At 40.2% G+C, this 126,124-nt stretch overlaps 1 protein-coding gene across 1 annotated transcript; it reads right to left on the bottom strand.

The window, feature by feature from the left end:
• Positions 1–5,117: 5,117 nt before the first annotated feature.
• LOC116993617 (mannosyl-oligosaccharide 1,2-alpha-mannosidase IA-like) lies at positions 5,118–64,866 on the bottom strand. The gene is made up of 4 exons (XM_033054444.1): positions 64,276–64,866; positions 26,438–26,534; positions 15,952–16,067; positions 5,118–5,216 (listed from the first exon to the last, which is right to left on the bottom strand). The coding sequence occupies exons 1-4, from the start codon at positions 64,864–64,866 to the stop codon at positions 5,118–5,120; spliced, it is 903 nt and encodes a 300-aa protein (XP_032910335.1).
• Positions 64,867–126,124: the final 61,258 nt, after the last annotated feature.

Genomic DNA, 126,124 nt, shown 5'->3' with positions numbered 1-126,124 from the left:
TTCTGCAGAATGTCTCAGCAGTATATGAAGTCAGCAATCCTCTGTGGTCAACCTGGCAAAGGCAGTTCTAGATCAATAGCATCTGCATCATTATTTCATGCCTGCTCCTCATTAGTAAGATACCTCTACATTCGCTGAGGGATGGTGGCTTACAATGAGCAATGATTAGATCTGTCTGAAGACAGACAGGAAGCCAAGATCATCAAGTGAGGTTGAACAGTGGCACTGTAACTCCAGCTCTAAATGCAGATGTAAACTAATCAGGTATGTCACAATTTTTTCCCCACTTTTTTTTTAACCTCTAATTAGCACCTGGTACAGACTAGCAGGTGAAACTCTAACTCCAGCACTTATCATCATGCATCATCAAGAACAGCTTGGGTGGGATTTTTTTGTTGTTTTGTTTTTGGGTGTGTATTTTTTTTTTTTGTCATCCCTTCACCCTGATCAGAATAAATTAGTGTTCCTTCAAACAGGTTATCCTACCACAGTAAAAATGTACAAATCTGTTACATTTCTGCTTTATGCCATGGAAAAGAATGGTAATATGAGCATATTATGCAAGAAGAACAGCTGCTGCATCCAAAATATTTTAATTCCAGGGAAAATAAGAAGTTACTTATCCCATTCAGAAAACAGAAAAGCTTCAAAGAAATCTGGGGAATTACCAATTGAATCTGAAACTTATGTGCTCCTTATTCACTTCAGAGTGTTTTGGATTTACTTTTTTGCTGCTCACACAAACAGCAAATTAAAAGCTCCTTTTATTTCTGCCTGTGCAATGTATTCCCTGACTGTGGAACCAACCTTTAAGTAAAATAGTCCCCTTAATACTTAGCTTTAGCAGTGCCTTAAAAAAAGTTATGAGTAAATCAGAAGATCTGGAGAATGTACAAGTCTGACTGGACTAAGAGCAGGGCCATACATTTATCATTACTTTCAGCACCTATTATTCACAGCTATCACAGCACAGCTACTCCCAGCAGTGAAAATTACAGTGCTCAGAAGTAATGTTTCTAATATCCACGAATTCCAAGAAAGATCTTAGTTGTTGTTCGAGGGCTCAGTGCTGTCCTCCTCCAAAAGTTAATAAATTATCTTCTTATATGGCTACATCTGGAAGTGTAAATATCTGGCTCTGCAGAACAGAGGACCTTGCTGCATGCAGTACTCCTGACCTTTGGTAAACCAGAATTTAATATCAAACTAGTAAGTACAGCAAGGCAGTTGTAAAACAAATTTCTCCCTTACATTTTACTTTTCATTTCAAAACCAAAAAATTACTTCAATGAGGAATCTTCTAAGACATGTCTAGTACTTAAACAAGATATAATTTAAACAGTATGATCAAGAAAGTTTGAAAAAAAAAAAATCTGTCCCAGTCCTATGGGATAGCTCTATCATATTACAGTTTCCTAAAGATACTTTCATAAAACAAAAAAAACATTCAATACTAACAGTGTTCTTAAGAAGTCAGGCTTATTTTTAATAATCCTTTACTGCCAGTGATTTATTGAAAAAATACCAAGAAAAGCATTCACATGCAATATTATTATTAGGGACTTAACAACTCAAAAGAAACCAAAAAGCAACTAACAGAAAAAGGAGCAGCACTTAAACAGTCACTCATCTTATAATTAAGTTTTCTGATATTTGTAGCTATTTTACAAATTAAGTTGATACTTGACTGAAATGCTTTCTGGCTTGGATTGAGACAGTTAATACAGCGAAAAAAAAAGCATATGACATTTCTAACACTTTTAGGTATTTTATACTAATTATATTAAGGTAGAAATTGTAGAAAGTTTAGCAGAAAGCATCTTGTGGCTCTATTTGCAAGTGAGTAGCACATATACTTATCAAGGGGTAAAGTATTCAATTTGTTCATTTTTAGAATGATTCACATTGGTGACTTTAAATGAACTATTATGTGAGCAGGATGTTTTAGGAACTACTCTGTATGATAGCATATTCTTTAATCGTTATTAGTTAGACTTAAAAATGATTATGGAAACATACAATGTGTTGCAGCTTTGGATCATTACCCATGGAAATGTAATTCAGAAGCACAAACAATAATTATTTCCATCACTCCTACTGAAACATGGCTTTCTTTAATTAGAATACTGGTAAGTGAGCACAGCAAATATAAGGGTTTTTTAATAGTTAATCTGATAAAGAATTAATTGAGCTTTTAACGGAGGGAGTTTAATCCTTCAAGCAGTGTGCATATAGATTGTGCCACCTTTTTAGGTGTTCATCCACTAATGTAATGGACTAACAGATTGTTTAAGATATATCTTCTATGGTGGCAGTCAGACTCTGGGGCCCTCAGGTCTTTCCACACCTCTCAGTAGCAGCAGCAGGGAAGAAAAGACCCACATAATATGGGAGAACCTAATCCTACTGCATCCCATACTTCCCATTGGCAGAGGTTGCCACAACATCTTGGGGTTTAGGACACAAATTGTGAAGCTTCCCCAAATCTGATGAAGGCAGAGCATGCTGAATTGCACTCTCTAAGCCACCAGAACAACTGTTTAGGGACATCATTCTGTCTTGGACAGCATATGTCTAACAGAGAGTGTGAGAACCAGTGACAAGCATGCACGATGCCTTTCCTGGCCTGTAAGAGCTTGGCATCCTCCTTATAATACACCTCTTCTCCGTATGCAAGAGCCCATTTTACTTTCATTACTGAGTCAATCAATTTAGAATGAGCACTAGCATCCTTTATCACTAATATTTCACTGCAGAGTTCCACTTAATTACACGTTCTTTTGCTTCAGATGTCTCCTCATTTCATCTGTGCCAGAGTTTTGCTGGAACATGAGTGCTGCTTTCCATCTAGCTGAAGAGGTGGTGGTAAAACTGCCTCTCTGAAGATGAAGGGACATTTGAGAAGCAATGACTAGGTGTTATTTAGGAGAAACTATACACACTGATTGAAAGTGAGACTGCACATAAACAGACACAGGACATAAACCATCAACATACATATGAAATCACCAGCACTGACGGTAAATGATTAAGGCATTTCTTGGCAGACAAACTGCCACCTGATGTAAAGTCCCATGAGCATTCATCTACCAGCTCGTCTGCCAAGAAATATCCTCTGCTTCTATCAGAACTGCTTAATTAAAGTGTACCAATAGGTTATGCTAGAAAAGTCCACACCTGTTTCCCAAGTAGATCTCCAGTGAAAAGAGAAGAAACATAAGTAAAATAATATTTAGAAATATCCAGAAGTCAGCTCCTAAGCACCTCTCTGGCTTTTTTTCATTACTGTTAAGTGTCTGACTGCATTTTCCCACTCCAAAATTACAAGACAATTCAAATAATAAATACTGTGCATTTTAAGACATGAATAGTCTTTCCATACCATCTACACTCAGCATAGGTCCATGTGAAATGAAGTTAAAAAAAATCCTGTAAGTTAAGACATAAAAGTGTCAGAGAAACATTGTCAGGTACATGACCAAATAGTACCTGCTAAAACAGCTTTAACATAATGATACACTTAAAAAAAAATACTGTAATTTCATGACTATAAGGTGCATCCTTTTGACTAAAATTTTGGTCTGAACCCGGAAGTGTGCCTTATAGACCGCTGCGCCTTACAGAATATACAAAGTTGCGAAATTTGCAAACCCGGAAGTGTGAGCTGCGAGCCGATTTGGGAACCACGGAAGCCGCAGCCACCGGGCGGGGGGACACCGGCTGCTGGCCAGGGGATGTGGCACAGCCACCGGCAGGGAAAAGCGGGGGGGAAGCGCCGCTGCCGCCGGGCCGCAGGGAAGCGGCGAGAAGCGGCGAGAAGTGTCGCCGCGGGGGAAAGCAGCAAGAAGCGCCGCTGCAGCCATCCGGGGGAAAGCCATGACGCAGCGCAGCTGCGCGGTGGGAACCGGGAGCCGTGAGCCTTGCCAGCTGGCGCTGGGGTGGGCGGGAGTGCCAGGGCACGCTGTACGGGGAGGGCGCCTGGGGCTGTGTTAAGGTTACACCAATCTTTGGAAAAATGTTTGCAAATTGAGCACCTGCCAGCAATTCATTACTTTGTTGCGCGCCTGCACGGCTCCTCGCTGCAAAAAGATAAGGCGCCTTATAGTCTGGTGCGCCTTATATGATCTACAAAGTTGCGAAATTTGCTGACTCCCGGGGGGTGTGCCTTATAGTCCCGTGCACCTTATGGCCGTGAAATTACTGTAATCATGCACCTCCATAGAATACAAGTAATTTAAGGTGACAGGTTCAAAGCAGAGCCCCTACTAGTGTTTGGGAAATTTTACTTATGAAAAAAATTAACTTTATTGGGTTTGTGGAGGTTCTACCAGTAACTGCTTCGGATTTAAGGAATAATAAATTCAATTGATGTTAAAGAATATTAACTTTTGGAATCCTGCAACAAAATGCTACTACAATATAGAGAGAGAAACCAGAACTTAAAACTAGTAAGATTAAAGACTTTTCAACTTCCAAGTTAAAACTTGAAATATCACAATATGTGTCACTTTAAATGGTATCTGTGACTCTTTTGGCCTTCACCAAAAATATTACACAAGTAATGGATTTAGACAAAGCTCTAAGATGAAACTGCATTTTCATTCTCTCCAGAATCCATGACAGGTAACAGAGATTAATGAGTTATTAATGCTTTAAGGACATTCACATGTATAGGTTTACAGTTGCCTTATCTTTTTTAACATGTCTTTTCCACATTAGTTGAAGCCTCAGGTTCAGGTAGGCAAACAGAAAGTAAGAGTTGAAATGAGTTCAAACTTGAAACCCATCTGGGAAGCAGGAAGTTGATGCACCAAATCTACCACTCCCATAGAGTGTAGGAACTCCATAATTACACACTCTAGCATAAAGTCCAGTAAGATTCAATGGATGTAATTCCCACTTAGGAAAAATCTCCAAATACCATTTAACACTTGAGTGAAGTAACAGATTTAGGACTTATACAAAGCAGCAATAATAGAAGCAGGAAGACCCATTGGACTGGTCTCTGCTATAAAAGCCATTTTCAAAGTTTTAAACAGTGGATTAATAAAATTCTTTAATTTGGAAAAATAAAATTATTGAACTTAAATTTAATGACTTATCTAGATGATGATGTGTCAGATATACCAACTTACTTCTTCTCCTGAAAGATAGTAAGCTGAAAGTAGTCCACCAACGAAACGGATGTTCACTTCAAATACGGAAATTTCAGCATTCTGTTAAAATAAACATGAATTTATTTCTATAGATGTTTGTTTGGTTTGTTATAGATATAGATATACACATACACACATACACAGGTTTTAAGGCACAACAGCTGTAAATAGCAAAACACACAAGATGTAGGGAAGGCCAATGTAAGAATTTAGAACATTTCTCTTCCTCACTTTGACAAAATATCCTCTCTGTTATCCTAATCCTGCTCAACTTTTCATCTCTTCTGTTGGGCTAGAAGGCTTTCTCTAAATCCACATATCTAAGTACTTATCATTCCTTGCAGACGATGCAGCATTTGCCCAAAAAGTGCTCTTGGATCATGTCCCACACTACCCCTCCTCACACCATCTCAGACAGATCATTATTGATCAAAATGTCCTTTCAAGTGTTTTCCTACTTCAGTCAAAATGCAGCTTACTGCAAAAAAGAAGGCAACATTAGAATGAGTTAATTACATGCTCATGAAAAAAATGTAATCATTATGTGTATTCACAAGGAAGATGATCTTTTGCTATTACAGTGACAGCCCTTTCCAAGCTGGAAAATATTTTACCAATGGATAAAGACTTTTACCAGTGGATAAAGACTAGGTCCTGCCAGTATCTATCTCAAAACACATTGTTCCCTGCCTTTTGAAATTCAAGCATAAATGAGGAATCTGAGTCTCACATGTTTTTGGTTTTTATTAAGGCAATTCCAATTTCACCCCAACACATAAGATTTAATCCATTCAAGGCACTCAGCTAAAAAGTTGATATAGTGAAGTTTCTTAATTTTTGCTTTTTTATGTAATACTACTTTTTATATTTCTGTATTTCTGCAGAAAAAGATACCCAATAGTGCCCCAAAATTTTGGGCACATAAAAAAGGTGTTTGACTTTCACATGTTCTGGGTTGCTCTTGCTTCTACTGAGTCACTTTTTCATTTTCTATTTGCCGATGTACACTATAGCTACATTTAATGTAAAGCCAATGCATGGTGGAGCTAATGGATTTTCTTCTGAAAGGCTTGCAGGCTTTTTTCATTCAGCAACTTTTGTGCTTTTCCAGTTTAAACATTTAGATGTCAGTTTATGTAGGAGGGAAGAAGTTGCTCCCTGTTTTCTATGGATTTTGAATTGGAGCAAACTGGCTTTACAGAAAAAACAAACAAACCAGCACCAGGCTACTTAATAAAAATTTTACCTCATGCTTTTCAGTTTCCAAGGTGTTCTGATTAAGAAAAGGTATCTAGACACGTTGCAGAGTTGGTGAGATTTTTGTAAATTGTAAAGGTACAGGCTTCAAAACACAATCTCAGACTTGCTACAAGTGGGTTTACATTCAGGAAGTTAACTTTTCTCCTCTAAAATGTATCCTGTACTTCCCCCTCTAAAAAGAGGATATAATTTCATTCAGAATTACTCTGATTAATGTATAATTAATACAATATATATGTGTGAGCTATATAACTTTTTAATACACATGAGCACAATTCAAAGGGACTGACAAAGAAAAGCTATCACAGGCATCTGACTCTTGAAAACTCAGACTGGCATCTTGGGTTAAGACTGCAAAATTATCTTGAACATAACACTCCTCCAAATTTGAGTATTCTAGAAATCTGCAGTTACTCCTCTGTCACTGCTCTCCTCACCTCTCTTACTCTTTCTAAGAGAAATGACCAATTTTAATTTCTGTAGTTTAAGTTCTGTCTCCAAAATATCCTTTTTTGGTTTTTTTTTTTTTTCAGAATCTGTTAATTCTCTTTCCAAATGTTCAGTCATTGCCTCACTGATTGCAGCAATAAGGCAAATGGAAACAGGTATTCACTTCAACTTAGCATTCCTGTGCAGGCTTTTTTATTATGCCATGATCCATGTTAAACCTGCAGAAGGGGACATAAAAACATTTAAATCCTCTAGAAATGTGAATTAACTAGATGATGTGTCTGTTTGCCTGCTAAGCAGGCTACCTGTGTAGGAACTACAGTACATGTACATTTAATACAGAAATCTACCTTCAAATCCAACATATAAGCTAGTAGAGAACTGATTTGACTAAAGAAAAGCTGATCTGACCTGATCTGATTGAAGAAAGGATGATTAAATAAGTGAAAGGGGAGGCTTCTCTTCCCTGGAGATTGAGCTAGCTGAAACTCCTACGAATAGTATGAGAATATGAATACGTGAACCTTCTTCAGAAGTTCAGGTTCTTTCCATTTCAATCCTGAGCCTTAGCACATGTCAAGTACCTTTCTTTGATGGGGGAAGGTTGAAGTTGTAAAGAGGTAGGTGTCAGATGAGGAAATGAGTTAATCAGATATCCTAGACACTTGTGCTTCCTTTGAGAACTGAATTAAATTACTTTTTGATTTTCAATTGCTTGAAGTAAATTGAGTGGTGTATGACCTGGATATTTTGTCTCTAGAATTTTATATTTTGCCTTTCTGGATTTAAATATGACCACTTAACTCACAAAACCATTGCTATCTTTCAAGGAGTACAAAGGCCCTTTAAGGAAGGCTCAGTATGTGTGCACTGCTTCTGGAAATGAGTTACAGACAAGAAGACTACTTGGAAATAATTCAGATAAAGATTTTACTGTTGAGCCACAAAGATTAACTGCATTGCAATACTGAACATGTGTTGATGGAATTTTCAGGACATTTCTTGAAGGTAACCATTGTTCTAATGTTATCAGATTCCCAATAGGTCACTTGAACCTTCATTTGAAATACTTGCCTCTTACCAAAATCTTTATGCAAGCCACTGAAGCAGACAAACACTGAAGCAGTCATTTCATTAATGGTAGGTTTGAAGGCTTTATTCCTGATACATAGTCACTCTTAAACTCATTGTACCAGGTTAGTATTATTCTCAGCACACAAATAACGTAAATGGCAAAACAATTAAAGTTTTATAATTTCATGTCAAGAAGACATCTCTGCATGGAAAGTTTGTGTGAAGAAGCTGTCTGTTAAGAAAAATTGCTTCTCTTAAATATAAAGATTAACTTTACCCTTCTTCCTGGTTTGATTTTTAAAATTTTTGTATGATGTAGCACACTGAAGATGCCACACCCTGATCCTTATCTCCTTTTCATATATTTAATCATCCACATACAGTTTGCACAAATAATTGTGTATTTCTGTATATTTCTACTTAGCAGACAAATTCTAAGCAATACTATTTTTTATTTTACTTTCAGATCAAGCTGAATATGAATACCTTATGATCCATTTAACAGTACCAAAATATATCAAAAAAACTTTTATCTGAACTTCCCAAAATTTCTACTTCACCATCTATAGAGGTGAGAATTATTTTTTAATTTTAAATTTAGCCTTCTCCTTCAAACAGTTATTGCATCACTTCGATAGCAAGTCTGAGAATCAGTTGAATTAATTCCATTATTTCTAAGGGAAATTCTGTAAGGTGAAGTGACTAGACAAGTGTACATTTCAAGATTACTAAGATGTTCCCTTTTTAAGGTACTGAGTGTAAAAGACAGTTCTGAACAACTGGATAAATATAATTTCCAATTTTATGGTCTTTACAGTAGTACCCCAAATAGACTGTGCTGTGTATGAGAATATCTGAAACACCTTTGCTAGTACGCATCTGTGCTAACATCTAAATGTCAGTTTGAGCTGATATTTGTAGGCCTGCCTTTTAGAAAGAATTCTGAAAGTCTATAGATACTTGGAAAAGAGTTATGTGTATTGGGAATAACATGTTCTTGTTTTAATTCAAGGGCTTTATGTTAACTGCTGAATGTGAGTAATGGGGTCTTTCATCTTATATTTATTCAGTAATTTATCATTCACTATTTAAACCATAAATGGAATAGTCCAAGTACTATACAAGATTCAGAGAAATTGTGATTTCTGATCACTGTACTTGGGAAAAAAATAGAAACCAAATAGCAACATATGAATCCAGTATGTGGTACAAGAGCAAAGCTGTGACAAGTTTCAGGAATTTTATCTGGTTTCCCTGATTAGCTTCTAAAGATGAAATTATTTTGACAAAGACATACCATATCCTTTACGTTGCTGGCTAGACACATAATACCAAAGAAACGTTAAAATTGCTTTTTAAGTAGAAGAAAACCTATATCTCAGAAACACTCAAGATGCTGGAGAAAATTACAGATATAACTAGAAAATCTATTATACTAACTCATTTTAAAGAAAGGGAGAGAGACAATGCCTTAACATCTTCCAAAAGCAACAAATATAACCAAATGGGGAGGGAGCAGGCAAAATAAAGTGCCAATACTTATATTAGTTAGCCTGTGTTACTCTGCATTTCTATTTTATTTGCAAATCTATAACAGGGCCAACTCGATCTCAGCTGCATCTCACCACTCACCTTCCCTCATCCTTCCATAAACCAGAGGATTAAGACTACAACTGGTAAACTACTGAAGCTTCAAACAGCTTTTATATTAAATTTAATATTGAAAGCATTCTTCAGACAGCAAACTACTGTCAACTGGGCTCTCCTGAACACCTTTGCCTGTTGAACTGCTCCAGCTTCCCAAAAATCAGTATTCATATCCTTCTGGATCACTTCCTTAATGCATCTCATTCCTGATAATCTTCCTCTCTGTAAATCACAGATCAAGGCCAAAATTATTTCCATGGGAAGTCACCCTCCCTTATAAAGACAACATTTGAAACACAACACTATTTTATTTATCCAGTGTTGGGTTCCACCTGGCACTCACCAGCAGCACTGGTTACATGTTCTGCCATTCAAAATTCAACTGGAGAAAATGCTGTGTGTTCTTTACACAGATGAATGTATTCCCAACAATCAAGTCACCTTAATTTATATTTGATAAAGAGCTTACGTTTTTAGTTTTAATAAAGATAACAAAAAATAACACCACAAATCCTAACAAATTATTTGTTTCAGTCTTCTCTATTGCAAAGATTCCTTCCAAAATTTTCTTTCCTTTGGCTCTCCTGTTCTTGTATCATCAAGAGTGTATAGAACTTAAGTCACCTCATCTGCATTTCCCTCTATTGCTCCTGTGTACAAGGAATATAGCAACTCCCCCCACGCACAGACACCATGGCAAGAAGCCCATATCCTGCAGTTTAACAAGCTGTGCAAGAGAACACCAGGGACCCCATACTAAACAATGCTGAACAATGTATATCATTCTAGACTAAAAAGTGGACACAAAGGGCCCACATTTCCTGTGAAATGAGATGAACTTGCAATTATTATTACTATTAAATAATAACATTCCCCTGTTGAAGCACAAAGGTTGGGAACAGCAACAAATCCTAGCATTTTCAAGCAGCCCAGGAATTACAATAGAGTCATGGATAGTATTACAATAGCTCACTTTCAACTATTGTAATTAAACAAGATTCTAATTACTTGCAATTGTGGGTAAAAAGAAGTTTCACTCATATTCCACGAATGAAAGTTACTGGCAGCTTGCTAAAATATTCAGTTCCCAAAGACATGGGAAACAATCTTAGCAACCTTTTTATCACAAGTGTTAAAGCCTGGTTATTGCATAACATGTTATTTAACCTCGCTGAAGCCCCTGCATGGCAAACTGCAAGATCTTCAACAGGCACAAAATTAAAGTGCTACTGAAGGCATTAATAAACTCTAGCAGCAAAAGAACTGCGTTTAGTAATGAATTTGCAGGATGTCCTTTTAGCCCATTAAAATAGGGCTAAAATTACACATATTCAAAACAAAATCAAGTCACTTTGAAGTCTGCCATTTAGAGTGTACTAATAGGTTATATGGCAAACTAGTAATCAAATAGTCCCACAAACTAAAGAACCATTTTCAACTGCTGGTTTTCTTAAGATTTCTCTCCAACCCATTATACGTTTACTCACACCTCCCACACAACTTTTTTTATTTTTTTAATGGAAAAGCTGTTCCAAACTGTTGCATTAGGAAACTTTCTGATTTTCTCACTTGAAGAGGTAAAACGCAAAAAATAAAGAGCCAAAAAAACTGTAATATTCCAACTCAGAACATTAGGTTGTGGACTGTTAAATACAATTACAAGTCAATCATAATACCTACAGTTTGGGAATAGTAGGATTTAGATTTGTAAATGCTGAGATTTGAAATAAGCAAACTGAAGTCTGGAAGTCTGTCCTGTTACCGACTGCCACACCACAGACACAGATGAGTCAATAATAAATGTTGGAAGCCTTATTTATTACAGATGCAAATGATATTTGCTATTCTGGGATCTTGGAAAGGGGGTATGCTAGTCTATACCTGACAGTAGAGAAAAAACATAACTTCTAGTTTCTCCACTTTTGCCAGTTCTTTTCCTGTTCCCAAATAATAGACTTATCATTCACAAAACTTCTAGGTTCTATGAAGCTGCTGACAAAACCTCTTTAAAAGATGCTCAGATTTGTTGAGCTAAGCACAAAGATGAAAATCAGAACTTGTAAGCTAGCCTTGAGGTTTCAAAAGTGGCATATAAAATCAGATACAGTGACTGACCAACCTCTAAACAGCTTTCCTTAAGAGCATTGGTAGGACACAAGACTGAGGGTACACTCACCTTCTTACTCATTCCTTTCCCTTTATGCAGTTCTTCAATTTATTAGCACCTGTCTTTGAGAGCAAATAATGAAATGCCCTTCGTATTTCCCAATTTCCTTCTGAACAAGTGGCTGTCTGCTCCATGCCGTGTTCTCATTCTGATCCTGTCTGGCTACACTTCCATCAGACAACCAGTCAGCTGCTCAGAGTATGAATTCAAGCCCTGTCCTTGTACAGTTTGATTGCTAGCACCTTCTGGTCTTGGTGTGGGTACCTATTGCTCCAGTCAATGTCCAAACACGCCATGTAGACCAAGGGCTGCTCCCAGTAGGCAGTACAGGCAAGACAAGACTGCCCTTTTGCAGGAGTTTAGCAAGGCTGAAGAAGAGGGGGATGAATCAGTTAGTCACTTATCCTAAAGATACTGGGGTGTGACTGGGCATAGATGCAGAGCACCATCAATCCAATACTTAACAACTCCCAAACCTGCACTGCTGTGCCATGTGGCTCAGCTCCTGCACCACTACTTCCCGACACCTAACCCCCTCAATTGCCTCATTAAGATCCCTTTTCCTCTCTTTCTCTTCCCAAGCATGTATTCAATGTCATTTGGCTCTTGCACTGCAGAGACTGATAGCTCTTTCCTCCCCAGTGTGAAGCAAAAGTGGGGTGGTGGTACAGAAATTTTTTGAGAAAGCTCTCAGTGTGTGTGCAGCTTCTGAAACAAATAAGAAAAAACAAGAGGAGAGGAGCAGGCAGCAGTGTGTAGTTGTAGCTAGGAAACAGCCAAGCTCCCTAAAGATCCCCTGAAAGACTGGTTCCCTTTTCCTCCCTTGTAACCCACTGACATACAGCCCAGCCCAGCCTTGGGCTGTGCACTGTGTGGGGAGGGTCAGAACAAAGCCTTGGCTGTATTAATTAGAAGAGCAAAGATGAATCCCCCAGAGAGATGAAGTGATTTAACAGAGTACAAAGCACATATCCATGATGCTACTCAAAGCAAAGATCATGTATTTAGCCACTGTAAATGTCATCTCTTTCCAAAGGTACAAGTATGTCTACATCTCTTATAATATTGACAGAATCAGAAAATGCAACTTGATTCCTGAAGGAATGGCTCAGTTTAGCTCAAAGTTCTGCAAGGTTTCAAATTTAAAAAAAATATCAGTAGTTGTGACATAAAAAAGCTCCAAGCATTGCAACTGGGATATCTGTTATAAAATTACAGGGTTACCAGCTACAGCTGTAATGAAAATAGCCTGTGTTATACTCCAAAAAGAAAGCTTCTAAACATATCCACTGACGAGCTTACTAAAATATACAAGTTTGCCAAGAAAGATTCCACTGACTTAACTAGAATTTTCCTTCAAAATCAAAACCTATCTTCAGAAAGGTAAAGAAGAGCAACCCTGACATCTAATTCATTGAACTGCAACATTGAAATCTAACGCATAAAGAGACGTTGCCATTTCCCATTAAGTCACCTTTATTCCATAAATCCTTTCATGTGGATAAACTAGTGCTTAGTTTACAAAGCGACATTAGGAAACTTTTATGATCAGGTTGAGAGTGGTGTGAGTGCTGGCCAAATAGTTTGATGAGCATATTTTAGAGTTTATAAAATTTTCCTATATCCAGCTGCATTGACATAGAACATAAGGAAAAAAAATTCTGTTACAGAATACAGTCACAATAATCTTCGTAAAGAACATCTTAAAGAAAATTAAAGATTTGAATGACATGGTTCTAAGAATAAATGAAGAGAAAAACTTATCCTATTTATGCAAATAAAGGCCAAATATGCTGATTAAGTAGTCTCTGTACCAGAAACATCAAATACAAGTTTATAATACTGAGAAGAAATAACTTTTAAGGATATGTCAGTGTGCCAGTTATTCCAAATAAATCACTTTCATGGGACAAAGGTTTCTAAAACAGAAGCAAGTAATAGTGTATGTAACACTTTTGCAGAGTATGTCACATAAGGCCTAATATATGATATATGCTTTAACATAAGAGAACTGCTCTTCTTTAAACTCTAAGATATAAATACAAAATGGCATTTGAATCTAAAACTTATACTTAAAGTAGAAAAAAAAAGTGCAAGTTGAGTAGCCTCCAACAACCCACCATTAAACAAATGGATATCTGTTATTAAGTTTGGCATTGCAGTTATTTATTTTAATTTCCTTGTTTCAGTTCGGGAAAATTCATCTACTTGCTGCTGATGCCAATGTAAAATTCAATTACATTTGATTATGAAGTATTAGGAAAATAATTTTATGAGGTGTTGAACTCCAGGCTGCTATTTACAGGAATATCAGTAACAATATACTGTTAGTGACGCATTTCAGTGTTATCTGTGAAGTTGTTTTGGTAAATCTGCTTGACTCTTGCATTCACCAACTAATGGAATACATAATTTCTGACATTTTCTTAGCTTATAAACATTACTGAGAAAAAAAAGGTGTATTAAAAAAAGGAAATGTAGGCAATACCATCTCCAAGTTTCCAATACCAAATACAGCAAGATTTATGTAAATCCAAATATTTTCATGTTAATAATGTAAATCACTCTACAACACTTTATAATGTTCTTCCAAGTAAAGCTCATGTCATCCTTTTAAGTGGAGTTTGTTATTTTCTGTTGTCTTATCCTGTTATTTAAACATCTTGATAATACCAAGCTAGTAAGACAGGAATCTAGCATTACAAAAGTACCTTTAGGAAAAAAAATTCTTATGCATAAAATAAAGTTAGCATGTCATTCAGGCTTATGACACTACACAAGAGCACTTTTAATATCCTCTATTTACATTATAAATGTAAATATAAATGCATACTAAATTACTGCTTATATAAACTATGTAATATCTACTCTTATTAACTCCTTAAAAGGATAATTAATTCTCAAGCATGGAAGAGAACCTAATTAAACCTGACTTTTGCATAACTTATTAGAAAGAGTACTTTGTTTTCAAAAAGTGTTTCTAACATTAAGCATGTCAACTACAAGAGCTTTTAAGTACTCTGTGTACTGTGTTTACTTTACTACACTGATCAGAGGTGCTTCACCAGCTCGCTGTACCCAACAAGAAATTCTCTGGCCCAAAAAAAAAAAAAAGGAAAAATACCAAATACTTCTCAATTTAATTGAAGAGGTTCCTGCTTGCTCGATAAAAGCTTCAATAATGAGTTTTGCCCTCAGCTGCATATTTGTCACTTAATAGGGTGATTTGTACATGCAGCTGTGAAGACCTGATGCTTCGTGACACTAAAGCTGTTGTTCAATTGTGCCAATAGTTCAGCCTAACTCATGATATTCAACTTTACTTGAGTAGACAAAGGAACCTAAGTATTATGTATGTACGGCATGTACAGTAATTTCACGACAATAAGGTGCACCGGACTATAAGGCGCATCCCCGGGAGTTGGCAAATTTCGCAACTTTGTACATTATATAAGGCACACCGGACTATAAGGCGTATTTTTTTTTTGCAGCGAGGATCCGCCCCCAGCTCCCCCCATGCGGTTGCTGGCCGAGGCCCTGCCTGTACTCGGCAGCCACGGGGACCCGGGCCCACCTCCACCCAGCTGCCACGGTACCACGGCCCCACCTTCACCCAGCAGCCATGGCACCGCGGCCCCGCGTCCCCGCCTTCACCCGGCTGCCACGGCCCTGCCAGCTCCCTCCATGGCTTGCAGCTCACACTTCTGGATTGGCAAATTTCTGAACTTTTGCCCATATATAAGGCGCACCGGACTATAAGGCGCACTTCCGGGTTTGGGCCAAAATTTTAGTCAAAAGGGTGCGCCTTATAGTCGTGAAATTGCTGTATATTTAACTAAACACAAGTAAAATCTGTGGAAGATTTCATAATGGGAAAATGTAAAAGGTTTACAAAATGAAAAAATTAATACTTGAAGGGTCCCAATTCTCCTATCCAAAAAACCTGAAAAGGCTGTTTTTTACTTTATAATGGCAAATACTCTATTTCCTTTTTCCTTCTACCTAAAGCTCTCTGATTGTAAAAGACCATATAAGCAGAGCAGTAAATTTCCTATCTTCCAGCTTCCTGCTTTGTTCTATCTATCAATGAACTAAGTTCTTTAGTCTTGCATCATGCTTGTAATACTAGAACCCAGTCCTCAGTTGGCCCCTGGAGACTAAATAGAACATTAAATGTTAATCAGCAACACTCCTTACCACATTGAAATCCAAGTTTTTTTCAACCCACTCCGTGGCTTCCTTGAACTCTTCTTTCATTTCCATGATGTATAGTGTATCAAGGGCATCCACGATTGTTGCTCCTTGTATGTTACCTGAAACACATGAAGAGCCAGTGATTTACTTTCCAACAGAAGACTTTTCAGTTAGATCTAATTAATTTAAATTAATTCTAATTTCAAAATTCAGTTTCAATTAATCTAATTAAAAATTGGTGCCTAAGCATTCAAGTGGTAACTACTAATTCACAGCCCTTACTTTGATTCCCATGCCGCAACACAACATCATAATATTTAAGTATTTCTTCCACTAATGAACTTTTGAAGAGCTGTTCCAATGCACTGTACTTCCAGCCATAATTTTGTATCTTAAACCATTGACAGAACAGTTCACCATAAAATTATATAAACCCAGTGCATCTCAGTAATTCAGAAATTCCTCTTTCTTCCAGTTTGGAATGAAACAATCGGGGTTTTTTTGGTTTTATACTCATAATATACATATGTATTATATACATATACAGTAAATTCACGAATACAAGCCGCACTGAGTATAAGCCGCATCTCTGGGTGTTGGCAAATATTTTGGTTTTTGTCCATAGATAAGCCGCACACGAATATAAGCCGCTTTGTCGTTCGCAGCAAGGACCCGCGTGCAATTAGTAACAGAACCGCGGCAGGGCGGGGTTTACTGGCTGAGCTAAGGCTGTGCAGGCTCGGCCCGCTAGGGGCCGCTGACGGGGCCAGGTGGTCCAGCACGGTGCTGCAGCTCGGGGCCGGCCGGCGCTGCCACTGGGCTCGGTCACCCCGGGTCGGCACTGCCCCGCGGTGGCAGGCAGGGACGGAGCTTCCCCTGCTCCTACGGCAGCGGCGGCGGGCGGGGAGGGAGCTTTCCCGCGCCCGTGGCGCCGGCGGCGGGCAGGGACGGAGTTTCCCCGCTCCTGCCGGGGCGGCGGCGGGCTGGGACAAAGCACCCCGTCGGCTCCCCGAGCCGCGGCAATGGCTGCGCGGGGCTCCCGTCGGCTCCCCGGGCCGCAGCAATGGCTTGCGCGGGGCTCCTGTCGGCTCCCCGAGCCGCAGCAATGGCTGCGCGGGGCTCCCGTCGGCTCCCCGGGCCGCAGCAATGGCTTGCGCGGGGCTCCTGTCGGCTCCCCGAGCCGCAGCAATGGCTGCGCGGGGCTCCCGTCGGCTCCCCGGGCCGCAGCAATGGCTTGCGCGGGGCTCCTGTCGGCTCCCCGAGCCACAGCAATGGCGGCGGGCGCTTCCCCCCCCCTCCCTGGGCCGCGGTAGGGGCGGCGCCGGCTTCCCCCCCCCCTCCCCGGGCCGCGGTAGGGGCGGCGCCGGCTTCCCCCCCCCCTCCCCGGGCCGCAGCAATGGCGGTGCCGGCTTCCCCCCCCCCCCCCGGGCCGCAGCAATGGCGGCGCCGGCTTTCCCCCCCCCTCCCCGGGCCGCAGCAATGGTGGTGCGGGCTTCCCCCCACCTCCCCGGGCCGCGGTAGGGGCGGCCCGGGTCCCCCCTCTCCTCCCCGGGCTGCGGCAATGGCGGCGCCGGGCCCCCACCGTCTCTCCCCTGGGCTGTGGCAGAGGAGGAAAGAGAGCTCTCCCGCCTCTCTCCCCGCCCCCCGTGCTGCCTACAGGGAGCCAGGCTCCACCCGCGGTGCAACAGAGTAGCGATTTGTAACAATCGCAAAATGCCGACTTTGCAGCTGCTCGGCTCAGCACTCTGGCTGGCACTTCTGAGGTTGTATTAGCCGCTCCTGATTATTAGCCGCATTTCCGGTTTAGGAGCAAAATCTTAGTCAAATTGGTGCGGCTTGTATTCGTGAAATTACTGTATATTATATACATATGTATTATAATATACATAAAACTCTCAGAAGCTGATGAGAACTGATCCCATTTCGGCTAGAAAAGCCATTTAAGAAGTACAGTCTGTGGAAAACAATTTTTCTGATATTGTGCACCACCGTGTAACCTGCCCAAGACAGCACAGCGGAAGGCAAAGGCAAATTTGCACACATGAATTTGTCAGCTCAGGAGGCACTGGTTTTCAGAGCCAGTTCTGATGGTCTGCAAAAATCCTTCTACCTCTGTTATAGATATGGGTAAGAGCTAGCCTTGACTTAACACTGCAAGAAGAAGTATCATCAGTATGTTGGCTTTAGAATGGATTAAATGTTCATCATCCTGTACTGAAAGGTTAATGCGGATGGTGGGGTTCAAGAAAACACAGTCACTCAAAATACTTTCCCAGGCTTACTTCAAATTTACCTTGACCTTTTCAAAACATCATTTTTGTCTAGGAGGAGTTTTAATTTCTATTTATGGCAAAATGTCAAAAATTCAATTTTGACCACTCTACTAAAATTCATATTTCCTAACTTGGCTTCCACAGTTTTCATAATGAATGGAAAACTGCTGTTGTATATTAGAGAAGACTCTGATTGATACAGAAGTAAACATTTAAAATTACAAAATAATTTAGCCTGCAATCAACAGAGAAAGTCATTAGATCCAATCCCTGTCTCCCGCAGCAGGGCTAATGAGTCAGGTGAATAGCTGACTACTCATTCCGGAATTGATTGTACCAGGGGAATAACAAGATAGTAGCTACAACTAATTAAGGTACTTGATTATCATCTTGTCTCTGAAATACCTGATGAAAAAGTAAACTTAATTTTGTAAACTTAGCAAATACCAGAATTCAATTTTTCATATTTAAGAAAGAAAGCTCCTGTATCAGTCAATTCTTGTGTTCACTGGTATCATGGGTTTCTGCTTCCACATGAAACAGAGTGGTGATTGGAGAGCTCTGTGTTGCAGGATTGACATCACTTTCTTAAATTAAGTTTCCAGGTAGAAAATAATTTTCCATTTCTGCCATCTTAAACAAAATAATATTTAAGGTTATTACAACAGTCACTCACTTGGCATATTTAACAGAATCAGATACTTTCTCTATTTTAGCAGCTGCTTGTACCACCCATTTTTGGAATGTAACTTTTCTACTCTGAAAGAAGTAATCTCTACATTTTCCCCCAGATATTCCACTAATAAAACTGCAGCATACTTTGGTAAGAACAATACAATATCCTCCAAGAGCTTATTTGGAACTTGGCTGCCCTTCTCCAATATTAAAGCAAAAGTATTCCTTTAAACTTGGCTAAGCAACTCATATTTTCCCTGAGCTTATGAGAAAGTGAGAGTGGAAAACTGCTGGAGGACATCTGCTCAAGAACACCACTGTAAAAGCTCTGGAGGTGCCTGGTAACTCCATACAACAAAAGCAGTTCCTAGTGAACCTTTACAACTGAGCTCTACTTACAGAAAAATCATCTATAACCTGATTTGCTTCAGTGGATTGTGATAGGCTCACCATGTAAAGACATTCTTTGTGATAATCCTCTTGTAATACAACTAACACCACCACTAAACAGTGGAGCTTTCAATTTTAAGGATTAGTACTTGAGCTGCAACCCACTACTAAGTCAGAAGAAAAAGAGGAGAAAATAAGGAGAAAACTTAATGAGAAATTGCCCTTGGAGTCACCTACTTATTTTGATTTTTTTTCCTGAATCTGGCCTATGTGGCCTGCTTAAAGCACAAACAGAAAAAATGCCAGAATCTAAAGCAGATCTTATTTTATTTGAAATAACTTCTGCTATTATTCTGAAGTCTCCAGAATATGGAACAAAACAATTAATGTGACAATTAGTCAAGTTTGTCTCAAACAGCTGTACTTCTGAGTTCTTGATAAAAGAAAGGAGAAAGAGTCAGTTTAGAGGCCAGAATTATGACTTGTGAACAACTGCAGTTTATGCTAAGTGAACCAAGAGGATAACTTAAACTTGAGAACAGTATGGAAATTGTGATGCTGAACAGTTCATTATTAACCAGTCAGACAAACCAGTGGTGGGGGTAGGGGAAGGAGTGCAAAGAAATTAAATGAACATTTCTTATTATGGGATAAGACCAAATATTTCACAAGCCTATATAAGCTATGCTTCTCAAGCACAGCACATAAATTATTAAATAGCTATCACTGTTGTTTGTTCCTACACAACATTCCCAAGGAATTACACAGCAGTCATGGTCTACAAGAAGCAAAGATTATTGCTAGGCAATTACAGTACACACTCATGACACAGACTATTTGGACAAGATGACTGTTTTCCTATGCACCTACAGTACTGCTACAAATTTGACTAACAGTGAGCACCCTGTTACAGAGTGCCAGCAAAGTTGCAGCCACCATGGTAGAGTTTCACAGTTGCCCTAGGTAGGAGGAAGATATCACAATACTTGGATAAAATTCATAGACCTCAGGTAAATATAGATATATTTTGCAGATAATTTAAAGAAAAAAAAAATATATACTTGAGGTAGAGAAAATGAACTTGAAACTCATAAAACATAAACTCAGAGGGAGTAATTTTTTTATAAAAGAGATAACCAGATGTACAAACCTACTAAAATGAAGAATTATGAGTCTCTACCAAAACCTCCAGATGAAGCATTCATATATGCTCCATTTAACTTCTAACTCTTTACTTTTATCTCTCCTCTTTACTAACAGCACAATTTACTCCAAGGGAGCAATAGAGAATGCATAAAATATTTGCATTCTTTTTGAATGCATAAGAAATCAGTCAACGTGGAATTTCCAGTAGACTATCAAAAAACATCTACAGAACTTCCTTAACATCTTAAGAACACTTCAGAACATCTACAGAACACTTAAAATCTTAAGCAATGATCTGTAAGAAAACAAAAAAGAACATATTGCTAACACGATTTGTGGACTATTAACCACAATGGCTTACTATCCAGCATTTCAGAATAGTATGATGTAAAACATAGGTAGCCTATATCTCGTCTGGGTAATGCACAGTCAGCCCATTTAAACTGCATGCTTTTTAATATCTAACAGTGTCAGTGTATGTGCATGCAAATAAAAAAAATTAAGATATTTCATTAGAGAATGGAGTAGCATCTCAGGATTGGGCAGCAAGAGCAGAATAAGAGTGATCAGAGGATGAATAACTTCGTACGAGTTTCCAGAATGCCACTGCAGGGAGAACTGCTCTGGATGTGAATGACAACCTTATTAGCACAGCTCTGTGACTGAGCTTATATGGCCATATGGTTTAAGAACCACAGCTGGCTTATGGTCAAATCCTTTGGAGCATGTGCCAAAATAAGTTTTCACTTGTCCAGCCCAGGCTTTTAGATACGGCCAGAAGAGTTCGAAATAGAATACTTCAGAATCAATGCATGTTAGTTCACTTCATAGTTTACAATTTCCTCCCATCCCTTGCACACTGAGCTTGGCATTCAATAATACATATAGGTGTGACTAAAGTAACATTTTGATTTGAGCTGTAGGTTTCTTGGAGCATTGCTTCAAAAGCTGACTCATATCTTAGAACAGTGTTTTCCTTTATTTAAAGTTCACTGAAAAGGTTCCTATGCAATATCATTAGCAATTTAATGTGTCAAGAGTGATTAATTATTAAAGTGTGCTATGCCAAAACATGAAACTCTTGACTCAAGTACTGACAAACCCTCAGCAGTATTAACACTTTTAATTTCAGCGACTATTAGCACCTGGTAAGAGTGGAGAAAGAAAAATTCATTCAATTTTTAACAAATCTAGCTTTTTGTATGTGTAACATGAAACAATACAGTGATATTTCTAAATGCTCTTCTAAATCTTCAGTATTTTATACATCTGTGCATTTTAGAGTCAGTTCTGCTCTTTGAATTTGATAAAGCTCAAATAATTTTTTTTTCATTGCTTATCTCTGTGCTTCCTGCAGAAGCCTTTGGCATCCACCACGCTTCTGGCACCATGCAGCTCAACTACATGTTTTGTTATGAACCACCTTCTTTTGTTGGAACAGGCTGCCTAGTAATTTGCTATCTCCACCCTTCCTTACAGAGGATATCACTCCCCACAAGGAACAATAAATCCTTGTTCATTGCATCTATGCCACTGTGCCACTTTTTATGGGCCTCCACATATTGTTCTGGAAAGTTGTCAAGCTTTACTACTTGCTATGAGCTCAAGTCTGCCCATTCTGTGTATCAACTCTGAATTATATCTCCTGTTTCACTAAGTGCCAGTTTAAATTAGGAACATTTTCTATTTCTAAATGCAATTATCACCTGCTGGAAAATCCTTCTGGGTTTGTGGAACTGTTTGCAGCTTGCCATTGTCAAAGACACCCCAAGTAACTTATTTGCACTGTCAAATTTCACTCTGGTCATTTGATTTTTCAGTGTTGGGATGAGCAATCTGAGAGTGTGGCCTCAGCAGCAATGGATTCTTGTGAGAGGCCAGTAATAAGCCTGAAAAATGTTTTTTGGAAATCTGAAATTGTCTTTGTCATGCAACATGATCTCCTCTCAAAAATGCTGTGTTGAGTAATTCATCCACATATCTGCTAATGCTATTCTTTACATAAGTTAATTTAGTTAAGATAGATGTCAGGCTTGCTTCCAAAATTAAAACCACATACCAAAACACAAAATTTCAAGATTTTGAATCCTTTTAATTTAAATTAATATACTGTTTAAACACATGCACAATTAATTGCCTAGGCTATATTAATAAACATAGCATTTGAAAAGACATGTTGCTACACACTACCAAGACGGTTTTGGATATAAATTTTGGTAAGCATTAAAAATATTAACACACCTCAACACTCCATGAAAGAAATGACAAAAAAAAGTTCAAAGGGGGAAGAGCAGGATCTTACTAAATTATAATACTTTGAGGTTTGCCAATTGCGAGTATTTATTAAATCCCTCCCTTTTTGCCTCCAGAAAAGGTCCTTTTCCACTTGCAGAGATTAATTATACTATGCACACAAGTTACAATATCTAAATGGCAATACTGCACATGAAGCACAGCTTCAGATAATTAAAAAAGCCCTTTAGTTACAGTCACTTAAGTGCAGAAAACACTTCTAAGAAAGTTCTCTGCTAGTGCAGTAACTTTCATTAGTTTTAAAACTAGTTCAGAAGGCTTAGAGAGGAATAGCTCCTAGTTTGAGGGGTTGCTGGAGTGCTATGAAAAAAAGGTATAATTGTGATTTTGCCACTTTCGCAATAGGTAGATTAATAAATCTCTGCTTAAGGTAACATTGTTAACATTAACCTGAAACATAAAGGTTAAAGGGCCTACTTTCTACCAGGAATAGTCAGAGAAGAATTGGTACTCATAGAGGAAGTCATACCAGGAGATATGCCCTGCTTTGCTAATGGACAGATGTGGTGCAAACAGATGCTGAGCTACTCAAATTTATTTGATTAATCTAGAAACAGTGGTACACCTCATGGAATTAAACCAATAAGAATATTTCTGTCTTTTCAAATAGTTGCTACTACATGACAAATACAAAGGAAATAAAAACATTGCATGGATGTGCTGAAAAGACTTTGCCCATGGTCAGAGGCATGTATGTGGCACTGGCTTCAAGAAGAAATGTTTCAGTTCACATATGTTTCAGGGTTTCTCTAAAGGTATGTTATTCTTGGTGTGCAAAAGAGAGAGGAAGTAACTTCTGCTCATAACATGAAAATATCTACAGTCTGAAAGTCTAAAGACTTTCTCTACTTATTACACACACCCACACACACTGCCTGCAGAATATCAGCACTATCAAGGCAGTTCCTCAATGTCACAATTTGTTTTCATGGTCTGAGCTTAGGACAAAAAAAAAATTTCCAAGCTCAGAAGTCCTCAGCTACAGAATAGCTCTACTACTAGTAATTTGTACAAGGTGCTAAAGCAAGGTTCTTTTCCTTCCCCCAAAATTAGAACCACCCGTTGTCCCTACCCTTTCTCTCATCAATACCCCACTGGCCATTTTCCTCTTCTCCTAGCCTAGGTATAGTGTCTGAATTTCATGATGATATTTCCTAAGCCACATCTATGCGTAATTATACCTCTCAAAAGCCATCTTACTTTTGTCCTTCTGACAAACATAGCATGACAGCTATGACTTGCCTTCAAGTCACAACAGTCATTATAATCTACCTGCACAATGGAGATAGAAAGGAGCCATGTATTTATACTTTCAAAAATAAGCTCAGAAGCATAATTTGAAATCAATGTGTCCTCTTCTGTGTCAGGAGAGCTGTACTGTAACTCATACAACATAAAGCACCACACTGCACTGGACTCTGCTGCTCTTCACAGTGAGATAATAAAAGTCTGTACCCCAGAACATCCACATACTAAGCCAATTTGAAACTTGTATTTTTAAAACAATTGAGACCAGGCAGCAAGAAGAAAATAGAGTCTTGGGCAAACAGGACATAATTATGGATTACAATGAACTGTAGGTCTTACTTGATTTCTGAAGGTTGGGAGGAAATTCTCAGGACACAGAGCTATGCTCCACTAATACAATTCAGAATTGCCTTGAATCAGTCAATCATTTGCAATTTTTACTTTTTTTTTTTTTAATAAGAAACAAGGAAGATAAGGAAACTTTTCCATCCTTTCATGAAGGAAAGAAACCAAACACACAAACAGGTCACCCTGTTATTGTTTTATGAAAAAGCATAAAATATTGGTTGAATTCAAACATGAAGGTACAAATCAGATCTAATCATCTGAGGACACTTACAGAAACAAGATTTTGTTTGTAAAGAACAAAAGGTAATTATGGATTTGGGCAAGGGTAACTTATGAGGTAGGCCTGCTTACAGATATGCTGCTCTTTGGTATTCTGTAAAGCAATTCAGCAGAAAGAGACTTAATGTTTATTTTGATTTGCACTAAGATCAATAAGATTGAAGATGTTTCTAAGGAAAACTCCTCAGCAGTAAGACTTTATACCAGATGACCATGATGAGAAACTGATCTGCATTTAGACTGACTCTGGCTCTTACTCCTTTAAATACAGTATTATTTTCCAATTCAACATTTGACCTGTTTCACAGGGAATTGTGCCTGAAGTTACTTAAACTTTTGCAACATCCACAGAACTCCTTCTTAAGATTTTCATAAGTCAATACATCTACAGCTTGTTCTGCATTGTGAAACCATGCAATATTTTTATTAACTTAAACCATGGAAATTTTTATACCACATCTGATTTCAAATGAAACTACATTAAGTGTTTTAATTTTTGAGATTCATGCCATTTTGCTGTACTGCAAGAAAAGAATTCCATTAAATAGTTCCTCAAATACATTAAATTCCACAACTATCATTCTCCTAAAGACAATTAATAATTTTGATTTTTAGAGAAGAAAAGGAAATAGAAACACGTCAATTCAACCTTGAAGTTAACTCAAACTACTCTGCTTTCAAGAACTCAAAAAGAAGTCCAATAACTAACTAGATAATAATTACTTATTAACATTTTTGATGTTACCTTGGGGCAGCCAAGCAGTGCAGCAGGATCAAAATGTATATGTTGTATTTTCCAGCTTACTTTTGTAATTACAGCTGCTGTCTCTAAGCAACCTCCAAATATAGTTGGGGATTTGATAAGTGTTCTATTTAGGCTGTTTTAGGAAATGTTTCCATTTCAAGTTATCTTTTGCAAACATTCAACATAGTAAGTTCCTGTTAAAATCAAAATAAGGCATTGATTTTGTCTCAGCTATAGAAATTAGTAATTTTTTCAGTTTTCTGTTTGCAAAACGAGCTATTTTTTTGAAAACAAGCTATTTAAATAGAAAAATTGGTGTCAAACAGTTTAATTCCTCATTTTTCTGCAAAACTGAAGATAATGACAGTTCATAGGACTGTTTTCTTATGCATCCTAAGAGTGCTGTTTCTCTTCAGCTACTATTTACCCAGCCACAAGTCCTACTTGGACACCCAGGAAGTCTTGCCTCATTACACTGGATTTCTACAGTGCACCTCTCATACTAGAACTTTTCGGTCCCATATTTGTTCTACACAGATAACAACTTGGACTTTATTTAACACCTCCTGTGCAGTATTTAGAGGAACAAACAGCAGCTGTATTAATGAAAAAGAAAGCCTGATAAGAGAACCTGATACAAATCAACAAATTTTTATAAGAAATGGAAATAGATTCCGAAGAGCTGCACACACAGCTTCAACTACCTTTGTGACTGTAAAGAGTATTGTTTATTCCTTGTCTTCCACCCTGTCTCCATTAGTTCCCTGCTTATTGAATGTGGCATCAATGATTTCCATAGTAAATGTTTAAGACAGGACAGTATTTATTGGAGCAAAACTATATTTTTATCATGCAGCAATGCCATGCTCCATTTATTCTCATTCAGACACTAATCTACAAAAGTCACAGAAAGCACCTTCATTTACTGTTACTTCTTATACATAACAGAAGCAAGAAACATCATGTTGCATGACAGGGAGAAGAAAGAAAACATGTTTATCACTTATAAGCTTTTCAGCTGATTTACTGTTTTATGCTAACGTCACTAAGCACAAAAATACACTCTACTCACCAAACAAATTGCTTGAATGTCCTTGCTTAGATATGGGTTTCAGTTCATTTAATCCCCATGCGTAACGCTTATAATTATCCCAGGCATGCTTCATCATCTGTAGGGAAACGAAAGCAGGATTATAATGTTGATTTAGCAAGAAGCCACAGCAAACACCAACTTGAGAATATCCTCAACATTAACTCAATTCTTAACCAAGTTCCTGTTGTATGCACTAGGTCTATGAAATATTCAATAAAGTGGCACTGTTTTTCAGGTGGCAGTGGGATGGCTGCTGTAAGAATTACATGACTGTTTTCTCTACCTCTGTTGCATGCAAACTCATGCTCAAGACACACTCAAAAAAAATTAATTTTTAGGAAGGGAATTCACTGTGTCATATATCAGTTTGATTGAGATTTTATTTCCCTTCAGCATACACCTCAGAAACAGAGGGAAATAACATTTTTAAAGAAGGTTTTCCCCCTAATACCTTTAGCTTCTTTAAGGTGAAAATAAAGCTTACAGTAGTTTTCAGGTTCTGGCAGAGACCTGCTTGCATAAAACTAGCTGGTTCAAACTCAGCACAGCTAGTAACAGTAGAAGGATGGCAAAGTTGGCAGGCAGAACACCTAGAAAATGTTTTGAGGTTTTTACAATACAATCTTTTATGACTATAAAAGCATTTGTAGATGATTTCACATCATTCTGCACAAAGAGATTAAAACCTTTACAATTAAACATATTACCACCAAATCATATTTTGCACGAGAAGAGGTGCACCACAGACAAATACTGCTTTGGGAAACAGCCTTTGCAGAGCCCAGCACAGCAGTGTTGTAGGAGCAGGGGCCATCCACACCAGAAGCCAGGGGAGTGGGTTGGCTCAAGAATAGCTCACACTCTCCACCACCATCACCAGACATATGTGGTCTGAACTGTCCTTTTCCAGGGCGGTCCAGGTGCATGTCCAGGAGCCCACCTGCCACTCCCCAAACATGTGGTGAGCAGAACGCACACAGCTCTGCAGGCCAGGTGACAAACCACTGCCACTCCAGCAGATCCAACATCTCCCCTTACCAACCACCACTTCTAACACCTGCTCAGGAAGAGTCTTCTTTAAAGGCCACCACAAGCTGCATGACTTTACATAACAGAAAGATTTTGCCTCCTTGTTGTCCCTCCTCCCCTCTTTCACAAGGCACAGTTGTGCTGGAAATGCCAGAGGTCATCTTCTAGACAAAAAGTGACAATTTCAAACCTTTTCAAAGATACTGCTTCAGGCTGTCAGATGACAACACTGTTCTGTCCTTGCTTTCAGACCTCTTCTTGAGGCCACATGTGTCAAGGATAATTCTGTTAAATAACAGTTACAATACTAAATTTAAAAGCAGCAGCCTTGGGACATGCTGATAATAGTAATCCTGCACTTTCTCCCTTCCTCTTTTCTTTGCTCAAACCTCAGAGAAATTACGTCAATTAAAAATCTGCATTGAGCTATTCTATAATAAATGACAAGAGATTCTCTAGAATATCAGAATACTTGTGAGAATAAACATTTCTCCACTATTAATGGGAGAAAAAAAAATGCACATCTATCCAGCAGGAAAATTCACGGATGTTAATCTACACAACAGGTCCAGCTTTAAAAATACAAAAATTGTCAATGGCAGTTAATATGTGAGCATTTTCAACCAAAAGATTAGCCTGGTGTCAGATCTCAGCTGAAAGGCAGCAAGTCAGAGGCCCTGTGGCAATGGTCCCAGGCCATGGATGGCAGCAATATGCTGGGTAGCAGGAGCTGTGTCCATTGCTTGACTTCATTGCAGGATGGCTTAGGAGTTCTCCCAGGATGGGCTTTTTTGTCTCAAAGCAGAACTGGTAATAGGCAGCCAACTGGCAGGCTTTCTGACTATGGGGCTTTCCCATAGTCTGGCTACAGGTATCAAGACTACATGAAACCAATCATTTGTCCACAGCATATTTTCTAATTTATCAATTGAAATTTTCTGGTAATTTTGTCTATTATACAAGAAAGACTTACTCTGCCTTGATATCATATCCCAGATCTGCAAGCTCAGCTTTAGATATTAATGTACAAATTCTCAGAGATTTCAGGAGGCTAAATTCTATGCTGTGTTAAAGCTTATTTTCTCACACAATCACATCAGGGCACACCACACAAGAGGGTTTTAGTTTTTGGGTTTTTTTAAATAAACTAAACTTGTAATCAGGTGGCCTGAATCAAAGGGCCTAAAGATGTAGTATTATAACAATGTTATAATTGCTCAAATCACTACCAGCATTGTCCTTCCCTTTTTCTGCTCTTTTTCTCCTAGCACATCTATGCTTCTTTTCTTGCATAAGAAATGCAGTGGTCATCGATTCCCAAACCAAATCAATTCAGGAAACACAAACTTTTTCAAGTGACACTGTTGTTTCGAGGATCATTTTTGTCTTGTCCAATTCTCCAAGTCAGATTGTCATGGGTATCAGAGTTACCAAGAGGGAAAGGCAGAAACAGCTCCAGACCAGATCAGTACAGCCACAGCAGTCACAAAGTGTGTGATGTTACAAGGTGTTCTAGATGTAATCACTTGCCTTTAGTTTTTCCCCGTGCATTGACACCTCAATCATATTGTATAATAAATGTATGTGTGATTTGGTAGCAGAAACCACTCTGATTACCCTACTGCTCATCAACCCCTAGCTAGTAAGACAGGAAGATAACCCAGACAATAGATGCTACCTTCTAATTATTGTGGGCCAGTGAACATCAGATGGGTTGTTGGGTTGTTGTTTTTTTTACAAAAATTTCCTCCCATTCTGCTAACTACTCAGGTACATTTATCTAATGGCTTCCTAGGAAATTACAATGCGTGGATTCCACAAGTCAAGCAGACAAAAAAAACCCCCAAAAAAACCCCAACAAAACTAGCAAACAAACAAACAATAAACCAAAAAACACTGCTCTGCCTAAACTTAAGGAAATATTCCAATAGGAAAAGCCTTACCAGAATTTATTGAGCAGGAGATCGAATTAATCTCGTTTGGCTAATCAAAGCATTCTTTAGAACACTCCCAGAAAGCCTCGATTTAGACAAAACCACTGAATTAATGGGTAAGTCTACTTCTAAGAAAACGTACCTTTAGGACATTCTTGCTTAGATACTTGGGGATTTATGGACATACTTGCAAGCAAAAGGCAGCTCCAAAAGCAGTCAGCGAGCCCTCTAGTGTTACAAAGAAATGAGTCATTCCTACTAGTCACAACCGTGAATGGTTCTTTAAAAAAAAAAAGTTACTAGCACTTAGTGTTACTGTGTTACTGGGCAAAGAGCCCGCAGATACGGCAGCCAAAGAACCCTGCTACAGAAGCGACTTTGGGCATCTAACCTATCAAGAAGTTTCAATTTCATTCTGATTCAATACATCAGAAATACTCTACATTCTTTCCCTCCTGTGGAAATTGCAAAACTGTATAAAGTTTCTCACTACATTAACTTCTTATCTGTAAATAGCTTCATTTTCTGTGTAAGAATGAAAAGGCTCTAAAATATTGGGGAGCAATTTTAATAGACCAGATCACACAGGTAATTCTTTGCTTAGGCAAAATTCCCAGCACTGGTACTATGGGAATTAATTTTAACAGGGTTTTTTTTTTTTTTTTTTTTTTTGTTTGTTTTGAGAAATCCATCTATCTTTGGAGTCTTCACCTTTTTGTTTGCATGGGATATTACCAAATCATTATCTCCTGATTTTTTTTTTTTTTGATAATTCAAAAAGAGTCATTTGATCACATCTCTGACTACTTGTACAAGTGGTACCGATCACTTGAAATTTCTAAAGACCACAGTTACTGAGAACATCCAGAATATCAACACAACATTACTGATGGCTGTTATAAAGAGAAATTCCCAATGAGGTTGACTCCAACAGCTTTTGACTAGATGATTCCTGATACTCTTAAACTCCTCTGCAGTATAACTGATAAAATTATTTTAAATAATTCCATATTAGTCTTCCAGGATGTTAATGGGCATATTTGCATAGATGCATCCCTTAGTTCTTCTAGTTTTACTGTATGTTAAAAAAAAAATAAAAAATAAAAAATAAAAAATAAAAAAAAAAATCACAGAATGGTTGGGATTGGAAAGGAGAGATAATCTGGAGATCAACCACTTCCAGTCCCCATTCTAAAGCAGGTTCACTCATAGCAGATTGCACAAGATTTCAAGATTTTGTCCAGGCAGGTTTTGAGTATCTCTTGAGAAAGAGAATCCACAACCAGCAGCTTGTTCCAGTGCTCTGACACTCTCACAGTAGAGATGTTTCTTCCTCACAATTTAGGTGGAACTTCCTGTGTTTCAGTTTGTGCCCAATGACACTTATCTTGTTGCTAAGCATCACTGAAAAGTCTGACCCCACCCTGACCTTAAGATATTTGTATGCATTGATAAAATCCCATCTCAGGAGTCTCTTCTTCAGGTTCAGCAGGACCTTAGCCTTTCCTCATACCAGAGAGATGTTCCAGTCTCCTCAACATCTTCATAGCCCTTAGCTAGACACTCTCCAGTAACTTCTTGTTTTTCTTAACTGGGGAGCCCAGAGAGGTTCATTGAATCTCAAACTCTACCAGAGGTTGACAGCTCCTTGTTCTGTGAAAGCAGAAGGAAAAACTTTTTCTACAGCCATAATATTGGCCATCTAAAAGATGATGATAATGCACTCCTATTTGTTGGTATTTTAGTTACTGTCATCCTTCAAAGCACTCTAATACAACACCTAGAGAGGACATAAAACTCACTTGAAATTTGCAAAACACAGTTCTATTGAAATGTTGACAGAAAACAACAGCGATGCTGAATCAGCACAGTAATAGTGTTGTTTAGATGGAAACTATTGCAGTACCAGGTGGAGTGAAAATAATAACTTAATAAGGCTTATTTTTAGCAGTAAGTGGGGGAGACGCCAAAGAGGACATTGGGAAAAGAATTACAGTACCTTTTAGAACTGGGATATTAAAGGAGAAAAAGGATTAATTGCATGAGATAGTATCACCCTGACCTTCAACAGAGCCATTTAAATCTTGCCAAGACAGAGGAGAAAGGCAGAAGACTAAGGTACTGAAAGTTCAAGAAATGAAGGGACAAAAAACCCCAAACAACTCCCTCCCAAATTAAACCTACCCCTTGAACAAAGCTCTGAAGAAAATGTAGCAGTTTATCCATTAACTCTCACCTCAGCTCAATCTTTTCTTTCTCAGTTTACACTGATCTTTCTACAGATTTAAGTTATTCCCACCTTTTAAACTCCTTACCAGAATTACATGTTCACTCAGACTAGTCTCCCTGCATCTTCTCTCCTTGCTGTTAGAACTAAAGCATCATTTTTTCACAGTATCAGCAAGGGTAAGGAAGTCCCTAGAAGTAGTAAGAAATCTCAACAGGCATTGCACTTGAACTTTCCTCCTGCACAAATCAACTTGCATGGTTGAGGACTGTTCTGGGTCTGGTTGGGATGGATCCATCACTGCAGCCCATATGGCATTTTGAATTGGTGCCTGAAATAACGCTGACAACACAACAGTGTTTTGGCTGCTGCTGAACAGCACTTGTAAAACAGCAAGGCTTTCTCTTTTTACAGCTCCTGGCCCTTTTCCACTCCCCCTAAGAGGGAAAATGGAGGAGGTGGCTATGAGGTTGAGAGGGGGACAGCTGGGAGAGCTGACTCCAGTTGGTCAAAGGGTTATTTCCTACCATGTTGACATCATGTTCAGCAACAAAAACTGGGGCAGAGGAAAAAAGAGTAGTTTTCCAAGGTGGCTGCTGGTCAGCAACTGGGCATCAGTCTGATTGTAGGAGGATATGAGTGATTGCTTTTGCATCATTTGTCCCCGGCCCCTCCTTCTTCCACCTAATAAATGGCATTTATCTTGACCCACCAGTTCTCTGGCTTTCATTCTTCCTGTTCCCTCCTGCAGCCCATCTGGGCCAACAGCTGTGTGGATGCTTGGCTGCTGGCCCTGGTGAACCCACCACAGTGCAGGAAGTTTGTGACCACAACACAACCTTCTGGTTTCTTTGCTCTGATGAAATATTGCATCATCATTAGCAAAAACTCAAGTTTTAGAAAGCCTTATATTCTTTCTGTTCCCATTACTGTTAACCAACAAGCTAAGACTCAGTGAATCAGAATCACAGAAGGGTTGAAGTTGGAAGGGTCTCTCTAAGTCATCTTGCCCAAAGCCCATTGAAAGACCTGTTCTCAATTGTTTTCATAGCCACTGAGTACCAAACAAATGCAGCACAGTTGAAAAAAATAATAAGAATTTATTATTAGCAAATGCAATACTACCTTTGAAATTATTGCCACCAATTGGGATTTCTTTGTGAAAAACTGTATGATCCTCCCTCAGTTGATACACTATCACTTTCCAAAAGCTATGCTGTATATATGAAAGCATTATTTAATATGCTGTCATTGAATCTACTGATTACACAGTGAACAATTTTTGGAAATAGACAGCCTTTCTTTCTTTAGCTATCAAAAGTATTACATTTATGTTTCATCAGCTTCACAATTGTATTCAGTGTAACACTCCACTTTAAAGAAATACAAGTTATTAACTGAGTTTATTGAGCTTCTCTTGAATAATAAGCATCTAGAAAACATGAAGTAATAGGTGAATTTTCTCTTTATCTCAATACATAACACTTTTTCTAGGATTAGTAAGCACAACAACATTGCAAATTAATTTGACACTTGCCCTTGTTTCTGAGCATGATCTTTGTTACCTTTGTCAATATTCACTATTATTGCTTTGGTAGTGCTTTAAACCTTTTATTTCAATCTTTTCTTGCAGTTCTGCATGCAATGCTAAGACGTTCCCATGTCTTTTCTGCCTGGAAATGTTTTGATCACCAATAACTACCTTGACCTTTTTTTTTTTCCAAGTAATTTTTATCAGTATTCATGGTGTGTTCAGACTTGCTCTACAGGAAATTCTAGGTAAAGATGTAGGGTGTTCCATGGTGGTTACTTCTTTGCTGCTTAGTTCATAACCTTATCTAAGCAGACATGTAGATCTGACTAACAGTGATACATGTCTGCTTTAGACTCTTTCAGTTACTCTGTCTACTGTTATGCTGGATTGTTGACAGGATTCACTATAAGTAACTTTTCATAAAACAAAAGCTAGAAGTTACCTTTTTAACCAAACACCAAGATTCACTAGAAAACTAATAAAAACTGGTTTATATTCAGATAATTGTTTTCTGTAGGTAGAATTGTGCCTCAGGTTTATTTTCAAACAAAAAATAGCAATTATAGTTCTTTGAATTTTATTTTAAGCTCTTTATTTTCTGGTACTGTTTCTTACTTCAGAAACAGAGCTGAAGAAATAATGTCAAATGTGTAAAGGTTCATCTCAGTTGATACTGTTTATTTATTTTCTCTTGAATCTGACAGAAGAAGATACAAATGACAGACTCCCTTTCTCTATTGGCAACAAAAATCTGTTTTTCTCCTCCAAGACATGTAAAATAAATCTTGTCACCATGAACCTTCATATAAATAATCACTTCTAATCTGTCAGCAGGAAGATTATTGTAAATCAGGTGTTTGACAGATTTTTGGTGTTTATAACCTCATTTCCTAATGGTATCATCCTGAGTTAAAAGCAAACCACATAATGTCAATGTTTGTGTAGTAGTCATTGCCAAGGTGTCACCATTTCTAGTTTAGCAGGTGGATGTTCCGAAGCCCTGGCAGGCTGGAGGAGTTCCTCTGAGTGCTTCCTGATGGGACTTCCACCCGGGCAAGAAAAGCAACAAAGGAAATTTTAATATTAGTTAATGCGCCAGTAACAAGGATTCCCCGTCACTGTTTTCCCCTAAGCAGCAGACAAGGGTTTGGGGAACATTTAGGTGCTCACAGCTTCCTTGTGCACTGTCATAGGAATGAAGGACTCCTAACAACTCACAGGTTCATCCAGCAGTGCTGCCCACATTGTAAGGCACTGCCAGACACAGAGTGGGGAAATACCTGTACCTCTTACCATGACAACAGAACTAAGGTAGCCAAACTGATTTATAGGATTTTCCAATAATATTAAACAGGCATATCATGTCATGGAATACTTTATTTGGTTCTGTATTTAATGATCTGCATTAAACAGGTATGCAATCAAAATCCTACTACTCCTCAGCATTTAAATATCTTACAAATAATTCATTTCTCACCCACAAAGACAAATTAAAATAAAAAAAATTCCAGCATTTGCATAGAAAAAATGAAGAGAAAATAAAAATCTTAAGGCCTATTCTGAGAATTAGTTCATCATTTGTATTGCAAAGAACTTCAAACTCCTCAAATGAAAAGCCTGACAGAAATGCTAAGTATTATTCCCTCCTGTGTTAAGTTACAGATAAGCTTCTATTCTTATATTTTCTATTCGTCACAGTAGCTTGTAAGCCTCCTTAGAACTGTATTAAACTATCCAACTAATATTCATCATATGCCGTTCTGGGCATCATTTATTAACCAGGGACAGACTCTGCACAGCGCTTCATTCTGTTACTCATTTTAAAAGGAATCAATTATCCTATTAATTCTGTAACAAGAATTCTAATTAAAAGGTAACTAAAGAGAACAGGAAATTTGCAGGTAAGAATTTTCTACACTTATTCTATTACTGAATACTTTATTTAATGCACAAGTACACAAGAAAAAAGAGACCATTTCATGTAAGAAATAACTAAAAAGAACAGAAGCCCTTATGCTTTGACGTCTGCATCAAAAAAAAAATTCATTTGAAAATGATTGTATGACATATGAAACTAGCCCATGATAACAAGCCACATTTTACTCATTTGTCAAGCGTACCTCTCTTAGTTAAGAGTAATGTACTGCCAAAATTATGAATTTACTGAAAAAGCAGGAGATACCAGAATGTTTTACTATTAGTTGCTGAGAGCTGGGCCACAGTGCATTAACTATTGAATTGTTCATTTTAGTAGAAGACACAAGAGTGGTAAGGCAGAGAAACCTGAACAAAGATCTTCAGGAAGGAACAGTTTACCTGCATGCTTTGTATATTAATATCTCTTAGTCAGTATATTATATTAGCCAGTATCAACAATCTGCTTCGTACCTGGTCATCTGACCAGTACAACTACAAGAAAATCAAACTATTTGGTGCAGCACAAAAATATCCTATCTGAGATCCTTTCCTTAACTAATCAAAAACTAAGAAGGCAAGAAAAATGTATGGCCCTTCCCAAAAAATACACTGTCCTTGCACTTTCTGTAACCAAAAGTCTGTCTAATTTCAGCCAAATGAAATCTTCTATTTCAGAGATATACAAAAAAGTGTGGTTCAAAAATCTTGCTCACATAATTACCCAAATAATGTAGCAGCATTTATCCTACCTTGAACCAGCCAGAGTGGATCAGTTTTAGCTCAGTTTTAGATTCATTCACTCAACTCCAGCTGTCTTCCACCAAAAATAAAGAAAATGAAATAGATATGCAAGAAAATGCTATTTCCTTATCAAATGGGTTAGAATAATTTTTTTTTTCTCCTCCTAGGTAAGCTAGGATCTGAGTATGTTCTGTGGGCATTTAAATAGTTTTTCCTGAAAATATCTGCCTTGAAAGCATCAATTAGTATATTGTTGAACTCCTTCTTCCTTCAACTCTCAGTTACAAGTGGGTGAACCAATCACACATTCCCACTAACTACAGGACTAAGTGGAAAACGAAAAGAAAATATAGTACTGAGGTGAAGCATTATGAAATTAAGCACAATTTAGGTTAATAACTGAAAATGTTCTCTTTCAACTTATGCCATTCGTCATTTATGTGTGTATACATAAACAAGATGAAAATCTGGAACTGTCCAAGTCACCCAGTTCCAAGCAAAAGAGTAGTCTAAAGAACAAGCCATACAGCCTCTACCTTACAACTTAGCAACTGTTACCAAGATCTGCTTTTCAGAAAAAAACCATGAAGCCTACAACCTGTCACTCAAAACCACTGCATTTCTCCAAGGCTGTCTTCTTCAACACTTAAACATAAAAAGTCAGATGGGCTCTTCTCTTCAACAGATACACAGAAAAAGTATTTCCTTATCACCAGCACAAGAGGTAGATGATGTTTCTTCAGACAACCCATTATTGCAGCAGCTTGCATACTTATTTTTTTCTTAAATCTCTGTGATGGATAAATCAGTGATGTTCTATTGTTCTGGTTTTTTGTCTAAGGAGAGTCACTGTTAGTTTTTTTTTTTTTAAGAACCAGATCACACAGATGTTTTGTGTTAATGAAACACCTGTTAAAAGAGAAACATATCACATCATAAGGTAATGTGTGGAAGAACTCAGGTCATTGTTCATTACTGACAATAACCAGAAAGAAAGCTCAAACATTTTCACTTAAAACAGAACAGCATTAAAGAGTTGTATTAAAACTTGCAGAATTAGCAGTAGCTTCTGAAGTTCATGCACAATTTGAATAATGTCTTAAAAGGGAAGGAAAAAAGAAAGCAATTTGTGGAAATACTACTATTATGAAGAATAGTGGTACGCATAGACTCATCCCACTCAGTGACTTTTTTTTTCTTGGTCTACTTATGACTTGCTACAGTTTACAAGAACTCCCAAGCTGAACAGTGTGAACAGTTCAGCTCCTGCACCTGCATGATACAATCATGCTTTTGTTCTCTTTTTCCTACTATTCTTTAAGAAATTATTTGGTACGATTTGCTTCTAATTAGATTTTAAATTATTCATGGCATGGACTGTATGTCCTACTTATTTTTAGGTACCTGGCACTCCATAGCCATGCTGCTAATGAAGTTCCCAATCTCAGTAGGGGCAATGCAAATAAAAAAATAAGCAGTACAATAATAAGCAGTGTTATGCAATACAACACAGTCACAGGAAGGGATTAACATCAAGGTGATTCAAGCGGCTGTTTCAGTGCATGATTAACATACATGATTAACAAAAATGAAGTAAGATACCATCACACATTTTGAACCTTAATCTACCCTTATATGCTCTTAAGTTTTATTCTGCTGCTAAAGTCAGTAACGAAGTTTTGGTCACCTCATTAAAATGAAATTTTCTATACAGCATGTCTTTTAAGACAGGAACAACAACTAAAAAAACAACACCAACCTTCCTGAAGTTTCTCCCCCTTGCAAAATTAGTCTACATTCATCCCAGAATCCTGCTTCCCTATCAAGGAATTGGAAGTGACAAGACAATATCCTTGATGGTAAGAAGTTTTAGTGATGAGACGAATGCCGGATGGGCATTGAAAGGCAAATTTTCGGATGTATTTTCTAAGAGCAGTGTTTCTTTAATTGTATTTTCTTTGATTTACTTGTATTTGATTGAAGCAAGTATTTTTACATGTTTTTTTAATTGCGGGTTTTTTTTTCAAGAAAAAACATGAAATGGTGAGCCATGTGCGATTAGTATATTTAGGGTCATTACCAACTGAAGTTAAATGGCTAATAAAAGTAAGCAAAACCACAAACAAGGTACAAAAGCTACTAGAGTTTCCCAGTTAATGAGAAACTTAGAGAGCTTGATGCTGCCCCTGAATTCATGACGTGCAGAGCACTTTGAGTTTTCAAAATTGCTGGGTACTGACAATAACCATCACCCATTCTCATGCCATCAGTTTTGAAAAAAGGCCAGCTCTTCCTTTCCCCCCCCCCTCTCCTCTCCTCTCTCCAGCATCCAGTTAGAGAAGCTGAAGTACTTCACTGCTAAAGCTCATTTTTGTGGCCACGGTGAAACTGCACTTTCCAAAGTCAGAGAGCCTGTTCACTGAGGAATATTTCCATAGATTACAGTAATTTCATGATTATAAGCTGCATCATTTTGACTAAAATTTTGCTCCCAACACAGAAATGCGGTTTACACTCAGGAGTGGCCAATATATGAAAAAAGTTCAGAAATTTCCAAATCCAGAAGTGCCAGCCAGGGTGCCGAGCCAAGCACCTGCCAGTAAAAGCCAGGATTGAACGATTGCTACAAATTGGTTACTCTGTTGTGCAGTGGGTGAAGGTCAGCTCCGTGCTGGCAGCGCAGTGGGGGAGGCAGGGGGCTCCCTCCTGCCAGCGCTGCGGGAGCGGGCAGGCTCCGTCCCCACCTGCCACCGTGGGGCAGCGCTGGGCCAGGGCGAGTGAGCCCAGCGATGGCGGCCGGCCCCGAGCAGCCCCGCCGAGCGGCAGCGCCCGGCTGGGCCACCTGGCCCCGTCGGCAGCCTCAAGTGGGCCGAGCCCGCACAGCCTCAGCCAAGCCAGTAAACCCCGCGATTCTGTTACTAATTGGCAACTTTGTTGCACGCGGGTCCTCACTGCAAAGACAGAATGCTTATAATCAGGTGTGGCTTATGTATGGACAAAGACCTAAAGGTTGCTGACACCTGGAGCTGTGGTTTATAATCAAGTGCAGCTCATAATCATGAAATTACTGTAATCAGATATGCAGTTGCTGCATAGATCAAGGGTTAAGTCTGCTCATTACCACTGCTGTCAGAGAAGTCTCTTCAGCCTAATATCCTGGAATTAGGGCAAAAGGATGGAACTGTTTCCCAGCAGTTGAAAACCAGTTACATGTGGGTCAAAAGCAAGTGACACCTGAAGAATATGATACAGTGCAACCTTACCAAACTTGCATGCAACCATACCAAACTTGCATGCAACCACTTGGGGGTGGGGAAGGAAATCCAATCTGGGAGCCAGGGCTGCTGTTGGCAGAGGTCAAAACAGGCTGGAGAACAAGCCAACAAGAACTTAATCAAATTTAGCAGGGTTCAGATGGTGCACAAGGACAAGGAGCCAGAGAAGCAGAGTTGTGGGCTGCCCACGGTGGTTGTGCCAGATTTCCTCTGGGGGTTCCAGCACTGCGGAGGCACAGACCCAAGCAGCCCTGTCTGACCTTGGATCAAAGACATTCTCAGAGCTCCAGACCAAGTTATCCTGTAATCCCACCAAATTCAGTATGGATTGCACATATTTATGCACATTTTACAGGGCAACTAAATTGACTTGCTTTTCCTGATCAACAAGGACACAAGTTAAATTTCAGCCCAAGACAGTGGCTGTTTAAAATACTCCAGATGAAAATCATGAATTGTTAAAGCCTATTCCCAGCCTTCAGAAATATTTCAAGGTATTTTCTATATTGAAAAAAATACATCAGCTATGCAAAACACTGCCAAGCTCATTTCTGACAGAAAGTAAGAGCTATCTACTTATGGCACTAGTATAGAAAGACCCAAGAACAGATAAGATAGTCAGACCTTGCAAAATGTGAAGATACAGTGTCATCTACAAATTCATGATTTCTGCCCACTTCACTTTTACATCTACTTATCTTGGTCAGAATTGATCAAACAGCTTTTCTAGGGCTGCATTTGATTTCAGAAAAAATATTATTTTAAGAAATATTTATTTCTGCAGCCATCAAACTATCTCCAGGAAACATGGTTTGCATGGTAGCAACTTTTCTAAGGTGAAAATTTCTTGTTGTAAATTAATCATCATGTCTAGCTGTGCAAACAATGAAATAACCACCAAAACAGGAAATGTGTATCAGCTATTTTCTTTCGGCAGTTTTATCACAGTATTCAAAATGGATATTGTAAGCTGCCTAATCACCATTCTTTACGTGGCATTTTTTTCCTCTTGAAAAATTTATTTGATTAGGTGGCCTGTGGATCCTGACACAATCAGTGCTGGTCAAGTTCTCCAAATACAAGACACTTGGACCTTAGACCTTTTGCTTAATTCCACTACCACAGTATATACATGATACAGAATAGTGACTGGATTGGCAAATTAACTTTCCAGCTCTCATAAACACATCTGTAAAAATAGCAATAAGACACTTTCCCCATACCCAACAGGTGAAATGTACCTACTGCAATCTACATTTCCTTCCATCAGGCTGGAGTAATGATGGCACCTTGGAAATAGTGCCTTATACTGAAAAGTACAACTATGCCATGGATTCTTTTGTGGAAGGATGCTCCTAAAGAAAAAACTTAATCTAAACAAATCTGTTTTTATATAATAAAATCAATTTAACCCTTAGGTAGTATCTGTTCCAGTGCTATACACAGTATTTTATAGTACAGTATAGTATAGTATAGTATACCATACCATAGTAGTGCTTTACACAGTATTTTTCTTATATATCCAAATCTTCCTCAGCAATAAGCAGATATAAATTATATAGCAAATCATAAGATGGTTAATAGTTCATCAGTTCCATGTGAATTTGGGAAGAACTGTCACAGGCTTACGGAGAATGCCTGTGGTCATGTTTTCATGACAGTCAAAAGAAATCAGATGCTCAGTTTTACAAGAAAATGAATTCAAAACCATAAAGCCATTACGAGATAAAAACAGTCATGAAGGATACTAATGGTCTGTTCCAAACACCTCCTGGCAGTAGAGGATACAGAAGAAAAAGAAAGGATTCAATTAAGAGGCATGAAGTTATTCTCAATGGAAAGGCTTTAAAATGGGCAACAAAATAAAAATTAAGACATGGAAAAAGTAAGGATTGTTTCTGAATGACTTTGTAAAAGACAAAAGGAAGAAAAGAAATACACAAACAATTAGGCTTGTTACTGAAAAGGCAAATACTCAAGAACCATTGCCAGGAGATACAGTCACAACTAACAGGATACTGAAGGATTTGAGAGAGCAGATGGTCAGAGAAGCCCAAACTTCATACTGCATTTCCTAAGCTGTTAACAAAAAGTGCGTCAAATGCAGTTTTCACAGCACAAATGGAACATAATTTTAGCTTGCACTGTCTATAACACAGATAATGGCATAATGACTTTCAAGCACTGTAGTGTTATTAGGAGATACCTTCCACCCCATACACCCAGTAGAGACTTAGTATAGAGTCACAGAATTGTTAAGGTTGGAAAAGACCTCTAAGGCCACCAAGTCCAACCACTAACCCAGATCTGCTAAGGCCACCAATAAAACATGTCCCTAAGCATCACAACTACACATCTTTTAAATACCTCCAGGGATGGGGCTTCCCTGGGAAGCCTGTTTCAATGCTTGACAATCTTTTTGTGAGAAAGCTTTCCTTAATATCCAACCTACACTTCCACTGGTGCAACTTGAGGCCATTCCCCCTTGTCCTACTTCTTGTTACCTGGGGAAAAGCAACCTGCTGCAGCCTTCTTTCAGGCAGTTGTAGAGGGTCACAACATCCCCTCTGAGCTTCCTTTTCTCCAGGCTGAACAACTCCATCTCCCTCAATGGGCAAAAGTGTTCACTGCCATCTAAACTTACAGTTTCTTGGCATATATACAGTGCTTCAGCGTACACAGATACATAAACTATCATAAAAAATATAGAAAGTTCAGTGCCTCTCCATAATAGAATGCATTCAACAACTACCTGCAATTTCTGACCCTTCCAAAGAAAGAACAGAAAAGCCAGCTACTGAGACACAGGAAAAACTCTGCATGTGACTAGCTTTCCAGTCACTCCTTTTTCTAAATTCTCTTGCTTTTTTCAGGTTGGTATGTAAAACCACACAAGTTTCCCAGAACCTCTGTTGATTTCTCATTTGCATTTCAATATTCCTTAAGGAGATCAATCAGAGTATTTAATATAAACTACAGTACAGATGAGATGAAGTCCTTGCTCTCCCTCAAACTGTTTTGGACAGTTCATCCTAAAGTCAAAACTTTAGGGGCTTGAAACTAGGTGATCTTTAAGGTTTCTTCCAACCCAAATCATCTTATGAAAATAATCTAGGGAGTTTGCTGCAGCTGTTTTCTAAGATATACTTCAAAGATAACCAAAATTATATGGAAAAAGTGAAAAGAAAACATTCAAATCACTATAATAATTTTTAAAAATATCTATGTCAGGTCTCCAAGCTACAAATGTCTAGTAGAGTAAAGCCAGGGAAGAAGTTTGCTGTTGAAAATCCACTGCCTGTGTTTATAAACAGCTCTACCTCAATGCATGGAAAACAATCAAACAAACAAACATATACAAGCAAAAACCACATCAACTTCATTTGCTGTGGGTAGAAAGATGAATTTGACAAGCTCCTTCCAGGCAGGCTGATGGCTGAGGAGCAGAGCAGGCAGGGACTCAGCCTCCCCAGCAGCCTACTTGACAGGTCCTGTCAGTTTTCATTTCTGGCTTACTGCCTGCCCACAAGCAACTCTTGTAAATTCTGAAGATTCTACTTTTGGGTGAAACATTTTTTTGAAAATACATATATTGTTCTTTAGTCTCGCATTTCTTCCCTAAATCTCAAATCTTTCCACCAGGAATGTTCTCTATCCAGCTCTGGGCTCAACCCCTTTTCCAGGTTTATCCTTTTCCAACTACCAAGTCCCCTAATCTCCAGTGCAAACAGCCCTGGCTATCCCTATAGAAAGACTTCAGGCAACACCCAGCTACATCTACAGTTACATAAATATGTGAAGTGCATTATTCTGCAGCCTTTCTGGGGGTGCAGGTGCAAAGAACCACAGACTGCCAGACTGCGTGTGGCAAGGCAGCCCGAGAAAGGCGCTGCCAGGCTGGAGAGATGTCTCTGCCGAGATAACACCACCTCCGAGTGCGAGATGCTGCAGATAACAGAGGGGGAGCAGCCCGCACACAGATGGCTCACCCTGCCCCATGGCACTGCTGACAGGACAGCAACAGGACAAAGGGCAGGGCGTGCTGGAGATAACACACTGCTAGCTGTTAACCGCATTAAGGCCAGCAGAAAAGCGAAACCAGGCTGATTAATTGGGAAGCGACCAGGATGATAAATGGGAAGAACTTGGAAAGCAAAGAACAGAAGGGAATGCAAGGAGAGACAAATCAGGTGTTTGAGGGAACATTATCAATGCAGTGAGGGGGATCCTGGGTGCTCTCCCTCCTGCAGGTAGGGAACAGTTAGAGAGGACCTCCTGAGGTCTTTATACTGCATGGAGCAGACCTTTCCCCATGTTTATAGATCATTAACTGATCATTTGGGTAATAGTAACACAACTCTGTTCATAAAAGTTATGAATTCTGTTTGTACCATTCTCAAACAATGCAAATAACTTTACTCAGGACCTTTTTTTGGGTTGTTTTTCCTGTGTCAAAAATAGATTTCTCTAAGTACAAGGCAGGCAACGACCATTCCAGTTCTCAGAAGATACCCAACACCAAAAATGACTCCTAGATAAGAGTAAAAGGCATATCTACTACAGTTTCCTGCCCCTAACAAATGCTTATGACTAGTACAAGCAATGAACAGTTCCTGTGAGTAATAGAAGTGTCAGAGTTTGAGTGTAGGAGACCTGGAGCCAGATGTGATGCTTGCATGATTAATAATGCCCAGTAGAGTTTTCTTCCACGAAATTACTTAACTGTTTTCTGAACTTGTTCGAATTTTTTTATATTCATAACATCCTGCAGAAAGATCTCTACACTCTGCAGCATAACATGCAAAGAACAGGTTTGTTCTGATTTTATCACCTAGTAGTTTCATTTGATGTGCCTTATATTTGACAAACAGGGATATTTCTCAGAATAGAGGTAAATAACACCACTAAGTACACCATAAAAACTGATGCCTTACTCTTACCTCTTTCTCCCAATTACAATACTTTCCTAAAAACATGGACTCTAATCTTAAAATCTTGAAACAAAATATGTTTTTATTATGCATTCTGGTAAAGATTGTTGTTGTGGAGAATAGATTTAACTTGACTGAAATGTGTGATAAACTTCCTTCTAATTGTCTACTATTTTTGAATTAGAAGAAGCTAATGTGCTCTACATCTTGCATTCTAAAATGGGTAAGCAATTCTTATCTTCTCTGAAATACCTCATTAGATCCATCCATAAAAACCTCATCTAAAATAGCCATGTGTTATCACAGTATCCAGTTTCCACACCATGTTCATGAGCAGCAATTTTTGACTCAGAGTGATGGGCAGGTTACCTGCCTATGGTCTCCGTACATTTATTCAGAATCAAATTACAGAAATCCAGAACTTTTGACTTCTAAGGATTCAAATATGACATTTACCATGTTAAGTTAACGTGCTTTAGAGATAATAGTTTAGGGCAACAGAGGTTTCAGTCCTTCTAAGGATATAATATTTCACCAGAACTACACAAAATTCCTTTCTGAGCACAGAAGTTGAACACATGAGGTATTTAGACAGCTTCTCACAATCTTCTCAAAACTGCAACGTTTCATTCCTAGAACTTATTCTTTCACAATATCTCTGTTCAAAAATTAAAGAGGAAGAAATAGTTGTTGGTCTGAGACTATGTTTTAACAAAAATGTGAAATGTTTTACTCTGATATCAAAGAATTTGAGACTTTTCAGTTCTTCCAGTGCTCTTCTGCTTCTCTGTTTGGGACTAACACAGTAAAACTATATAGGTTTTTCATTCCAAGGTTTCCATCCTGTAATGACCACTTAAAAGATAATTATCAGGAAATAAAACCCCTCCTGGCACATCTGTAAGTCTGTTTTGTCTGCTCACTTTCACAAAATGCCGAATCATATTTTCTCCACGTGCAAAAGAGACGACTGACCACACACAGAGATCTCATCTGGACATTGTGGCTTGGATCTGTAATTAGCAATGTTTTGTTTAAATTTGTTTTAAAACCAGGACACATTGGAAGGTTCTGACATCATTTGTTTAGAGTAGGACACAATGTATTCTAGTTGTTTCCTGTTAATCATAACAATTCATCATTCCCTGTGTCCAGTGATATAGGGCTGCCAAGCACATGGAATAGCAAACCCGCACATATTGGTGTCCTGATTTTGACTGGGACAGAGTTAATTTTCTTCTCTGTAGCTGGTACAGTGCTGAGTTTAGGATTCAGTAAGCAACACACCAATGTTTTCATTGTTGCTAAGTGGTGCTTAAACAAATCAAGGACTTTTCTAGTTTCCCGAACTCTGACAGCAGGTGCACAAGAAGCTGTGAGAGAGCACAGCCAGGACAGCTGACCCAACTGGAATATTCTATACCATGGAACATCATTCTCTGCATATAAAGTAGAACTGTTCCTGAAGGACTGCACCCCTGGAAGGGACCCATACTAGAGCAGTTCATGAAGAACTGCAGCCTTTGGGAAGTTGGAGAAGTTTGGGAAAGACTGTTTCCTGCTGGAGGAACCCCAAGCTGAGAAAGAGTTTGAGTAGCCTGTCCCTGAGCAGAAAGGACCAGCAGAAACAATGTGTGATCAACTGGTCATAGATCCCATTCACTGTCCCCTCCACTGCTGGAGGGGGAGGAGGCAGAGAAAGTTAGCAGCAAAGCTAATCCCAGAAAGAAAAGAAGGGTGGAGGAAAGGTATTCTAAGATTTGGGTTTACTTTTCATTACCTTAATCAGATTTGATCTCCCCCTGTTGAATCTGTTTTGCTCATGACTGGTGAATGATCTCTCCCTTTCCCTATCTCTACCCACAAGCCTTTCATTCTATTCTCTCTCACCTGTTCAGCTGAGCAGGGGAGGGATAAAGCAGCTTTGGTAGGCACCTGTCTTCTGCTCAGGGAAGTCAGGTGCCCACCACAATTAGTTAAGCATATTTGCAAACTTTTAGCTGACATGGTTAACTGAGAGTTAAAAATTTACCTGTAGTAGCTAAGGAAGGCAGTGAAATTCTGATGTGAATACTGAAGTGGAAATCTTATTGTCCCATCTGTCAGTCGTAAAAACAAACAATCTAACTCTATCACTGCCTTACCCTGATGAACAGAAGAGACTAATTTCCTAGTATTCTACTTGTACCCATTAATAGCCTATATTCTTTTACGGTTGTCATTTCTTTGAGGAAAAATCAGCTTTGAGCTCAGTACTTTAACACGCACTAGTGTAGTAGCTTTGACAAGAGCTACTAGGCAGCGTGTTCATCTGACTCCGACTCTGAAGTAGGTCACTAACCATTGCTCCAGCTACATCAAAGCAGACCCCTCCAGAAGCGTCACACCAGTCAGGGCCCACAGCTGGAGTGCTGAAGCCTGGAGCTTTTCATGTCCCATTCAAGAGCAGTGAGATGTGGCAGGAAAGCCTTTGGGCTGTGCAACACAGGAGAGAAGGCTTTGCTCTGGTGCATGGCGCTACTGGAACTGGTCTCATATCAGGACCTCTGGCCAAAGATGGAAGGCCAGAGAGCTGGTTCCACAAAACACCGCTGTAATTAAACTATGCAGCAGCTCAGACTTTCCATTTCTCTACCTTGACCTCATGCCTATCTTATATATGATGCCTCTGCTACTTGCTAATAATAGGCAATAACCAGGTGCCAGAGCAAGAAACTATCATGTTTAAATATTGAGCAAGCATTTACATTTTTTGAAGAAGTTATAAAGTCAGCATCAAAAGTCAATAATGCCTGCTGGTTCAACTGAGTGCTGTAATCAGACTGCAGACTAAACCTAAGGCAGTGTCAAGCAGAATGTAAAATGAAGGGCCTGCAAGAGAGGCAGCACATCAGAAATATGTCTGTATTTGAAGTTTTCTGACAGTATTAAATAAACACAGATTCAAAAGTTACAGTCTTCCAAAACACATGCCCTGAAAAACTTGCTTAATATTTGCAGTCTGGTGCCTTTTTCATTGATTTAAAGAGAAATTGTTTACTGCCTTCTTTTGGAGAAATAGCAGTCTGTGTGGAGCATCATTTGCTATGTTTGAAAGTGAGATACAGCCATAAAGAAAGGAAAACCACTTTCACTGCAATGCTCCCTCTAATTCTGTCTTCATTTCCAATACTAATGAAGGGACACTAAAATGCTTTAAGAAATCATTGGGAAATGCTGCTTCCCTGCCATCATGTCACAGTTACCTTACAAGGCAGGCAGTGGGAGAGTTCACTACCTCACCCCAGATGGAGGGATCTTTCAGTGATTCCATCTCTGTACATCTCTGTACTAACACTCTTCGTGGAAACAAACTACTGTAATCATTAATTCATGGAAGACATGATTTTTAACAGATCAAGTGGACTACACTTTTAGCTTGGCTTTGGTCCACATTACAAAGTAAATAAAGGAATATATGTTCAACCTCTACCCAAATTTCAAGGAAAAATACAAATATTCAGCAATCTTCATTCACTTTCAGAAACACTTGTCCCCTGTGCTCCAAAAGTCTTGGCACCAAGTGCACATGTTATTCTACATGGTGTTATTCTACAAATAACACCAGCACACACACTGTGACTTCAGGGAGAGGTGATTTTTCAGTGGCAAAATGTGTGCCAAAAAAGCAATGGGATTTTGGTGAATTTGCTTCCAGCTCTGATTTGGCAGAACCACAGCTGGTTAGAATTTTACGTGTACTGCCAAAGTCCAAGAGAGAATAAAAAGAACATAAGTTTGTGATGATTTGGGGAAAGTGGTTGACTGCACAGATCTTAAAAGGTCATGAAAATGCAAAAATAATTTTTTTCCTTACAATACATCTTTTCACTACTTTTCTGTAGAGACAGAAGCAAGGGGGCTTGAGACAGATGCTAAAAGAAATTAAATTCTGCTATAAACCCCCAAATTATTTCCAAATGCGCCTAGAGGTACTAGTGAGGTTATTGCTACTTCAGTAATAGTAACCATCTCACAAAAGCTGGAGAGCACGATGAAACTGAGTGATGTCCCAAAGTTAGATATTAACTACATGAATTAACTGCAGAAATTAATTGTTACCAAGTACCTTTTATAATAACCTGATTGAGAACTGCTGATAAAGAATTTTCAGTAAGCTGTAAAGCAGTGAATAAAATTTGCTTTTTAGCACATTCTGACTTGCAAACAAATACTGCTCTTGCCCAAAGAGGTCTATATTTAGATAGTAATAGCCTTTCTGAAGACCAAAATTATTCTTTATCCCTAGCAGTCCAAAGGGCGAAAAGCAAATTATATGAATAATACAACATTTAATCAGAGTTCATACAACAGTCATCAGTCTACTTTTATATACAGTTATATACTAAGTTTCAAGAACTATCTTTCATCATCTGAGCTGTCAAACACTTCCTCCCTATTCACCAGCCAAAACAAGGGCCTTTCCCAGGCTTCAGTCTCACATATAAGCAGGAACAGCTGAGAAATTCTCACGCTACAGAAAAGCATGCTTCGTAAAAATTACAATTTGATTTTACTTCTTTGGCAATAATTCCATGTATCAGGGTATGAGCTTTTTCTTTAGTCTTTTTTCATTAACACACATGCAGATTTATATATTCATACACACAGAAATCTTCCTCTACAACAAATGCTCTTAAATGCTGGTTTCTTTGGTAAAATGTGCTACACTCATGATGTTCCCAGTTACTAGTTTTCAAACAAAAGATGAGTAAGTTTCCCATATCCCATCAGAAAAGTTTCTTTCCTCCTTACATGTAACATCCTTGGGGAATTTAGTGTCAAGTCCAAGGAAAAGGTTGAAGTTGAAATTTGAGCAGGACTGAGGGAGTAGGGAGAAGAAATATAATATGTAACAAATTTCCTCTTGTTTTGATTACAGCATGTACAATGCCACCCAGCATGCTTCCTAGAAACAGCATATTTGAAACCAGATATTACAGCATAGCAGGAATATCCAAAAGAAATTATGAATAAGTTATTATCTTCCAGATAATAGCACATTCACAGCCTGCAGAAGTTCCCCACATAACACAGGATTAAGGGCAACCAAGTTACCAAGCACAAGAGAATCATTTTTGGTGATGCTGCAGTAAAATCAGCCACAAAGTTTTCAAGGAATGTTTCTGTATGTGGACATAAAGTAGGGTTGGTAAAACAGACACTTGAGTGTGTTTGGCATTGAGGCAGCTGATCACGTCCACATTTATTTACACTGCAGTGCTCACATGAACACAGGGGACTTTTCAAGCTGGTTTTGAGACTTGTCTTCGGCATCAGTCACCAGTCCTGTGCCTTCCTTAGAAAAAATACACATTTTGCAAACAGCGACAGGAATCTGAAGTGAGAAAAACTCCTCGTGAAAAATAAAGAATGGCATCACAAAACCACTATGCTCAAACAAAAGGTACAGAAAGACTCAGCAAAATCCCCCCATCAGGGAACACAGTAATGGGTAATTAGCAGACTATGAAGCTACTGCAGAGGTACTCTGAAATGAACACATGTAATACCTCGCAGTGCACTACTGTGTGTCTAAAATAGCTCCATTGATATTTGTGTCCTCCTAGGCTCTCATGATCAAGACTACAGCTGACAAAAAAAGTGTTCTCTCAGTGCCCACCAAGTTCCTGTAAAAGCCTCTTTTCACATGCAAGAGATCAAAATGGTGTCACTTCACTAGCTTATAGACTACAAGGTCAGCCTCACATAGGAAAATGTTGAATTTTTGATTCAAGTCACTGATCAAAAATGTATAAGTGGATATGCGCAGCCATTGGTCATGCTTTGGATTGCTGAATAATATCCAACATAACTTACTTTCTTGATGAAATGAAACCACTATACTCAGGTACAGTAGAAAATTTAAAGAAAAAAAAGTCTAATGAAAGTTAAAAGAAGTTTAACTCTTTTTAAAACCTCAAAGCCCTTTCCTCAAACTTACTCAGCTCCTACCAAAAGCACTCATCATAGGTTTTAAACAGCTACCTTTTCACACTTATAGGGCCAAATAAAAACTATGTGTGGTTACTGTTCCCATAATAAAGGACCATAAATTTGGGGCAAAAGGTAGGTCACATAGTCCCTGCTAGAGATAGAAGGAGCTTTGCTTCTCACGTCACAAAATCAGGATAGGTATGTCAAATTGAAGGGATGCTCATGTATTTCTATAATGCAGGAAGCCAACCCATTTAGAAGTGACTAGTGGATCTGGACATCGAGCATGAGGCAGTGTAAAGAAAGACTTTATTTTCAAAACCAAGCTTCTGTAAAGCCAGACCTCTTTATGATGTCAAAAGTGACAGAAAATCAAATGTTTATGAGTTGTACTCTTATGAATCAGTGTGTAGTTCAAAAGTACAAACCCACTGTAAAAATATTTACAGTTCCTCCAGTAAACCCCATAATAAGTCACAAAAAACAGATGGAAATTTAATTGAAAATACATGTTTATAAGCTAGTGGTTAGACCCTTAAAAAGAAATCAGACAGAACTGTGCTTTAAACCTACTTTAATGGCATCCATGTAAATTTCACTATGAACTCCAAACCTACCAACTTTGAAATGACACTATGTTAGCTTTCATGTTCTTAGTTTCATATTTGCAACGTATAAAAATCAGGTGACTGATATTTTGATCAGAGGTATGCAGAGGAAAGATGCTTCAAAACACCACACGGAGTATGTCAGTGTGTTAGTCACACATCTACAGCCACAAAAGTGGCAAAAGCTGCAGCTAAGAGCTTTGTTTTCCACCAGTAGCTTGTATTTTTAAAAATTCTAATGGCAATTCCCTGTATTAACCAAATCCCTTTGTCCAGTAAACATTTCCTCAGTTTTTTTTAAATAAAAAATATCTGCTGATCTCACACACAGTTGCCTGCTGGGCTTCCCCAAGGAAACAGAGAGGCAGCAAAATAGCCAGGAAAGGCTGCATTGGCATTTTCCTCCCCACCCCAACTCCCATGATAAAGCTCGCTTCAAAGCAACTGATGCATGAATAAGAAACGTCTAAACCCCAAGTCTATTTAAATGCTAGACAGCAGAGATTGCCACCCTGAAAGAACTACACAAGGCAATACAAGACCCTGAACTGCAGAGGAATGTGCTCAGTTTCTTCAGGGACCTGATCTGTAGGGCTAAGGTGCCCAGGAGACCTCATTCATCTTCAGTGTGCCACACAGGAGAGGAGGGTGGCTGCATGAGGAGCTCAGGGAAGAGGCGGGAGGAGGAGATGTGGGAAGATGTCTGACAGCAACTCAGAACACTGGCTGGGCACCAGGGAAGAGGAAACCAAAACTCATCTGGAAGTTGCCAGAGGACAGGAGGCACCTTGACATCAAAAACAAATGAAGGACCAAACCAAACAGGCACTGGTAACTCAGAAAAAAAACAAGAAGGAAATTCCGGGGAATAACAAGACAGTTTTATTTTAAACTTTGGGAAGAAAATGGAGCAGAATCTCCTTGACTATGTTTCTGGGAATATGAAGGACAAAAACACTCTTGCAAATGGCAAGGAAAATTTCCCAAAGGCAAAATGTGCCAAATCGACCCCATTACTTCTGATGAAGCCAGTGGCTCTGTGGATGAGGGCAGTGTAGCAGACACAATTTCCCTGACTTTAGCAGGCTTTTTGACACATTCCTGCCTTAGCACTAAGCAGTCAAAAAGGAATGGACAAGATTCATGAAAAAGTGGCAGGTTTGACACTCTCAAGACAGCAGTAAACAGATCAAAGCCTAACTAGCAGCAAGCTATGAGTGACCTGTCTCTGGGGTGAAACTAGTCAAAAGAGCAAACACACAGTCACCAACTTCATGTGGAACCCAAACTCCAGCAGTTAAGGAGGTGGACAAGAGGCCTCCCACTTGAATGACCCTCTGAGCTGACAACCAACTCTTGAAACCTAATAAAGCCAAATGCAAAACTTTTATGTCCAAGCATATAAAGGGAACTTACAGGCTAAAAATCATCTTTGGAACAGATGTCCCGGGGGTCCTGGTGAACAACTGGCTGAACACAAATAAGCAAGATACCCTTGCAATGATGAAGATTAACTGTACACAGTGGGCTGTGTTGGCATGAGTGCATACTAGTGATGGGAAACAATCAACACTTTCTATGTGACAATCCTGATGCCTCAAATGGAAGTCTTTTTCCTGATTTTCAGCTTCCCTGCAACAATTAGAGGGTTTTTTTTTAAATGATGGAGAAGACAATGATCTATGAAAAGAGGTAGATGAAGCTGGGTATGTTTGGACTAGAGAAGAGAGGTTTCTTAATGACTGGGAGAAAAGGTAGCCATGATCATCTCAGTGGGGCACAATGAAAGGAGTAAAGGCAGTGTCATCAGTTGCAGCAAGAGAAGTTGTAACTGGACACAACAGTAATTTAAAAATCCGACAATAAGGGTCTTCAGACACTGGCATATGTCTGTCCAGAGGGGCTGTAGAGTCTCCCTCTGCAGAGATCTTCCATACTTGAGTGCACAAGACTGAAGAACTCAATTTTATTTTGAAGTCAGCTCTGCTCTATGCGAGAGATCAGCCCTCCAGAGGTCCAGTGGCAAGTCTTAATATCTGTCCACAACAACAAAATTCTATTGTAAGCAGAAGGTTGGGAAAAAGAACAAATAGGACAACAGTGTGCATAAATGCAGACCAACTGAGTCTCCATGATGCCTACAGATGATAATGCTGCATATGGAAACTGTTTCCATGAAGTCCGAAAATTTTCTCAGAGAATACCTACTTTCTGCAATATTTAGATTTATATAACAAAAAGTAACTCGAGTAAAGCTGATTATTGAAACCCAAGGATTTCTTTGTTTCATCCTAATGTTCTGGATTTTGCTTGTAGCATATGTATAATTATAATTATACATATAATTATATTTTCAATTTAGATAACAATTTGTAAAACAAAACAAACCCTACGCCTTTAACTTTTTCAAGATGTTTTTTCAGACCACAGAGAGCTTGTGCCCAACAAACTGCATTCTCAGCTACAGACAACAAATCAATTGCACAACATATTGCACTCTTACCTAAAACATACATGTGGAGAGATATATGAATACATCTCTATCAATACATTAATATATATACAGTAAATTCACGAATACAAGCCGCACTGAGTATAAGCCACATCTCTGGGTATTGGCAAATATTTCGTTCTTTGTCCATAAATAAGCCGCACCTGAATATAAGCCGCTCTGTGGTTCGCAGCGAGGACCCGCATGCAACAAAGTTGCCAAATACTAACAGAACGGCGGCATGGCGGGGGGTTTACTGGCTCAGCTCGGGCTGTGCAGGCTCGGCCCGCTAGGGGCTGCTGACGGGGTCAGGTAGCCCAGCCCGGCGCTGCCACTCGGAGCTGGTCGCCGCCTCTGGGTTCGCTCGCCCCGGCCCCGCTCCCGCCACGGCGCCGGCCGGGCACGGAGCGCGCGCCCCGCTCGCGGCGCAGTGCCGGCCGGGCACGGAGAGAGCGCCCCGCTCGCGCCGCGGCGCCGGCCAGGCACAGAGCACCCCCTGCTCCCGCCACGGCGGCGAAGGGCGGGGGCAGAGCCCTCCTCCTCCTCCCCGGGCCGCGGCAATGGCAGCATGGCGTCCCTCCATCTCTCCCCTGGGCTGTGGCAGAGGAGGGAAGAGAGCTCTCCCGCCTCTCTCCCCGCCCCCCGTGCTGCCTGCAGGGAGCCAGGGCAACACAGTAACACTGTAACAATCGCGGAGTGCCGGCTTTTACTGGCAGGCACTTGGCTCGGCGCCCTGGCTGGCGCGTCTGGGGTTGTAAATGTCAGAAAATTATTCACATATTAGCCACCCCTGAGTATTAGCCACACTTCCGGGTTTCCACCAAAATTTTTGTCAAATTGCTGTGGCTTGTATTCGTGAAATTACTGTAAGTTTTTTTAAAGAAACTGCATTAGGAGATATATGTGCTTCAATTCAGAAAGGTCATTTCTTTGAAGTGCCCCTCAATCTGTGATGTCACTTCAGTCCTTGACAAAATAACACACCTATCTCAGTCAGTTCAGGTTCAGTGCCGTGCTTACTCTAGAGATTTACAGAACAAGACATAAAAATATAAGTCAATCTGCAGTTTGCCTTTACATGGCATAGTTTTTTCCCATGGTGATTCTTCAGACAATCTCACCAGAACAATGAAAGCAGCATGAAGTTTTGAAGTAGTATAACATTATAAATAAGTAATGTGTATAACTCTTCTACTGTCTAAATAGTAATTAGGTTTTCTGTTGCATGATGAGGGTGGGGGACAGAAATCCATCCTCAAATGATTAACATCTATTTATCTTCTTTAAACTTTAAATAATTTAATATTACTACCTAGGTCCAACACAGAATTTAAAGTGCAGTTCTTAAAATCACAGATGGGTGGAGAACTACAACCACAGTAGCAAGCAACAGATCTCCCCATAGACATCAGTATGGGCAAAGCTTTACCAGCAGTACCACCATTCACTGCACCAACAGATGTCAGTGCTCAAAGGCAGTGAGAAAAGTGACAGCGGAGTTAAAGACTGGGTCTGCATCTGCATGTGTCTATCACTGAATAGTAAAATTACTATCTCCTTAAGCACTACACTTTGAAAGCAAAATAGCTTTTTTTAGCTTGATATTCTTTTACACTAGCTACTTCGTATTTCCTTGAAAGAAAGCAGTCCCTGAACAAAAGAAATTCCAAAAGGCAGAGATTTATATTAAGCAGAAAACTAAGTGAAATAAAAGTATGCAGATACTTTTTAAAAATAGTTTCACAGTGGTCTGAATACTAATTAAAGAGGTAAGCCACACTGATTCAATGTAATTTTATTGCAATATTTTAAAAGCAGATACTGTTTTAAAAGTAGATTCAATAAATAACTGAAAAAGAGACTTTATGTTGCCAGGCAATACGATCACCCCTACATGAGTGAGATGATGTAAAATTCTGGGAAGAAAGTATCAGACATTTTTTCTTTCTACTTTATTTATATGAAAAATACATAGTACTGCCTCTATCCTAAATGGCAGCATTATGTACCTTCACATGAGAAGTGCAAAGCTGCATACTTTTCCATGAAAACTTCAACTTCTGTTTCTACCCAGTATCAGAGAAAGAAGTTGGTTCTTCTAGAAGTATTTTTGCGATGCACACAAAGTCTTATAACAGCCAGATGTTCCACAGTCATCAGTTCATTCATTGCACAGAATTATTTGGGTCCTTTGCACAGTATTGCCAACCACGTCTTCAGATTTTCACCTATTTTCTTACCTGATTAGGGATTTGCCCTTAAAAGAAAGGGCCAAAGTTTCATGTAAGTCACAGTCCACTCACTTATTGCATTCTTAAAACAAGTTTAAAAGCAAAGTACATCGTTTCCAAGAAGGAGTGGGAAGACAAATGAAAATAGATTTTATATTTGTAGTTACCCTTGCCTAAGTGAATGCACATCTCAGTGCTCCCACAAGGACTGTGAATATAAAATTCTTATAACTTTAACAGTTATAAGAATGTAACAGCAGGTTATGTGCTCATCCAATCTGTTTGAAAAGCTTTTAAAATCAGAGGCATCAAAATGAGCAATACCTGTATCTTCACAAACACCAGCTATAAAATCCAACCAGCTCACCGTGGAGAGTTATAGTCAATTGTCATATTATTTCATGCAAGCCTTTCTTGGTTACAACAGAGTTTAAACTGAAGATTTCAAGATGCAAGAAAGGCAAACTGGGAGTTTTACTACCCTACATGCTTTCCTTCATAACAGCACTGGAGCACAACTCTCAAGTGCTGCTTCAAAAGCTTGCAAAGCTGGTGACCTAAACAGAATCAGGGAGTCTCAGGTTTAACCTTCCCCTGCAATAAAACAATTTAGCAGCAGTTTAGTGGTAAAGCAAAGGTGATCATGTGCAGTCATCATGACTCACAAAGTGAATCACACTCCAAAACTCAGGTTTAAATTGACATGCCCATGCTGGAGATCTGCAGCACAGGTAGGAGCAAAGACAGCCTTCACACAGCAACAGCCCCTGGTTTAGTGGGGAACAACCAAACAGGACCCAGGTATCCAGGTTCTGCTCCAAAACCTGGCACACCGTGCAGCCCTGTATGAGTCAATGGACTGCTCTCAGCCCTAGAAAACCCAGCTGCTCCCCTCCCTCAACAGCAAAACTTCAGGACTCTGCAGGCAGGGCTGCCTGCGGCTTAACCACAAGTCTGTAGAAGGTTTCATTTAATCTGGTTCGGGGAAGCATGCGCTTCATTACTCACCAATTATGTTTTCATAACAAACTTGCAGACACGATTAAAAAGAGTCATGGAAAACAGAAAAACAGAAGATGCCTCTCGGAAGAGTGCACACACTCTTTATGTCACATGCTTAAAAAAGCCCGAACACCACAGTGGAAAAAAAACAAAAAAAAAGCCAATCAAACCAAAAAAAAACCACAAAAAATGTTGAGGATAAAGAAGATTTCCACACAAAAGGAACCAGTATATTCAGTATCTTGTACGTTGCCCATATTGCCTAATTTACAGTCCTCCACCCCCCCTACCACCCCAATTATTTTCCTCACTCGTAAAATGATAGTTCTATAAATAACTTAGAAAGAGACCACAAAATCCTTCAAAACTGAATGTCTAAAACATGTTTTACATAGAGACACATATGAATATTTGAGTTTGCCACCAAAAAGACACATAACCAGAGTTTCTCATCATTTTTGTACCACCTCAGGTGGCAATTTATTGCTGCACTGTTAAGACAGAACAAACACTGAATCAAAGCCACTTTCTTGAAGTATTACTCTTACTGTGCCAAATGAGTTAGGAAGACAAATTTGTTATTTGTAAATAAGGAAACATTTATCAAGATATTATCTTTAAGATGAAAACTGCAGAAATTTCCTCTCATGCTGGCTCCCCAAGCGAGAAAAGCCACCCCAACCTAACCACAGAGGAAGTTAACACACTCAGAAATCCTTAGAGTAGTATGTTTCAGACAACTTTAAGAAAAGGTCTGTCCATCCAACAGTCACACAGATCCTTCTGCAAGGACATTAATTATTTTCCACAAGAGTCATCTTCTGTCTCTCCATGACTTCCTTTTCATAAATCCTGTGTTTTCATTAACATTCAAAGAAGGTATCAAAGCTTGGCTGTCTACCACTCTTATTTGCTCCCTGAATGAGATAAGACTTTTTTTTTGGTCGTAACAGTAGATTTTAATAAACAGGTGGAATTTTTTCTTCTTCAGTTTGCCTGCAGCACAGAACTACAGCCTTAAGCAATTGTACTCACTAACATAATGATTTACTCTATTTCTTTATATTAATTGGCTGCCACAGGCTGCTATACTAGCATTAAAGACAAAATCATCACCATGAGAATATAACTTTTGTCAAAGTACAAGAGATATTCCATTTTAAGCTTTACCTCACGTCTTTACATCAGCTTGTTTATTTTTCATAGAAAAAAGAGTCCTGTGTGTCAAGAATTTACATTTTGCCTTTACAGAAAGACAAAGAATTAATCATGTACTTGTTCTGGGGTTTGCTGTTTGGGGTGTTTTTTGTTGTTGTTGTTTTTTGTTTGGTTTTGGGTTTTTTTGTTTGTGAAAGCCAGATGTTTTCTATTGAACATTTAAAGCTTTTTCATTTTCCCCACAATTCTGAGGATCCAGTTATCAAGGATATTCAGTTAGTTTCAATAAATATACCTATTAAGAATACAGATCAAGTCTCAGGATAGGAAAATTAAATATTCTTCTTAACACACAGAAAACAGGTGCAAGGCTGTAAAAACATGAACTAGCAATTGGGAACACACCCTATTCCAATCAGATATGCTCATGGTCACACAGTGAAACACTCCTCCAACTCATGATCAAAGTTCAAGATCATTTGACTGAAGGGAGGCTATGAGGTTCTCATAAAAAAAAAAAAAAAGAAAACAACCAAACAAAACAAACCCAAACAAAGCAGCACCTGAAACAAGTCACCTGAAACAATAGCTTTCCCTATAAACCTGGGGGTCTTAGCAGGAGGAACATTAATTTGGCAAATATATACCCTATTTCATATTTTGGGGACATAAAGACACCTCAGAGCAATCTCTTTCCTCTCCTTTCAAAGGCAGTGGTTTAGTGGGGGGCCACTGCAACCAGTGTGCTCAGATCTCCACTAAACCATTTCAGCTGCTTACCCCGCCAGGCCACAAATCCAACAAAAGCAGGGGTAGCTTCATGTCTGGGTGGTAAGTTGAGCTGGTTCTCCATAGGTTCTCTTCATTACTTAATAGAGTCACTGAATCATACTCAGTAACACAGCTGAAGCTTCTCTGCATCTTGTAGTGCCATTAACCCTAAGCAAGCACTTTAACTTATTGTTTTGTGACATTTTGGATAACATAAGACAACCTTCAGCTTACCATCATCATACGTGATTCCCATCTTTAGGCACCTTATTCACCTCCTCAGTGACCTTATAAAACCATTTTAAAAATAATAATAATCACAATGAACAGTATTTATCAGGAAGGAAAGCACTACCAAACACTCAAAAAGAAATAGCAAATAGAAAACTACTGATGATTACAAGTAAATAAACAAAGCTTTGGGTGAGGGAAAAAAACAAGATTAATTTTAAACTTCAACAAACCTAATGACAACTATAAGATATCAGCATTAAGATCACAAGATATTTCAGGAAAACTTTCGAAATGCATTGATTGCATCATCAGCATGTTGGCAGGAATCACCACATTGCTTACTCATTACATGTCAACTCTTTTCCTTTCACTGAATCATGTTCTTAAAGAAATGTACCAGCAGGGAATATGGCCTTTTCTGTTTGAAACCCAAACCACCAATACTTGTACTGCTGCATTTTAACTGTTCCTTCTCCTATGAAAGTCCTCACAACCTTTCTCTCAGTAAAAGCACTCTGAATTTTGGTCTACGGCAGCTGGGGCTTCAGTAATTCCTTCTTCTGTATTTCCTTTCTCCTTTTCTTTATGAGAAGAGGGGTTGGGAGGTAAACCTCCTGAAGGGAAATGCTTCACTCTGCTAAAGAAGGTTATTACAGAGACAGAACCTTTGCTCTGCAAAAGCCTCATTGCAGAGATTCAGTTTTAGTGGAGAACTTAGGCAAGAAGATCAGACACCAGCTGCTAAGACACTGCTACTCAAAGAGATCTCATACCTTTCATCCACTTGTTTCTCCACCACAGTCAAAACCAACACCAAGTCAACCCCTTCATTAACGCCTTTAGACTCACCAACCTGACAGAAAGTTTAGCAGAAGTCCAGTCAGTTTGGTTTTTTTTTGTTGTTCTTACAGTTTTCAGACTACTTACTAAATTGAAGCAGCTTGTGGAGGGATGCAGGGGAAGTTACAGAAAGCAGGTAGTGGGAGAAGGCGGTCAAAAGTGGTATGAAGACACTTCTCCTCCTCTCCCAATAGCAAGAAGTATTAGTGACCTCACCTTGTCATCGAAACATTCTCACAAGGAAACAAAACTCCATCCAGCCTGGCACTGGACCTTCCTGAGCAGCAGCACCAGGATACCAGGCAGTAGGAAAGCAACTGGTAGAAGCATGCAGGAAGACACAAGGGGCCAACTGCCTTTCTACAGCAGTGAGTGACCATGTATAATTTTACCTCCACTCCTTGTTAATGAATAGATTTGATTATATACAAGTATTTAATGTTCAGTACATATTGGATCTCTGATTAGTGCTTTATTTACAAGATCACAAGCTTTCTTTTCTCAAGATATTGCTGAATATCCCTGTAACATTACTGAGACTTCCATCTAAACTGCAGAAAAGCCCCCATAGAAAATGAAAACTGAGGGCTTAGGAAGCTCCAGAATTCACACTACCAATGCCACCTCAATCCAGCTCTTCACAGAAAGATGGGCAGGGAAGCTGCAAAGTCTGTTTTGTTGACTTGCAACCACTGCCCTGTTGAGCTCAAAGAACTGGTGCTCAAATTCCTCTCTGCAGGACTTGTACTACATGATTGCAACAGTCGAGAGCTGTGAAAGCATTTGAGGCACTGCATGACCATGCTCTTCAGACATTGATTCCAGTTTACCAGGGAGGCTTTTATCCTGAAAACATGTCCAAACAGCTCTGATCAATAATGTGAACAGTTTCCAAGCTAGTTACCTTGTACAAGAACAGCACAGCTGCATTAGTATGGTTCTCCACCACCACCAAGTGCTTGCTGTTCAGCAGGATTAATTAGTCTGGGCAGAGCACTGCACTAATGTGATTATATAGCTTATAGTACCTGAGCTAGCTCATTCATCGTTTCTATTCCTTTGCTCTGATATAAAAAGAGCTTAGGTTTGGCTGTTTTCTTAGCACCTAAATAATCCCAGCACCTTTTTTTCTTGGAAGAGACAGGAACGAGACTTGGAGAAAATTCAAAATCAGATTTTTCCTAATTAAAAGACTGCATCTCCTGCCTTCATATCCTCTCACCACTATTATCATCCTCTTCTGATCACTTCTTTTGCTTGTATCAACTACCCATGCACCTGCAAATCTTCTCTTGACATCAGGAATAACAATGTTCAGCCATAACCAATGGTGACAAGAGCTGGAAGACATTGCACTTGAGTGGAATGGAATCATCACTGCCTTCCACTCCTCCTTTTTTCCAGGCAGGGAACAGATACCACAGCAGGTACTTGCTCAAAAGAGGGGCCACCTCTCAAAGTAATGAGGGGCAGAGCAAGAATACAAACCACAACCTCCTCATCCACAGTCTGGGGCTCCTGTCAGGACACGGAAACAGAGACCAGTGTGAGGCATACCAGGGACCCAGACCTTGCCCAAGTCATGGGAACACCACAGGAACTGACTGAAGAACCTAAGTTCTGGCAAATGCAAGTGTGCTGTTATGCTCATAGTGTGCTTCTTGGTTCGAGCTTTCCTGAGGCATCCTGCATGAGGACAATGCTCAGGGAAGGCCACATTAGGCCATCCAGTAAAAAAAAAAAACAGCAGCCACAAGCAACTGACAGTAGTTGAAGAACAGGAAGTAAAGAAAGCCCCGCTGCTGGCAGTACTGCTCTTTCTTCTGAGTTTGCCTGTAGCACATCAACAGAATAGAAACAGAGGACTATCACAGCACCTAGTAGTATCTCTGGCCCCTTCCCTGCACAGACACACCTGCACACAGCCAGAACCCAGAGGTATAACACAGTAGGGCAGTTCCCACACGCAGACCTTGAGAACAACCATACAGTTCTCACAGAGTGAAAGGTAGTAATAGCAACAGGATCTCTACTTCTTCACATTTCTACAAGTATTTTCCTTGCTCAATAAGCATTTCTTTTTCTTTTTAGTAATATTATATTGGTTTAAATACTAAGAGAGGTTCAAGAACCTTTCTATTTCCCTCTTGGTTTAAAGTTTCACCGTTATTTGGGGGAGTTTTTTGTGGTTTGGTTTTGGTTTTTTTTTTATTTTGGTTGGTTGGTTTTGTTGTTTTTTATTTTCTTTTTTTTTTCCTAATATAAAAGAGCAAGCTGTAGAAAAACTAGTTAAAATTTCTAGAACAGAACTTGGCTACAAAATGCTGTAAAGTCACGGCATTTCATTACTTTGTGATTGCAAATGATATTGTACTGCCTGGATTTCTAAACACATGTCAACTTAAAATTTAAAACAGCAAATGGACAAAATACCTCTAAGGTATCTCCCCTCTCAGCTTTATGTCAGCATGTTGATGGGACAGAGCCCTTCCAAAACAGAAAGGGAAGAACAACTTTTTTTTTTTTTTTGGCATTCTTTTCCTTTAAAGTAACTTGCTTCCTTTTGTAAAACATACCCACAAGAGTAGTTTCAAATTTTGAATTCTAGATATATAACATAAAGCGGACAATGCAGATGCAAGTTTCAGGCTCAAAAGAGTATGAAAGCAGAAAGATTCTTTATGTTTGCATCTCCAGCATGCAACCACCACGCACAAAGGAAAGAACTTTAAGGGATAATTCTGGTTTCTGTGCATTTAGAGTACAAAAGTTCATACTTTAAAAAGATACAATTTAAAACTATTTAAAGTTTTAAAACTAAGCTTAAAAGACTACAGAATAGAAATTCATCTTGATACTAAGGTAACAATATTAAAAAGGGGACTAAAGCTTTCAAAAAGACAAAGAAAAAAGCAACAAAAAAGGAAAACACATGAAACAATGTTAAGCAAGTTAGCACAGAACAGAAACACTGTTTTACTGTCAATAAAAAAACACATTCATTGAGAAAGACAAAAACCAAACCAAGCAAAAATGCTAAAGTAAGGAACCAAGATGCTAAGGTCACATAGTGATTCCACAGGAAAAGAAACTCCCACAAACACCACATAGTATTGAGGACTTAAACTGAAGTATGAAGGAAAACAAAGATCTGGAAACTAAGTGCAGTCTCTGTGTCATCTCCTATGCTTAAACAGCCAAAACTCTGGTTTGGGGAGGCTACTGACAAACTAATGCTGTGTGGAAGTGGAGGAGAAAGAGAATGGAAAGGAAAGCAAAGAAGAAATTGAAGAGATGCTGGCCGCATGTACACATACACATGTATATCCACATGTAATAAAAGGTGACTCAGACTAGTCAGCACACAGTGGGACCAGTGAGACAGTAGTACATTTAAGTGTTATCTTCCTCCTGTTTATTTATTTGTTGCAGTCTTCTGTACCACAGAATCATGTACATCAGGTCTGGAGCCTCTTACTTCTAAATACTTCTACATGGCAATTTCACAGCTGGAAAAAGAGTTTGCTGGTATTTGTAACTTTCCATATGCCTCAGGGAGGCTGCATGACTAAAACAGAAGACAGTATAGTCTCTGCACACTTCAAGATGTGGTCTGTACTGTGTACTCCTAAGAGTTTCTCCCTTCAAAACACCTTTGCATTGGAACATACTGCTTATGACTTAATAACTATGCTACACAATTTGCTGAAATAGATTAAGTGGCACAAGGACTCCAGAGCACAGAAAACAACTTGATAATTGTAAGAGCTTATTATCTGATGCTCCATGTGATATCACAGCTCACTTTTCAGAACACTCTGTACAAACATACAATAAAAATAACTTTAAACAAGGCTAACCGGATTCCCTAAATATTGAAATACTCTGTAGTAAGTCTCATGCCTATCTCATTTCCATCACCACAGAACATGAAAAATATACTACTAATTAATTTATAAACCCTAATCTCTGCAGGCAGCTGGAATTGTCAGTTCAATAAATAAACCAACCAGCACTGATGGGAAGTTGAACAGTATTATGAAGGAAATTCTTCTTCTGCCAGAGAACCCTGTCAAGCTCTGCCCATGACAGCATTACCGAGACACAGTTTGGAGAATTTCTGTAGGGAAGGATTTAAACCGGTACCTGAATCAACCGAACAGCACGACCGAAAAAAGGCGGTTGGAGGAAAGCACGCACAGCTCTGACGCTTTATCACTAAACCTAAATTGACTGTATTTTGCTAAATGCCCTCAACTCTTTAGACAGCCGGTATCGCTGAATAGCGAGCCGCATGAACCCGAGACAGACCGCGACACCTCCGGAGCGCTGCACCGGCACCTGCACCCCGCACTCGCCCGGCGCCGGACAGCGCTGGGCAGCTCCTCTGCCGAGAGTGCGGCACGGCCAGGGCGCCGGTCCCCGCTGACTCCCGCACCCCGGGAGCTATCCGACGCTCACCGCCCGAGCCGGGACGTCCCACGGGGAGCGCAGGCGGACCCGCGCCGCTCCTTCTCCCCGGCGCCGCTGTCCCCAGCCCCGGTGCCCCGCGAAGCAACCCATAGCCTGCCAACCCTCGCCAGGCTTTGCTTGTTCCCTGGGTTTCGGTGCAACAGCTGGGGGAGCCTGGCAACACTGGGAGGAAGGGAGGCACAGCCGGCACGGAGCGGGCAGCGTGGGTCCGCAAGCGGGAACGCATCGCGGGATGTGAGGATGCAACCGCGGGAGACGCCGCCGACCTGTGCTGCGGCTCCCGGGAGACAGCCGGCCAGAAAGACCCCCTTCCCGCAGGGAGGAGGCGCCAGGAGGGGTCAGGGGTCCCCCAACACCGCCGCCAGACCCCGGAGCGACCTGTTGCCCCGCACGGGAGTGTGGCTGAGCATCCCCCGGAGCGGGACCGACAGCCGCCACCACCCACCTCCTTGATTTTCTCCCTCCTCTGCCGGACGTCGGGGTCGGCGGGCTCCTGCCCCACGGCGCCGACGGGCTGGCGGAAGAGGCGCTGGGGCAGCCCGGGGGCGCCCGCCTCCTTCCTGCCACGGGCGTCCTGCAGAAGTTTCTCCTTGTCCTGGCGGATGTCTCTGCGGATCTCCTCGGGCAGCTTCTGCAGCGTCTCCTTGGCCTCCCGCAGAGCCCGCTCGTGGTCCGCGCGGATCCGCTCCAGGCTGCCCGCCCCGCCCGCGGCCGCCGCTGCCGCCGGACCGCCTCCGGGCTGCGGAGGGGCGCGGGGCTGCCCGCCGGGCGGCGGCGGCGGCGGCTGCAGGGCGGCCGAGTGGAAGAAGACGCCGCTCAGAAGCTTGGAGGAGTCGGGTAGGAAAAAGATGGCCCCGAAGCAGAGGGTGATGAAGGCGCTGAACACCAGCAGCAGCACGAACTTCTCCGTCAGCCGGAACGCGCCGGGGCCCGCTGCTTTCCTGCCCCCGCCGCCCGCGCCGCTGCCCGCGGGGCCGCCCAGCGTCCCCGGCCCCGCCGCGCTACCGAAGAGCGGCAGCAAGCTGGCGGCGGGCATGACCCCCGCGCCGCCTCAGCCTCAGCGCCGCGCTGCGCGCCGTGCAGGGACCGCACCGCACCGGACGGCTCGGCTCCGCCGCCCCCTCCCCGCCTCGGCTGCACAAAGTTTCCCTGGGCGGACGCGGCAACTTTTCCCTTCCCCGCGGCCGCGCTCCCTCTGCTCCCCCGCCGGCAGCGCTCGGCAGCGTCTGCGGGGCGGGCGCTGTCAGCTCCAGCCCATGCTGCCGCCGGGCCGCCGCCGCGGGTGCCGCTCCCCGCTCCGCCCGCGCGGAACTGCCGGGCGGCCGGGGGCGGGGCGGGGCGGGGCGGGGCCGCCGCCGGCCCAATGGCGGGGGGGGCGGGGCGCGGGCGCTGCCGGACCCTGGCTCCCGGGGCTCGGCCGCGGGATGCGCTTCCCCGGGCGCTGCCGGACCCCTGCGGCCGGAGGAGCGCGGCGGTGGCGGGGCCTGCCCGCTTCGGCCCCGCGGGCGGCGGCACGGGGCGGGCGGGCGCGAGGCACCGGCTGATGCCGGCAGCGCGCGCCCTCGCCCTCCCGCGTGCACGCCGGTGCGCGCACACGCGCGCGCGTGGAGCCCGCGCGGCGGGGGCCCGCGCGCTCACGGGCGCGCGTGCACAGGCCAGCGCACGGTCATTGGCGCGCGCGCTGGGCCGGGGGCCGTGCGAGGGGAGCGGGGACACGGCGGGGCCGGGAACAACTCCCGACCCCCCGGTCAGGATGAGCCCGAATTCATTCTTCGTAAGAAAAACTAGGCTTAATTTTTTTTTTTTTTTCCCTGTAGGTACAAGGTGCAGCTTTTCCAAGGAAGTAAGGCGTGTATCAGTGGTAACGTGAAAATCCGACTTTTTATCTACGCTAGTGCAAATGAAAAGACCATCGAGTGTTGGCACAAGGAAATACCGTGTTTGATAGTGGATCAAATTGCTGCATCCAGCTCCCCAAGCATTCAGTGAGGGAAAGTTTCCAAAAAAAAAAAGCCCAAAAAAAAAAAAAACCCGATACCGATTTATTATTTTTGCCCGTGTTACAGAGCACTGCAATAAACAGCTGGCATGTGAGAAGAATAAAATGTTGTGTCACTTTAATAGAAAAAAGGAACCCAGCCAACACCCAGGGATTTATCTCCAACTTTTTTTGGAACATACTCAGAGTGTACCTAGAGTTTCACAGCAGTTCAGCACTGTAATCTTCAACATTTCCCCCCAAATGTTAACGACACGGTCAGAAAGAAAACAGTGAGATATTTGTTCCCAGAAGTTCGGATGCTGAGGTTGGTTGGTTTGCGTATTTGCATGGCTCTATTTTGCAACGGGGAAAAAAAAAAACGACGGTAGAGGGAAATCTGTGCTTTAAGCAAGGGCTGGGAGAAGGCATTGTGTAAGCCTTACAGACATGATTTTGAAAATGGGCTTGGCATGGATCTAATTCTGCTCCCAGTGGAATTAAGGGGAGTTTTACCATTGACTTAATAGGAATAAAGCAAGGCTGCTGCCCAGTGCTTTTCCAAATCCCTTTCTTTAAAAGTTAGAATATGTAACAGATTAATTAAAAACAGGTTCAGGGAAGACAGTTATATAGAAATGTTGGAGTGAGTCCTGCAAAACTCCCCTAAGTATATAAGCAAATGCTTCTGTAAAATTTCAGAATTATACATGAAACTGAAGGATCAGGGACCCGACTACATACTCAGCAAGATCAGTAATTTAATTTAGTTTTTATTCTGGTTTTCTTTTAAATCCTTTTTTATTTTTTTCCTGAGTTGCATTTTCCCTGAGTTGCATTTTCCCACATTTATATGTGAAACTATTGCTCAAACTAAACAATAAGCACTCTGACTTTGACACACATTTCCCAGAAATGTTTAACGTAGCCCAATAGCTGTGCCAAGACAAAATTGTTTAGGGTTGAAGAAACCTCGCTACTTGGAAAAGGAGATAAGAATCCATGGTGATTTTTTTTTTTTTTAAAGCAACATTTAAGGTAGCAAATATGGGGTTTAGCTGTTGAAAGACAGTTGACTAATGAAAAAGCTTCCTAAATGGTGAAATACCACTCTCAGCTTCAGCGAGCATATTCTGCTTCAATCACTGTGTATGTGGGTGTGCAGTATTTTCAACAGATTGCCCTCAACACTCATCACTACTTATATGATAATATTTGGAGGCAGAAGTTATTGCTGGAAGAAATGCTTCCTTCAGTATTCTGAAGTCATTCCTTAGGTTGCCATATTTCTATAGCACTTCATGAATGGATGCAGGAGTAGAAAATACCATCACATGGGGTTCTGCTCCTGTGTCTCCTAAAATGAAGCTCTCGGAACTCATCAGCCTTTTGCCTTCTTTTGGTGTTCATCCTAAGAACTAGGGGCCAAGTGTGGACTCTGGGGTTTCGCTGCCACACCCATCACTGTCTTTGGGACATCCTGAGCATGAGGGAAGCTATGCAAAGATGGAAATTGTTAAATTCTCAAGCCTTTGTGATGAGATGAGCATTCCTCCTCTGAGCAGGACATAAAATTTTGTATGCAGAGTGTTCCTGTTGTTAGCACTTAATGTTACAGTTACCAGTAAGGTCATGTGGGAGCTATTCAGTGGGACTATTGGAGCATGTAAAGTTACTGGCATACAGAGCTGTTCACAACGTGAGGGCAATGGAGACTGAAAGACAAAGAAACTGCTTCAACCCAACAGTGATATACAGGTTCCTTGGGCTTTTTGTCACTAATTTATGTCAGGCACAAGGTATTCAAGGACCACAAAAATACAAGGAGTAGCTCAGAGTAAAGTACCTTTGATTTCAAGTACTAAAATGAAGGGCTGAACAATGCTCATTTTCATCTGGCTGTGTCCAGCCGGCAGTTCAGCTATAAAGTTAAATCATAGGCACTTAAATTGTGTCCAAAAATCCAAATAAAATACAAACAAGTGAAGCTTGTTGTTTGCATTAACCTGGAGACAGCAGTGGAAAGCCCACCTGCCTGTGCCAGGACTTGTACTGGAAGAGCCTCTTTGAGTACAACTCTGTCAGCACATCCACCTAGTGGATATTGAACTGCCTGCTACTTTGGGTTGGGTGCATTACTTCCTGGATGACATCAGCTAAAATGGGAAAAAAAATAAGTCTCTGGGCAGTGTTTTGCTATTCTGGCTAAGACTGGGTCCTACCCAGTTTGCTGGACTGCACTGCACTGGACTGCATCCCTCCCATGGAGAGAAACACTGTTCCTGTGGATTCAGCTGCAGAATCAGGAATAATTTTCCAGCAATCATGCACAGGTCAAGCATTTATAGAAGGGTAGAACTGATACATGAGAAGTGGTGAGAGGGAGATTTGCATAATAGGCAACACTTTCTGTAATAAATGTTCGGAATAGGAAATTTTGTTGCATGTTGACTGAAAGGCCTGGGGAAAAAAAATAGACCAAACAACCTCTTATCATGATAGTCATGATAGTCTTTTCTCTCTCTTTTTCTTTTTCTTTTTTTTTTTTTTTTTTTTTTTATAAGCTTATGCCTAATTTGTCACTGTTCGAGCTTTAGATCATGCAACAGATAAGAAGAGAATTAACAGTTCTCCCACTTTTTAGGCCCATTCAGCTGAGGCAGAGATACCGATTTATACATCCTTTTGGACAGTGAGTTTGTAACAATGCCACTCCCTTGCAAGGGTTTCCCAGTGTTACCTTCTAGGTAAGACCACTGTAAAAAAACTTGACAGCTTCTTTTTTGAAATGCAATACTTTTACGAAGCTTTTAGAGATACTTTTAACACACTTGCCTTTGGGAATGTGAGTCACAAACCCAATTTAGACATCCAGCTCTTCATAGATTAAGCAACGTGGCACAGACTTAGGTTTCCCAGGGCACACAGGCTGGATTCATAATGCCGAGCGTGCTGTTTGGAAGGAGGCTTCGACCATTTGAGGACCAGATGTGTATGAAATTGCTCTCTATCTCTCTGATTTTGGCAGTTGGCTGCAGTTCTGAATTCAGTCTGTGAGGAAAGTGTGATTCACAGCCACAAAAACTTTGTTCAATCTCCAGCGTTTTGAGAATACAGGACTGCCTGATGCTTTTCTTTCAGAGTTCAGAAGAGAGAAGTGTTGACCACATATTTAGGAGTCCTGTGTTTAGAGCACTTGCTCGGGAGTTGGAGATCTTTCTTTGACATGTTTTGTAGTCTTGGGGGATTCAAATGATCTTCTTTTGCGGTGGAACATGTACATCCCCCACCACCATTCCTTTTGAAGGAGTGCTGTGACTCAGAGATGAGTGCAGGACTTTGAAGGCAAAGAGGAGAAAAGTGTTCCACTGAGCACAGTTTAACAACCCTGAAGTAAGAATGCTCCACTCCCAGAGGAGCCTAGAGCCTAAGAGTTAGGGCACTAGCCTGAGAGATGGAAGACACCAGATTATCTCCTCCCCCGTGAGATGGGTGTTGAAGATTGGTCTCCTATTTGAGGATGAAAAAAAAGAAGAAAATTAAAATTTTTCACATCATTTCTCAAGCATTTACTCTAGCCTAACAACTAAACTTTATGAATTCTGTGGAAATAAAAGTATTTATCAAGAGCATGAAGCTGTAGGCTCACAAACCTTAATAAATTTTTTCAACTCTTTTCTGGCATGGTTGTCAATACTACAAGAGGTCTCTTTTCTCCCAGAGTCATTGGAGATATTTTCTGTCCCTACCTGAGGGAGAGGATCATTCATTTCTCCAAATGAAATCTCTGTAATGCATGCAGCTTTCAGTGTTTACTGGGCAGCTTTGCTGGAAGCACTCGGACAAACATCCAGCTAAGGGCAGAAAAGCTTTCTTCTTTCTCTCCTCTCCAAGATTTCAGAAGGCACAGAAAATGAGCTGCAAGAAATGCTGTCTGAAGAAAATATTTGACTCTTTTAAAACACGAAAGTTTAAAACCGTTGTCGTCAACATTGCAAGAAACCTAAAGGTAGAATTTGAACTGTGACTGCTTGCAGTAATGTATTCAGTAGTAACACGAAGTATATTATACTTAGCCTCAGATGGCATCTTTGAGCATATCTCACTTTGGTTCTGGCTTTTTAAACTTTTATAATTGTTTTAGTTAGAGACTTTTGCACTCCCTCAAAGGAAGCAGACATGGTTTGCTTTTCAATGTGCAAGGGAGAGGACTGTAGAGGTAAACATAAAAGTAATGGAAAGTAAAAGAACTACAGACTTTATTCCTCTTTCCAGAAATTTATTGATATTGACATCCTTGAAGAAAATTTTAGCCATGCAACTAAGAAATGGAAGCTAGCTTTTATGGTATTTTAGCATTTAAGACTCAGAATCTCATGTAATTATTTGCATAGCAATTGAGGATGAAATTATTTGAAGACATCCCATGAAATTCCATCTGAACCTTAGATCTTTAAGAGATTAAAAGTCATGACAGGTATGTATTCTCTTCACTTTTCCCTCAGAAGTGAAGAGACTGCTGTTACCTAGAGTGAGTGCTATTCTTTTCCTTTCTGCCTCTTATTTCATACCCACAATCCTCAGGAAAGGTAAAAGGCCGCCAGATTGGTCATATATTTAAGGGACAAATCTCAGTGGATTGTGTGACTGAAAGTGGTTTACTGCTGTGGTTTCCTTTGGATTTAATTATCTCCACTGAAATATCTTGTGCCAGAACCATGACGTAGCAACTAAAGGAACTCCCAGCAGCTCTTTTTTCACCATCATTAAGTTTGTATATCACATTCTAGGTATGAGTTTAGTAGATTCTGACAAGATTAAATCAAGACAAGAAGGAAAAAAATTTTAAGAGGTCCTTGGAAAACAGACCTACTGTCCTTTCCAAGGCAGTTTTGTTTTCTTGAACCAGAGGGGAGATGTGTTGGCAGAAAACAAGATATGGCCATTGGAGCTGGTGCTTGTAGCCATATAACAGCAAAACAGATTTGGTGTTGTTAGTGTGTAGCCTCAAGGAAAAGTGGTGAGATTGGAGATTTCTAACCTGATAAACCTTTTAAGGAGTAAAAATATGCTACAGTACATGACTAAAAGTATCAACAAGAAATCTTAAAAACAAAGGACACTGCGAATTTTTAATTTATTTCTTTATACTAGCCATGCTTAATTTGTACAAAATTTTAATTCCCTATTGAATGACTCCCTGATTATTTCATAAAAACCAATGTTCCTGAGCTTTTTTCACCCTGAACACGTGTGATGACACATGGATTATGTAAATTGTAAGTTGAAGTGGTGTCCTTGTGCCTCTCTTCCCAATGTATTTCTTTAACCAGATGAGTTAATTCTGCTCAACAGCACATTTTAATAGAAGAAGTACAGATGTGGTTTACTGACCACTGCACATTTCACTGCAACATTACTATGAATATATTTAACTTTTTAATATATTTTAAAGGTTCTTTCTCTTTCTGTAAATCTGTTATGGATTTGGGGTTATAACCGATATTTAGATATTTTTCTAATTTATCTTTACTGTTGAAAATATTCCAGTGCTTACTGGCTTCATAATCTGGAATCCAGTGGTGCACTTTTTCCCAGTGGTTGTAATTAAGACACATTTTTGTTTCAGACTTTTACTTAAAAGTGTGGCAATTCCATCAGCCATTGGTGGATTCTCTTACTCCAAGACACAGAAGCCTTTTGGTGACAAAGGGTTAATCTTTTTTTTTTTTTTTTTTTACTTTCCTGTCTGTGCCATGTGTGTTCTGACTCACCTTGACACATACTAATATTGCATCAGAAGTGTCCAGCTACCACCTGATGGGCTGTGTGAATTTTTTCTTTGCAAAATCCCTCCCCAAATAATGGCTGTCATCTGCAAACTGGCAGATGGTGCATGTGCGCACAACACACACGTGACTTCTCAGATCTTACACAGTTGTGTATTATTTGTCTTCCCTAAATGAAATCCAGGGGTTTCAGCCTCAGTTCAAATCTGATCCTTTATCCTGCTGAAATGCCTTTGTTTGATTTACCGCTTGGGCTAAACGATGCAGAAAAAAAAAATCGGTGTTAATCTGACCTTTGCTCTTGCTGTTTGTCTAGACCAATATCTTACTGAAAACCTTGATAAGAAAAATAGTTTTGCCATTTTTTGTCTGTGTGAGGGTGAACCTTAGTTTCCTCAGCTGTAAAGAAAGAGCTAATCTATTTCACAGTAAGACCCAATATATGGAGTTTACTTTGATATCCTTCAGTGAAATATTGTTTTGGGGTGCAAAGTTTAGCTTAGTTTTCCTTAGAAATTAAATTCTTCCTCATTTTCAATGCTTAGTTACTTATCCAAGGACTTGTAGTGTACCACGGACAATGTATCCTGGGCCAGTTCTGGTTCATTTCACTTTTTTGGCTGTGTTCCTGAACCACAGGTCTCCTTTCTCCCCCACATATGTCCAATTGTCCCTGAGCGTCCTGCTTTATTGACAGCTGTAGTGCTTCAATGTCATCTGATGCTCTGGTTCATTGCTGCAACCCTGAGCTTGCAGTGTATAATGCTTAGCTGAATACAGGGCATCTTTGAGTGCATTCTGTCCCTCAAAAGCATCAGGCAGTATGAGATCCCAAACAGAAGGATGACAAGACTGAAGGATAAAAAGGGAAGATAGTTATTCAGTCAGAAACAAATGTTTATGTAAGAAATCCTTCTCTCTCAAAAAAAAATGCAGAAGACTGAATAATGTATCTTTGACTTTCAGACTGCTATCTGTGGCATGAAAGTCTCCATGCATGTCTTGAGGAAAGGGTAAATGTTTGCATGTGAGTCAAATCTACAAAGTAGAGGGCAAGTGGTACTAGGTCCTCTATGATTTTAGTAGTTTCATGCCTCTGCATGTTTCTCTAGCTCTCTTTTATATGAGCTATTCCTTTAATGTCCCTGCCAGTAGGGTGGGAATCTGCCTTTGGCACAGTTGCAAACATGGAAAGCAACAGTCTAACAGTGAATGAACAATATATTCAGATACTATATCTACCATAAGAGGTAATACCTGCTATTTTCTCAAGTTAACCAGTGACTGGCTAAATTTGAAAAATATGCATGGTCTGTTCCTTATTTTTTGTTTATCATTGACACTAGCTATTTTGCTCAAATGATATTGGCTCTTCTTTCCCCTTATATATTCAAATCAACAGATGAGAGACAGCAAAATTACAGTAATTTCACAACCATAAGGCGCACCGGACTATAGGGCGCACTTTTTTTTTGCAGCGAGGCTCCGCCCCCAGCTCCCTCCGCGCGGTTGCTGGCCGAGGCCCCGCCTCAACCCGGCAGTCATTGGCCCCCGGGCCCGCCTGTACCTGGCAAGGGCGGTGCCGCGGGGCCCCAGGCCCGCCTGCATCCGGCGGGGCCGGGGCATGGCCACCACCCCTCTGTGCTGCCTCTCCGGGGCCGGGCTATGGCCGCCGCCCCTCCGTGCTGCCTCTCCGGGGCCGGGCTATGGCCGCCGCCCCTCCGTGCTGCCTGCACGGGGCCAGGGGGTGCCTGTGGAGGGGCGGCTCCGCCTGCACGGGGCCGGGGGGTGCCTCTGGAGGGGCCGTCCCGCCTGCACGGGGCCGGGGCGTGCCTGTGTAGGGGCGGCTCCGCCTCCACGGGGCTGGAGGATGCCTGTGGAGGGGCGGCTCCACCTCCACGGGGCCGGGGGGTGCTTGTGGAGGGGCCGTCCCGCTTGCACGGGGCCGGGGGGTGCTTGTGGAGGGGCCGTCCCGCTTGCACGGGGCCGGTGGGTGCCTGTGGAGGGGCGGCTCCGCCTCCACGGGGCCGGTGGGTGCCTGTGGAGGGGCGGCTCCGCTTGCATGGGGCCGGGGGGTGCCTCTGGACGGGCGGCTTCGCCTGCACGGGGCCGGGGGGTGCTTCTAGAGGGGCCATCCCGCCTGCACGGGGCCGGGGGGTGCCTCTGGACGGGCGGCTTCGCCTGCACGGGGCCGGGGGGTGCTTCTAGAGGGGCCATCCCGCCTGCACGGGGCCGGAGGGTGCCTCTGGAGGGGCGGCTCCGCCTCCACAGGGCCGGGGCGTGCCTCTGGAGGGGCGGCTCCGCCTCCACAGGGCCGGGGCGTGCCCGCCCCTGCTCCGCCCCACCTCCCCCTGGCAGCCATGGCCCTGCAGGCTCCCCCCGTGGCTCGCAGCTCTCACTTCCGGGTAGGCAATTTTTTTGAACTTTGTCTATCAGATAAGGCGCACCGGACTATAAGGCGCACTTCCGGGTTCCAGGGAAAATTTTAGTCAAAAGGGTGCGCCTTATAGTCGTGAAATTACTGTAGTTAATTGTTAACGTATGTACATGAACACAGAGGACAAATTCCAAACAGAACAGCATAAGGCGTCTGGGTAAGGTTGTCATGCTCCTAGAATCACCCATTTAATACAGGTTTACCTTGTTCCACCTTTCTCCCCCATGGGTTAGCACACAGGCAAATAATTTTCATGGGCATGCATGTTGACCTGTATTAGGAAGACATTGATTTGCAAACTGCCCTGAAAAACAGATCTTTAAAATGAGATTTTTTTTTTTTCTTTACCAGTGAGGGGTGTTTCCTGATGGACAGCAAAGCTTACCACACTGCATTTAATCATCTGTGAGTAATTTATTCTTTTCTCTAGTTGCAGTGGAAGAAAGAATAAATCCATCCTAGCTAGCAGCAGGGTAAAGTCATGTTTCCCTAATGGTTTGGGCTGTCATGACCTATCCTATGCCTCTGTGAGAGCTGGAACAGACAGCTTTTGAAAAAACAGACAGAGCGGTCTTTAAAAATCTTTGTCAGAAGTGGTTTGGTGTTGTGATGTCTTTTACTACAATCTCGCCATATCTCTTCAGAGAAAGATTTTGTGTCTTGTGTTACCTCACATTTCCTCCTCTCTTTCGCTTTATAGTGACATTTGATAGTGCACAACTCAAGTGCACAGAAAAATTAATAGTTAAGTGTTTTCCTCAGAATGACCAGCACTATGCTGTTTTATTCTGTTTTTGAGAAGGTTTTTGGCAGTGGGGAAGGTGAGTACTGACTTGTCCTGTCCCATTAAGAGTCCAACTGGGGTTGTAGAGAGGCACTTCAGCAACCACACCTTTGCCATCAAGGTCTTTTTGCACCTCTGGCTGTTCAGTCCATCCCTGGTGTGTTTGTGCCACATGTAGCCATCCTCTGGTCTCATAGACAGGCAATAGCTCCATGTAAGCCCATTGCCCATCAGACAATGATGCAACACTCAGGCTATAGGCTTGTCTGCAGTGTGTCCCTATATCCAGTTGTCCTGAAGGACAATGGTCACTATCCCATCCTTTTGTAACCTGCACAGAAGAAAACATCTCCCTCCATCCTGGAGATGGCTCTATTGCTATATTCTGCAAGGGTCATTAGTCCAGTTATTTTCTTCTGTGAGGGGAAACTAGAGGTCTGACAGACCATAATTCAAGATTGTCAACACAAATATGGTGATTTGTCCATGGAATATGGACCATCTGGTAAATGGACTGCTGAAAAATTACAGCAGAGAGAAGTTCTTAGGGATGTGTTTGTGTGGAAGGAAAAGAGGGAATAAATATAAAGCAGGCTTTTGGAAACAAAAATCTATCCCTGAGGCACCATGTCAGGAAACCAGATGCCGTCACAAGACATTATTTATTGTCAGCTAGAGTCACAACCCATAGTTGGACAGGATGTCTTTATAGCTGTTGCTTGCATTAGCCAGAGGCAAGAAGGAGACCTTAAGCCAGCTCTCCCTCATGCCCTCTGCACACCAGCATTTCTTAGCTCTACTGACTTGTGATCATCCAGATTTGACCATGATTATGCACATTAATCAGGGAAGTTGCAAAAATGGTGAAGCTTTTCAAAGTTACTGGTTTGGTCTTACTTATAACAAGTTTTGTGATGGTTAGACGATGCCTAATTCCATCCTATTTCTTACTTGGAGGTAGAAATAATCTGTGTGATGGAGTATCAGTCATGTGCTCTGAACCCTTGACTAACAAATTCTACTCAGGAGCAGAGTTGTTCCCTGCAGCTGAATCTATTTATAAGCATTGTTGGAGGTTAAGCCGCTAGGACAGCAGTGTTTCTACCACGCTGGTCTGTGGCTTGTGAATGGTTAATGCAGTGAATTAAATACTGAGAGGAATGCCTCAACACATAAGTAAGGCACACACACTACTAAGAACAAGAAAACGCGAATGGGTTGCTTTAGGTTAATGCATTGACATAAAGTGAGTTACTCTACTGTCCTTCCCAAAACAGGATGGGTGGTTATGGAAAGTGGATCCGTAAATAGAAGTTGCTGAGTTGTGTCCTGTGTCAGGCCTGTCTAATGCTCCTTATCCTTTGCTCCTTCAATTTTTAGCTGTGGAGATTTAATCTGAGCAGCTTGACATTGAGATAGAGAAATAGAGCAAAGACAGTCTAAACATTTGGGAATTTGGGAAGTAACCAGCTTTAAAATTAGAAAATACCAGCCAGATGCTTTTACAATAATAATAAAACCATACATTGTGGTGGAGTGATCCTAGGTATGGATGCTATGGATCCACCAAAGCTGCTTTGTTACTGTTCTCTTTGGATGGACAGGAGAGAAAATATAATGAAAGGCTTCTGAGCTAAGAACAGGGGGAGATCACTAACCAGTTATCATCACAGGCTAAAGAAACTTGACTTGGGGAAATCACTTCAAATTTACCAGTCAGATCAGAGTAGCATAATGAGAAATAAAACCAAATCTTTAAAACACCTTCCCCCCACCTCTTCTTTCTTCTGAGGCCCAACTTGTCTCCTGAATTCTCTGTGCACTCCCCTACAATTGTGCAGGAGGATGGAGAAGGCAGGTTACAGTCAGTTTCTCACATCCCTTTCTCCTCAGTGGGAGGACTCCTCACACACTTCACCTGGTCCAATGTGGTGTCCCTCTTGTGGGAGACGGTCTTCCATGAATTTCTCCAATGTGAGTCCTTCCCACAGGCTGCAGTTCTTCACAAACTGCTCCAGCATGTGTCCTTTCTATAGGGAGCAGTCCTTCAGGTACAGACGCCTCTGGCCATGGTCCCCCTGGATTCACAAGTCCTGCCAGAAACCTTGTCCAGGTGCTCCTCTCCACAGGCTCATAGCTCCTGCCAAGACTCTCCTGTGACATGGGCTTCCCATGGGGTTACAGCCTCCTTGCGGCATTCACCTGTTCCAGGGTGGGGTGCTCCCTGGGCTGTGGGTGGATCTCTGCTCCCCATGGACCTCCCTGGGCTGCAGGGGCACAGCTGCCTCGCCACGGGCTGCACCAGGGGCTGCAGGGGAATCTCTGCTCCAGAGCTTGCAGCACCTACTTCTTCACTGTGTCTGGTGTCTGCAGGGCTCTTGCTCTCACACATGCTCACACCTCTCTCCAGCTGCAGCTGTGCCAGGTGGATGGAGTTTTGGACATCCTGATCTCCTGTAAGGTGTCCCTGCCCATGGCAGGTGGATTGGAACTAGGTGATCTTTTAAGTTCTCTTCCAACACAAGCCATTAATTCTATGCTTCTATGACTGAAAACTCCACTGTGTGCACTGAAGTGCATAAAACTCCAATGAACCAATGAATTAATAAGCAAAAATACTTGCTGTTTTTTTTTTTTTGTTTTTTTTTGGTTTTTTTTTTTTTTTTTCCTAGGTGCAGAACTCAGGTGTTTGTAAACATAAATCAAATCCTGTGATCAAATTATACTCAGGTTGATTACAGTGATCAAAAGGGATCTTGAGGTCGACCTCTAGTCCTCTGTAGACTGTTAAAATGTGTTTCACTTTCACTTAGCCTCGAGTACTGAGTCAGAGATGTGTGGCTCTGCATGGGCCTTGATGAATTTTCAGAATGTAGTGGAATATAAGACTGAAATAATGTTGATAAATGAAGAAACAAACCAAGAAGAGGAAAGTTTATGCTTGACCATATTTTGAGTGTTCTTTAACCAAGTCCTGTGATCCCACTAAATCTCCAGCTTCTTCCTTGTGCTCAGGTATATAGGTAGTCATATACTGTCTTTCCCTTCCCTCTTTCTTTTACCTTATTTGTTTTCCTCATTAGACTAAAATGTATAAAAAGGTTACTGAGCAACTTCAGTGAATTTTGGATACAGTCACATCTAGGTATCAGAAAGTACCTACAGTATTCCATAATAAAAAAAACCCAACAAAACTTCTAGCCATTTTTATATTGAATATAAACTACTGGTATAGAACTCTTAATTTCATAAATGGTCTTGATGTCTTAGAAAAATTTGTCACCTAAGGTGATAATATAGTTTTTAATATGGACATCAGAATCAGCTAATGCTCCTTTTCTTCTGTTGTAAATTGTCATTCTTCTTGCTTGTGAATTAGGAGGTTAAGACACTGAATAGTCCAGTAAGTATATATTAAAAAGATATATGTAAACATAATTTGTTGCCAGTAAATATTGCAGAAAACACGTGGAAACAACACAAATTGAAATCAAGTTCTCTCTTTCTTTTTATGGTTCCTTGTAAAGACAGAAAAAGTAAGGGGAAAGAGTGAACTCTGAAGGAAGGCAGTCCTCACTCTCTATGGTGTCATTTCCATGGACTCCTGTGTAGTCAGTGGGAAAAGAGAAGCCCTTTCAGACTGAATAAAGTATAGCTGCTTTGAGTTTTTGTTCTGAATCTTTCCTGGAAGAGATGATCTCTCTCCATCTGAAGCAGAGAAAATTCCTGGAGCTTATAGACTAATCATAGAATCATTGCCCAGGAGCGTCAGACAAGCACCAGTAGTTTCTTCCAGAGGTGGAGGAAAGCTGTGGAGATTTTATTTTTTGATTTGGATGGGGAAGCAGGCAAGTGATTTAACTGGTGTGTAATACCAAGAGAAAGACCATTCTTGCCTGACAGCAGCATATGCTTGTCTGTACCCTTGCTCATGAAGCATGGACTATTAGTGAAAACAGGCTTTTCTCTCCTACAGTCCTCTCACAAGCACTGAGTAAGACATTAGGACATGTATGCAGTTTCTAGTCACTGCATTAATGAAAAGAAACTGAATTGCACTCTGAAAGGTTTCCATCACAACACTGGTTCAAAAACAGTGGTGACATGAACTGAGCTGCTGTTCATTATCAATTTTCTTGACTGTAGTGCAGATAAGGGATCCTGTTCTAACCCCAATGATTTACCACCTATAGTCCTGACCATCCTTTGCCTTTCAGCTTTGCAAGGAATTTTTAACCCTGTGAACAGGTAATAGAGTACCCACAGCCTGGTTTGGCAGTGCCCATGCACTCTGGAATGTTCATGCTGGGCACTGACAGCCTGTGCTGTTCAGCTGTTTTTAAACTGATGTAAGCAAGAATGGGGTCAGCTCCCCAATACCTTGGAGGTTTTCTTTCTCCCTCAAGTCACTGCTTGTTACATTACCCTCAAAAAATTAATTCTCTCTCATAAACATCATCTCCATGTAAAGCCCCTCCTGAGCAATGGCTCAGGCAGATAGAAGTTTTTTATGTGGGGAAGTTCCTTCCTTATGGATGCATCTTTGTGAAGAAAAATGATAGTTTAACATGCTTCAGGAGAAAAACTTCCCAGCTTACTCAAATATAGTATGGCAGTAGTTTGTCCATTAGGGCAGGGAAAAAGATACTAATCTGTTGTGTCTGGCATTAACACAAGTGTCTTCTCTAAAATCAGTGGATTTGCAATTGAAGGACTCCCTCTGTCCTTGACCTTTCTTTATCTTTAGATACACTTTTTGTTTTTCTTGTTCAGGAAGCTGTAATTAAACACCAATAATCTTTTATTATTGAATTTAGCTGGATTTTAATAAGTGACCTAGAGATCAAAATTTCAGACTCTGTTATTTATTAAGAGAGTAATTTAATCCCTGATGGGTTTATTATTTAGTACCTGGACTTAGATATTTTCTTTCATATCACAAAGGTGATTTTGACATGTCTTTTGTGCTTTATAAGCTACCTTTTATTGCAGAGCAAATTTAGTATGCATATTCATCACCTTGCCATGATAAACATTAGTCTTCCGAGGCAGGAATTTATCAGTATAAGCTTTATTTCCCTAGCTTTCCATTGGGCAAGTGCTATAGGCTGGTCTATGAAAATGTAGAATAGATATTAGTGAAATATGTCTTTGCTTATGTGTAATTACAACAACATTATATGAAACACAAGGTGTAATTTTCAGATGGGCACATTCTTTTTCTATCACGAGATACTCAAACTTTGGGAAGCTCTTAGTTGCAAGATTATTTGACACTCTTTTAGTGGAAACAAGTGAACAAATAAAGGTGTATGGGCTGAAAATTGCGTTTAAAGTAAATAGCACACCTATAGCATAATAAGTAATCTCAGGTGTCTAAGTATCAGTGGTGTAAGAAAACGCTATTTGGAGACTAAAAGTAGAATACTAGAACTATTCAATTTCTTCTTCTGTTCTTCAACAGTGACTGGAAGAACCAGACAGCTAAACTTTTGAGGACTAAATTGGAATCCCATGTAGACATTATGTTTGCAAAGTTTAGCACAGTTGTGCTTTTTAACAAAATCTTTTTTATGGTGTATTATTTATTCTTTTATATTATAATGAATGCACTGCTTGTGAAGTAATGTATTTAAAAACATGATTTAAAAATAAGTCCTTTAAAATTCAGAAAGTTTTAGGAGTAAAAGTCAGGACTTGTGTGAAGTTTCTAGGTACCATATTTATAAAAAGCAACTTCATTTCATCTTGGCAGGTTCTAACCAGACAACAACTTTTCAGAGTCAATTCTACTGCTGAGCTGATGCACCAGGAACAAAACCTAAAGGTAATTTCAGTGTCAGGTTTTAAATTTGTAACTAATTGGTCAGTCTGTTTTTCGTCTTGCATTATAAATGTGTGGGAAGAAAATAAACTCTTTTTAGAAAGGCTTTTGTTGGATGTTTAAGACTTCAACAGCTCAGTTTTACATTTGTTTAAATTTATCATGTGTTACATTACTTTTCTGAATGAACAGGAAGACTTTTTTTACCCAAGTATTCTAGTAAGACTTAGGTCATATCTTTTAGTTGAGTTTAAGTTGCATCTTTTACAGTTTACATATCTGCAATTACGGGGACCAGATTTTTCATTGTCAGGCTTAACATAGCCTAAATAACATTACAGTCACACAGAAGTTAAAAAAGCTTTACCTACTAAATTGTTGTTTATTTTTCCTTGTTATAAGTATCTGTGAAACTTGTGGAAAGAGCAAGCCCGTGTACCAGGAGCTCTTTCCAGATCATTGATTGGTATGAGCTGGGAGAATATATTTGTGCACACACTTCACCCTCTTTTCTGTGATTTGATTTCCCAGGAAATCACAGCTCTAAGATACGTGCATTATTAGGGAAACAGGACTGTGGAGCATAGGGCAAACCTCTATGCTATGTTGTACAGATAGATCCAGGATAGATCATGAAAGTACAAAATTTACATATCCAAATGGAGATCTGGGATGAAATAAACTGACACAAAGCAAAGCAAAATATTTGAGCACCTTTTATAGCAGCGGGGCTTATATGGCCCAAGTGAATAGGATTTGGGATTGAAATTTATGGGAAGGAGCAAGGTCCAAATTTGGGGGATTTTTTGTTCAATTGTACTGGAGTCCTGTATTTTTGCTTTCCAGGAAGGAGTCATAGAGGCGTCTTTGATGTAACACCAGGCCAGAAGCTGCACGCCTACCAGAGCTATTAGCTGTATCTTTACCTACATATGTATTGGTATACAGAAATATATATACAGTAATTTCACGACTATAAGGCGCACCCTTTTGACTAAAATTTTCCCCCAAACCCGGAAGTGCACCTTATAGTCCGGTGCGCCTTATCTGATGTGCAAAGTTCGGAAATTTGCGAACCCAGAAGTGCGATCTGCGAGCTGAGCCGAGACCCGCGGGAGCTGCAGCCGTGCGGGGGGAGTCGGGAACCGCGGGAGCCGCGGACATCGGACACTGAGCGGAAACCGGCGCAGCCACCGGGAGGGGAGAAGCAGGGGGAAGTGGTGCAGCCGCGGGGAAGCGCCAAGAAGCGCCGCGGGAAAGCACGGAAAAGCGGCGAAAAAGCACCGAGGAAAAGCGGTGATAAAGCACCGCGGGAAAACACCGAAAAGCGGTGAAAAAGCAACGAGAAAGTACTGCGGAAAAGCAGCGAAAAAACAGTGGAAAAACACCGTGAAAAAGCGCCCCGGGAAATCACTGAAAAGCGGCGAAAAAGCGCCGTGGGAAAGCGCTGAGAAGCGGCGCCGCCGGGGGCCAGGGGGAAGCCGGCATGCAGCGCGGCCACGCGGTGGGAGCCAGGAGCCGTGAACAGTGCCACCCGACGCTGGGGGCGGGCGGGAGTGTTGGGGCCCACTGCACGGGCAGGGCACCTGGGGCTGCGTTTAAAGGCTACACCAATCTTTGAAAAATGTTTGCAAATCGAGCACCTGCCAGTAATTCGTTACTTTGTTGTGCGCCACGCGGCTCCTCGCTGCAAAAAAATAGTGCGCCTTATAGTCCAGTGCGCCTTATGGTCGTGAAATTACTGTAGTTTAAGTACAACCTTGCAGTGAACAGAAGTCCTGTCTGAGCTAAGTAATATTTTTTTATATTTTCAGACTCCTGGGAGTTGTTCAACTGTTCTGTGGCAATGTAATTAAAAGCAGAGCATTGTTTAGGGCAAATGAGACTGTCCTCATGAATAACTTATACTCTACGAGAGCTGACTTTGTGTCAGCATATATAGAGCAGCCAGAAAATAAAATCATGGATACTTCATTTGCACAGTTTAAACCCAATGGACATTCTTTCATTTTTCATTTGAGCTCCCTAACAAGGAAAAATATGTTTGTCTATATGGTTAAAAAAGAGGTACTTCAAAGAAGCAGAGTCCACGGGAAAGAAGATGGTAACAAAAAATGAAAGGATAAGTCACTTGCTGGTCTAGAAATAGAGTGGAATTGTTTTCTGCCTTTCACACAGGTGAGATAAAGGTCTGCATAAATATATCTCTAGAAAAGATATAAGCAAAAGTGTTTCTCTGAATGCCACGTGACAGTTAATATTTTTGTTAGTCAGCACCTTTTATCTGACACCATAATTCTAGTTCCAGGTATGGATTTCTTCACCTGTACTTCATGGATTTTGTTTACTGTGTTGCCACTGTACAAAATCCCCCAGTAGTAACATGACACCCCTTAAGTCAGAAAATACTGATATATGGACACCCCCCTCCACTCCCACACATACTTACTGTTTTCCTAACTTGTTTGGAATACAATTTTATTATTATGAAAGTAAAATCTGTTGCCAGATTAATTTTTCAACCATTTCAAACTGCCTTAAAGGTAAAGTCCTAGAGAATGATGGGAGATGGCAAAATGACTTTATATCTTTCTTGGAAGGAGACGGATATTGAAATACATAGCATTTATTAAGAAATTTTAGTGAGATTATGCAATTCCCTCTGGATTTTTGATCTATATTTTAGCATGAACTTTGGATCAACTTATGAGAGATTTTCATTCAGAGGAGCTCTCCTGCATGTTAGGTTGACTCCAGTGCATGAAAGGACACAATTTGGAGGGCCTTGTAGGTGCTATGCTTGTATCTAGTATGGGCAGCTTTCTTACAGAGCATTGTCGTGTTCCTTCCTCCTAATTCACAGGGTTTTGTTGTTTTGTTATAAGAAAGTCTTAGTAAAAGAGACCATAAAGTCATTCTGTTTTATTTTTGCAGGTTGAAGACACCATGCCATTTTGTTGTAAAAACCCCTGAAAAACACATGCTTTTAACTATGGGACATAACCCTGTTTTCCAATAAAGGCTTTATTTTTAACAACACCCACAGGAAGAACAGAATCTCCTTTACTAGACTGTTAACTACAGATCAGGAAATGAGGGAGAAGGCCACATCCTAATTTCTGACCACCCACAGGTCAGCAGCAGTGTGCTAGTGAGCACACTGGTCAGTGCATTTTGGCACAGCTGCACCCTGATGTAAGTGGGCTTATTCCTTTTTGCATCCCCACCTTATCATGTACCTGATTGAAGGATAAAGCATCCCATGGTTATCCCTATGGCTTGCAGGCAGTGCTGTGGGTTAGTTGTGTGCTCACAGTGCACAGGAGCATATAGGAAGCTGCAACAGGAGCACGTCCCCTTCGCCTAAAGGACCAGAGAAAGGCGGAGCTTTATGTCAATTGGTCCTGCAGACGCCTCCTTGTTGAAAGGCTGATACAGAAGTTGGCTACAGACCATCTGAATTATATCACCAGGATGATATTCCCCTTCTTCTCCCATGCTGAGAGCGAAGCAGGACCAGGACTGTGAAAAGCAGCTATTTTCTGCCTGTGTAAAGGGAATTTTTCTGCATCTTTAGCAGATAGCTGGGATAGTTACAGGGTAAAAATGACAAATTACAAGCATAGTACAGGGACGAGTCTTAACAAGAAATTGCAGAGATTACCTGTAATTTTTACTGAGCAAAGAACATGCTATTTTATCACTTTCCAGTAAACTAACTCAGTTTCTTTTGAGAAGAGGGAGATTTAGATGAAACGGTATTTGGGTGGAGATCCATTTAATAACATTTTATGGCATACTATTTTTTACAACAAGCATAAGGCTTGTCATTTTTACTTGTCTACCATAAGAAAAATGACAGTCTGTTTGAACACTGTAAGACTACAGTTAAGGCAAGGAATTTTTACCTCAGTCTGTATTTTCAAAGCAGAGCTGAGGTGAGGGAAGCGGATAACTAGACGTGAGCTGACAGGGTACCTACTATTTGAGCACTTTAAAAACCATATCTGGCTGTGCTTGAAGTGCTTTGTTGAGCTCTGGGGTTCCTAGCACAAGAAGGACCTGGATCTGCTGGAGCAGGTCCACAGGAGGGCCCCAAAAATGATTGGAAGTCTGGAGCACTTCTCTTACAAGGACAGGCTGAGAGAGCTGGGGTTGTTTTCCACAGAGAAGACTTGGGGTACCTTAGAGCAGCCTTCCAGTACCTAAAGGGTATCTGGAGAAGGACTTTTCACAAGGGTATGTAGCAACAAGGGGCAATGGCTGCAAGTTGAAATAGGGTAGAGATAGACAAAACATTAGGAAGAAATGTGAGGGTGGTGAGGCACTGCAACAGGTTGTCCAAAGAAATTGTGAATAGCTCAGCCTAGTCCGGGTTGGATGGAGCTTTGAGCAGCCTGGCCTGTTGGAAGGTGTCCCTACAAACGGCAAGAGGGGTGGAACTAGATGATCTTTAAGATCTCTTCCAACCTGAACCATTCCAGTCTTTTCTGTGCTGATGACTTAACTCCCACTTTGTTCTCTCATGCAGATCACCTTCACCCTGTTGTACTCTGAGTCTGTCAGTCAGTCCAGTCCAGCGGTCTCAGTTCAGAGCTATGAACCCCTCTGAGATGAGTGCCAACCTTCTCTGGACTGAAAACTGGATGGAGTGTGTTTGCTCACTCCTGGTTCTGCACATGCACTCCTGACCCTGCTGACGAGTTTGTGCACACAGGTGTCCTGGTTCTAGCTGGGACAGGGTTAATTTTTGCAGTAGCCAGGAGGTGTCAGGCTCAGACTCAGAGGTTATTCTACATCACCTCACATCACGACCAGGGCAGGGGAAGGGAATCTCTTCCCAGGAGAAGGGCACTCTCCTGATCAGGGTGGCTGCTGTTTGGTGGTTGGGTCTCGGGCTCCCTGGTGAGCATTTTGCATGTGAATCAGTCTCTCATTTGTGCACTTTTGTTATTAACACTCTAGTTGTTACTGTTTGTTTCCTACTCTCATTGCCGTTTCCAGTAAATTGTTCTTATCTCAACCTGTGATCTTTATCTTTTGTGCCTCCAATTCTCCTCCCTGTCCTGCGGCAGGGGAGGATGGAGGGGGGACTAAAGAGCACGGGGTTTTAGTCACAGCGCTAAATTGGAGAATGCCTTCCTAAATCACATCAATGGGTCACGTTATGAATGGCTATGAAATCTGGGGTCCCCATTTTTTGCCATTTGTCTCCCGTGCACTGAGAACAGCAATGGGTGAAGCCAGAAACCCTCCTGCATAGATGTTGGTTGTTCTTAGGTTTTTTTGTGATTTCTCATCAGTAACAGAAGTAGCAAGTAGTTTATTGACTCCTTCACCATTTTTCCAGGCTTTAAGAGCTGAAAACTCTTTACAGACAGCATTAACTTCATTTAAATAAAGCTTCATTTAAATATCATATTCTATGACATAATTAAATCACTTACAATATCTCTGTCACAGTTTATGTTTGTTAGGATAAGTTTTATACTGCTGACTGCAGTGGCTTATTAGCTGCTTGGCAGAGATATGATTTTTAAGTTAGTTAGGAAACAATTATTTAAAAAGGCTGTATAAACATTCTTCAATTAGAATTAGGAGATACACATAGAAAAATTTAGGTTCCACCTCAAAAGATGCAATGGGTGTTACATTTTAAGCTAAATGCCCTGTGTGGACAAACACTATTTGTGAGAAGAGGTAAAAGAAATTTGAAGCAGACCACCATTTTTTTTCTGCTGGAGATTTTAGTTCACTTGATTTATGGAAAAATCTTAGCAACAAGTGGCAAGGCTATACACAGTTGTTTCCTTGGATCTCAGTAGGATGGAGGTGAGAAAGAAAAACACAGTGGCCTACCTGTGTGGGAAATCTCAGAGAAAAGCTCAGGTCTGGATTTCCAAGATTCCCAGCAAGGAGTTTTTCTTAACATATGTATTTCCTTTCCTTCCTAGACCATTTTACACTAGTTCATTAATGCGGTGGGATTTCCTTTAGGATATGCCAACAGGAACATCACAGGATGTCAGCTTTTTTCTATGTGTACCTGTTATTGCATTATTTTGGCCAGTCTGAAAAATACAAGATACCGACACCGGTGTCCACGACCAGGAGAATTCCTGTTTGCAGCTCCTTCACCTTCGGGTGCAAGTACTCTGCTCATTGTACTGGAATCAGAAGATGGGCCAACAGAGCTTTACAACTGGGAGGTGTTGAGTCAAGGCTTCCAGATATAAGATTTAATATACCTATCATCAGCAAACACAAGTTTCAACCCACTGCTGTAAAAAAATATCAATGAGAAGGGCATTAATGCCAACTTGTTATGCTTCTTGCTCTCCCTCGAGCACATCAGCCTTTAGTAGGCATTAAGATTTTTCAGTTTCCATCCCTTGTGCCAGTGGATGTGAATTGCAGCACTGTAATTTAAAATAGCAAACACATACTATGCAGCCTAAAATAATGAGAAATTTAGAACAACTGTACGGGCAGATGGTTTTATAGTTCCAGCATTCAAAAGAAGATATAATGCTATTCAGTCTTGAATTACAAAAGGCAGAGATCCTTTTAACTCATCCAACTCTTGGGCAGCCCTCATTACAAACAATGAGGTCCATATCTTTGGCAAAGTACTAATATCTTTTTTTCAGAACAGCTGAAATTAAATGAACACAGAGATGTTACGAATTTTGAAGAGAACTATTTTCATGAAACCATGCAGCAAAAATTGATGCTAAGAGGGTGAATAGATCTCTTATTTGTGACAACTGAAAATACATGTGACTGCATCACTTAGAGGTGTTAGATTAATTTTTCCTTAGAGAGACCTTTGTTCAATAGAATAATTGTAGAATGATGTGTAATATCTGATTAGTTCCAAGAGAATTAACTTTTTCATTATAATTTCAGAAGAGTGACCAGCAGCAGTGTTTCTTCTGTCCTTAACAGGATGCCAGGAACTGAGAAGCAGTAAGCAGTTAGAAATCAGAAATCATCCCTTGAATTTTCAATAAGCCTTAGCCTTTTAGTTATGCAGAGGACAATTATTGCCTTTTTGTAACCTCAAAAAAGTTCACGAAAGTCTTATCCTTGTATCCTTTTCTGCTTTATTTTGCCAGATCTGAGCTCCTGATTTGCAATACCATTGTCATCAGGCTTTGGAGGGAGACTGACGGCAAAATGGTGATTAAAACATTCCCAGGACAGATTGCCTTGCTTACATAATTGATTATTTGTCAGAATTTAATTCTTGTTCTGTTTCTATGATAACACTGAGGTAGTGACAAAAGAGTGATCTATGTGTTTGAGTGCTGAATCCTGACTGGGAAAACATGGGTTTCTTTCTCAGTTTTGCTCCAGGTTTCCACTGTTGCCTTGTACAAGTCACTAAGTCAGTCTGTGCTTTACTTTGTCTAATAAAGCTGAATGCTAAGGAATCCCCAGATCATAGCTCTCATCCAGAAAAATACCCAGCAATTTTGGATCCCCTAAAAGCTGTGGCCAAACAGTGATGTTGAAGGGATCCCCAGAACCCAAAATAATTCCACTTAACTGGAAACAGGAAAAGGCAAATTATGAAAAAGAAGGTAAGCAGATGTATTTCTTTATATGACAGGCAGAAATATCTTTACACTACTAGTACATTTTGTTTTATTTGCTGTGGTTATATATAACCCAGCTTTTCTCAAATAACTCCATGTTGCTTTTTATTCAGCCTTTACAATTTGCTCAGCTTTTCTAGGCATTGATCTAATGAAACCTTTGAGAAGAAATCAGCAAGAAGAGAAAAGCTCTGACCTATTCCTATTTACAATACCATCTGTTCATTCCTGCTAGTGTATTTCTCATGCCCAACATGTATTTTTTTCCCTTTTTACCTTGAAAATGAAATTTAGAAGTCTTCATTTTCAGAAAATGTAGGTTTATTGTCAATATGTCCAAAAATCAAGGAATATAGCTTCTCTCCCCAGTAACAATTTGCTCTCCTGCACAAATCACACCTCTTTGCTATCCTGGGCTCTTGGACAGGTGGGTCATTGCATCTTCACGAGGGGCATTGCAGTGACAAATGGTTGAATTCCTTCCACTGCTCTTTTTACATTAAGAAATGTAGAAACATATTTTCCTGAATTCATTTTCCCCTCCGGATTTCAGTTGCATTGCCTTCTTACTGTCTTAACAGGTGACAAGGAGCTAGATTCTTTGGGAGTTTTCCCATTGATTTCATTATTTACATTATTTTACTTCACAGTATTGACTCCTACGCACTGCAGCTCTGACCCTCGGGCTGAAAACTTCTAAAATGTGAAACTCCTGTCAGGAGCACCTCATTTTCAATGAGAGTGAAGATTTCTGAGATCAGAAATATTACTGTAGCTTGAGTCAAAGGAAAACAACAATCTATATGTTCCTGCTTATTCCGCACATTTTATACCTCCCAGAAAAGACATATGAACACAGATTTCCATTTTTATTTAGCCATTTTTTAATTTAATCTCTCCATCCTTCAGTAAATTAAGCACAGAAGTGCTCCTCATGTTTTTTTCCTTTCCTGTTTCTCCTCAATAGCTGTAGCAAGCTAAACATTGGCATCTGTTGCTCCAGCAAATATTTTGTGGTTTTCCTAGTATCTGCAGGTGGCTGTGCTTGGCTGCATCTCCCAGTCCTACTGCTTCTATGTTTCTCTGACAGAAAGAAGTAATAACATATAGAAATAGCATGGTATGGAGAAAAAAAAACCTTTTGGGGAGTTTATACCTTGCAGATATAACACCTTGGATATTTTACTTTATATGAAAATATTTGAAATTTCCTTTCTTAGTTTATACTGAGAGAAAAATTAGATATTTTTGTGTTAATTTGTTCATTTATTTATTTGGAGTGAAGGCACTAGCAGTGAGTAGTATAGGGACGTTCACACTGAATTGAAATCCTAATAATGTATTAATAAGTTTTCCTACCCACATCTGATCTGTTCAGCTGCAGAGGAGCAGAGATCTCTTGTGTCTCTGAATTTGACAACAAAAAGTCAGCTTCCTCAATGTCCTATGGGAGACACTGGGGGATCTTTCCCAATTATGTATTTTTTTAAACTCAAGACTTATGCTTTATTTTCTCTCCTAGTCAGGTCTCTGATTTTGGTTTCTTCCTCTGATAACGGTTCACTGTGCACCTTTGGACAGTGTCTTGATACATTGCTGTGTCTGCTGCCCAACTGCCTTTAAAAGAAAATATCCCTGGTTTCCCTGAAATGCTTTACAATTATGGTAATAGCTGCATTTTGATGTAAACTTATAAATAAATGGAAGAATGCAGAGTACAACAATAAATATGCCAACAGGTTCTTAGCTGAATTTAATTCCATTTTAAATAAGTAGATATTTATTGCTTCTTGTGACTTTGCTTTCTATAGTGGAGTAAAGATGATAATACTACAATGTATATCAGATAGATGGACAGATGCACATTTTTGTCTTTGGGAATATGTTAAAATTTTAATTTCTTCTTGAGGTGTTTTTTCAGCGGTTTGTTTTTGGTGCGTTTTAAACATAAAACCCCAAACAAAACCAACAAATGAAAAAGCACAAGGGGCTATTTTAGAATGGGAAAAATAAATACTCCCAGTCATTTGTGTTTATTTCCCAGATGGCATACTATGAGTTTGTTACCACATAAGGTCTTAATATTTCTGCAGTTTATAACTCTAAGTACTACGTTTTGATTGGTTTTACTCACCGTGTTTGCCACACAGCTTACAGATATTTGTGTAGTTTACTTGTAGTTACAAATCTACATGTGATTTTAAGGGTTCGTTTTTATGGCAGGGTTGAACAAAAAGAAAACCATAACAAAGTCTATGTGAATTACAGTGCATCCATGTATGACGTATTTCATTGGCTTTTGTTGCCTTTAAAGTCTTTGTGTTGCACTTTGTGCTAAAAGCAGAGGGAAAGTTAAGGCAGTTTCTGACTGCTGTGTGATCAAACACATTGTAAACTTTTACCGGATTAACCATTAATTCTTTCTTTTTACAATTCTATTTCCTGAGATAGAAAATATTTTTGTCTCAGGCATCTTTGCATCATCTGTGGTATTTCACTTGATAAGGACGATGAGATCCTCAGATAATATTGAAGCACACCTTCCCTCTGATACTGCAACATTGGAGCCAGCAGAAGTTTTGCTTCTGGAGAAAAGCAGGCGTGGAGGTGGCAATAGATACAAACAGTGCTCCACTGATCCTGTGACTGTGCCTTCTGGGCAAAGCAAGAGCCTCCTAAACTCACTGAGATGATGGGACACCAGCACGTTTTCCCTGGCTTTACTACACCAAGGATGTCAGCCTACCTGCAGCGTAGGACAGCTCACGTGTTGTGTGTCCCATGAGTGCATGTTTGTGTTGGTGATTTAAGCTGGCAGGTGTCTGAAGGCACCCAGAGATCTGTGGCACAGTAACACGCCACAAAGCCTATTGCTTTTACTCTGTGATCTTCCCCAAGGAAAACAGTGAGCTCAGAATAAGATGCTGAAGCTGCTTATTGGGCAATTTGGTGTCTCCTTCCCACAGTGCCACTGAGCCGCCCTGTGAGCTGTGGGGTGACCAGAAAATTTTAATGCCTGCTGCCACCCAGAAGCATTGTGCAAAGACAATGCAATGCAATGCAATGAGTGGTTTCCTCCGGTAGACCCAGGTGGGTATCTCCAGACAAGGTTGACCATGTGGTTGGCCAGTTTAGACATGTGGTTATGTGCTGTGTTTTTAACATGCTGCTGCAGTTTGGTTGGTCCCAGTGGTATAATGAATTACAGCATTCAGTTCAATGGTTTAAATTATAATTCCATTGATATTCCATAGTTAAATATGTTAAACTTTTCGTCTCCTTTTGATACACTGAAAAACCTCGCATCCTTTTCATGCTGTGGTTTTTTGCTGATCTCCCTCCTTTCAACATTGTCTTTTGGCCTCCCAAATGCTTAGGGCAGTACAAAGTAAGTAATAAATACATCAAGGCTCTTTGGTATTGTAAAGATGTGAAACTCTTACCATGTTCTCATGGGGGTATCGTATCCCATCATTCATAAAACAATCCTGTGGTTAGACCAAATACTTAAGAGTTTACCTCATTCACATTAAAAGTCAAAGGCATGTGTTTAACACCTCCAGTGATTTTAATGGAGGCAGCTTTAAAATTTATAAAAAATGTGGTATCATTTCAAAATTTGAGAGTATCTGGTTCTGTTTATGAAAGATTAAAAGCATTTAAAATCTGAGCTATAAAATATTAATTGTGCTTATTCCTTAAGTCAAATGCACTTTATATCTGTTTCTATGGTGATAATAATATAATGCACAGGGAATGTTAACAAGCTGAAGCAGACTGGATTCTGTGGTGATCTGAGCAACCCCTGGAAGTACTGAGGGTCCTTAGCTCCTGCCAGCAATAGAGTGGAACATATCAAAGGAAAAACACTGCATTTTACAGGGTAAGGTCTTGCAACTTTTGCCAATTAGGAGTGGAATCTATTGTACAGCACTGCAGTTAAAAGCCAGAAGTGGCTCCACAGCAAGTGACAGCACCAAAGGTAAAAAGCCCAGTCTGGGAGGCACAACAGGGTCTCGGTTCCTATTGGAGTTTGCACACTTAATGCTTGTCAGCAGAGATGCTTACCTGTGTGACACCCAAATAGCTTCTCAAAGCACCACTAATCCCCACAAATGCATTCCAATGCCGGTGGCATACAGTGAAAATGAGCAGTGCGGGACTTACAGCTAAAGTGTCACTCAGCAAGCCAGAGAGAAGTGGATTTACTTTTGTTTTCAAACAACTGGTAAGTGAAATGAAGCTACTTCATTAATTCATTATCTGTCCCACTTTCTCCCTTCTCCTTTTCTAGGACTTGCTCCCAATTTGTTTTCTACCATGGTTAGAATTTGTTTTCATGGAAATATGAACTATTTTTTTAATAAATATTAAATAAATGAAAAAATAATAGGAAGCATAATTTCCTATGTGAGTGGATCCAGGGAATTTGGGACCGCATCCATAGAAACTCACCCCAAATATATTTATATCTGTCTTTTATACATACCTATTAGGAGCTCATTTCTTCTTCCTCAGAAAACAAAAAAGTGAGATTGCATAGCAAATGTTCAGAGGACCTTGGCTTAGGAGTATTTTTACTTTAGTTCTCTGTTAAATGAAACTGGGATTTTTTAGTATGTTACTTATAGCTGTATATATACTATTGAAATTTATGCACAATATTTTTGACAAATTATATCGATATATGTGTCTTTAAGACACAAATGGACCAATGGTCCAATTTAATAAAAGCTGGAGCTTGATTTATTTAAGAAAATACTGCACAAAAGTCATTCATCTGAGATTTAATCCCTCCGTGTCTGGAGGTTCATTATTCCACTCCATTATTCCATTCCCTGAAAGACATGCCCTGGACCTCAGGACTACCCTCCAAACTATAGTGAACATGACTCAGCTTTTATAGGTTAAATATGAGGATATTGAAAGAGTTCTGTGGAAGTGACAGTATAGTCAGAGGTGCAATTTTATAAAATTGCATTTCATTTGTGCTCTGCCACAAAGTAGAAGTAGTAGGAAGTGGTTCTGTTATTCATGAGGGCAGGTTCAATTTCATTCACCAAAGCAACTTAATTGAAGCACTGTAAATATTAAGAAAGCATGATGCCTATTAAGATGAAAAAGATTTATCTTTTATCTGCTGTTTTAAATTTTGGTATAAAATTACAGGTTTAAAAAGTGTGAAGGTTGGGAAAGATGTTTTTTCTTAAACAGATACTTTCTATCTTAGCGAAAAGCAGGACAAGTATTTATAAGCATTTCAGCAAAGTGTTTATCACAGGCACTGAAACAAAAGCCTGCTGAATTCTAAATTACAAACCTGGTCAGGAATTGACTGTTGGATCGTGCCTTTTTAAATCTCTTTCAAGAGCTACAACATGCCTTTGTCATAGACTACAAGTGTCAGAGAAAAGTATGACATAGGCATATCAGTAAGGTCCTTGCATGCGAAAAACAAGCACACAGCTAAATCCATTTACATGTGATAACATTTTTGTCTACCTGGGAGCTCTGCCACCCACTCATACAGAACCAAACCAGCACTGGTTTTGCAATTGCCTTGCGCCTGTGGCTTCCTTATGGAAAAATCCAGAATAGAAGTGCTGTGCCTCCACGTGCTATGGAAAGCCAGGGCTCAGGTGGTGCTGGCAGGGACTGAGCAGTGGCATTATCCTGCCCAGTGACAGGGGAAGGGGTCAGCATACCAATGAGCTCGGGTTTTGTGAGCCTCTAAACTCCACATGTAATTAAAGAGGATTTTCATATTTAATAGTATTTACCTTGTGTGTCAGATAACACTTGTTAAAACTCATCAGCTTTTCATTACCAAAATCATTAATACTATTGGTGATACTGTGACTTGAATAGCTCTTCCCTTGTTTGTCACAGCTGTGAATCGACTTTCTGATGACTAATTCAGTTGTAAATTTGCCTTTTCAAGAACAAAACCAGAAGCATCAGACCTATTGCTTATCTCAAATTATTAACATTTCCTTTTAATGTAAGGCAATGTTAAACCAGTGATTTTATGGGAAAGCTCTCTTTGTAAGGTCATATCTTCAAAGAGGTAGCATGCTGCCCAATGGAAGAGCTTTTTTGTGCATCCAAATTTTGCTGATCTTTCCATACTGAATTACTGATATTTCACATTAAACATCTGCCATAATACAAGCCAAATATGTTAAAATGCAGGTGACTCGAGTTTTCACCACAATATACAATATATGCATTCCCCCTGCTGTGATAGGACACCTGGCAAAAGGACCAGATCTTGATTTTTTCCTGCCTGCTAACCTTTGCATTACTACCCGTATGTGTGATGCAAAGGACAAAATTGTGCTGGGCTGGCAGGCAGGAAATCCATCTGCTCTGTGCCTCTACTTTTACTGGCAGACTGAGCAATGGAGTTACTGAGACTGCTGCTATTTCAGAGCAGAAGGGCAGGTTAAAAAGTATACTTTTTGTCATTCTTTTTCTTTTTCTTTTTTTTTTTAATCTTTACATGCACAAGCCATCAATATCAATTTGATCTTGTACAAGGCTTTAGACGGACAAGTAATCTTAGATTTTGAGGCCAGAAGTAGACCAGTAACTCACTAAGTTTCATATCTTATAGCTGCTTAAGTGTTTCTTCCCTGTCTTTAGCCAAAGCCAGATCTTTGATTAATGCACAACTTCTGGATGACATCAAGGAATGCAATCAGCATGTTTTCCTTTTAGTTATTTTTAGTTTTAGTTTTAATTTTAGTTTTAGTTAATTTTTTTCATTATTCATCACTTTAATGTTTCTTTTGGTTTTGGAACTTTTTTTTTTTTTTTGTATATGTGTGTATCTGTGTGTAAATGTTGTTTCACAGTTTCTGGACTTGAGAGACCACCTCTGCACTGAGAGACTTATTTAGTCACTATAATTACATGTGCCAACTGAAGTGCAATGTTCCTGTCACCTGCCAGTGTGGGCAGATATGACTCAAGGAAATACTTTGATTTGCAGGTCTACTCCATCAGAGTGCTAATACTGCTTATAATTTCTTAGATTGCAAAGATCTTGTGATAAGCCTGTGTAGGCTTTGCTTTAAAAAAAAAAAAAAAAAAAAAAAAAAAAAAAAAAAAAAAAAGCTTAACAGGAAATTCAGAGCCCCCATTCTGACACAAGCTGTTGAGAGTGTGTTTGTGAGATGGGAGGAGAGGAGAGAGAAACGGTATTGCCACCTGAAGCATGACATTTTAGGAGCCTCTGCTTGGTACAAATAAGCCAAAGCACTGTAGATGCAAAGATGGCTGTACTAGATGACAGCTCAATGACAGTACTGAGCCAGCTTTAACTGTTGTCTTGTCAGCAAGCACAAGGTTATACACTGGAAGAATACTACTTTTGAGGAGGAGGTCAAATCTGAAAAGGAAGAACATCACTAAAGTGCATTTTAGTCAGAAGGTGATTGATTGAGGCAAAAGAATTCAGCTGAGATGTGCAGCCATTTCCTTGGCATGACTGTGAACTGGAGCTGAAACTTCCCGGAGGCATCCTTGCTCAGGGTGAGAGCCAAGCCAGAAAGATCATCCAGGCTTGCAGCTGAATCCAGTGTGGATCAGCACTGTAGTTCTGGCCCAATAAAAGTGTCAGGACCAGATTTAAATTTATGGTAGTGCTCTGCTGGGGCACAGGGGAACATGGGAGGGAGGGAGGAAGAGAGTGGTGAGCTTTGACTACTGCAGTGTTTGCTGTGGTTGTGTTGGTGCTCCCATCACTTTCATCTTGCACAGGGTGCCTAGGTGGGAAGGGGACAGAGGGAAGCTTTCCTGTAGCACGTGGGGAGCAAGTCCATTTGGTGGAAAGCCCTGGGGATTAGGTTTTGTTAGTTAGTTTGCTCACCAAGAAGGCTGAATGCTTGGTTTATGCAGCTGTAATCTCAGTAGTATGGAAAAAATTTCTTCCTCTCTTTGTTGCCAAGACATAGCCTAACTTACTCACAAAGACCCTCTTCAATTAGAGGACTTTGCATTCAAAGCCACACAAGCATCATTTGGCCATTAATTGCATTGGATGAGGAGGTAAAATATGATCTCATAGTGTTGCTGAATTGTTTATTTTGGTTTTTTTTTGTTTAATCCAATCTCCATGGAGAACTCTGGTATACTTCATGTATCCTTGCTTTGCATATTTCATGATGAAGTGGAATATTAAGGGAGTGAAATAGCCACAAAGATCTGCATGCAGGTGAGGTTTTGTTGTATATAGGGAAATGAAAATAGAGGAATGCCCTGAGGATATAAAAGCTTGAGAGCAGGCTCTCAGTGAAAGTCAGACTGATTTGACTGACATTTCCTGTGCGAAAACTGAGTGTTTGGTGTTGGAAGATGGAGGTGCACTGATGGATTTTCCATCAAAAGGCACCTTGAGTGGGAAGGTTACCTGCTCTGTTTGGTCTCATTAAAAGAATCACAGAAGTTACGAATCACAGAGGTGATGGGCCCACAGAAAATGAACAAACTGTATGAAAACCATGGCCTTTGATGTGGGAGCAGATTGCAAGATTTTATATTGCAAAAATTTTTGCAAGATCTTATCTTGCAAGACTATAAAATATTGAACAAGTAAACAGCTAATAATTAGAAAAGTGAAAAATTATTTCTTAGAAAATAATAACAGTAATTTTAGTCAAGATGAAATAAACTATGACAAATCAGCCTATTACAACCTTGATTCTAGTAATATCAGTAGCTTTTTCCAAGGGACATCCATAACAAATATAGAACAGCCTACACAGAATGTGGCAAATGAAGAGAAAAAGCTGCAACGCCATAGGAAGAATTATCTATCACTAACATTTGCCCTCATGAATAGAAATTAAAAAAAAACAAAAAAAAGAGTTGGAGAGGAATCCCACTCTAAACCCTTAGTAGTGGCATCACATGGGACATCAGAATAAGATACCTAATTGAATATGTCAACATATGAACTTGGATAAAGTACTTCATGTAGGTATCTTAATCTGGAGACAAGTCATAGAATCATGGAATAACTTAGGTTGCAAAAAACCTTTAGGATCATTGAGTCCAGCCATTAACTCAGCACTCCCAAGTCCACTGTTAAACTGTGTGCCTAAGTGACACATCTACACATTTTTACAATGTCTCTAGGGATGGTGACTGCACCACTTCCCTGGACAACCTCAATGTTCCAATGCTTGATAACTCTTTCCCTGAAAAGGTTGTTCTTACTATCCAGTCTAAACCTACCCTGGCACAACTTAAATCCATTTCTTCTCATTCTGTTGCTTGTTACCTGGGAGAAGAGAGTGACACCCACTTCACTACAGCCTTCTTTCAAGTGATTGTAGGGAACAATAAGGTCATCCCTGGCCCTCCTTTTCTCCAGACTCCTTCAAGCCACTCCTCACAAGACTTGTGCTTCACCAGCTTTGTTACCCTTCTCTGGTCCTACTCCAGTATCAAAATATTTTTCCTGTAGTGAAAGGCCTAAAACTGAGCACAGCATTCCAGGTGCAGCCTCACCAGTGCTGAGTACAGAGGGACAATCACTGCCCTGGTCCTACTGGCCACTCTATGTCTGATAAAAGCCAGGATGCCATTGGCCTTCTTGGCCACCTGGGCACAGGTGGCTCATGTTCAGCTGGCTGCTGACCAGGTTCTTTTCCTCTGGACAGTTTTCTAGCCACTCTTCCCCCAGCCTATGTGGGGTTGTTGTAACCCAAGGGCACTGTCACTTGGCCTTCTTGTAAACTCATCTCACTGTCCTTGGCCCATGGATCTGGTCTGTCCAGATCCCTCCACAGAGCCTTCCTGCCCTACAGCAGATCAACATTTCTGCTCGGCTTGGTGTTGTCTGCAAAGTGACTGAGGCAACACTCAATTCCCTCCCTTTATCATCACTGATAAAGATATTAAACAGGGCTGGACCCAGTGCTGAACCTTGGGGGACACCACTTGTGACTGCTGCCCACGGGATGTAACCCCACTGAGCACTGCTCTCTGGGCCCAGCCGTCCAGCCAGCTTTTTACCCAGTGAGCTGGGTAGAGCCAGCCAAGCCATGAGCAGCCAGATTCTTCAGGAGAATGCTGTGGGAAATGGTGTTAAAGGCTTAAAGTGCATAAACCACATTCACAGCCTTTGCCTCACTCACTAAGTCACCTTGTCATAGACGATCGAGTAAATCCTGCCCCTTCAGCTCTGATCCTTGATGTTACTAAAAAGTGCGAAGTAACAGTTATGATATTTTAGAAAGCAGCTGCAGTTGCAGGGTTCTTTGTTAATATACTGATGGAAATTGAGAGGTCTAATGATGAGACAACATAAAAATATGGCAGGTTATAAAAAATAAATTACAATATTGAAATGGTGCTTTTGTAGCAAACTCCTCATTTCTTAAACAGTGTGAAAAAAATGTTGATGATGGGGAGAATTTGCTCCATATTATAGTCTTAACTAATAAAATGCCACAATAATGCTTGGAAATGGAAGATTTTAGCTTCCATTTTATGAGTCATCTGAGTTTTCAAAATAATGAATGTATATTAGCATCTGCATTGCTTAGGGCTGGATGGAAGTTTGGATAAGTGACCTTCATATCTTATGGCTTAATGCTGATGATTCTCAACTGTACATTCATACTACCATCTGTAAGAAGATGTAAAAAGAGGTTTTTTTGTCCATATGCCCATTCAGATTAAAGAAAAAAAAAAAATCTCCTTGGCTTATCTTGGGCAAGGTAGGTTTCTAGTTTCTTCCCATGCTTAGAATTCCTGTTTGCATCTTTTTATCCAAGATGTCAAAGTCTCTTCTTATAAGTCTGCAATGACTGCCTCATTCTCCTCCACCTTCTACCCTGAATACTGATTTACCTTTCTGTGAGCAGAGTAAGAAAAACAGCCAGAAAAAAAGGAAAATAAGAAAGGGGGTTTTTGTTGGCATAGCTCAAATACCCAGTGCTGAAGGGAAAGTAAACCACACTTTCTCTTGCTGAAGAATGAAAAATCCGGAATCCTTTGGTTTCTGTAGGATGGTCTCACTTGCCCATTTGAAAGGAAGGAAGCTCCTCTTTGACTGCCTCCAAGAGTTCTCTGGGGCTCCTATGTCCTCCTTGCTCTTCTCTCTTTCAGTGGTGGAGCCTCAGGGCTTGTGGCAAAAATCCCCGCAGTGTCCCATTTCTTGGCCCAACACCTGTGTCCCTAGGGCTCCCCACCTCAGCCATGCTCAGAACTCAGGGACTGCCCCTTGTTTCTCTGCAAAAAAAGCATCATCTGTGTGAGTGGCAAGGTCTTGCTGCTCCCCTCGTATTTTTGAGTTAGGGTTTCCATTTTTTACTTATAACCCAAGTCTTGATCAACTGGCCCCTCTCCTTTTTCCTGCTGGGAACACACTGGTAGTGTTGACTGTGCAAAGAAAAATGCACTTGCTCATTTCTTCCATAAGTTATTAGAGGACAATAGAGTCTTCTCTTTTCCATCATTTTCTGTTTGCAGCATGAACAGAATGGCACCTTGCTTTGTACGTATGCACAGATGGTCATAATCTCTCCTCCATCAGATCATTTTGCTCATGATTTTTAATGCCAATTTTTCTATCCTCACTTCAAAACCTCCCAGTTTCCCAGATATATGTCTCTCTTCCCCCTTTTTTTCTACCCTGTTTTTAAGGGAATATCAACATGTACAAACTGACATAAGTGCACAGTAAACCAAGTCATTCTGCAATATCTTCTTGCAAGACCAGCCTTCCAGTGAATAATTTACGGAATAATTGTGCTTTTTCCAAAGCTACACACTCAAATCTTGAAGAAAATTCTTTGGCTGGATTTCCAGCAATTTGTTTTTGGTTTAATGGCAGGGAAACCTAGTAATGTCTCTGTAAGATGACAGGCATTGCTTGTCCTTATATAGAACTTATACAACACTGTAGAATATGAGTTTCTCTCTGTAAAAAGGATCATCTCAATTATTTCAGATTTTTTCTACTCCTGGATTAAATGTATCAATTTCTATCTCTCCGCTATTATTTAACTTTGTCATTAAACAGGTAATAGCCTTCATAAATTTGGAGGTGTTTATCTCTCATAAAAATAGCAGTTTTGGAAATGTTATGACTCAGTGAAAGCAGTAATATTTTGTTATACTATCACAATTGCATCCTTAAATGATCATAAATTCACTTGGAATTAGCATAATTATTTTATAAATGAGATAAATTCATTATACAATAAATGTGAAAAAGGTTTAAATTTAGCATAAAGCAGGAAATAGATCCCGGAGTAGAAATGAAAAATTCTTGGTGGTGTGTTAAACAGTAGGAGATAAAGAAATGACTAAAACATCCAGAATGAATTAATACAATGAATAACCTTTGGCTGAAATCTTAACATTATGTGAAGGATTAATGAAAACCATTCTAGCATACCAAGAACATATTAAACACACTAATTTCCTATTAGGATTATTTGGATTTGTTTGATAAAAGCATTTGATTAAGGAGTATTTTCTTGTAAGCAGCAAAGGATGGGCAGACTGAGGCACACAGCATGCATTTTGAAACCATCATGCTTTTCCTTCTTGATGAACATTCCCATGTAGTTCGTGCTGCCCTGCTGGGCTCTCTCTGTGAAGCTCTTTGGTACCATCCCTGAGGATGTGAGTGGAGAAATTGCAAAGGAGGACATGTATTTCTAACAACCAGGAAAGTGCACTGGTTTCAGGGTTCATCACTGCATCTACATTTACGGTAATTTCACCGTAAGCCTCACCATTTTGACTAAAATTTTGCTCCCAAACTGGAAGTGTGGCGTACATTCAGGAGCAGCTTATATATGAACAAATTTTGGAAATTTCCCAACCAGGAAGTCTGAGCCCGCAGCAGCCTCGAGCCGAGCCAGAGTCCGCCCGGCCCCGGGCAGCGGGGCAGTGGTGGTGCAGCAGCAGCGCTGCCTGGCCCCGGGAGGCATGGCCCGGCTCTGCGAGGTGCGGTGGCAGCAGTGGCCGGGCATGCTGCACCCCTGCTTCCCGGCAGCACCGGCCAGGCGCACCCCTCTCCCTCTTCCAAGTGGCACCGGCCGGGCACGCCACTCCCCTGCTTCCTGGTGGTAGCGGCAAGCAGGGCCGGGGCCACTCCCTGGCAGCCACCCCGAGCAGGGCCGAACCAGTAAACCCCGTGATCACGTGATTCTGTTACTAATTGACAACTTTGGGAAAGTTGCACGCGGATCCTCACTGCGAATGAAGTGCGGCTAATAATCCGGTGTATCTTATACATGGACAAAGAACGAAAAGTTGCCGACACCCGGAGCTGCGGCATATAATCAGGTGCGGCTTGTAATCGTGAAATTACTGTACTTTCATGACAGTGCCACAAATCAGTGTTTTGCTCTAACTTCTGCAAATGTGAGAAGCTGGGGCTAAATTTAGTCTGAATTTTCTGTTATAAAATCTATCATTCTCCTCATGACTGTTAGCATTGTCAGCAATACCTTTATCAGCCAAGGTGGCGCTTAGCAGCCCTACACAGGTTGAGGTCTCCTGAAATAAATGTTGTTCTCTGACATCTGCCTAAGGCAGAAAGGCAACTGAGGTGGATGGGAGAAGAGGGAGGACCAGAATAGGGCAAGGAAAACATAAAGATGAATATTTGGGTATGAGGAACTGAAAAGACCAGGTGTCTTGTTTTCTGCCCCACTAACAGCTCTCTAAGTATGGACTTTTCAGAGCATTGTCCTGTGAGTGTCATGGTGCTTGGCCAGCCACTCAAACACTATTGCCATGTGGAGGCCACATGAAGCAGGTTCTACTGCCAGACCTGCTCTGGGCATCTGCCCTGAGAGGCAAAGCTCACCCCTCCTGGGGTAGGAGGTGTGTCTCCTCCTAGGGCCATTTCCTCACTGGTTTGCCAACAGATTCCTAGCAAAGGCATCCATTGTGAGGAAAAGATTTGTTGTTATTGTTTCTCCTTTTTTTTTTTTAATAGTGAAAAATAAATTAAGATCCTCTCTTTTCAGACCACTTGCTGATGTTCATCTGCCTTGCATTGCTCTGAAACCAAGAGCAGCTGCACTGTTTACTGTAAGCACATCTGGAAACAGGAGCTCTGCGCTTTGCCCAGGCAATCATGAAAATAAAACTCAAAGTTGAAGTTTTCTGGTTTATGTTTATTTTTATTTTGCATTACTTTGCCGCTGATTAAAGTCAAATAACTTTACAGCTTTGATATGGGTGCATATGGTGTGCAAACTGGTTGCTACAGACACTGGATTTAGATGTCAGCTGGCAATTTCTGAAACAAATGACTTTATGATAGATCTAAAGATCTTTTTGTTTTTAGGTGTTGTGAATACAGAAAAATAAGTGAATACTTTACAAAATAGTTTGGGTAGAATAGGGGACATATTTATATCAATGTACTTTTTGTAAAAAAAAAGTAAATAAAATTATAGCTAGGTTGCTTTTGAAGTGATTTTTGGATTCCACTCTTATCTTGACTAGTAAAGATTTGAAAACATTTTTTCTTCATGCTTTGTTTTATACTGGAGAATGTTACTGAAAAATTGGTAAGTCTTCATGTTTCAAAATTGTGTCTGAATTTTATCAAATCCCATTTTAGATTTCGTGGGGAAAAAGCCCCAGGTACAGCAGAGGTGACTTAATATTCCTGACACTTGACTTGCTGCCTTCAGAAAATATGCAGATTTACAACAGGGGGAAGCCAAAGCCATTCCCGAGTGTCTGCTCAGCCCACTCTTTTTTGGAACTTCTCACCACTCCTGTTGGATGGCTCAGCTGTTTCTTGGCTCCCTTAGCTTGTGTCTTGAGGTGATGGGGGACAGATGCCAGCTCATCTTGTTATGTTGGACAGTGTTCCCATGTGGGGGTCTCTGTCAGCCCTACAGTGGAGGAAAGGAAGGGGAGCAGAAAGCTGGAAGTGGGAACTGCCACCCAGGCTGGACAACCTTCATTTGTTGGTCAGAGCACTCAATCTCAGGGAGCTGGCACAGCTGTGATCTGCCTCAGGCAGCTCTAATCCGGAAGAAAAATGGTATCTAGAGGTTTTTGTCCTTGAAATGTAGTTAGTGGTAGATGATGGGGATATATTAATTGCTATCATAATGAGGACAGAGCAGCTAGATGAAACGTAAAGAAGGAAAATGTGACAGTGCCTGGGAAGGAGGAATATCCATAGCAGAAAGTAAGGTATGCTTATATCCGGTTATCCAGTCATTTCAGTAGGGATCAGGCTGGAAGGGGACACTTGCTGCAGCTGATGGGACTGTGTGCTCTCCATATCTCCCCCTGGGCTACTCCTCCAGATCTCCCTGCAGTGGGAGCCCTGATTGCCCCTCCCTGTGTGGGTTTGCACTTACCAGGCATGATTTAGTGTGGGTACAGAGCTGAGTCAGATTTAATTTGCGAGTTTGCTGCCAAACCTGAACCAATTTTTAAGCCAGCTGTACAGCACTGATTTAACAAGAAATGGAAACCATTCAAGGCTCTGCGAGTTTGGCATAAATTAACAATTTTGGCTGAGCATTATTATGGGGTTTAGACTAATTCAAACCTAAGGCTCACAGTGAAATTCAAGAGGCTTGGATCCATGCCAAGGGAAAGGTTCGCATAGATCTCTGCAAATTGGAAGTGTCAAGGTTTCAACAGCTCTGCTTGATAAGTAAGAGGAGATTTCCCTCTGAAGTCGGTATCTCTCCTGGAATCCACAATGAATCTGTCATGGTAACACACCACACCTGATAACATATCTTCGTTAAACAGCTTTATTTGAATGGGTTGTTAATGACATAAACAATAGCAATTAGAAGTATTGATATTATATTGACAGGCTGTGAAAGGGTTTGGTGATTCATTCTTCCAAATTAGCTTTTTTCCCCCTATGCACTGTGAATACTGCTATTGCTGAGAGAAAAATAAAAATTACTTAAGGGAAAAAAAAAGGAGAATTATCTTGGGGGAAGACTATCTGGGGCAAATATTTGTATAAGGATTTGAGCTGGGTATTGTACTCCTTGTAAATATGATATGGCTAAAACTGGTCTTCTTTTCTGCATATATTTATGCATTCATTTCTGTGCAAGTATTTGAAAGTTATAATCAGTTACTAAATGAGTTGGATAGTTGTTAGGTGCAATGGTTGTTCGCAGTTTCTCACTGAATATTTATGATGCGCAGAAGTTTCTATCATATGGTGTTGGATCTGGCCTTTAATACAGTAACCAAAACAGAGTAAACAGAGGGGGAAAAACCAACAAAACCCAACAAAATTATGACAAGTGCAAAACAAATATTGTTTATACACTGATAGTCATGGGTACAGACATTTGCAGGTATTTGTGTGTATATCAGCCACTTAGCAAACATTCAAGTCATCTGAGAATTATTTATAGATTTTTTTTTTTGCTGAAAATGGTACCATAGGTACCATGAGTCACTTCTAAAAACTGTTTAAATTATAAAGACACGAAGAAAAATATAAAATTTGTATTATCCAGGTGGTGCTTGCATAGAAGAATTGCAGCTTTTTGTTTTCCCATCAATACAAAGAGGTCATCACTTCTTAGAAAAAAAAAAAAATATTTCAGAGCTGTAGACTCTCACTTTTTAAAATTAATTTTTCCACTACATCTGCAAAGACCTTCTGTAATTACTATTGTGTACCACTGGAAAAATACTACTGCATGGAAGACAGGATATGGAAAGGAGAAGAATTTATATTCAGGGAGATTAATGGAGTACAACTGAGCACCATTTTATTGTTCTGTAATTCCAGATTTTAATACTTGATCTGTGCAACACTCACAAATGGCTGGTTGCTTTATCTTAAATCAGAGTAACTTGTGATACTGTTTTAATATTTATTGCAGTCACATAACATTATTACCACAGTCCTAGCTCTCTCATTTTCTTATTATTTTTATTGTGCTTACCTGAGAGTTGCAGTGTAGCTACTGAGTTCCCAGTAAAGTGTAAGGCACTGAGGCAGGACACCAGGCAATGCCCCATCCTCTGATTCTGACCTGGGCCTCACACTCGCATGTTAGCTTTTGTTACACTTCACAGGCGTTAATAATCACAATTTAAATAGCTTAAAACTGAGTAATGAGCTCACCTGAACATCTTTGTAAGAATGTTTATCAATCATTAGAGAAACAGTCAAGAAAGTGAAGAATTAGCATCCCAGAAGCCATGTAATAAACCCTGTAAGACTAGATATTAGGAAGATTAAGCTGTTCTTTCACTACAGCAATATATATCTATAATGAGATGCATTTCTTCTTGCAAATGTGCCACAGATTAATTAGTTTCAGAATACTGCAGTTTGTTCACAGTACCTTAAAGGCTCTTGAAAAATATTATGCACGATAAGGATGCAAAGTGAGTATACAGGAGGGACACCACAGAAAGCAAATAAACATGGCATTTCACATTGTTGTATTCTGGAGAGACAATCTGTTTTTAATGAGTCTTCACTCAAAAATCCTGATAGGATGTTTCAGATGTGACCTTCATCTATGACTTTTGAATTTGAATAAGTTAAGGAGAATCAACTTGGCGGGATACTTGTCTCTCAAAAAAAAAAAAAGCAGTCTGAACACCCTGGAGTTAATATTGTTTTCTTTTCTCCTTCTCCTGCTTTATGTATAACTTTTTAAGCGGTTCCAATGCTTTAAACCAGATGTGCTGGGTCAGAATTATTCAGCTGTTGAGCAGCTTCAGTTAAAGAGAACATGTTCTGTGTGTGCCTGCATAAGTAAGCCTGTGCTGTGCCAATGCTCTCTTTTCTGTCTGCTGTTTTCCTCCAATCCATCTCCCTCAGGAAAACAGAAGTGCATTGGACTGGATATGAAACACAGGACAAAAAAAACCCCAAGCCATGCATGATGAATTATGTAAAGGGGAGACATGGTGGTGTAATATAAAGAATTTATTAGCATGAGCATGAGATCCCCGCATTGCTCAAGAGAAGCAAAAGCCAATGCTAAATTATGTAGGTCATCCCAACAAGTGCCAAATAAACCTTATGTAAAGTTTGTAATTTGTTATGTGATACACAAAAATTGTTTATATTTATTATTGTGAGTTTCTGCTTTTACTTGTATATAAGGGTTGATATTTTATTTGTGATAAGGTTTATCTCTAGATCCATAAGATCTAGATCCACATAAGCAATAATGTAGATCCAACTAAATCATATGCCATGATGTAGGAGAAACAGAACATTGGAATTCAAAGTCAAAGGAGACAGAAAAACTCACCAGGAGTACCCTTGATTATATATATATATATGTATATATCTCAGAAATTTGTAACAGATCCAGAACTGAAGTATTCTGTCCTGGGAGATATGTATTTCTTCTCTGAGTAGTAATAAAGTATTTAATTGTCAGGAGGTTTTTGTTTGGTTTAGTTTGTGTTTTTTGTTTTGGTTTGGGTTTTTTGTATTTTTTTTGTTTGTTTGTTTTGTTTTTGTTTTTTTAATATGTAGCTGTTTTAACCTACTCAGGGCTTTTGTCCTGGAATTATGAACAAGATGAGTGCCAAAGAATTGTCACAAAAGAGATGTCAGTGGTTGTGGTGGCCCAGTGGTTGCTCCAGAATTTATGCAGAGGGATACCTCCTGGACTGTATTTGCACAAATGCACAAGGCTACTGAAACAAACCGGGGGAAATTCACTGAGAACAAATGCATATTTAATAACATCTGGAAATAGATTCCCCTGTGAGGACAGGCTGAGGGATGAGGTCTGATTTGTCTTCAGGGACAACTTTTTTGGGGTCTAACAATAGCCCCCCAGTACTTATGGAGATATGACTGAGAAGACTCAACATGGCAGAGAAGAAACATTCACTGAACCAAGCAAGAGAGGTTCAAACAGGATATCAGGAAAAGCCTTTTCTTCACTGGGTCTGCAGGCTGAATTAGCTCAGGATAACTAAGTACTGGCACAGGTTACTCAGAGGGGTTGTGGAGACTCCATCCTTGGAATATTCAAAAGTCTTTTGGGGATGGATCTGGGCAATTGCTCTGGGAAACCCTGCTTTAGGAAAAAGTTGAACCAGATGACCTCCAGATGTCCCTTCCAATCTCTAGTATTTTGTTATTCTCCAATCCCATTAACCTATCTAGGGATGCAATTTTAGGAAAAAAGGTGTAATATTAGACAGGCATTTATTCTTTGTGTTCTAGATCCTCTAACATAGCCAGATCTTGAAAATGTCAATTTTTCTTCCAAAAATTTCCACATTTGTTCCCAAGTAACTACATTGAAGGACTAGGACTGGTGTTTTCCATCCCTTATAACACGCATGATGAAACCACAGTCCTGTCAGCTCTTGCTTTATAATCACAAATAATGTGTTGCTAACTGCACTCTTGTTGGATGACCTTAATAAGAACTCAATGCTTTTCTGCTGCTTACTCTATTTACTTTCAAGTCTAGACTTAGTCAGTTCTTTGAATATTGGAGCTAGGGCCATGACACACTCTGATCTCAGATGTCTTGAAGCTTGCAACAAAGAATTGCTGAAGGGTCCACTCCTGAGTTTCCATTAGTTGGATAGTCTTTTGGTTAACCCAAAAAATCTATTGCATGTGCATGCTTATGCATAGCAGGCACATGCACCAGCTATAATTAGTAAGCATTTTAGCAATCTACTTTTATGTCTGATTTTAGAATATACTAGATCCTAGCAGCAGATCTTCCAACTGATTTGAGCTATCAAATCCAAAATCATGACTAAAAATCATTAAGCTGGTTTTGAAATTTCTCAACTATTTGATCTTCAGTATTACTTCCTATTGATATTTCTGTGTTTCAGTGAATGCTCTTGTTACAATTTGAGAACTCAATAAAATATAATGCCCCATAAGAATACAGATTATATGATGGCAACATTTATTCCATGAACCCAAGGGAATAATTTGAATTTCAGCTCTTCTTTCTTTGTCAAAATATAGAGCTACCAATAAATGGTATGTAAAGGAGATTAGAGCAAACTGAGGAGCTGAAAGTTTACAATTTATTAGCTTGAGCATGAAAGTATAGAAAATAACTGATTCAAGTTAGTTAGGGAAGAAGTCTTAACCTATTGCGTTAAAACATGGTTTCCACTAGTCTAATGAGTTTTTGACCAAATGAGGCATGAAACATACTGCCAGAATATAAAGTCAGTAAAATACTCAAGTTACTGGATAATGTCATTATATGTTTTATTTTATTGGGGAGCTGGTACAGATTACATTAAATTTACACAACCTGCAAAACCAGAAAAAGGCCTTTAAAAAACGAATGTGCCATTCAGATAAGTTACTAATAAAAAGAGATCAAAACCTACTGAAATCCGTAAGAAAAAAATATACACATACAGAATTCACAAGAACACATGAAAAGAATCATATAGTGAAGATGCCAATTTATTTACAGTCCTTGTTTAATGAGACCTATGGAAAAAGGCACACAAAAATAACAGGTGTTGAATCACACTGAAAATTTTGCTAAAATTTTTCAAATAATTAAGAATTGTAATATAATTAATTTAACATTTCCACTGCTTCAAAAGTTAATCTTCATTATTTTTAGAATGCTCCGTTTCATAAATAAAGGGGGAGGACTGCTTTCTTTAATAAGGAATTGTGTCATGTTACAAGTAGTATTTTTGCATGACTAAAGGAGGTGGTGATTAAAATTTTTTTTTACATGGAAAAATCATCTTGAGTTTTTTGTTTAGCCCTATTCCTACTTCTGTCCCTAATGAACCTTTTGCAATTGTAAGACAATTGGATGCTTTTGAAATTAATGGAATTTCTATTACATCTCAAGAGACTGGAATTTGCTCCAGTCTCCTCAGATGCAAGACTGTCTGCTCAAGTACTCCCCCTTTGACTACTCCTGAATTCCATTTTTCAATGGTTTCATTACAAACTACACCCAGAAGCTTCCTAGAATTGACTACAAGTCAGTACATCACAACAATTACTGAAGTGTGATGAATTAAAACTTAATTTATCCAAAAAGCCAATAGGCAGCTTTGAATCTTTCCTGAATGTCTGAACACTGATTTAAGCACAAGCAGAGCTCTGCCTATGTTGTCTGGGCTGGTTAACTTGTATCCTTTTGGTGTTATTTGTTTTTAAAACAATTGTGTTTCCTCTCACCAAGCTATTTAACAAATGACTGTCCATCCACTTCCTCAGCTTCCCTTTATTTTCCCAATCAAACATTGACATTGACAGACTCTAAGTTTGTTTTTAGCATGTACCAGGTTTCCTTCTAGGTACCTTCAGAAATAGAGAGCTGTTGAACTCTGTGGCCAGCTATAACATTAATAAAAAAATAATTTCGTCCTTGCCTGGCATTTTCCCGATTTATGTGCTTTTGAAGGCATTTTGATGCCTTCCTGTGCATGGGTAGATTTCCAGGCTTCACATCAGTATTTTAAATTGGAAGTAGGATTGAGAGCCTGGAGTTTGGCCTTACCAATTATTAATATTTTTCCCTTCTGAGGTAAAAAAATCCTGTCTCTTTCAAAGTATGTAATCTGATTTCTGTTACATGGGTTTACTTTAAAGGAGCATTTAATCTAGAGAGATGTCGATGCAGAAGAGCTGGGAAAGGACTGGGGAATCTCTTCAGAGGGTGAGGAAGCTGTTGTCTTCTGGGTCATGAGGAGAGAGGAGGCTTATTCAGATTCAGTTATCAAGGGCCTTGTAAAATGTCCTTTCAAGGAAAGAGGAGAGGAGAAAAAACATTCTCATGAATCTTTGTGGATCTTTTAAATTCAATTTTGTCAGAGCTTTAACCCTATATTTTTTTGGCCATAGCTTCCAAATCAGCTACTCTGCTACTTGGAGGAGTAGTGTCTTTATTTAAAACCTAATTCTTCTAATGCGCAGTCAAGACAGGCAGTGCCAGTGTTGTGTCTGCCTGCCCTGTGTACATACTTGTTTCAACTGTGCAACTGGTGCCAGTGCTAAAGAGAAGTGTACCCTCACTTGACACCATTTTAAAAATGGCCAAGTCTGCATTTCTTTGACCACACAATGTGTACTTTAACATAAAACCCTGATGTTGGTAATAGTTATCATTGGCATGCTTTTTTACTTTAAAATGATCCAGAGTAATTTACACCACAGGCTGACAAATACTTTAAAAATATTTGACATTTGTGGCATGTGGTTTTTGCTACTGGACACTCTCCTGTCTTTTTAGACCAAAAATGTGATTCACACATCATCTTTTGGGTCTAAATCTAGTCTATTCTTCTCTTCGGTTTGCCTCAATTACTTTGTTCTGTTCATGAACTAACTGCAAAACTTTGTCACTGAAGCAAGAGTAATACCAAACACAGGTATCCCTGAATGCATGTTTCTTTGGTCTTTTTCTCTCTTCCCTCGTAGTAAATGTAGTGATAGGATGTGGGGAAATGGCCTTAAACTTTAAGGCAATAGATTTAGATTGGTTATTAGGAAAAAAATTCTTGCCTGTGAGACAATGGAACAGGTTACCCTGTTGTGGCCAAGGCCAGGCTGAATGGTTCAACCTGGTCTAGTGAAAATGCAGGACAGGGGTGTTGGAACTGATAATCTTTAAGGCCTCTTCCAACCCAAACAGTTTTATGATTCTATGAATATTTCTGGTCTGCTCTAGCGTCAGTTTCTCTTTTCTCCAACCTTCTGGAGATGATAAAGTTGTCCATCCAATATACAGAGGATCTAAGTGGCTCAGGGGAAACCACACTGGAAAATGTCGGCAACTTCTCAGATACCTTAGTGCCAGGAGAGAACTTGTAGGGGAAAGCAGAGCTCTCTGAGCATGATGATTTCCATGGTTTTGATCTCAGGGTTTCTATAAAATACTCTTACAACCATGTATGTGTTGAAGAATATTGTCAGTGCTATGACCCACTGAACCTCCAGTTCTGATGATACCATCATATCTGACTGCTGGTATTTAGCACTGCTGTACACTGAACCTAAGGAGTCCTGATATTTGATTTGTCTAGTTTTTCCACCCTCTGTTACTGCAGGGATTGTTTCTGACACGCAGAAACCTATATTCATGATTTTTTTTCCTTTTTTTTTTTTTTGTAAAATTTCTTCACTCTGAGCCTCCCCAGAGCCTTCTTCAGCTTTTGTCATAATTACTGGGACAAAGTTTATTGATTTTACATGTAATATGCAAGGGCAGTGACCTTGTGCTGTTCCTTTTATTCAAGTCTTATGATGCTTATCTCTCAACTCTGGATTCCTCCTGTGCAAATGCAGAGTCTTTCAGACAGACTTCTCTGTGCTGGAGAAGAGACATGGCAACAAATTCTAGGCTCAGCAGACTGTTGACATGTTGACATGTGGAGGAAATGGCCCCAAATGTCGGCTGTGCTGGGCAACCAGGGCTAAATCTCTTGTTCTGCAACTTCTTCCATCTGTGAGACACAGAGACACAAAAGGAGGTAGCCCTGCTGTTTACCAGAACATATTTTTCTCAGGTACAAGTGTTGAGAGAAGAAAGGAGGTATGTCCTCATTTAACCAACTGTTGGGGAATCTGACTCAGTGGGTTAAAGAGCACTATCAAACACAAAGCTTCCTTAGCTCTCTGTGTTGCAGCAGCACTTTCTCTTCCACTAGCCAAAAGTCCTAAGATAACTACTCCAGATAGGCTCTTCTACAACTTTTTTTTCACCCCAACAATGCTTCACAACAATTTAGGAGGGGCTTCATCCATTTGTTTTTTGAATCCTGACAACTATTAAAATGTGAAATACAAAATGAAAACTCTTAGTGTAATTGGTTCATCCACTAAAAAAAAAAAATAAATATTTCCAGTTGTGGGAAGATAATGTTTTTGAAATTAGCTCCTCCAGCAGAATTTCTTATTTTTTTCCATGCTGGTGTCTTAGATGCTAGATAAAATTGGTGCACTTTTCTTGCAAAAGTGTTCAAGATTAGTTAAGATGGTGTTGGTGCAGGTTAATAGATTTCAAACACAAAGTAGCAAATTTAAAGAGCCTTCAGGCTTGTTCTGCATGAGGGTTTATAATAACACCTCCTTTTCACAATAGCTTATTTTAAAAGATAACTTTATTCCTAGTCAGCAAAATGTGAATTACACTAGGTAATAACAATAATTGTAAAAAATGCTTCTTCATTTGGCACTGTTTAGCACATTCTAATGAATTGTAGTAATAAAGACATCTTTCTTGTGCTTTATAGTATATGAAACTAATGCCTTGAAGGGACAATACAAAGGGATACAAAAACTGGTTGCAAGCAGTATCTTCTGTAAACACTTTTAAGGTAATTACATAGTAGGCCATAAGGAATTCTAATCAAAAAGATAGATACTATGTTTTTATTCTTAGGTCAAATTAAGACATGTTTAGATTCTAAATAACTATAAGCATTTTAAAGGAAATATTTGTTACCGGTGGAAGGTTGAGCTTCTAATGGTACCGTCTCTCCTTCTCCAAAGGAGATTTGCCTCTGAAGTCAAATGCCGTAGTTAACAGTTAATGGGACCTCAGAGAAGATGACAAAAACACAGGTTGTAATATTTTTTTACTCCTGTGCTGTATATCGTAGTGGGAAATGGTAATTGGCGAGGAGTAATCAACATTTGTCTCTGCAGGATGAAAGGACAGTAAAAGCATAATGGGAGAGGAGAAGCAAATGGATGGGGGCAGGATCTTACTCTATTTCTATGCTATTATTGTAACAGTAAATGCTGTTACATGGGCTACTGCAATACATCTGTAGTAAAAAATGTGGGAATACAGTAGTTGTTTTCTTATAAAGTTCTATGCATTGCATAGTTAAAAATTACTGCAAGTATTCTGAGTGTCTCCAAGTCATTTCCAGTGATTCTTTGAAAGATACTTGCAGTCCCAGAGTATGCTCAATGGATATGCATTTTAATCACACATCATCAATAGGATATTTGCTCCATGAACAAAATAGAGTAATGTTATTCCCTCCAAAATGAGAAAACAGAAATATGGAAATTGCCTAAGAGGATCACACTGTCAGTCCAGAATTTTGTCTAGCAGTTGTCAGTGATAGCTGATTAAGTGCCCAACCTCCACTCCACCAACAGCAATGAAATAGAACCCCAAAGAAATCTTGACTCTGCCTACCTTTTTTTATAACTGCCATTACATAGAAATTTACTTAAAATACATATACAGTAATTTCACGATTATAAGCCTCACTGAGTATAAGCCGCACTTCTGGGTGTCAGCAACTTTTCATTCTTTGTCCATACATAAGCCGCACCTGATTATAAGCCACATGTTACAATACAGAGTGTGATAAAAGGTATCTATTCTATCACCCTCTGTTGAGGGTGGGGGCAGTGGTCCTTATCTCCACGGCAGATATTCTGCTAATGGGCCATCCATTGAAACCAGGCAGGGCATTGTTCTTTATCTTTTCACAACCCATCCTTCCTCCAGCGAGTCATTTTCTGCTAATGGCCATTGAGTCCCACTGTGGGACTGATAAAATTACTGCATCCCATTGGAAGTTGCTCTAGCCTGGGGGAAGAGCCCAGCATTTCTTACCAAGATAAAAACAGAAGTTTTGGGATACTAAGGTAGCCCCTTTCTCCACTGGACTCCAGAGGAAAACCGGATTTCTCCACATCACCGCTGGACCTTTAGAGGGAAACTGCACCTTGTACAGGAGCACTGCTCCAACTGAACCACATCTGTCACTGCAGGAGGATGCAGCCACCATTTAATGGGACTGCTACAAACACCCTGCCTGACGGGGTGTCAGGTTGTACTCTGGCTTTGTCAGGGTTTGGAGTTTGTTTCTTTGTAGTACTGTATTTCTATTTTAATTTCCCTAGAAAAGAACTGTTATTCCTAATTCCCATATCTTTGCCTGAAAGCCGCTTGATTTCAAAGTTATAATAATTTGGAGGGAGAGGGTTTACATTCTCCATTTCAAAGAGAGAAGTTCCTGCCTTTCTCAGCAGACACCTGTCCTCCAAACTAAAACAGCAACTTTTTGTTCTTTGTCCATATATAAGCCGCACCTGATTATAAGCTGCACTTTGGGTTTGGACCAAAATTTTAGTCAAAATGGTGCAGCTTATAATCATGAAATTACTGTAATATTGGTGTTACATTCATGCCACTGTCAGGAAATCCTACAAAGGAGTTAAGCGATGATCTTTGGGAGAGTGATTAGATTCAGTGGTGAAACAGAAGCAAGACACTGAGCAGCAGTGGATGCTGGAGGTACCTCCCAGCTGTGGAGTGGGGTATGTGGCCTATAGGAGAGGTAGAAGGAAAGAATGGGGGCAAACAGCCCATATTATTCTCAAATTACTCCTGTATTTTGATTGATTTGTTTTGAAGAAGTGTTTTGGGAAGCTGTACTGAGGAATAATGCTTGCACAGTGACCAGTGGTTAATTATCACTCATTTAACACTGGGCTTCCAACCCATGAAGACCTACAAAAATGCAAGTTACTTTGAATTAGGATATGAAATTTGCACTAGAGGTGTATTATTTATCTTCAGAGAAGTCTCTGGCAACTCTGAAGTACAGTAATTTCACGAATACAAGCCGCACCATTTTGACCAAAATTTTGGTGGAAACCCAGAAGTGCGGCTAGTACTCCGGAGTGGTGAATATATTAACAAAAATGCGATATTTGCCCTTACCTGGTACCGTGCCGGTCCTGTCCTGAGCAAAAATGGTTTGAAATCCATGGTTTCCTGTTTTTCCGACAATGAACCAATCAGAGAACAGCTTATTGCCTGCCTGTGGATGACAGCTTTACTGAGGGGCGGGGGGTATTATCACAGTGCGTTACCTCAGCGAGTTACCTCGGCAGTTTGATAAAAGTGTGTGATATTTCTCTGTACTTTTTAAAGTGTTTTCAGTCTTGTGCAGCTGTGCGGCTGGCTGGGCTCACATGGAGCGGGGTGGGGGAGGACCTGGGCTCACGCGGAGCGGGGTGGGGGAGGCTCTGGGCTCACGTGGATGAGCGGGGTGGCTGTGCTGGCACAGAGATGCAGCTCCGCTCGGAGCTCGGCCGCTCGTCCGCACGGCTGAGCGGCTGTTTAAAGGCAATGTGGATTCGTTGGGAGTGCTCGCAAAATGACCACACTGTTGTTCGTGTCTTTTTCGGCTTGTAAATAAAACTTGCAGGGAACGCTGCCGCAGCTATTGTCTGTGTCTTTTTTCACTTGGAAATAATATTTTCAAGGTCGGCAGTAAGACAGTAAGCCCCCGTGATCCGCGATTCTGTTACTAAATGACGACTTTGTGAAAGTTCGCTGAGAACGAAAGTGTGGCTAATATTTGGGTGTGGCTTTTTTATTGACAAGGACATCAACATTGCTGACACACCGGAAATGCGCCTTATACTCGTGAAATTACTGTATATTGCTGTATATTAATAAATAGCAAAGAAGAAGAACTAATTGAGCATCACACTTTCCTGAGTTTGAACATTTAATCTTTTCCTTTACTCAAGGTCATTTCCATTACTGGAATTTTAGTTTGAAGACAACTTGACTCTGTGCCACCAAAAATTCTATATTTTGTAATTAAATCATCAGCAGGCTCAGTGGTGATTTGATACATTTGGTAAGGAATATTGATGTGGATTTCTTACTGCAACAACATGCATGTGTATAAAGTTCAGCAACATGAGTTCTTTGTCTCTCAATGTTGTACAATCAATATTCTATTACTGCAGTGTGAGCTCTGATGCATTGTAGCTAAATTAGTGCATAAGACTCAAGAATGCACTGACGGAAAGAATTCTAATTTCTGGGTATAAAATGTGTGTAAGCTGTTTGTTTTAGCTGGAACAGCTCTGTTCAGGTATCTGTTGCTACAGGTACTATTTATACAATTTAATTGAAGAGGAATTTTGAAAGTTTAAATTTATTTAATTTTATCCAGTAATTATTTCTAAGACTGATCATACACTTTTTTGATGGGTTTATTCACATTCTTTCTGTTTGTTTTGGTGTTTGTATGATGAAGATGTCTGTGGCATTGGGACAGCCATTGTGCCATCTTTGCTATGGATTTAACTCGGCGATAATAAAGAAATCAAACGAACCTAAGCCAAGAGGTTTAAAGACAAGAAGGATAAGACTCTCCCCAAGAAAAAGGGAAGGGTGCAAAGCTCGAAGACTGGGGATTATTTAGGCTACAGGCACTGGTGTATATTGGCACCACAGACAAGCCAGGGTGGTCTTTCTTTAAATCCAACCTCTGCAGCTGCCTGCAGGAGCAGAGTGCTGCAGGCAGCAACTTCTATCATTTCTTTCCTTGTCTCACAAGACTTCAGCTGGCACTGCTGGGATGGTGAGAGGGAGAGGTACCTGCAGATTGCCCTGCTCCATCCCTCTCTTCGCTGCCTCATGCTTCCAACAGGGGCCATGGCAAACCCATGTCCAATGGAGATGTGCAAGGGGCACCCACCCAAAAAGGTGGAGAGGAGGGTAGATGAGCAACTCTTAGTGGGAGCAGGAGCGAAGCTTCTGTGGGAGAAGGAAAATGGAAAGACATTTAGACATGATTGGATTTCAGGGAAAATTCCTCCTGGGGAAGGAAGAGGAAGGTCTATTGAAGTGAATTGGGTAATGGGAAAGGCAGAGAGAGAGAAAGAAAAGTCTCCACTTGCAGCCCCTGGTACTTGTCACGATTGTCATGACCTGTTTTGTTCAGAGTCTCCACTGTCTCTTATCTGCACAACTCATTCTGGCCAACTCATTCTACCACTGCAGTTGAATTGAATTTTCAATTTCTTTTGCCACTTTCTTTGGAGGATGGGAGTCAAATTTGGACACATAGCCTTTGAGTTCTGATTTTACTTGGCACCTCATCTGTGCAGGTGTTTCATTGACGTCTTTAAATGGATGCAGACTTCTCTGCTTAAATCTCTCCTGTCTCCTAAATCCTGAGACAAAATGCAAGGAAATTTGTGCGCTTTTTTTTCTTTTATTTTTTTTAAGGAAATCAGGATATGTATGGCTATCCCTCAGTTTCAAAGTGTCAAAGCACTACATCTTGTTCAGTGTTCAGTACTTGAGTGGAATTCCCTGCTAAACCAGACCTCACAGAGAAGTGAAGAAGGATCGTAGAAGGATCATTTCACTGCTGTTTAGAAGACAACTCCCTGCATCCCGACTGCTTTCTGAATACCAGAGTGGTATTGGTGAAGGCAAAGTCCTGCCACTGCAATTTTAGGCTGTGCTGGAAGGTTTCACTGACAGAATCATAAGTTGTAAGGCTGAGTACCTTGAAAGGCCACAGAGTCCAATCATATGCCTAAAGGTGGAATCAGCCACAGCTGTACAGTTCCCAACAGGAGCTTGTCTAACAAGCCTCTTGTCTAATTGTCTAATTCATAAAGCCTCCAATGGAAAGATATGAGAGGGTCCTCCCTTATACTGTAGTTGTGTTTTTCTGTACTACCACATCTTAAAAGAAGTATTCACCTATGCTGAGAGTGGGTGGTCATGGGTCTAGGTCATATCTGCCTTTAATTTTTACATGCTGCTTGCCTTTCTTTGCAACTTCGTGACATGGTTGATGCAAGTTCAGATGGTAATTCCTAATGTCAAATCTTTTTCTCCATGTTGACTGCTGCAGTGGTTATTGTACACTCTGTGTTTATGTAGTGGATTATTCCTACTTAAGCACAGACCTTTATTTGTTTGTCCTAACTACAGTGCATATTTTTTTCTTTGTGACCATTTTTTTGTATTAGTTAAGAGGCTTTAGATTAGAATTCTAATCCCATCCCCTGGTGTTTCCAACCCTTACTGCAGCATGCCCAGACTGTACTCTTTGATCCAAACCATTGGTGCAAGCAGTAAGTTGTGCAAACATAAAATCCGGGGCAGACTCCTAGGCAATCCAGAAGATACACCTCCATGGTGTGGCAGTGCCCCTCCTAATCTTCACATGCTTGTGAAAGTTATGTGAGGCAGTGCCCAAATCTGTACTGAAATCAAAGTATTTCAAAGACAGTGCTTGTCCCCTGCCTGTGAGATCCATTACTCCATCACAGGGAAGACGAAATTTCTTTGCCTTGGTTTGTTCTTGATTGTTACCTGTTTCATTGTCATTTTTTAGGGGCTTACACATTGATTATTTTCTTAAGTTTTTATCCTCAGACAAAAGAACCCCAGCATTACATTTGCATTATTTCCTGGAATATCTCTTCATCCTTCATCAACTCTCAGTGACAATTGCCGGTGGTTCTGAGGTTGTCCAGGCACTTGTTTATTACACCTGAAACTCATTGGGCCAAACTAATGTGAAAGCAGCCAATTATAAAAGTATTTTCTAGTCTGGTCTTCCCCTGCTGCAGTTGACTTCTTATTGCTTTCTCACTAATTGCCTCACTTATTCCTTCCATTGTGATACAAACTGCCTGCCGTGGGAGTGGCATTTTTTTCTTTCTTGGCAACATTGTGCTTAAGAGATACAGAGCAGGAAAGTTTTCCTTGGTTTTCCGTTTCAATGTGCATGTTTTCTCTTGCTTGTGATATCTAATTTTCAGCCACAGTCGTTGCATTCTTTTCCTTTTGTCTGTGTAAGCTCTTTCAAGCTCCAGGTAATCAGTTCTGCCTAATTTACAGTTTCCATGTGATTAAATCTTTAGATCACTGAAGGACTGGTCATTTATTCACCTATGCTTTTTTGGTTTATTCTATTTTCTGCATTAAGATTGTTTTCCTTAAGGAGTTCTAGATTTATTGGATCTTAGCTACCAGTTTTTCGAATTTCTTAAAACTTTCCCTATTCAAGTTTGCTGTTCTTAATTAGGTGGACAGTTATGCTTATCTAATTTCACCCAATTTGCATTCCATATCCAAGGTAACATCTACTACTCCTTTTTCCTGTGCATATCTATATAAGATGTACTTAGAATCATTGAATTGTTTTGGTTGCAAGGTACCTTTAAAGCTCATCTAGTCCAGTGTCTCCTGCAATCAACATGGACACTTTCAACTAGATCAGGTTGCTCAGTTTCATCCAACCTGGTCTTGTATCATGAAATATTTTTTAAATTCTGGGATTTTTTTTCAGGTAACACATAATTACTAACAGTTAAAAAGCCAGGAGAATTATGAAAAGATTTTTTTAGAACTTGTTTAATATCATCTCTCCAAATAAGTTGATTTCACTCCTCCTGTGCTCATGCTGCAGATAACGCCTTTCTACCATACTATAACTTATTTTTTTATCAATTCACTCATTTCACAGAATTACTTGGTGAGAGAAAAATACCTACTTGCAATCTAATCAAGCAAACAAATATAATTATAGCTATCTGATGTTTTGTTACTTGCAGTTGTCTTATCTGTCTTTGCCTTGATTGTTTTCTTGTGTGCTAATCATAAATTCAGGAAAGTGAATTTGTTTTCTTGTTTGCTAACTAATCTTAAATTCAGAAGCAGGTTGGAACCCCCTCTTCCCAACATGTACTAGACTAAATGCATGAAAAAAAAATTATAGCAACAGGGAGATCAAGCCAAAAACCTCTTAGTTATTAGTTGGGTACTATCTGTGTTCTATATCTGTATTATCTGTGCCACAGGGCACAGGCACTGGCTCATCTGTAAGGGCCACTACAGTGAAGTTGATGATTTAATGTAGGTTTAAAACAGTGGTCAGTAAGCAGGCTCGTAGTTTTTCAAAATGTTTCCCAGGGACCCTATGGCTACGTCTACTGTAGTTAATCACACAGAGGACTCAGTATCTCACAATATGATTCTTCTTATAATCAATCTTCTGCTCCATAAGGAATTCGTTCTGCTCAAAGTGTCCATGTGAACAAGTCCCAAGTGCTATCCTCCAAATCATGTCTGTGTATTACCTAGGAGAGTATTGACTGGCATGTAAGAGAGTGATGCCAAGGACACTCAAATAGTTAAACAAAGCAGATATATGGTCAGGGAAACTAATTCTATACCCACTGGCTCTTCACATGTACAAATCCAAGAAAAGGTACCTCATCAAAATGCTATTAGTTATTCAGAGATACCCTTCATGAATGGGAAAGTTGCTTTCATTGTTATACATGAAAACTTAATTTTGAATAACTTTTAAAGCTTCAGTTTTCCGAAAGTTTTACCTAACACATAATGATTTCATTAATCATTATGTGATTTTGAAAATGATTTTCCTAAACAAATGAATAATGTAATGACAAGTGTCTATTTTTGTAATAAAATTCAACAGTAAAAACTGTTTATTTCATCACATTGAACAAACAAGTGTTCAAAGTACAATTTATGTTTAGAACAACAGATGACTATCAAGTGGAAAGTAGGGAGAGCTGTCAGCTTCTCAGAAAATGCTTTAAATGAGAATAGACAAAACATGAAAAATATGTGGTTCTTTGTATTCAGTGCAGTGAAACAAAACATGACTTATTAGATTTTGGATTTTTAGCTCAGTGATTCAGTTCTCAGATTTTGGATATAAAAGCTTATGTGTACAATTAAATAAACAGACATGGCATTTTTCCGGATTTTTTTGCACAGTTATTTAGGACTTCATGCCTTTAGTTTGTGTTTGTCATGACACCCCTAGGAAGGGGAATTTTTTGGATGCAAGAATTCCTAGAAGATATTAACTAATACTATATATTACCTAGTTTTCTGGTAGTTTTCTGTTCTTAGCAGCTATTTTGATTATGTTGAACTTTGTTTGTCTAGCAATATTGATAGAAATGAATGCAAACCTAAAATGAAGCTATTAAAACATGTAGGGAAAGAAAACAGAACTTTTAGTTAGAAAAGAAAGGACTAGTCAGTCAAGGAGAGATGTAATAAAGTTTCTAAAATATAACAAGTAGCAGAAGCACCGTAGTTTTGCAGAAGAAATTGTTGTACAAGCGCTTGTCTTAGGGGAAAAAACCCAATGTTGCTATTTGGGAAGAGACCTTGCATATTATTGGTTATCAAACATCTGAACTTTTTATACTATTGGCTATCCAGGCTCATGCTATTCTGGTAGTGAAAATGTTATAAAAGCTATGTACACTTTTAATAAATGCTTCCAGATATACCACATCTGGGGACCATGCCTCACACATTGCAACAACAACTTCTTTCCCTTCTTTGGCTCTTTCTCCTGTGATACATCAAGCCAGTGTAAATAAAAAATGTTCATTTCTGTTTGGTCCTGTTTAACTTTTTCTCCTGCCAATGTGACATGGGGGCCTGTCTTGTTCTACTAGTGATGTTTATCTGCTCTCCTGCATCCCCCTGGATGAGGACTCCTGTGTACAGTGTGTTTCACTGGGTGCTTAAAGAAGAAAATCCACATTGTGGTTTCATTTTTCTAATGCCATATTCTCCTTTGTCTGTGACTGGGAGTCTTGTTTCTGTCACCTGTTTATGCCTGGGGGTGTTATGAATTATGATTGGTTGCTAAGGGTAAAGCTGTGTGATATGGCTTGAGCCAGTTTGGAGGTTCAGTGATGCCTCCAGGGCAGTTTGACCTCATCACTTTCTCTCTGTCCGATTTCCCTCCTGTTTTGCCTACAATTCTTTGCAGCCCTGACCTCTCTGTTGAGCTGACTATGTGCTTCCTATGATCTTGTTCCAGGGCAAACTTGTCCAACTAGTAGAAAACCTATCTAGTGAGAAAGAGAATTTTTCTGCTGTTAGTGAGTTGATTATTGCTTTATTAAGGTCTGCTCTAGAGATAGAATGGTGGGGACAGGAAAAAAGAAGTGTAGGCAGGAATATGTGTTTGCATGGGGACTTGGACTTGCTTCCTGATCACAGAAAATATTATCTGCATCACATAACTCCAAACTCAGAATCAATTCAGGCACATGCACAATTTACTTAAGGGTAAGACATTACAGTGCACCAGCTGAATGGTGGTAAGCTACAATAAACTCAGCCATGGGTGAGACTTCTGTACTAGCTCCAGTTATTTGAATAATAACTCTCTGATAAACACAACACTTGAACTTTAGTTAAATTCCCTTGTTTGGTAGGTTTTTTTGAGCTATAGCCTTCAGTCAGCAGAAAAATCAATGGATGAATTCCAGTCTGCGTAATTCTGCTAACAGCCTTTGCTCTAACTAAAAAACCCCTGGTACTCAGGCAGGTAAAATTTGCCACCGGAGATATTAGCATTGTTCTATTGATTAGAGAAAGACCTTTGACTTTCCCATCTAGAGCACTGAAGGAAGGGCAAACTGGGTGCCTAAGGCTGGGTGACTGGAGCCTACTCACTGAGCATTCAAATAAAGATAGTTCACAGAAATGGAAGAAGGCTGACTTTGAGAAGGTATCTTGAGACTGCTCAGTCCAAAATTGCTGCTCAGGGCAGGGTCATCTAGAGCAGGTCAGGGCTGTGTATAGTCATATTTTGAATATTTTTAAGGATTGTGACTCTGTGACCTGTCTGCATAATCTGGCTCAATCACTCTTACAATTAACTTTTCATTATTTTTGAATAGACTTTCTTGTTTTTAATTGTGTATCCACTGACTCATGTCTTTTTATGAAGCACTATTGAAAAGAGTCTGGCTCTTTTTCCTTTACTTCTCTCCATCAGGTATTTAATTAAGATCCTTCTGAGCCTTCTCCTCTCTAGCCTAAACAGTCCCAGTTCTCTGTCTCCCCTTGTATTACAGGTGCTCCAGCAGTTTAGTCACTTTTGTTGCTCTTCACTGGACTCACTCCACTATGTCCATGCCTTTCTTGTGCTGAGAAGCCCAGAAGAGGACCCAGTACTCTAGATGTATCTCACCAGTGTTGAGTAAAGGGCAAGGATCACCTCCCTCATTTATCTGGTGGTGCTCTTCCTCATGCAGCTTTGTGTGGATGTTGGCATTTTTTGTTGTAAGGGCACTTCCCTGGCTCTTGCTCAGCTTGTTCACCAAGACCTTAAGGCCCTTCTCTGCAAAGCTGCTTTCCAGTCAGTTGGTCTCCAGCATATACTGGTGCACACAGTCCAGGCAGTTATCATCCATAAACTCCAGAAACCTCCTGGGTTTTCTTGCTTCTCTACCATCCCTCCAGCCGATGTTGGGGTGGTTGAAGTACCCTATGAGCACAAATGCCTTTGAGACTGAGATTTCTTCAAATACCCTGAAGAAGGCGTCATCTACTAATTCTTTATTATTAGGTGGTTTGTACCACAACATCAACAACTTGGTTTAGAAAATAATTTAAACCCAAGTAATCTCATTGTGGTTTGGAAATATCTTAGCTGTGTCCAGAAAGAATCATCCTACTGCTAATCATAAAAAAAAAATAAAAGAAAACCTGAAGAATCAAATATGGATAGCAAGATTGGGGAAGAGTCGCCTAAGAAATTACAGTAATTTCATGACTATAAGGCACACCAGATTATAAGGCACACTTCTGTGTGTCAGCAAATTTCTGAACTTTTGCCCATATATAAGGTGCACTGGACTATAAGGCGCACTTTTTTTTTTGCAGCGAGGATCTGCTGCTGGCTCCCACCGTGTGGTTGCTGGCCGAGGTCCTGCCTCCACCTGGCAGCCTCGGCACTGCAGCCCTGCGGCCCCTCCTCCACCTGGTTGCTGTGGCCCTACGGCCCCCCCTCCACCCAGCAGCCGTGGCACCGCAGCGCCGCGGCCCCCCATCCACCCGGCAGCTGCGGCCCCGTGGCCCCACCTCCATCTGACTGCTGCTGCACCGTGACCCCTTGGCCTCGCCTGCACCCACTGGACATGGCCCTGCCGTCTCCCCCTGCAGCTCACAGCTCCCACTTCCTGGTTGGCAAATTTCCGAACTTTGTCCACATATAAGGTGCACCGGATTAAAAGGCACACTTCCGTGTTCGGACCAAAATTTTAGTCAAAAGGGTGCGCCTTATAGTCATGAAATTACTGTACTTGATTTAAGTGGATTTCTTTTATTTTATATATATCCTTAGTATATCTTAACTATATTGTTGATTATCAATTTAAAAGAAAGCTTTCCAGGGAAAGAAACCTTTCATCCTTTGGGTTTTGTGTGGGAATTGCATTGATGCTTCAATCTGTTAACAACTGTTCAGTTAGCTCAGCAAAAAAATGATTGAATCTGTGGAGTAACTGTGTGTAAACTCTACTTGTCCTTGAATTTTTTCTCATTTAAATATTCTGTGTATGGATGACAGTCTACAGAGGACAATGCAAACACAAGTGCAATGCATAAACAGTGTGACATAACAGAAATGAAAGGCAGGGACCTAGGATTAAAATAATCAAATCTGGTAGAAGGCGGTAAGCAATATAGCACAAGACAACAAGATTAGGATGATGCAAATACTGGGAAGGTAAAATAGTTTGATAGGTGGGATGGGTTAATGAGGCAAGGCTTTGCAATTGCGCAACTAAAATATTAGGACAGGGCAATGGATAGAAGGAAGCAGGACAACAGTGAGTCAGAAGTCTTAGGTGTGAGGTTTTTAATTCTTCACTGTGGTGCTAAAAATCCCTGACAGATGTTGCTTTAAGATTCATGTAGATATGAAAATTTTAGCTCTAATTGCTTGGTTTGTGTGCCTTTATTTTATCTTACTTTCAGAACAGTGATACTATGTCAAACTGGGAGCTCAGTGCCATGACAGACCTAATTGCACTGGTTTAAAACATCAGTGTTGCCAAGGCCTTCATGCTGAGAACTGTTCCTCACCCATCTGAGGCATAGGACGACCAAATGTAGGTAAAAACAGTTGCTCTGTGTCTGACTATAGGTCTGGCTGTCTCCACATCCTGCTCTCAGCCATAGCCAAATGACAAGAAATGCAGTGGAATAGGTTGTTTAAAGTACATGAGCTTTAGTTTAAAAATAATGATCCCAAACAAGTCTCGCTAAGGAAGGCAGATCATGAATGAAGATATTGCTGCAGAAGAACTACTATAAGTGACATCTTGTAACCACAAAAATCTGTCATAAATGGCAATCTCTTTGCCTATAAAAACTATAAAGAGCACATGTTAGTGTGTGGTTAACAACCTGGTTCTGAAAACAAGAAGGGAAAGATTTTAGGTTCCTAATTTCTTCCATATAATTCAAGGACACTGATTTTCTTAGGTGCACAAGTTTGAGAAAGCCCAACAGTTTATTACATGGGATGTGCGTTAAAATAGTAGAATTGGGCATTTACTTTTATACTTGCATCAATCACTGTCATGGATGTGTAGGAGAGTTGTGTGTCTCTAAAGTCAGAAGTGGTGTGACTACCACAATACTGTGCAACAATGAGAAAAGCTGATTAGGAGTTGAGTATGGTTCCAGTAGGGTTCCATGCAGGTACCTATTTTGGTAAAACTTACATGTCAAAAATATTGAAAGTTCACTTTGGAAAAACATTTATAGAATATGAATATTTTCCAGCCACCTAAGCCGATCCAAATTCTTATGAATGTCTGTTTCCAGAAGTGGTGAGCATACCATTAGGACCAGCTCTTCCTTTATTTTGGCTCTGATCTTGTGTATTTTTCCAACACCAGAAAATACTGGAAATCAAATGGAAATTGGAAGATGAAGGTAGGAGCTTTTTGAACAGTAGAACTGAAACCCAAAGCTCTTTTTCAGTTTTGAATTAAAACTTTAGCTTGACATTTTGCATGCTCTCAGTTTCTAGCTCCCTTCCTATGCTGTCACACTGTATTGCTGTCATTTTGAAATTAGGGAAGATTTATAAGGAAGTAGTTCGTGGGTTTTGGGGCTGGAAAACATTTTCTCTCATGGTGAGAAAAATTGAGAACTGAGGAGGTGGAGGGTGGAAGCACTGTTTCTGATAGCAATTGGAAAGAGATATTAGTATATATGGGGAAATTCTCTAGGAAAGAAATTATAAAAACCAATGTATGGCAACGATTTTCATGATCATTATATGCTTATT

This window comes from Catharus ustulatus, chromosome 3 (assembly GCF_009819885.2).
Source record: "Catharus ustulatus isolate bCatUst1 chromosome 3, bCatUst1.pri.v2, whole genome shotgun sequence".
NCBI lineage: Eukaryota > Metazoa > Chordata > Aves > Passeriformes > Turdidae > Catharus > Catharus ustulatus.
The sequence above is the reverse complement of the archived record's forward strand: the minus strand, read 5'-3'. Positions and strand labels throughout refer to the sequence as shown.

What these genes read in the sequence shown, in the direction of transcription:
- LOC116993617 (XM_033054444.1), bottom strand. Translation starts at nt 64,866, where the DNA reads ATGCCCGCCGCCAGCTTGCTGCCGCTCTTCGGTAGCGCGGCGGGGCCG. An exon ending in GGAGGGAGAAAATCAAGGAG is followed by an intron (nt 26,535 to 64,275) that starts GTGGGTGGTGGC and finishes GTTTCCCTACAG; the next exon opens with ATGATGAAGCATGCCTGGGA. An exon ending in AAAACTTGGATTTCAATGTG is followed by an intron (nt 5,217 to 15,951) that starts GTAAGGAGTGTT and finishes TTATTTTAACAG; the next exon opens with AATGCTGAAATTTCCGTATT.